Source organism: Dipteris shenzhenensis, chromosome 17 (assembly GCF_047967505.1).
Source record: "Dipteris shenzhenensis isolate YYH24624 ecotype China chromosome 17, Dip_SZ_1.0, whole genome shotgun sequence".
Lineage (NCBI taxonomy): Eukaryota > Viridiplantae > Streptophyta > Polypodiopsida > Gleicheniales > Dipteridaceae > Dipteris > Dipteris shenzhenensis.
In genome coordinates this window covers 10546500-10649301 of record NC_141612.1, presented here as the reverse complement: position 1 = coordinate 10649301, position 102802 = coordinate 10546500, and the positions used below count along the sequence as shown (strand labels likewise).

General features: G+C 44.7%; 1 protein-coding gene across 1 annotated transcript; it reads left to right on the top strand.

Annotated features, from left to right (window-relative positions):
* The first annotated feature begins 12134 nt into the window (after window positions 1–12134).
* LOC147891672 (Radical SAM superfamily protein) lies at window positions 12135–98206 on the top strand. Its single transcript, XM_087388468.1, has 8 exons — window positions 12135–12412; window positions 35949–36111; window positions 60966–61076; window positions 63891–64025; window positions 64131–64235; window positions 66206–66375; window positions 87522–87621; window positions 97461–98206. The coding sequence occupies exons 1-8, from the start codon at window positions 12279–12281 to the stop codon at window positions 97719–97721; spliced, it is 1179 nt and encodes a 392-aa protein (XP_087244594.1). The 5' UTR covers window positions 12135–12278; the 3' UTR covers window positions 97722–98206.
* Window positions 98207–102802: the final 4596 nt, after the last annotated feature.

Here is a 102802-nt window from a genome sequence, read left to right as displayed (position 1 = left end):
AAGAATAGTTGTGAAGTTAATGCATTAAATATTCAAGCCTAAAGAAGAATTAATCAAGACCTAATGCACCGTACCAGAGACTTTGGCCTTACCCTCATTCCATAGACTTGCCAACGTAAGGCCAAAATTTTCATTCTTAAGAATATGTGGAAAGACCTTACATTTGGCCCACTTTTGGCGAAAAAATTTCATTCTAAAGAATAGGTGGAGTGAAATTGTGTTTGATAAATACAAATCAATGCTCAAGTTTGGACATAAATAAAGGTATCCTTTTGAAGATATTGGAACACATGAGAGAAATAATATTGAAGATACATGAATTTTTAGACATACTATTAAAGACAAATGAACATATAATGGATGAAATCCTATTGATGATACATGAATTTTCAATAGAACTATTATTCAAAAGATTTGATGGATTAAATGTAGCTTTACTACATTATCCCTTTTACAAGGGTGTTTGAGTTTGAGGCTTGAAACATAAGAATGAATTTGTGTTGAAGCCTAGTGGTTTGTTAAGGATATGTGAAACTTAAAGTAAAAGTACTTACAATGGAAGGGATTATATCAAGATCCTATTAAGGACATGTGAACATATAGTAGAATAATTCTACATAAAATTAGTGGATCAAACTTAATGGCTCAAAGGCAAAAAAGGATTATGGTGCAACCTAGGGGCTACTCTATGGCACTATGGCAGCAATCTTTGTAGTTACTATCAAAGGTAGTGTAACTTTTTTGTCAAGGAAAGAGACGCGAACCACTCCACATGACCTAGATCTATATGACCTAGGTTGCACCGACTTGTTTCTTTCATGGATAAAAAGTGACCCTTAGGTGATGCTATAGCACTCCCTTTTTTGGTCCATTATTATAGCACAATTGGGGCCTTTTGACCTAATAGTAGCTACCCATCAAATATTTGTTGTAGATGTTAGGGGTAATTACCAAACTACTAGTGGTAGTTTTATCACCACCATTAGTAATTTTATTTTAGTGTTCCTTAATGGTAGTTCTCCTACTACTACATACAATATTACCAATAGTAGTCCTAATCCCAATGATAGTACACATAATATTATTACGACCGTCCAACTTTAATCATCATTATATCTATGAATACATATATATAGGTCTATCTATATCTATACCTATTTATTCCTCATCCAATATGTTTGCATTTATTTTTGGTGCTTTGCTTACTTTGAAACTAAAGATAATGTGATTTCATTATTGTTAGCATTCGTGTCAAAAATGAGGAGCTAGAATGCATAAGAGTTGGGAGGCACATTATAATTTTTGTGCAGATTTGAGCCATTGAATAGCCTATTGATTCTGATTGTTTTCTTTCTTATTAAATCCTTAATTTGGTTATTTCACACCGAACATCACCATATCAATTCATATTTTTTTTGTTCTAGTAATGTCCTATCGCAGCATAGTCTAGGGTTGATCAAACAAGATAAATGGGTGCTCACATTTAATATATTTTTGAGAGTCAAAGGATAGTGGCTGTAGACTACAAAATCATCACTTTGATAAAATTTGGCAAGATTCTTCTGATAGAAGGAATAATTTCTATTGCACTAACGATGAAAGAAAATTATCAAAAGGCTAATACAAGGCTCAAAATCACACTGGTGCTACTAGGCTTAATAGTCGTAGGCTAGTAGTAGTACTAGTGTATTTACTAAGTAGTGTGCATGCCTCTCCTCATTAAAATTCATAGTCTTCAAAAATATATAATACATAAGTCAAAATATTCTAATTAGTTTTATCATCCTAATGTTGAAACTGACTTAAATTCATAGTCTTCAAAAAGGTATAATACATAAGTCAAAATATTCCAATTAGTTTTATTGTCCTCATGTTGAAACTGACTTTCTCTTCCTTCGTCTCCTATGAGCTTCAAACCTTTAATCCATTAATCTCTCAAATAGTAAGAATGGTCTTGTATTAAGAGGCGATGATATCTAAAGTGATCTACAAATACTAAGAATGGTCTTATATTAAGAGGTGATGATATCTCAAGTGTTATACAAATCGTAAGAATGGTTTTGTATTAAAAGGTGATGATATCTCAAGTGTTCTACAAATAGTAAGAATGGTTCAAGTGTTCTACAAAAGTATAAGGTACCTCTTAGTGGCTGAAGGGAAGGAGTGATGATATCTCAAGTGTTTTACAAATAGTAAGAATGGTCTTGTATTAAGAGGTGATGATATCTCAAGTGTTCTACAAATAGTAATAATGGTTTTGTATTAGGAGGTGATGATATCTCAAGTGTTCTATAAAACTATTAGATACCTCTTAGTGGTTGAAGGGAAGGGGTTGGAAGTATGGGCAAAATCTCTAGGAACTACAAGATAGTTGCAAGAACAATTTTGAATGTCATAAATGACACGGGTTTTTCAACATACGGGTGAACTATTTTTAAACATTTTCTTTCATGATGATAACACTTTTAATAAGAAGAACCATTTTGAATGTCATAAGTGCTGATGCAATCCCATGCTATGAAGTCTATAGACAGTTTTTTTTCCCCGCATATGGGTGAAGTGATGTTCACGTTACTAAGTTCAACATATCAAGCAACACATTTGTTTTGATAATTGAAGGACTTTGATAATAAGACCCATTTCAAATGCAAAAGAATTGTTGTATCAGTAATGGAATCCGCTTTGGAGTGGAAATTCGGTTTCTTTCAAACCCACATACTATTGTTGCATAATGTGAGTATGGCTCCAATTGGAAGTTAAGGTAGACTATAATTTGCAATATTGGTATAGTTACACATAGTAACATACGTTTTATTTTCAAGAATCTTCCCAAATAGTGGTTTCCACAAAGCTATGTTGAGTACCTCAATAAGGAAATTGTGGAAAAGCTCGCTTGCTTTTTTGGGCCCGCTCGCTTTTCCTCGCTCGCTCTATCGACTGCCTCCATTTTCGTGGGGTCAGCTAGGCGGATGTTAAATGTGGCCTTCTGCATTGGAGGTAGGCCCCATTCTTCATACAGCTCTCTTGCTAGAATGTTTACTCTAGCTCCGTCGTCCACTATTGCTGGGTATTGACCAAAGGCTTTATGCTCCAGCGGGATGGTTACATTTTGTATGTCATCCCGAGCACCGAATTTTACTGAAATTACCTTTTCCTCTTCTTCAAGTGGGGGGAAGTATTGTGAAGATTTGATCCATCCCTTGAAACTTTCCCACATTGTAGGGCAAATTCTTAGTAAGTTCCCAATTGGCATTGTGACTGGGTAGCTTATCAAGCTTGCTAGTGTGGTGCCATCCAATTGGGGATGTTTTGCATGTTGCTCTATTACCTATTGGAAGTTGTTGGGATCAATCACCATGTCAATGCTGGGTGCTTATGGTGCTCTGACCTCTGCTGCTGCCATCTTGTTTGCCTCAAATTTTTCTTGTTCTCGTTGAACCCATTGCTTCAAGGCTTGGTAATGCATCTTTTCAGTTTCAGCATTGGGGTATGCTTCCTTGGTGGCTCCTTGGGTAGCACTTTCCATGGACGTGCTAGGCATGGTCCCACTGTGTTATGGGATTGGCATGGCTTGTTTTACCATAGGTCTGCTTTTGAGCAGAAAGGAGTTTTTGTCGTGCCACTTCTTTCAGTTGTCTTGTTATGATCAAGACTGGCTGTGATGCCACAATTCGTGTTGCCACATTGTGATTTTCCACACTTGTCATCCCCAGGGGTACTTCAGGTTTTACTTACGTGGTTGGCTGAGGCTTTTTTCTTAGTGGGATTCTATGCAAGCATGCCCAACTCTGCATTCCTTGCACACAGGTTGGAATGAAATGGGGTTACCCTTGTGTGGGCAATCGGTTAGGGCCATCGAGAACCAAGCGGCTTTGGTTTCATTTTGCTGGCCTCCTCCAACACAACATGCTGCATCGAAGAGTTGAAGGAACCTGGCAGGGTCCTCCCGTCCATTGTACTTTGGCATTTCCAATTTACCAAAGTGTCATCTACCATTGTTGTTGTTGTTGCGGTTGCATTATTCTTTAAGACGTTCTAAAGGACTTTGATTGTTGCTACTTATTGCTTCTTCAATTGTGATTTCCTCCATGCTGCTTGTCAATGGTGAAAGGCTGAATTCTTGAAGAGCATTGAGGGCCGAAGAAATCTCACGAAAGTATGCAGGGGCTAAGATCTGAGGTGCATAAACAAGTCTTATTTGTGACTTTCAGGTGGGTGCATATGACTACGAAGTCCGATTATGATTTTGACCTTCGTGGACCCAAAAATGGTCAAAAATAAGTAAGTGGTGGGTCAAAATCAGTGCCTATGTGAGGCGACTACCGGAGCCCAAAATTGATGGTTAAACACTTCAAAAAATTCATTTATAATAGATCTTTACATGCGTGAAATCTGGGTTCAATCTGGGTGCAATTTGGTCTTTAAACGGCTGTGATACGAGCTCCCAAAAAAGGAGTTAAAATTCACATCCCAAGCACTGTACCAGACCTCAGGTGCATGCGTTGATCACCCTAGCAAGTTGAAAGTTTGGCATGAAAGCATCATATTGCTACGTTAGCCTTAAAGTAATGACTTGGAAGTCATTGCGTCAGTCTCAATTGTGATGCATTGCATTATAAAGCAGTGGAACCCTTAAAGCAGCAACTCAATAAAGTAGCACATGACACTTAAAGTAGAAACTCGATAAAGTAGCAACTTGGATATAGTAGCAACTTGCAGTGAGTGACTATTAATGCTACGAGACAGTTATAACAGCATGTCATGAAATGCAGTGGGTTAAATATAGTTGTGATGTGATTAATGCAATGGGTTTGGAGTTGCTGCATTAGCCCTAATGCTGTGAATTGACTTTTGATCTGACAACTATCACTTCATTTAATGACACGGGGTGGGCGATAGGTGAATTACCAATGGTAGGTGGTGAATTTAATGCAACGGGTCAGTGTGTTATTAATGCAACGACTCAGGATCTCGCTATGTTAGGAATATGTTCATCGAGCTACAGGCTGAGAATTTCCAACTCCAAAAAACTATCATGCAACTCCAAAAAAGAGTGGATGCCTTAGAGAACACAGTGGATTATGGATGCCAACAGATGCAAAAGTTTATGCAAGCCAAGCCTGTGGAAAGGGATGCAAAGAATGTACAAGAAGTGAAGAAATGGACTGAAATAGTGTCTAAGAAAGATGCCAGTGTAGCACATGTTGAAGAACCATCAAAACCAGCTCAAACACCGTCACGTCCATCAACCACAAACCAAGAAGATGCCCATGAATAGAGAGAAAGAGATAAGAGATCTCAAAACATTGTTATCCGTGGTCTACCAGAGATGGATAAGGGAAACCCTCTGGCTCTAGCCAAGGAGGTGACTGAATTTTTTTCAGAACACTTTGCGATGCCTGAAGTGACTGTATATGCAGCCCATCATGTAGGGAAAGCACAAGAGGACAAATCCAATAAAAGGGCTATTGTGTGCATTGTAGCAGATCCACAGAAAAGGGAGATTATCTTGGATAGTAGTAAAGTGTATCTTAAAGGCACACCTTTCTATGTCAGTGAAGACTGCACCCCAAAATAGCAAGGAGTGCAAAGAAAGCAATACATGGAAAGACTAATGAGACAAGGAAAGCTGCCCCAAACACAAGATGGGGATCAAAATGTGAAATAGGGGCTCACAACCCATGGGACACACAAATGCTTACAAGTCACGTTTTGGAATTGTAGGGGCTTCCCTTGGCATAAAGGGATAAGCATAAATGCCTTCATTCACGATGCAGACATCATCCTTTTAGGAGAAACCTGGGAAAGTGAAACATGCAAGATCCCAGAGATACCGAGATATGTGGTGTAGTCAATATACCAACGGCAAGTGGGGAAAAGAGGGCAAGGAGGTGTTGCATGCATGATATAGGAACACATGGTAGAAAAAGTCAGCCTTCATAAAGTGGACAAATACAAAAGATACATGTGGTTGAAAAAAGAACTTGGCAAATGCCCTGTCTTTCTTGCAGGTTGCTACATACCTCACCATGAGTCACCCTTTTACAGTAGACACGGAGTGGACCCTAGTGCTGCGTTTGAAGCACTATGTCTTGAAGTGGCTGATGAACTCAGAGAAAAGGACCAAGTCATAGTGATGGGAGACATCAACGCAAGATTTGGTCAACTACAGTTTCAGCCCATTACACATGATGAAATGGATAAAGAAGCAGTCACAGAAGCGGACATCATGTGGTAGAGAGGACCCGAGGACGACACCATCAACACACAAGGCAGAGCACTCTGATGCATGATTAACGGGCTGCACATGCTAGTCTTGAATGGAATGCAACTATTCCCTAACACCCACAAGATGACGTGTCTCTCAGCCAGTGGAGGACTGAGTGTGCTAGATTATGCCTTGGTACATGTGGATACTATACCCATTATCAAAAGCTTCAACATAGGGATGAAATATCCGAAATCGGACCATCTCCCAATATGGATGGATCTTGACATACACCTTGAACATAGGGAGCATAAATTTTCAGCACATGCAGGAGGTTTCAAAGTAGACCCAGACAAACACCAAGTTTATGCAAACACTTTGGATGCAAAGCTGAGAGCAATAACGAACCCCACATGGACAGCCTTGCAGGAAGCAATACTTGCCTCAGCCATGCAAACATTTGGAGTAGCAACTACAAGAAAAAAGAAATAGGTCAAAGGCCTACCACACAAGAATTTGTATGACGAGGAATGCAAACAACTAAACAACTGGAGAAGACATACAATGCCCTCACAAGGAAAAAGAAAAGAAAATATATTTTGGAAAGAGAGAAATCTGATTTGGTCACTTTCATAAAAAATCTAAGAAAGGGCTGGAAACAAGTGAAAGGCAGACGGAAACACGTCATAGGGCATATATCAGATGCAACCATGCTTAATTATGTGACCAAGTTGTACAATCATGCACTTGTTACTGAAATGGGGAAGGAGGATCTATCCGTCACATGCACTAGTCCTTTCACCTTCGAAGACATTGAAGTTGGACTAAAGAAGATGGCTAATGGCAAAGCATCAGATCACACGAAGATATAGGCGGAATTTGTGAAATGGACAGGAGACAGAGCAAGAACATGGCTCTCACACATCCTAACACATGCTCTACACCATGGTTTCCCTCAGGAATGGCAAGAAAATTGGGTCCAGCCTTTACACAAAGGTGGAGACCAAAATTCAGTCACAAATTATAGAACTATAATGGTCAGCTCTACATTGGCCAAGCTCTTCAGTACATTGCTTGAAATGAAAATCAGCTCATGGGCAGAAGAGGCACAGAATAGAGCCACCGGACAGGTAGGCTTTCGCAAGGAGCACAGGACAGCTGACCACCTTATTACCTTAAGGGTCCTCATGGATGAATGCAGACTGAGAGGACGCATTCTATTTTGTTGTTTTGTGGATTTCAAGAAAGCATTTGACACAGTTCCAAGAGGAGGATTATGGAAGAGAATGCAAGAAATAGGAGTCCCTTTGGCCTTAAGGGTAGGCATCTCTTGCATCTATGAAAAGGTATTATGCCGACTCAAACAAACACAAGGTATGTCTGATGTATTTGAGAGCAATATGGGAGTGAAGCAAGGCTGCCCTCTATCGCCTACCTTATTCGGAATATGCATTGACCAACTGGAGGAACTCATCAATGAATTTGCAGTAGAGAAAGGATTGCAAGGACCGCAATTGGGGCTTTGGACAGTGCTATTGTTGTTAACAAAGATGATGGCAGTCTGTACCAATCAGCCAAAACATCCCCCTGAGATCAGCTTTGATGGACAAATCATTATGTCAGCACCTTCAAATACTTAGGGGTTGATATCCTGGCAGATCACAGATGGTGGCAATGTATACATAGAAGGATGGACACTAGTTGGGGAAGTACTACCAGCTTGAGAATGATTGCAGGCACACCGACACTAGGAACTAGAAAATTTGAAATATATTGTTTGATGCATATGTAGTGCAGATAGTATTATATGGAGTGGAAGTATGGGGAGGCAGCATTTCAGCCTCTACATGGAATGATATTGAGAAAATGCAAAAAGCTTTCCTAAGGAGACACCTTGGTGTCAAACCCACTACTCCATACTCAATACTTCTATTGGAAACGGGAAGGAGACCAATTGAATTTCATGCATTGATCAAAGTTATGCAATACCTAATAGAGGTGCATCAAATGCAACCTGATAGGCTGCCTCATAAAGCATGGAATGCTAGCACAAAGCTTCAAAAGAACTACAAAAGTAAGGTCATCTGCACAGGATGGACAACTGACATAAGAAAATGGTTCAGCAGATGGAAAGTGGAAGCATATTTGATCATGCCGCTTGAAAAGGTCAACAGGTAAGAGTTTCAACTATCTTTACTGAGCACTTTGCGGAATCACTGGTTAACAAGTGAAAAGAGGGTAAAGCTGGAATATTACCAAGACAACATAAATCCCACATGTTGGTCTACATACATGTCCATAGAGACTCATGCTCAGTCTTATATTAGCACACCTATCCCCCTTCTATATCGCAGAAACATCACCAAGTTCCATACCAGATCTGATACATTTGCCATTGAGCAGGGAGCTTGGATACACCAGCCTAGATATGCTAGAGTGTGTACCCTTTGTGACATGCAGACAGTTGAGACGGAGGCACATGTAGCTCTACAGTGCCCCCGATATGCACATATCAGGGAGGACTACCAGCAGATACTGGGGGACTCCGCTCAGTTGACATCAGTTTTCTCTACTGCCTCTCCGGTAGCATTGGGATCTTTTGTCACTCATCTTTTTACCTGTCGTCAGGAACTCATAGACTCCTGACCCCTCTCCTTGAGGAGACTCTTTTTACATTGTATCGAGACAGGTCCCATGGGTCATTTTTGGCCCCCCGAGGACGCTAATAAATTCTACTACTTCTCTCTCTCTCTCTCTCTCTCTCTCTCTCTCTCTCTCTCTCTCTCTCTCTCTCTCTCTCTCTCCCCCCCCTCTCCCTCCCTCCCTCTCTCTCTCTCTCTCTCTCTCTCTCTCTCTCTCTCTCTCTCTCTCTCTCTCTCTCTCTCCTCTCTCTCTCTCTCTCTCTCTCTCTCTCTCTCTCTCTCTCTCTCTCTCTCTCTCTCCCCCCCCCCTCCCTCTCTGCTGCCCACATGGTAGCCCATGTGTAGTCCCGTGTCGCATCTTATCAATCCTTATCAGTCTATGGTCCACTCCCCGGATGCACTCCTCATATGGGGGGCTCACAATTGAGGAGGTGACCAACCCTATTCCAACACCCCCTCTCACCGACCCACATTGGCTTGATCCAAATACATCGATGAAGATGCTTCAGTAGCTCCCATGTCATGGCCCTCTAAAACACTTTGGCATTATCATAGTCTTTTCCTGGCTTTTCAACTAGTGGCTCTTGCTCCGCCAAGTTTGGTTCCACTTTCACACACCAATCTGGTACACATGTCCATCCAAGGTAACACCTAATCGCACCACCACCTTCAGTCACCAACCCGCATTCAAACTCAATCACTCCAGGTAACAACATCTTCCAACTGTCCCCTTCACGATGGGTGAACAATTTGAAGTCCTCTAGGCACCAATCTCTCAGAATGTTTCAACCCATCCTTCGTCTGGCTAGGTCTACAACCCAACAACATACCCCATGCATAAATCCAGATTACATGGACCACGAAGCTCCAACTATGGTTTTGTGTTTCCCCCCTCTAAGTCACGCATCCGTCTGGGACCCTAAGTCCTTAGGTCATGTTGAAGAATCCTTATCTGCTTCAACAACACTAGCCAACAAGCACCTGGATGACTCTAGGCATTATCATTGTCCATCACCTTCACAAAGTTCTCTGACTGCTCTCCTAACCAATCCTTAATGTTGGACATCCTCACAATAACACTGGGCTCCATCTACCTAATCTTAGTAGCACTCAGAGTTGCCACCAAGAAAATTTCCTATCTGACCACCAAATGAGCTGACTCCTCTTACTGTGAGTTGGTTCCTTTGACTCTGAGCTGGCACCCTTCTTCTTTTGATCAACCTTCTTCTTTTTGTAATCCTTTACAAAATGACTTGGCTCATCACAATAGACACACTTGTTCTCTTCTTTCTCTTGTTCTTGTTGTTTTCATTTGAAGAGTCCACTCCTTCGTTAAATTTGGGCTTGCCTTTGCTAAGCTTACCCTTGACCTTTCCTTTGCTCCTGTCTTGAGCTACTAGGGCCTTGTCATCCTTATCCATACCATCGTACTTCTTTTCCCGCGCTTCTTGTTGCAGCAGTAATGGAACAAACTCCTAGAAAGTCGCTAGCATGCCCTTTGCCCTGCAATCATGCTAGTCACAAAACTACAATAGCTCTAAGGGAGGATTCCCAGCAACAACCTTGCCATCCTCATCAAGCTCGTCCTTTAACCAATGATCGCCAACTAATCCCGCACCACCTTCATCTTGATGATGTGTTCTTGTACCAATCCCCCTTCATCCATCCTCATGCCATATAGCTCCGTCTTGAGGTACAAGATTCTTGCCTTGTTGTTGAGCTCGTACATATCCCTCAATCTTGTCCAAGCCTCGAAAGAAGAGTTTGACATCTATATGCAAGAGAGCACCATATCTGCCATTGTACCCACAATGATAGCCAAGGCTTCCGCATGCCGGATCTGCTATGACCTCACTAAAAGAGGGTATGTTAGTGTCGGCCTTGCTAGTGTCGTCGATGTGGTTGGGGTGGTCATGGTGGCTTGAGGTGATAGCTCTTTCCCCATCGCAACCCCCCATGACTCCCTCAGCACTAAGTGGCTTCGAACCTTCATTTTCCACAATAGGTAATTGGTCCCGTTGAGCTTGCCTGTCTCACCAAAATTTGGGATTTGATATCTATTGGCCATGATAATGAGTTGAAAGAGGTAAAGAATTTAGAGTGTCGTACACCTTCCTCCCACCTAGGTACAATCCTTCAAATGCCTACCTAAACTTGAGCCTCCCACCTCGGTACAATACTTTAGACATCAAAGCTAATTCCTCTAAGCAATGAATCAAGGTCGTCCTTTAGCAAGACCCTTGCATTCAAGCTCCACTTCCTGAGAGCTTTTGCTAGGGCTCTAATACCATGAAATCCCACCATAGGGTATCTCGTAGAGCAGAAGAAAGAGAGATGAACCCATGAATTACACGTGGAAGTGTTTCACTATCAAACTTCATAAACATGTATGTCCTTCACAACCATTGATGTGTGTGTGCAAGCCAGAATAGACATCACACCTCCTGGATAAGGCCCAAGGATGCCCTAATTGCTACTCTTATTTGTAGTTTGAGGGTGATGAAGGGGTGATGACAAAGGAGGCCCCCTTTATAGGGGGAAACCCCCTTCTCCAAACTGGCCAAATTTTGTTGCCCTACCAGCTCACTTAGCTCCTGCCTACAATCGATTGGAGGGTGAGGGCTATAAATGGCCCTATAGTGCTCTTCTTGTCATGTGGCAGCCAACCACTGGGCTAGGCAGTTCAAGCCCTGTTTCTTTGCCCCAAGTCTGTCCATAGACCTTCCAAAACAAACTGAACCTGTGCGCCTTTTTCCTGCCTCTGTTCTGCATCATTCCAACCTCCATAATTGTTCTAAGAACACCCGTATGGTTTGCTGTACTGTTCGGAACCTTTGCTGATGTCAACGCCCTGTCCATGCAGTCCTTGCTTGCTGGAAACCTTGCCTAGATCTGCCCTTTCCATCTGTGGGCACCTCTACTAGATCTTCCCTCCATGGTGGCTCTCCTCTGCCTGGGATCTCCTCTCTCTCTCTGCCCACATGTCAGCAACCCCATGTCCCATCCTATCAATCTATGGTCCACTCCATATGGGGGCTCACATGTGGGGGGGTGACCAACCGTATTCCAACACATTATTGGTTGAACCTGATATTGGTTGTGGAGCTCTTAGGCTTGAGATGAGTACACGGGGGAATGGACTAAGCAAGCATCGCAGGTCGAAGTGTCCCTGGAGTTATACTTTTGGATAGAATCAGGTTGGGCGGTGGAAATCAATGAGAGATTGGTTGCCGAGGCACAAAATGATTCGACCATACGTGTCCGGTGCATGTTTGGAACCCCCCCTCGCCCATGCACCGGTCAAGAATCTGCGTGGATTATGACCCACGTGGATTAACTCTTCCTGCAATATATGATGATAGATTATCGAATGAATGTTGAAATTGTAAGCTACTAACGCTCGTGCCCTTACGCTTAGTGTATAGAGGATGGAGGTGGAGGAGCAAGCTGCCTCGCCATCGCCCCCCTCTCAGCGCTGGTATTCCGTCTTCGACGAGCACATTCTTCGTGCAGAGCTCGACGCCTTGCATGCCAACGCCCTTCATGTCGAATCCACGTGGAGGTGAGCTTCCAGCTTCCATCCCTCAGTTCTGCTTGCACAGGTCAAGCTCCACGACATACTAGCGCGTGGGACGAGAGGTTAAATTTTGAATTTTCGATCGCAATGGAGAAGGAGCGCGATTAGTACGCGCGATTTATGCTGACATTTCCTCTCATGGTTATAAGTTTGGGAAAGTCGATGGTAGCTTTGTTTCTCATGTCGTTAATATTTAATCTAGCAGTGTGAACCAGTGTAACGTCACGTCTGGCTATATCACGAATAAATTGCATCCCAAACATGGACTATTTAGAATATCATATTACGTTATAAAGGACAGAGTTGCAAGATCACAACAAATTGGCAGCATATTATTGAAGGAGGACAGTACTATGGATCTTGGCCTCAGAATATATCTGGAGAGGAGCGAATTTACTTCCATCTTTCACATCATGCTAACATTAAACGGCTGGGTCTTGAGTATGTTCAGAGTAACTTTGGTTTTTCGAGCGTTATCATTATGAACTGTCCTGTCAGAAATGACAAAGATACAAGAGGTAGCCTATGCTGACTAGCTCCTAGCCTGCCCTTAGCTAGGCGTCAAGACCGCCTCCAAAAATGGCCTTGATATGGGCTTGCCAGATACATGTGGGTGGCCATGAATGGCACTCACAGATCTGCCCAAAAATGTGACCTAGTGGCAGGGTCCAGGGTCGGGATCAGTGGAGTCAAAAGCCTTACATATCCTGCCCCATTGCCTATCTATATCTATATATATTTATGTACATGTATATGTATATATCACACCTAAAGTGTACATACATACATACATACTTAAATATCTATCTATCTATCTGTATATACATACATGTATATTTGTAGATATAAATATATGCTTATTTATGAAATATATATATCTATAGATAGATACACATACATGTATATATGTACAGTTTAGGTGTGTGGCTGTGTTTGGTGTGCATCTACATGCATGCATGTGTACGTGCATGTATGTATGTATTATGTAGATGTATATTATATATATATGTACGTGTTACAATCAACTATAATATCATAGACTTGCATGCACACACACTCACAAGTATGTATGTCGGTGTGTATATACGTATCTTATGTATAGCCCTCTCTCTCTCTATCTGTGTGTGTGTGTGTGTGTTATGTATAGCTGAGATCGAAGGTGTTCATGCCACCATCAGCATTGCAAGAACCTCGCCGTTCTTATTTTCTTTGGTCTAAAGGAATTTCCATTGTCAATGATGTGATTGATGCTATTGGTATGGTAATCTCTTTTCCAGTAGTGGTTAGACAATATGCTTTGGGACAGCACTATCGACCCTTATGGCATTTAGTATCACAGATGCTCCATGACTTTCAGCCAGTCCCTTGTCTTGAGCTTGTTGACCGTCACTGGGTTCTGCAATCAGATGACCATGCTTGTCATCCGCTAAAGCTAGCTGACATTACGGTTGCATCTTTATATAAAGTCTTGCTTTTTCTTCTCCTTGGGTTTCTCTTCATGCCAATCGTGTCTGGTCTATAACATGCACCTTTCGGTGGTGGCGGAAAAGATTGTAGCATATTTGGGCTTCAAAACTCCGTCTATGGCAAAAGTTCTGATGGTGAGTTTTGGTTGGGCTTCCTTTTGGACAGATTTTGGCTCATCATCATGTTGCTCCTGCCACTTGTAGACAATGTCTGTCCTTGCTGGAATCTGTGCCCCATCACTATGGACCTTAAGGAAGGACTGCAACCATAGGGTCTTTGGTGATCCTGCTGCTAAATATCACTTCTTCTACGAAAGTCTACAGGCCTGGGAGCTAGATTATTTTGCCTTCTTGTCATATAATATGATATTTTCTGAGCCTTGTAACTGGCTGTCCCACTCTCAGGGACTGTTCTCTTTCAATATAGTGACAAATGGATTTCACCCAAAAAAAAGTGTGTCTTATGTATAACTATCTCTCTCTCACTGTCGCTCATATGGGCTACGTACCCAACCCATGGACACGTTGTCATGCTCTTCACTGTGTGTGTGTGTACCTCGTGAACATGCCTTACCATTCCTTTCAGGCTAGAAGGGTCGGAAGAGTCACTGCCCTACATGTGAGCATCCAAAAGAGAACGACTTGGGGGCAGGACACCCGCAACAGGTTAGGGCGTAAGAGGCTGCCATGTGAGCACAACACATAGGTACCACATGGCCGAGATAAGAGGAGTAAACGTAAGATCTAGTAGCTGCGTGGACTGCCATGTGGGCAGCATGATAGGCAGCACCTCTGGCTGCCATGTGGCCAGGAAATGGGCGGCCTAACCTTGAGACTTAAGCGAGCCCAGCAGAGGGGCTAGGTGGGCTATTTTTAGGCCAGATGTAGGTTGTCCAGGCTGAAATGGTAATCTGTGAGCCCTATGTTGGGTTGGCCTAGGGGGCTGGTCGACAATGTACAGGTCGGCCTGTTCTAGGATTGGTTGGCCAGCTTTGGGTGGGAGCCCTTCTCTATAGGCCCTATTCTCCTCAACCAGTGAAGTCACTGAAGCTCCTTAGAGCGCTGGGCAGCAGGAGGAGAGACAAATTATAGGAGCAGTATACATGGCCTATTTTGATACCAGACTGAGCAGCGGAGGGCTGCTGGTGCTAGGTACACAGGAGGGTGCATCTTGGGCTCAGACTTGTCTTTTGGAGCATTATTTATACATGGTATTATGGTGTCTACATTGCTGTTCATACTCTTCCAGATTTGTGTTTTTCTTTGGAGTACACTTGTGTGCATACGTTGTCTACAAACGACCCTAATTGTTGGTGAATCTTCCCAAGTTATTCTAATGTGGGGGTTTAGGCTGTTAGAACCTAGCCTTAATTATTGTTGCATGTATGAAAGCTTTGTCTGGTGGATGCTTAGATACTCTAACATGGTAACGAAGCCAGGAAGTAAGATAAAGGGAGATCAGAGACTAGAAGACTAGCAGGAAGTAAGACTAGAAGACTAGCATCAGAGATCTATATTGTCGATTGAGAGAAGCGAGGGGCTTCTTATGAGTTAGATTTGCCATCAATTGCGATTCGTGCAATGTGCTTTGTAGTTTGGAATCTTTTTTAGGTAATCTACGTATTGTGACACGGTGTACTACATGTCATGGAATGTTGGATTGGACAACTATCTGATTGTAAGATTGGATACATCCTAGTCTTATGGAGGGATATATATACACACACGCGCGCATGCACGCACGGACCCATGCGCGTGCACATGGGTAAAATTAATGAGCAAGAGAATATGGGTATATTTTGTCATAGTTACCAGGGAACACCATTCCTCCTTCTGGAATGTCTGGACCGACGTCCCTAGGATTGAAGGTAACTCGGAATGCTCGGAAGGTTTACTAGGTCCAGAATTCTAGAGAACGTCGGGAGGACGTTTCTGGATCGCGTTCCATTATCTTGGTCTGGTGCCGTTGTGGGATGGGGGTAAAAAATGGGCATTGTTTGTTGTCGCTCCAACTGCTTGGGCCTCTCTCTCTCTGTCTCTCTCTGTCTCTCTCTGTCTCTGTCTCTCTCTCTCTCTTTCTACACACACACACACATTTTTTTGGGTGAGAACTATATTGCCTTATATTACAAAAATCAGTACCAAAAATGGGACTTTGAGTTAAAACATATCAAAAGATCTTTAAGACAAGAAAGCAGGATAATCAATATCCCGAGTCTACAGACAATCAAAGGCCAACTGTCGTAAGGAAGCCCGAAAAAAGGAGCACTTGGCAAGAGACGGGTCACCAAAGATCCTATGGTTACGATCCTGCCATAGAGTCCATAGTGCCCAATAATGAACCCAAGAGAAGAAAAGAGAATGTTGGATGGGACCAACTATTAGATTGTAAGATTGGATATATTCTAGTCTTATGGAGGAATGCACAGGCACACGAACGTATGCACACGCACACACACATAAAATCAATGAGCAAGAGAATATAGGCATGTTTGTCATAGTTACCAAGGAATGCCATTGCTCCTTCTGGAACGTCTGGACCACTGTCCTTGGGATTGAAGGTAACTCGGAATGTTCACTAGGTCTAGAACTCTAGAGAACATCAAGAGGGATGTTTCTGGATCGCGTTCTAGTATCTGGGTCTGGTGCCGCTGTGAATGGGGGTGAAAAATGGGCATTGTTTGTTGTCGCTCCAACCGCTTGGACCGTTCTCATGAGGTCAACTAGGTGGATCTTCTACGGCTACACACATTCTGAACTTGGTTGGAACCAAGTGAGGTCCCACCTTCTATAGAGATCATCACCTACATATCTCAGATGAGAGATTTATTGACCCACCGGGATATACGTAGATTCATTTACCCTTTTCACTGAGGATCTCTTTTGGGTAGTTTCGAGTCTCGTCACATAGACTCCGTATTGAGAGTGGCCGAGCTGAGGGTTTACACAGGGAAAGATGTATATTGACATTATGTGGTCTATAGGAGTTGAGTCCGAGGAGCATTTCATTTTCAGATGCCTAGTGTACTATGAGATCCGGGGGCGCTTCTATTGTCTATTTAGAGATAGCTTTGGACTGTTATCCCAGTCCTCTCCTTCCCACATTAGAGATGCTTGGCCACGTTTATTCATGAGGCAGTCAGACACCGTGAGTGCCTACTTCAATCACAAAGACATGAGGAGCATATCCTAGTAGAGTCTTCTCAGAGCATGATCACGGAGTTCTTCCAGGTGTACCATATAGGCTCCCACTCTACAGTCTGTAGACGCGATCGGGATCCAGAACTAGTGACACGAGAGCTCAGGCAGAGAGTTGACGCATAGATTCTACTTGGTGTCCCTTTTAGAGTGGGAGCACGACTGACAGGGGTCACGGTTGCCCTTGTTAGACGTAGAGCTGTGACCAAGAGATAGTGCGGGACCATACCCACAGGCAGCTTTAGCATTCTATCTCTGGTTTTATGATCTCGCTTCCCCATCCTTGATGAAGGGAGATAGAGTGGATCACAGTTGTGACTGTTGTGACATTAGAGCATATTTCTTCATGTGACGGTTTATCTGATGATGATCATGATGATAGTGATGACGGAGATGACTATTACCCTGATGTAACTATGTAGCATGTATTTTTTGTTTAGATGCTCGATTGTAGCTCCACCCTTTCAGCTTGCTTGTATCAGGTTTTCTCACAGTGTTAGACCCCCATCAGTCTTTTGAAGACTTTAATAAACTTTCTTTCTTTCTCTCTCTCTCTCTCTTCCCCCCCCCCCCCCCCCACACACACACACACACACTTTTTTTTTGGGGTGAGAACTACATTGCCTTAAACCAAAATCAGTCCCAAAAAATGGAACTTTGAGTTACAACATACTAGAAGATCTCAACATAAGGCAAGTAAGCGAGATAATCAATATCCCGAGCTTGCAAACAATCAAAGACCGACTGCCATAACAAGCCTGAAAAAAGGAGTACTTGGCAAGGGATGGGTTACCAAAGACCCTATGTTTACGATCCTTACATAGAGTCCAAATGCCCAATAACGAACCCAAGGGAAGAAGAGAGAAGCACTTGCCAAAGCAAGCAGTAGAAAAGCGTGCTTGTAGACGTTGTTACGGAAATGAAAAAAGTCACGAGATTCTGGGCAATGCCAAAAGAGATGAGGCATAGTCTCCTCTGGGGATAGGCATCGTCGACAAAGAGCAGGCGCAATGACGACATGCTAAGATCTTTCCAAAAGGGGAGAACCCCATTAGAACTCGCCATAGGAAAACTTGTTGCCGAAGAGGAAGTTTGCAAGCCCAAATGTAGACCTTTTCCTCCCTGATCTTTAACAACGAGTCAAAGACGAGATACAATTTGCATGAGCCGAAACCCAAGGAGGAGGGAGAAAAACTTTATGCAAGCTTGCAACCATAACATCAACCAACAACAACGAACGATAGGTAGGATCATCGGAAATAAGGGCCTGATCTTTGAGGCGCTCCATGTTCTCAAGACGAGGCACTGGGTGAAAATCATGTATGAGCTGTGACAGTGAGTACCAAAGGGATCTATAATGCTGTCCCAAGCCAAATCTTCAGATTGCTTCAAGAAAAGATTAACATCATGCCCGAATCATCTAGCTCATCACCCACAAGGGTTTCCTTGTAAAGCAGCTCTACCTTTCCATTTAAGATGGGAAAGTATATGTTTCCACTCAAAAAGCATGCGAGTAACAAAAGGGCAACCCTTAACCTGGGTTGCCAATGACCAAAGCATCTGTAGATAAATGTGAAATCAAGTCATGTGTCATGAACACCCGTGGCTGATCATCTTGCATGAATTGAATCACCATTTTCCTCTTATGTGCTAGTGTATGCATTTGAAATTCAAAATATTCAATGCCCCTGGCATTTTCGACAAGCACTGACGACTATTGAAAGTAATTTGAGAGCTGATGAGATTGGCAAAAAAGCTCCATAACAGTGGACATGAAAGAATTGGTATCTACCTTAGTGAACATTATCAAAGGCAAATAAAACTGCACATAGGCAACTAGATTGATTGCACGATGCGAAAACGGACATGTAAAAGCCAAGTAGCTAGCTTCTAGTATTCCATTTAGACTTCACAAGCAGTTGTAGCTTGAATGAAGAGATTTTGGTCTACTTTTTGATTAGCCTTCTCCTTTAGTGCTAGCCTTCGTCATGGCTGAGTTTGCCCTTCACCTCTAGAGTGCCGACAAAAACGCAGTACAAAGACTTTGTATAAAAGGATGATCAAGCATGTGTGGGTGTGTGGATTTATATGTGTGAGAGCATATTTTTATACTATGGTCTACACCCACTGTTGGGTGTTGATGCCGTTAGTGGGGAATAGGGTGTAAGCCCTGATGCAAAAAGCCTTTGATACAACTCACAATCATTTTGGCAAGCAACTTGTAAATGATAGGCATAAGTGTAACGAGTACTGAACCCGTGCTTTGCACGGGCAAAGATGCATGACCATCCTCAACCACTCCCCATCTGAAGGTGGATCTTTGATTCTTAAATTGCTAATCAATTCACCTTGCATACTTCGATTGGATTTTGAAATTTTGGCTAAGTCTTAACCCATGGCTCTGAGACCTTCCATCTCCTTTTTTCATTCCATTAACCTTCCATCTCCTCCTTCCTCCCGAAGGTGACCTTCCATCTCCTCCTTCTTTCCGAAGGTGACCTTCCATCTCTTCCATTCCATTGACCTTCTATCTCCTCCTTGCCTCTAAAGCTACCTCTTGTCTTTCCACCTCCTCCCCCCTCCAAGCCTCCATCCAAGAGCTCCTTCTTTGTGACACGTGGCAGGCTCTTCTCCTCCAAGCTGCCACGTGTCCTCTTTTTTTTTTTTTTTTGGGTGTTCGTGGTCAATAGGTTAAAGATGGGCCTCCAATCTGCTAAGGATTCACAAAGATGCTTCTTAGGAAATAATCTGATCAATCCTTTTTTCCAAGAAGCTGGCATATGTCCTGATGCTCAAGCATGATTGATCATATAATAGTGTAGGTGAAATGGCATCCCAATATTGCAAGAAGACTCCACTGTAAGACCATTCCATCCCGGAGATTTCCATTTGTCACAAGAGTTGATTGCCTCCTTCAATTCTTTTTCCTCAAAAGGGACCTCAATTTTCATGGCTTGATGAGGAGTTAGGATAGGGCTGACATGTTGAACTATCACAGCTTGTGAAGGGGAAAGGACAATCCCAAACTGCTGAGCAAAGTGTATAACCCCAGCTTGAGTAGTTGAGCACGTGAAGAAGTCCAGCTACCATAGACAAGGTTCAATCAGCACATGTTATCGCTTTACTTGTTGTAATGCACCCCCTAAAAAAGGCCTTTGAGGGGCAGCCCTTATCACTAGAACCCCTCTGTCTGGCCCTAGTTTCCCAATTCTCCAGCTTTCTATGGTCATTGCACTGCAAGAAAAATCTAGCTCGATATAAGCAATCAGCCCTAGGGGTATGTATATTGCCATAGTCACGTATGACATGCTGCATTATGCATACGAGCAACAAAAGTAGACCATGCATAGTCAACATAGATGCGACAAAGTGCCCAAAGAAGAGCAATGGCATCATGCACCGTGCTTTTAAAAGACTCATGCTGCAAATAACTATGGTTTATGATAAGAAGCCTTTTGTTGGGAAGGCTGTCATTTTGCATTTCATAGAAAGAGGGTTTCAACCAGAGAGCAGCACGATCCGAATGCGGGAAAGCATCACACACACACACACACACACACACACACACACACACACTCTCAGCCCCCCCCCTCCCCCCCAAACCACCACCTTGGACTCCTCTCAGCCCCCTATTGTTCTCAGTGCCCTTTCCCTCCTCTTTTCAGCTCCCTTTCCCTCATCGCAGCCTGCTCCTCTTCTTAGTGACATTTCCCTGCTCTCAAGTCCCTCCTCTTCTCAGCCCCCTTTCCCTGCTCTCAGCCACATCCTCTTCTCAGTGCCCTTTCCCTCCTCTCAGCCCCTACACTCTGTGAAAAACCAGACTTTTTGAGAATGCAAATGTATGCAATGCATGCAGAATTTGAATGCCAATTGGCCCTCCAATGGAGAAGAGCGCCCTTGTGAGAGTACTTGTTTCTATTTCGACCTACATGCAAGGTGGGAGAGAGATGGTAGATGAATGCAGGTAGAGAGAATGCTACGTGAGATTCACAATGAAAGGGTGATACCCTTTCATTAATGTCCCTTGAGATCACTCAAGTTCCATCTTCCCATTTACACCTACCCTTATCCTATGACCATGCACCTACCATTCAATGCACTCTAATGCACCCTTTCCCTTTCCTATTGCCCCTAGGACCTAGACATGTGTGTGCACAACTTTATTACTAATCATTGGCCAATGTTACATAGTTTTGGCGGTACTATTTACACCGCTTGATCGATTATAAATACAAACATATAACCGCACCATCAAATTGGCGCCTAACAATAATAAGGTTCTAATGAATATTAATTAACTAAATAATCATTTCTCTTGTCATGACACTCCCTCCTGCTTGGATGAGCAGAAGTCCTCTTCTGGATTATTTCTTGTCTCTTCCTCTTACCTACACTTTCTCTTGTTACTTCTGCAATCGCATCGCCTCTTTATAATCTGCGAGTATCTGTGGAAAATCTGTAAAGAACTCTTCTTCCATCCATTGTGCATCACTAGCTGGCTGGTTTTTAAACTTCAGTAAATACATATATCTCTTCTTTCCATGAGTACTCCTCTCTTTATGGTACACGATCTGTTCCGGAGTAAAGAACTTCAGTCCCATCTTCAAGTTCAGGTTCTTCTTGATGCTGAGTATTCAAAAACGCAGAAGTATCGCCATGGTATCTCTTTAAATTGCTCACATGAAAGATATTCTTCATATGCCAGTGGGCTGGTAATTTCAGCTCATACGCTCTGGATCCTTCTTTTGGATATAAAGCTGCTGAAATCTGAAATGGACCATAAAACTTCGGTGCTAACTTGACATGTTTTGTACTTCCTCTCACTGACTTGATTCTTCTTTTATCAATCTTCAATAAAACCCAATCATCCTCCTTGTAATAAACCTCTTTTCTTTTTTTATTGGCTGCCTTGGATTGTTGAACCTGGGCCTTCTTAATATGTTCTTTTACCTACTCAATAACCTGTGACATATCCTTAGCAAACTGGTCAGCAGCGAAAATTCGCTCCCCCAAGTGTGTTATTGGAGTGGGTAAAAATTGCCCATAGATGATTTCAAATGGGGCTTTCTTGGTGGAAGTATGTACAATGTTATTATAAGCAAACTCTAACATGGGTAAGAACTCTGGCCACGCTCTAGGTTGGTCATGGACATAAGATCGAAGTAAAGTAATTATGGTTTGATCGGCATTCTCACTCTGTCCATCTCCTTGAGGATGGAAGGCTGTAGTAAATTTCAGTTTGGTTTCGAGATTCTCTAATAGGACTGTCCAAAAGTTGCTAATGACATGGCCATCATCATCGGATACAATAGATTTTGGTAACCCATGTAACCTAAAGATTTCCCTAATGAATAACCTTGTTGTTTCAGGAGCAGACAACTCCTTTTTACAGGGAATAAAATGAGCCTATTTACTTAGCCTATCTATAACAATGAAAATCTGCTCAAACTGACCAACCTTGGGGAAACGTGACACAAAATTCATTGTAATGTGTTCCCACCTTTTAGAGGGAATAGGCAAAGGATGCAAAAGACCAGCAGTCTTACTTGTGTCAGATTTAATGCGCTGACATACGTCACATTGTTGAACAAAGGTCGAAACTTCTTTGCGAAGTTTAGGCCAATGGAAGTACCTCTCAATATTGTCAATGGTCCCTCTAATGCCTCTATGTCCAGAATATGGACTCGCATGTAACTCACTCATGACTAGATATTGAAATGTTTTGGGTACACATATGGCACGTCCCAAAAATAAGTATCCATCCACGATGGAATAAGCCTCTAAACCCTCGACCTCATTACGCTGAATCTTCCCACAAATGTCAGCGAAGTTCTCATCTAAAGGATAAGCTTCAACCATTCCTCCTAATGATTTCTCCTTAATCACAGAAATGTGATTAACTTGGGGCCATCTACTCAAAGCATCAGCTACTAAATTCTCCTTTCCTGGCTGATATTCAATATTTGATTGCCCAAAGAATTGAATATATTCAGTCCATTTGATTTGCCTTGAAGAAACAATGGGTTGAGAAAACAAATGCTTGATACTTTGATGGTCAGTCTTGATCTTGAAAGTAGAACCATATAAATAATGCTTCCATAACTTTAAAGCATGAATGACTACGAGTAACTCCTTCTCATACGTGATATATTACAATTCATCCCCTTGGAGTTTTCTACTCTCATAAGCAATGGGATGCCCTCCTTGCATCAACATTGTCCCAATCGAGGTACCACTCGCATCTGTACATACAACAAAGAACTCTTTGTCCATGTCCGGAAGTGTTAACAGTGGTGCAGTGACCAATGTTCTCTTAAGCTCCTCAAAAGCTACTTGGTGAACCTCTCCCCACTCATATAAGGAATGCTTCGTCAACAAATCTGTTAGTGGAGAAGCAAGACGTGCAAAATTCTTAATGAATCTGTGATAATAACTACACATCCTTAGGAAGGATCTCAGCTCATGTATATTTTTGGATATTGGCCATTCAATTATGGCCTTGACCTTTTTAGGGTCAACCCGAACTTCCTCAGTAGACACAATGTGTCCCAAATACTCTATTTCTGTCTTGAAGAACTCACTCTTCTTGGTATTTAGGAACAATCAATCCTTCCTTAGGAGCTCCATCACCTTAGCAAGGTGATCCTTATGCTCTTTCTCATTTTGGCTGAAAACTAAAATGTCGTCAAAGAAGACTATGACAAATTTTCCCAAGTAGGGTCGCAAAACCCTTCTCATCAGCCTACTAAAAGTGGCTGGAGCATTAGTTAGGCCAAAAGGCATGACCAAAAACTCATAATGTCCAGTGAGAGTGCGAAAAGCAGTCGTATGTTCATTCCTAGCTTTCATCCGGAGTTGATGATAACCAGATTTCAAATCCAATTTGCTAAAAACTTTAGCACCTTTAAGCATATTCAATAAATCATCCACTCTTGGAATCGGATATCGGTTCTTAATCGTAAGTTTATTCAAAGCACCGTAATCTATACACATACGATATGATCCATCCTTCTTCTTGACCGATAATACAGGTGCTCCAAATGGAGAAGTGCTTGGTTAAATCAGGCCTTTTTGCAATAGATCTTTAATTTGTTTTTCTACCTCCTCCATTTCTATCCTGTTCATCCTTTATGGGGCTCTACATGGAGGAGAAGCTCCTGGTTCTAAGTCTATGGCATGATCATCTTCTCTCTCCATAGGCAATTCGAATGAGTCATCTCTTGAAAATCGATCCTCATAAGCTCTAAGGAAGTCATTTCTCTTCCGATCTTCTTTTGAGATATGAAGATCTCGTGAATCCCGTATATACACAAGATTACAATCTACCCCTCTTTTTACCAATCTTTTCGCTTGGGTAGGAGTAATCAATGGAATTGTATACACGTCTCGATCCCCTACGATCCTTATGTACAAAGCAACAATGATGAGTATGAGGATGAATAGCAGGGTTAAAATCATACCGCCATGGTTTACCTAGAATCATGTCGATGTCTTGTAAAGGAGCTACTAGAAAATCCCTTCGATCTCTATATTTTTGTATACGAAAAGGAATATTCCGTACTATCGATGTGTTTTCTTCATTGTGTCCCCTAAAAGCTCCTGAGAGCGACATGTTTTTTATAGGTTCTAGTTTAAGATGGAGTAATTTTACCAATCTATCACTCACCAAGTCATAATTACATCCATTATCTAGGAGAACTACTATTCTCTATCCATTCACGAATCCATACACCTTAAAAAGATCATGAGGCTCAAAGGTAGGCTGAATGGACAACATTCACTATTGGCTCAATAGTCACAGTAGATTTCGAGGGTGACAAGGTAGAAGCCTCACCCTCCTGCTTGGATGCCTTGGCTTTCTCTTTTACTAAATTTGTCTTGGCAATCTTAGCCAAGAGAACGGGACACTTATGCCATACGTGCCTTGGCTTATGTTTCTTACACCTGAAACATTTTCCTTCCTTAATCAACTTCCTCTTCTCTTCGTCCGTCATAGAAGGAAATGGCACCCATCCAGGACGTGATTGGCTGTTTACATTCTTTACAAGAGCTTTACACTTCCTTTTATTATTCTTAAACCAGTTTGGTTTCCTAAAAGTGGGTATATTGTTGGTCTTAGATGATGATCCACCCTCCTTATTGAAGGGTTTACAAGGATTCGATTTCCTCTCGGTTATTTCAGCCAGCTTAGTGAGGTCCTTAAGCGTAGTCGGGTTAAACATTTCAACCTCGTACCTTACTTTTGGGCTTAAGGCTACTAAATCACTCTCATTATCGAACTGCCTAAACCTCTCCCAACGAAAGGTTAGGTTCTCTTCATGCCTCGGTGGCATGAAAGTGGCTTTCAGTTGCTCCACGAACTTAGCCCATTCATGAATAGGCTCTTTTCCTATTTGTGACAAAGACCACCACATTAGAGCATCCTTCTGGAGATGCAATGTGGCAAGAGCAAGCTTCTCTTGCTCGGTCTTGTCTTGATGGGCAAAGTATAGCTCAAAATGGCGAATCCAATTGAGGATTTTGTCAGCCTCCCTTGCCCCATCATATTTGGGAAACTCAATTCTCTCTCGCGGTTGGAATTTGGACCTCTTAGAAGGGGTACTCAACTCTTCATCCCCAAAGTTTAAAGTCCTCTTAGTCCCTAATTTTGTCATAATGGACTACTCAATCATATTGCTAAACTGGAAAATCAGCTTATCAACATGAGTCTCCTCTCTTCCTCTTGCACTTGGATTATAATCCATGTGTGCTGGGTTTTGAGTTGAAGGTGTAAACTCATCACCTTGTTCTTGGTTGGTCTCATTTCTTCTTTCATTACGAAAGGAGAACTCCCTATCAAGAGGTTCTTGAAGGAGAGACTGCTGTAAATCTATTTGTGGGTTATCATACTCAAGATGTGTGTAACTCTCACCTAATCCATCCTCTTCAGGAGGGGGTGAAGGTGTGCTTTCTCTCTCTCCTTGGGGTAATGGAGGAAAAGGAATAAGTTCATTGTTATATCTCCATTCCCGTTCCATTCTTTCCTTTTAGTAATACAAGAGAGAAAATGACTTGTTGTAATTTCAAAAAAGGGGTTTATTTTACAGCAAAAGTCAAGTGTTGTAGAGTTGGTGGTACTTATCTGACTCCCGCTTCGTTTGTGTTGAGAAGACACTTAAAATGACCTCCTCTTCCTTCTTTTTTAAGCTTTTCTTCTTGTATTTCTGCTGTAAACTGGTACGCTCCGTTTGAGCTACTTATTTTGAGCAGATTGGAGCTCTAGATACCGGTATAGGGGGTACTTGATGGGTGGATCACCCCCTTAAAATCTTGTTCCGATCCGACTTTCCGTTGGGGAGAACAGGGGGGTCCCTTTTCCTCACGGTTTAAAGATTTTAAGGGTACATTCGCACCGGGGTGGGGGGCACCCCATTCACCGTTCAAGACTAGAAATTTTCAGAAAAATCCCTTCTTTCAGAACCTCAACAATTCAAGGTTGGTTGGGAAGGAGATGTTTACAACCCGGAAAATGTGGATGCGTGTCGTCGAGATTCTGTCATCAAATTTGGTTATCCCACGTTCCCTTGCCGTGCCTTCTTCAGCGACTTTCGTACGTCTTTCCGTTGTCCTTCGCTTCCGTCGTCCACGGTTGTCATCCTGCTTCAACATGTATCCACTTGCTTGGTACTGTTTCTTTTTGTTTTTCAATAGTATGCTTATTAAGAAATGAAATGTTTTCCTACTGTTCAGTTACGGACAATGGGGACTAGGTCTAGCATTTGAGGGTGGACCCCCTTGCTTGGGGTTATGGGCATTAGTGACCCACAAGAGTGATGGCCTCTCTTTGAGAGGGACAGCTAGAAACCACACCCCACCTGAGTACCCAAACATGGGACCAATCAAATGCACAGATTGCATACCGACCTAGGAACAATTCAAGAGAATGTTCCGTGAGCTTTAGGTGTGGGCCTGGCAGCATGCCAAGAGTAATGGAGATACAAGATAAGACGACAAACAAATGAGCTCAGTATGGCTCAATTATGACCTTAGAGTACGTCAATAGATAGTCTAAGCTGTTAGGAACCCGTGGGTGCAATCAGAATTAAATTCTGACAACTTTGAAATTTTAGGGTTTTTGGGAGTGACGTGGCAGCTGACACGTGGCAGACTGCCACATGGAATCTGAGCTGGCAGGTCAGTCCACCTATCCCACACATGTGGCAGCATGCATGGCAAATGGCAAGGCATGCAGGCCAAGTGTTTGGCCCCAAATCTGGTAGATTTGGGGTAGGTTGTGGGCTGTCCTCTTTGGGACTGCAGCCCACCAAAAATCTGGGACAAGTGTCCACCTTCCACTCTAGGCCTAGGGGGGGGGGCTGAGCCTATAAAAGAAGGCCTCTCCCCTTCATTCCACACATGAAAATTTCGTCACTTTTCTTCTCCCTCCTTTTGGATGATGCAGCAGAACCTCTCCAGCTCCTTGGGTGCAGCCAGCTTCTCCCCAAGCCATTCTCTCACCTCAGCAGCACTTTCTCTCTCTACAACAGCACATTCTCTCTCTACTGTTCCAGCCCCTTTTCTCCAGAAATCTGCCCCCTCTCAGCTCTTTTGGAACAGCAGCAGCATCCTCTCTCATTCACCTAGCCTGGAGCAGCCACAGCCCCTTTCTCTCTCCTGCTGCAGTCTTTCTCTCTACTGCAGAATTTCTCTCTCTACTGTTCCAGCCCATTTCCCTTGCAGAAATCTGCCTTTCTGTGCACCTTTGGAACAGCAGCAGCTCCTCTCTTACATCTCCTCCCTTGGGATCAGCATTGGCACTCTCTCTCTACAGCTATCACTCCATAAAAGCTTTCTCTCTCTAGCCTATAGGCTGTTTTTCTAAGCTGTTCTCATTCTAGCCCCATTTCCACACTCTCCTCACCCAAGGTAGCTTCAGAGGCATCAAGGACTTCATCTACAAAAGGGTCAAGTCACGAAGGGAGCCTGTATTGTCAAGTTTATCTCATTTACAGCACTATTTCATGTTGTTTCTACTATCTTTCTAGAAACTAGTGCTTGTCTCTAATGTTGGATGTAAGTGGTGATTGTTGCAGGCTTCTTCCTTGTGGATTGGGCAAGCCAAGAGTTGAAACCTGAGCTTGGAGTCCTCCTTTTTGTTGTCTACCTTGTACATATGCTCTTGAGTCTTGTATCTAGGTCCTAGGTTTTCACTGAGTTCATCAATTTGGAAGGTGCATTGCACCTTGGTCTTGTGTCTCCATTTTCAAGAATAAAGTGAGCCTGGATAAGGGGGGGGGGCCGTCTTGGCCCCTCAATCATATTGCATTTTCCAATGATGTCACTTTGTGTTTAAGCTGTATAAGTCTTAATTCCAGCTTAATTGCAAACTCTTAAGTTCAAGTATATGTGTTTGGCAACTCGCAATCATCTCATTCAAATGCCTCTGTAAAATCTGTTGTCTGAATTGATAGAAAGCACCGAGTACTTTACAACGGCTATCACGGCCTGTGCCTTTTCGCCACGGTTCTGCACGTTGCTCGAAAAATCCCTTCTTTTAGAACCTCAACAATTCAAGGTTGGTCGGGAAGGAGATGTTTGCAACCTGGAAAGTGTGGATGCATGTTGTCGAGATTCCGTCATCAGATTTCGTTATCTCGCGTTCCCTTGCCATGCCTTCTTCAGCGACTTCCGTACCTCTTTCTGTTGTCCTTCGCTTCCGTTGCCCGCGGCTGTCACGGCTCGTGTCTTTTCGCCACGGCTCTGTACATTGCTCCTCACCCTCTTCTCGTCCCGCTCATGGACCGTTGTTGCTCTGATACCAAATGCGAAAAACCAGACTTTTTGAGAATGCAAATGTATGCAATGCATGCAGAATTTGAATGCCCATTGGCCCTCCAATGGGAAAGGGCGCCCTCGTGAGAGTACTTGTTTGTATTTTGACCTACATGTAAGGTGGGAGAGAGATGGTTGATGAATGCAATGTGGTAGAGAGAATGCTACGTGAGATGCACAATGAAAGGGTGATACCCTTTCATTAATGTCCCTTGAAATCACTCAAGTTCCATGTTCCCATTTACACCTACCCTTATCCTATGACCCATGCACCTACCATTCAATGCACTCTAATGCACCCTTTCCCTTTCCTATTGCCCCTAGGACCTAGACACGTGTGTGCACATCTTTATTACTAATCATTGGCCAATGTTACATAGTTTTGGCGGTACTATTTACACCGCTTGATCGATCATAAATACAAACATATAACCGCACCATCAAATTGGCGCCTAACAATAATAAGGTTCTAATGACTAGTAATTAACAAAATAATCATTTCTCTTGTCATGACACACTCAGCCCCAGCCCCCTTCTCTTCTAAGCAGCGCCCCCCCCCCCCCTTTTCTCTTCCCTTTTCTTTTGCCACATTTTTTGCAGCTCCCTACCCATCTTCCTCCCTAGTTTGTATTGAGGGATTAAGGCCTGAAGCTGTAAGCATGGCTCCTTTTCTTGTATTTTGGATATTTATATGCTCTTTTGATCTATAGCTACTATGATGTATAATCCATGATTTCATCCTCGGTGCCTCTATGGTGCATATGTGTTTTAAAAAGATTAAAGCTGTAAAAAGTGATTTTGTTTATATATTTTGGTGTATTTCCATGTGATTTGATGATGTGTCATATGCTGTGGTGTTTGTATTCTAGGTCTATGTTCCCCTAACCCAAAATGTTCTCGTTCTAGCTGCCAGCATTAGATGTTCTTAGAACGTTATTGCTTGTTGGTAACTATGATATTTGCGTCTGGTCTGACAATAAAAAACATGGTCCGCTCTTTGCGGACAACGTTGTACTACATGCTAAAACCTTGGGGGATTACAAAAGGCCCTAGATAGAATCTACTATGCATGGGTCCAAAAGTGAGAAATGACATTCGGAATTTCGAAATCTATAATGTAAGGTTTGTGTACTTTGGGGATCTTGATGAACCCATGACCCTTAGTTTATGTTGGGCAAGAAGAAGGTGAGGTGGACTCCCCATGGACTTTTAAGCCTCTATTGGGGACGAACACGCTGTAGAGTCTTGGCCTCTCAACACATGCTTTGGACTAGAGTTGCTGTGTTGAAATTTTTAATTTACCAAGCCATCATCTATCTATTGAAATCATGGGAGCCCATAGCCAGGCGGAACTAAACAAGCTCGAGCAATTGGTGGTGCTAGGATATGTGGTGGATAGTAGGCAAAGGATCCAAGTCCACAACAGTCGCCGTGGCAACGTTGCATTGGAAATTGTCTATCCCGCCTGTCCCCATTTATTGTGGGAGGCAACATTCCAGTGCATTTGAGAAATTTAGAGGATTGCAAACTTGGATGGCCGACTTGGTGAATCAATTGACTCCCTATAAAGCTTAGGGGTGTTCTCATAGAACAACCCTTTGGATTTGTAAGTTGGGATGTTTGCTTTGCAGCATGGGATAAGTGGGATGTTCAGCATGGGTGTGTGGCTTTGAGTACCTTCACTTCCCTTACATCTGTCGCACAAATCTCTATTCTAGATAAGGACCAACTCCAAGTGGCTACTTCTTTTGGCCGAAGTGGAAGGTCTCACCTTGAGGAAAATGGCATGCAACACGCTTGCATGAATTGATCCAAAATGCATGGCGTGCCCACTCCGCGAGGATATTGAATAGGAGGATTCAATACACACATATTGAACCCTATGGGAGTAGCGCAATGGGACCAATGCCCCCCTTATCTGGATGTTTAAAGCACAAACATTTAGTTCAGAGAATAGCTTCCCCCTCCTTGGTGGGGAGGTTGGTGCGGTGGGTATTGGGTGAGCACTTGTCTACAAAAGAGGGGCTTAGCACATGGATTCGTTTTTGTTGTGACGTTCCTCGATGGTGTTGCTCCTAAGTACCTATGCTACTTAGGGTTCATTACTATGAAGAGCTTCATTTATGAGTCATGTGCCTCCTAGGCCTTGTTGCAATGACACTCCATGGACACCGCCTTAGAGCCAATGGCAAAGAGTGGTAGGGTAGTCTTGAAGAAGAAATCTGCTGGTAGAAGTTTTAGCGAGTGACGGTGATTCCAACTCTAGCACTACTTAGGGTTGTCACGGTCCTAGGTGTCTACCCCCCTCCCTTGTCCCAGATGAGTTGCCAAGGCTTGCCCTAAGGCTTAGCTAAAGCGTAAGGCTGGGGTAAGGTTTTTTTTAGAACCTTTAGGTTCACCTCTAGAGTTGGATTATGGCTCCATTGAGATGGAAGAGCTCCAAAAGGTAGCTGCGTGATTCACACATTATAATTAAAAAGATGGTGGAGCTTTAGAAAGAGATGATTCTCTCCTTGCGAAACAGTTTGAAAAAAAGGGGCGCATTTGGTCCAACAATACTAGGAGAAGTATAGTTGGTTGGAAGATGAGAACATGGATTATGACTCCTCACCTTTGGTCCAACAATACCAGAAGAAGTATGGTTGGTTGGAGGATGACAACATAGACTACGACTTCGATGGGTGATGAATAGCTGAAATCTTTTTATGGTAAAGATACTTTGCTATGAAAAGTGTTTTGAACCCACAAAGCACCAAATCCCAAGATTGGGTTACTGGTCAAAGCCTAGAAAGACTTTGAGCCTTGGCTCTGATACCAATGCAAAACGTCGATGATGTGCTTTTCTTCCCTCTGTGGAAATCTTCTGCAAAACACTCTCTCTAGTTTCAAGTTCTCTCCTTATATTAGCACACCTATGCCCCTTCAATATCGCAGAAACATAGCCAGGTTTCGTACCAGATCTCATACATTTGCAATTGAGAAGGGAGCTTGGATGCATCAGCCCAGACATGCTAGAGTCTGTACCCTTTGTGACATGCAGACAGTAGACGGAGGCACATGTGGCTCTACAGTGCCCGTGATATGCACATATCAAGGAGGACTACCACCAGATACTGGAGGACTCGGCTCAGCTGACATCAGTTCTCTCTACTGCCTCTCCAGCAGCATTGGGATCTTTTGTCTCTCGTCTTTTTACCTGGCGTCAAGAACTCATAGACTCCTGACCCCTCTCCTTGAGGAGACTCTATTTTACATTGTATTGAGACGGGTCCCATGGGTCATTTTTGGCCCCCCAAGGACGTTAATAGACTCTACTTCTACTTCTACTTCCTCTCTCTCTCTCTCTCTCTCTCTCTCTCTCTCAATTAGATATATCATCATATAAACTTGCAAGTTGCAAGCCATGCCGCATGCTAGCAGCTAGTATTTAAATTGTCAATCTTGAATCTAGAATCTAGATTCTGAAATCATCTCAAGGCTCACCTATTGTGGACCGATGGCTTGCATATTTTGTCCAAGTACTGGGTCCATCCGCTCACAAGCACGTGATCATTCCATTTAGCAGGCTCCTTTCACAAGGGATGGAGCATATGTGCGACAGTGTGGATTGGCCTATGAAACCAATCCCATCTCTTTCTCCAAATCGCTAATATATCATCTTTTCTGAAAAATTGGTGTTTACCAAAATAAATCAAGTTAGAACTTAGAGCTAGGAGATTAAAGGAATCATGAGTCATGACTTAGAAGTTAAATTAAGGGCAAGTTACAAGAGTTGTATTTTTAGTATTTACCTCATTTACTCGAGGATAGGGCAATCCTCCGTGGCTTTTCGGAGCTTCAACATGAACTCATAAAGCAGGTGCAAGTATAACCCTCATGGTTGAATAGTCGAAGCACAAAGTACAAGGACTCTATGGACATCTGAATGGAAAGGGCTTCCTGCCAAAACTGATTGTCGAAGACAATCCCCTTTACATTCTGTCCAGCAGGCAATCTCGAATCATTCTAGTCCAACCAATTTGAATTGGTCATCATTTGACAAAGGCTCTCTTTGGTCTTAACCAGCCTATGAAAATAAATCCCTTTGTGAGCCCTTGGTGGAGAAGAAATTTCAAGAGAGAATTACAAACAGATTTAAGAGCAGAGTGCCAGTAAAGAATTTTCAAGATAGAATTATATACCTGCTAAGCACCAGGAAAATATAGCCAAAGCGTGTCTTGGAGGGTCTCACAAGCTCCCACTTGCACTCCCTTCTAAATAGGGCCAGTGCATGTGGCTTACGAGTGATGTAAGTCACTAACTGCATCACTTTTTCGACCACAACAGACACCCAAGGCAGCTTTCCAATATCCTCCATCATCAAGTCAAGGGAGTGTGAAGCACAAGGAGTCCATACAATCTTGAGATACTTCTTCTCAAGGAGACTTCCCATTCTCCTGCAATTGGAGCCATTGTCGGTGATGACTTGTACCACATTGTCTTCACCAACCTCCTTGATGGCTGCCTCAATGTGACCCCATATCCACTCGCCAGTGATGTGTAGGCTAGCATGTGAAGCATCAACCAAAAATGCTACCCACACAACAAGTGACCAAAATATTAATCATGTGTCTCCTCTTTGTGTCACTCCATCTGTCGGAGACAATGATGCATCCATACCGACTGCAGGCTTCCTTGAGTCCTTCCATGTCAATCTGAATTAATCCCACCTGCTTCTTCAAACGTGTGGTGCGAAGAGTCTCAGAACCAGTAGGTATAAGGATGATGCTCATTGCTCCTGCTCTACCAGTGGCTACAAGCGCATGGTAAAACTTCTTGTAGGCAGGAGTCCTTGCAACATGGAAGGGAATATTGCAATTATAGAAGAACTGCTCCTTTGCAATTTCGGCCTCTTGCTTCAGGCGTGGTGCCCAAGCAGCCTGTATAGGAGTAATTCTCGGAGTGGCAGCTGTTGGATCACGTGTCGTCTTTGCAGGAGGCCGTGGAGGTGCTGATGGCATAGTGGACAGCCCAATGGACACGGATGTTGATGGAGTGATGCCATGTAGAGGCTCAGTAGAGACACTCCCATGCGCCTGTAATGTCAGTGTAGATGGGCCTCTCTCTGAACCCTCCACATCCCTGGCATCTGACGGAGATGATGTGGCGGTTGCCTCAAGGCCCAAGTTTTGCTGCTCAATCGACACCTTTGCTTGAAGAATCTGATCTGTGACCATAGGATGGAGGAGGTGTTGAATCTCAGCAAATTTGGTAGAGGTAATTCCATATGCCAAGAAGATGCCCTTTGGAATGGCATGGCACGAACCTTTACCCTGGCCTCCCTCCCATAAGAAATGCGCTCGAACTCGAGGGGCAAATCTTGTCAATGTGTCACCACAAAACTTGTGCTAGATGTGCCTTATCTCTTAATAAAAATGGTATTTTGCCACACATCATGCCTTGTGCTTGCAGCGGCACGTTTAGAGGCCATGGGATAGAGAGGAGAGACTCGAGACTCGAGAGTCGAGAGGTTGGAACTTGGAGAGGATAGAGCTAAGAGGATAGAGGAGAGCTTTGAGAGGAGAGAGGTTGGAGAGGCAAGTAGAGGTTGGAGAGGATAGAGGAGAGGCTAGGTTAGCAAGGGGCTTAGCAAGCGAGAGGTATAGTGTAGAGAGGAGAGAGGTATATACTGTGGAGAGAAGAGAGGGTAGAGAGGATAGAGGATAGAGGATAGAGGATAGAGGAGAGGCTAGGATAGAGGAGTTGGAGAGGTATAGTTTGGAAGTAGATGTATAGGCTAGGATAGCAAGGGGCTTAGCAAGGGAGGGTAGAGTAGGGAGCTAGGAGGCAAGCGTGGAGCAGCAGCAGCAAAACCCGAGACGATTCGGTGCAAAAACCCGTGAGAAATGTCCCGTCGCATCGTTTTATGTGCCAGACACTTCGCCCTAACATGCCGCGTTTCGCACATTTCGCAGAAACGTTTCTGCTAGGAACATTTTGATGCGTTTCGGTGCCCCAAAACACGTTCTCCTGATGGGCGTTGCTGCTGCCCAAGAGATGGCACCATAGACCCACGATATGCTGATCATACAAGGTGCCCAGATTCGTGAGATGCTGCTGCTGGCTGACACCCTTTTCCATGCCATGTGTGTGCTGAGTACATCCCCCCCCCCCCCTTGAGGGGCTCACAGCTGGGGACAATGATTTCTAACATAATCTTCTCAAAGACACAAGAACAAATACGTTTACTAGAGTGCACAAGAACTTCCACAAAAGCTGAGCAAAACTCAGTGGTAGTCTGTCAAAGCTGGGCAGCAAATTTCAAGTATGAAAAAAGGAGAAGGGCTGCTCCTACAGTGTGCTTTCCATAGGATTGCTGGACTAATCGGGGATATGCTCCATCATGTAGCCCCAAGGGCTGCTTGTCTGCAGCCCATGGCTGCACCTAGGCTGATCAGAAGGTGGCCTCTTGTAATCAGAGCATGGATTAGACATATCCCACCTTGGGCTGACCTTGAATGACCAGCATTGGCCCAAAAACCTGCATTCGGCCTTATTATGCTTGGGCCTTTGAATGGCATCAATGGCCCTCAAATTGTGCTTCCATCCTTAGCAAAATAATATCCTGGTTCTACTCATATTGGAGCCTTATGGTTGGCATACAAGATGGATCTAAAGATACATTGGTAAACCATTGATTTCTAACATGTGTCTGGGTTGGACAAGGACATGAAGCGTTAAATACATTATATGCATTTTCTCCATTTGTTTTTAATGTGGCTTGCTCAAGTATTTGCCTTAATGCTTTTGTATTCTTTGAGAACACTCCAGGCATTTTCTTCCCCCCCAACTCGAATTATTGAGGGTTTATCAAAATTTTCAGAGATCATCTTTACAAGCATTTGGCTTTATAATCCTATTTTTAGTGTTTTCTTTTTCATTGGTTTTGTTCTATACATATGATTTTTGTTTTTAGTTTAAACTTTACATGATAAAAAAGCTTCAAGAGCTCGTTGATCTTGTGCAGGGAATAGTTGTTGACATTTGGTGTATTTGCTACTTTGTAGGTACATTTTGGCAAATAAAGGTGCTGAAGCGTATGATGTGCCTGGTATTCCTTTGAGGGTTCGTGATCTCTTACGATCAAAGTTCAAGAATTTGACATCACAAATTCAAGCACGGTATGATTCTGCTGATGGTCGAACCACAAAGTTACTAATTTTACTTCAGGTTGGTCAATTGTTCTTGCCCTTCATAATTTACCATTTGACCTTTTGGATAGAAGAGATCTTTCCAAGTTCTTTATCTTTTAAAGTGTAGGGGTGTCCAACAATCTAGTGCTAGAAAAGATGAATGCCATGTTGGGTGTAGGAAGCAATGGAAGCAAGAAGGAGAAAAACGAGATGCTGTAATGGATTGCTGCAAAACTGAAGTGTGGAGGCTCAAGGGAGAGCCAACATAACAAAACCCTAGGCCTAACTGCCCTAACTGGACTAAGTGTCCTAACTGACCTAGATGGTACATAAACTCACTGTACCAATAGTCCTAATTGACTATAACTAGGCCTACAAGGCACATACCAAGGTATAAGTGGCATCTAAGGATAGCCCCATGAGATGGCCTACAAACCCCCCTCCATGGTATGGGCTGATGTATCCTGGACATGGCTCAGGATACCTTTAGGCCATCTTCTCCCTATTCTAGTGATGCCCTATGGGCCCTGGCATGTGCCTTGTAAGCATAGTTATAGGCACTTAGTGTATTTTGTGCCTTTTATGCCACATAGGACACTTAGTCCTATGTGACACCTAGGACACTTAGTCCTAGGGTCTACCTACAAGTACTATGTACTTTTCTTTTCATTTTAGTCTAGTTGATGTGACGGCTGATAACTATCGACTCTTGTACCTTGTACTTGCTCTCTCGTTTATCGATCCTACAGTGGTATCAGAGGCAGCCTTACACTTGTCTTCCAGCTCTCCTCAGCCCCTTGAGTACTCCATTGCTCATTGGGAGTCTGATCCTCTGCTGGCGTCACTGTTCCAGCCTGTTCGAGGCTCTTAAGCTGCTGCCCAAGGCTCCCAGAGTCTTTTCATCGCCAAAAATTGCCTTATTGCTGCTTCCAGCAGGTGCGACTGCTTCTAGGCCTCTGCTGCAGCACTTTCGAGGTCTTCTACAGCACCCGTGGCCATCTGTCGCCACTTTTGTACTGCAGATCCAGGCGCCCAGCTCCTGTGACCTCAACTAGACTCAGATCGAGGTGCCCAGCTCCCGTGACCTCGCCAGAGTCATCTGCAGGAGGCGTCCTGCTATCGCGACCTGTTCAGAGACCCCCATAGGAAACACCTGCAGCCACGCACTTATTTCGAGGTGCCTGAGGGCTGTTCCAGCTTCGCTCCAGCCACCTTTTGCAGTTCAATCTGCTGCGGCAGCTCCGTGGTCTGTCATACTCTACCTATAGAGGTCTTTTGGGTCTCAGCCTTAAGTTCAAGGGACCAGAAGCTGATTCACACGCAACATTTGCAGTCTTTTACTGTTTTTTTGACAGTTTTTACTGTCAAACCCTAATTTTCAACAGAAAAATTTAGGGCTTTTGACATGTGGACCTTCAACCTGTTAATACAACACTTTGGACAAGGTTGACAACTGAAATCCTTCCAAAAATTGAAGTTTTCAGTCAATTTCAGGTTCAGGACTGTCACATTGTGCCACGTTATCACTCAGGTCAACAAAATTTGGGGCTTTTGTGTTGGGAGAGTTTCAGCTGGTAACCCTGTTTCTATACCTTGCTGCACATATTTTCAGTCTATTTGCTCTCTCTATTTCATCATCTAAGCAAGAAAAGGGACCGTGTTGCCTTGAGGTCCAGTTCAGCCTCCTAGAAATATCTATCGTTAGCTCACAGGTGTTTGGGACAGTAAATCATATTTTTTGCAGTTTAAAGCCTTGGGCTATACTTTGGTCACTTTGTCAGTGCATTTCTATTTGTACTATTTACAATGGCTGGGAACAATCACGACTTATATGGCATTCTTCGTGAAGATGATAAGTTGGATGGGACCAACTATCCGATGTGGTCCTATCTAATGAAACATATTCTTGTTGCAAGGCACTTTGTTTTTGGGGTTGATCTAAGGCCAGCCAATGCTACAGTGGTTGCCTCTACTATTGGTCCCTCTGCAGAGGGTACTACTCTTGATGCCTTATCCTCTAGCACCCCTGCTGTTGCTCCCCCAACTCAGGAACAATCAAGATGGGATGCCAGAGATGCAAATGCACATTCTTGTATTGCTTTATCATGCAAGAGAATCATTATTCCACACATCTGATCTTGTAGGACAGCAAAAGGATGCTTGGGACAAATTGGCTTGTCTTTATCAGATTCGCAATGAGGCACGTGTTGCATATTTAAGAAGGCAATTGCAGGAAGTCAGCATGAATGAAGGTGACTCTATGGATGCATACCTGACAAAGGTCAATGACCTCATGGAACAATTTGCCAATATTGATGAGGTGGTGCCAAATTCTCAGCTTGTCAGTACCACATTGAATGGACTGCCAGATACATATCAAGGGTTTGCTACAACCCTTCGATTAGTGGCCATGGGTAATCCAAACCACTACTCTTTTGATCAGCTTGTCACATTGCTTTTGCAGGAAGAGCAAAGTCGAGCTAATAGACAAGCTATTATTCCTGATCATGCATTTGCTTCATAGCAGACAGGAAGAGGCAAGGCTTCCAAGCCTATGGGCAAGCCTAAATTTGCACCTAACAGTGGCAATTCGTCCAATGCATCTAAAAATACAGCAGATAAGTCAAAGAAGAAAAGATGCAACTATTGTTGCAAGCCTGGACATGACATTTCAGAATGTAGGAAGCGCATTGCTTCGGAGAAAAAGAAAGCAGGATTGACAGTTAATGCCTCACATGCAATTGAATCCCACGAGCTAGTAGATGCATTGTTCATTTGATCCCTCCCAAGTTGATGCACTTTTTAATGCTAATGATGCTCAGTCTTGGTATTTTGATAGTGGTGCTTCCAAGCAATTCACCTTTTGCAGACAGTTGTTTCATTCCTTAGCTAATGCACCTCGAGGAGGGACTGTCACATGTGCTAATAATGCTTCCTATAGTGTCAAAGGAATTGGAGTTGTGCAGCTCACATCCATTTCAAGCCATCCTGTCACTTTGACAAATGTTCTTTTTGTGCCTGGAATCAAAGTCAACTTGATTTTAATCTCAGCAATTGCCACTTCAGGTTTTAGAGTGGTTTTTGATGGATACAGATGCTTAGTATATGATCTTCGTGATGACAATGCCATAGTTCTCATTGGCACTTTGAAAAAGGGCCTTTATCACCTTGATGATCACTCAGCTACACTCTCTATTGAAGCATTTGCTATTTCAGATTCACAGCTTGCTAAAACTCATCTTTAGCATGAGAGAATGGGTCATCTCAATTATAGAGCTCTTGCCAAGTTACATTCACAGGACATGGCAAATGATGTACCTCAAACTCACACAGTTTCCAAACATGTGTGTGAGGGTTGTCTTTTGGGTAAGATGCATCGGTTTCCTTTCCAAAAGAATTGTCCAAAACTCTCACAAAGGAAATTGCAGCTAGTGCACAGTGATGTCTGTGGCCCAATGAGGACAAATGCCATTGGGGGTACAAATATTTCATGACTCTCATTGATGACTTCACAAGATATTGCTGGGTATATGCTTAAGTGTTCTCATGCTTTCAAAGGTGGCTGAATATTTTTTCCGGAAAAACAGTGCTAATTGTATTACTTCGAGAACAAAATACAAGAGGTCAGCTTATAGCTGACGGGCTGCGTTCACAAACCGGACGCAGCCCTAAAAGGTAGCATAATAAATCATACTCTCACGGAGGGATATGCTGAGTGTGAATGAACAGCCATCGGGGTGGTGAGTAGTGCCACCGAAGGCCCTGCGTAGTCTGCTCGAAGAAGAGGCTCTGTGTGTCCCAAGCCTGGAGGAAGCGTCTCCGCTTCTCCTGACCAGCCCGGGAGTCTCCCTGAATCTGGTCCCACTGGCCTCTGAGGGTATGAATAATCTCACTCCAAATCTCCGCCATGATCTGGGCAGTCGATAAGGAAGTGCCACCGAGGATCTGCGCGCAGCGCGAGGTCCAGATGTGCCATCCTGTAATGTTGCTGATAATCTCCCAGACTGGCTGCCTCTCCCGAACTCCTGTATCAGCCTCTGCTAGGTGCTGTGGGATACCCTCGAGCGGCCCCCACGTCCCCTGTGTGATAAGGAAGGTGGGGTCCTGCTGGCATGCCTCGAACAAATGATGAAGACCAGGTGCGGTGCTGCACCAACAGAACGCGCCCCAAGTGATCACTCCTAGCTCTGGTGCTGCGCGGGTAAGAAGCCCGAAGGTCCACCTCCACACTTCCTGGGCGCGCGTACAGCTCCACAGGCAGTGTTTTGGTGACTCCTCGTCCGCATGGCAAATCTGACAGCAACCGTCCTGGCCTATCTGCCTCAACCAGCTCCCCACTGGAAGACCTTTGTGGGCAAGAAGCCACAGGAAGTATGAGATCTTCCGCGGCCGCCAGCTCTCCCACAAGGCCTTCCAGAATGCCTGCAAAAAGAACCTGGAAATACCCTGTGCGTACCAGCTAGGTCGCTGGGTGGGGGGGCGGCTCTGCATCCTCCCGAGAACTCGCCTGCCCAGAGTCGTGCTGTAAGCGAAGAAGGAAGTCGGCCCCTGTCCTGTCACAATCTCTGGCCACCACCACTCTCCTGGGTCCCACTCAAGCTCTGACAAGGCCCGTCCCTCCCATAGCCAAAGACGCCAAAGCTGCAACTGGTCCTGCTCGATACTAGGGTCGGTACGCTAGACCTTCCCCAGAAGGCCTACGACCCTAACCCTCTGCCACGGGAGTAGGGGGTCGATGAGCGCATCCTCTCTCCTGAGTCGTCCATCCCCTGAAACCGCGAAGAAGGCGATAGAGGAGTCATCCAAACGTCCTGCGACCACCAATGGGATGCCACGGGGGGTGAACTGTCCCAGCCAACGGGTGTCTCCAGGCATGAGGACCTGAGGCTCAGGTGGAGCCAACCAAGCGGCTGGGATCGCTCCGTCAATCTCCGTGCGTCTCGCCTGGACTCCACGTGCACCTCCAGCTGCGACTGCAAGATCGGTCATCTCCAGATGTCTGTACGTATCCCTCCAAACTCGAAGGGACCGGGCTGGCCCCCTCATCCAGCCGTCCCACCTGATATGTGATCTCTCCCCCAACTGAAGGCCCTCGGCGTCTCTGACCTGCCCATTCCAGACGAGCGGCTGGCGATCGATCTCCTCCTGACAGCTGGGCTGGGACTGTATGAGACTGAGACAAAGCCGTCTCCAAACCATGAGGAGGCTACGAACGAGTGGAGAACGGGGCTGAGTGAGCGGGGCAGAAGTGAAGATCCACCTGAGGGACGGTGGCCACTCTCCACCTCGGCGCGGGACACAAGAGCCTATTCCCTGCTGAAGTAACATCTTCCACGTCTGCCCCCCCGGGGTCAAACCGCGGATGACAAGCTTGCCTAACAAGGCCTGACTCTGAAGCTCTGGATCGATAACCCCCAGGCCACCCTCAGCCTGCGGAAGAATGACTGTCTGCCAAGCAACCCTGGCTCTGGTATCTCTAAGACCATCCTCCCCAGACCAAAGGAAGTTCCGAACCAACCTCCTGAGCTGTGCCACGCTGGATCTCGAGAAGCACCAGCATGAAGCCACATACCAAGCCGTGGCTAGAAGGACCTGGTTAACTACCAGGGCACGACCTGCAAGAGACAGCTTAGCAGTACTCCAGAAAGCCAGCTTCCGTCGGATGGAGTCTAGCACCGGGAGAAACTGCTGAGCTGGCGTGATGTCTAGGCCACCCTGGAAGCCAAGGTATCTAGCTGTCTGTCCTCGTGGAATCCATCTGAAACCCAGAAATCGCCCCCACTGAGAACACGCCCCAGGGTCTGTGAGAAAACCAACTGACTTGTTCCAGTTGATTTTCGCACCAGCGGCCGAGCAGAAGACCTCCAAGGCCATCCGCACCCTCTCTAGCATCCTCTCATCATCCTGGACATAAAGGGCTGTATCATCTGCGTACTCCGAGTCCAGAAGCTCCGTGTCCTCCCGAAGTGGAAGGCGAACCCCTTGGATCCCGGTAGGCCTCGCCCGAAGGTAGTAAGTCATGGCCTCGGCGAAGAAAAGAAACAGGTAAGGAGCAAGGGGGCAACCCTGACGCACTGATCTCTCCAGGCTAAAGCGCTCACCCATCCTGCCTCCAATGATGACCCTGCTAGACGCTGTCCTGTACAAAGCTGAGATACCCTGAATCCATCCTGCGGGGAAACCTAGCCGCTCCAGAGTCCCCTCCAAAAAGGCCCAGTCCACGCGATCGTAGGCCTTCTCAAAGTCGAGAAGTAGAATGGCAAGGTGTGATCCACTGTGCTGAGCCCACTCCGCCGCCTCTGAAAAGGTGAAGACATTATCCAAGATACTGCGATCCTGGACAAAGCCTGTCTGAGTGTCATGAATGAGGTCTGGGAGTAGAGGCCGAACTCTGGCACTGATCATCTTAGCGAGGATTTTGTAGGCGGTAGTAAGGAGAGTGATCGGACGCCACTGGCGGATCTCCTGTCTATCTCCTCCCTTTGGGATGAGGCAAATCAGTCCCGAAGAGAGGCTCTCTGGCATCAAACCGCTGCTGAAAATCCCCTGCAGAGCTGCAAGGAGGGGCTGATGGATCTGGTCCCAGAAGGAAATGAAGAAAGCTCGGGGAAGCCCATCCTCTCCTGGGCATTTCTGTCCGTCGATAGCCATCAAGGCCTCCAGCATCTCATCCGAGGTAAACGGCGCCAACAACATCGCCTGCATGCTAGGCTGGACCAGGGATGGAATGTGCCTCCACACCTCCTCACGGGCACGACTAGCACGAGGGGCAAGCGGCTCCTGCTGGAAGAGGGTCCTGTAGAAGTTAGTGGCCAACCCCAGGACCTCCCCCGAATCCGTAACGATGTGACCATCCGCTGTCCTGAGACTCCGAAGCTGATCACCTGCAGCTCTCTGGCCATGCGTCCTGAAGAACTCTCTGCACATCCGATCACCCTTCCGGGCCCAGAAGGAGAGAGAGGCGTGATAGGAAAACTCTGAGCGGCGCTGGAGTGTCTCCTCCAGGAGGGCTCTGGCTCGAAGGGCCTGGATCCGAAGCTCCTCCGAGCCCGGGGAAGCCTGCTGGAGTCGCTGAATGGATGCGAGGTCCCTCCGAAGAGCTCTCTCTCTACTCCACCACTCCTGACGAACCTGTAGGGCTGCTAGTTGGCAGATCTGGTTGGACTCCTGCAGAGCCTGCGCAACTGAGTCCACCAAATCCGTGCACTCCCCCCAATCTCTGTCCCAAAGACTGCAAATACTGCTACGCACGTCCTCCCTCGAGAAAATAGAATCGGGAATCCTGCATGACCGGGGGGGGAGGGTCTGGGCTGCCGAATCTAATGAGAGGAGTACCGGCGCATGGTCGGAAAGTGTCGTCCCTGGAACTATACCCGCCTGACCGCCTCTACTGATGGCCCAATCACTGACATAGAATCTATCAAGCCTCTCCAGGAGTCTGCCTCCTTCCCTGCGGAAGCCCCAAGAGAAGTCCAGGCTCCCGTGCCAACGCCGGAAGGACGGGTCTCTCCAGCTGTCCCTACCTCCTGTCGCGAAGATGAAGGAGTCCCAAGCTGACTGCTCTGCCTGAGCCATCCCTGTAAACTCCGGAGCTCTGCCCTGCTGGTCCTCCAATGACTCCAGATTGTTGAAGTCACCTCCAACAATCCAGGAATCCATGACTGGTAGAATCCCTGTAAGTGTCCTCCAGAAAGTGGCTCTGCATCGGAGGTCTGTAGGAGCGTAGATGTTGAGTATTCCAATTTTGGATCCCTCCAAATCCAGGCCTACCCAAAGGGCTCGGCCTGGGATCAACGTGCCATGACCGAAAACTCCCTGGGCTAACTGCTCGCACACTGAGGTACAGACACCCCCACTCCTCCCCTGTGCGCCGATCGAGGGCTCCCAGTAAGTGTAGGAACGTCCAGGGAGAACCTTCCTGCAGCTACGGGAATGAACCGCAGAGAGCTTGTGCTCTTGGAGCAGAAGTACATCCAAACGACCAATCACTGCAGGTTGAAGTTCCTGCCGCAAAATGAGCTTCCTGGGACCACGGGTGCCAGAAGAGTGAAACCCGTTCACATTCCAGGATACGAGGTGTAGGCTCATGGCGAGGGATGGGGGGCTGCGAACAACTGTCTGCTCGCGGTCGAAGTCGATGAAGAATCAGGCATGTCGGAATGGAGGCGCTGCCGCTTATGAGAAGGTTTGGAGGGGGAGACGGGATCGTCCTGCCCGTCCTTCAACACCTTCAACAAAGGCGAGAGGCCTTTGGTGCCATGAACAAATGCTTTCTCGAGCCAGCTCGAGATCTCTGAAGTGGTCATCCCATAGAAGGTGCGGAGTTTCTGATGGGACCAAGCTCTGACATCCTGGGGGAGAGGCCATGACGGGGTAGGTCTGAGGATCACAATCAGTCGGAAGCGTTTGGCGGCGCAGCGCCACCGTAAGCGCACATCACCCTCGGACCACTGAGTCTCGAGAAGCTGCCCACCGGACGGGCCTATCCAGGAACAGACCTGGGCGTGTGTCTGCTCTCTGAGCGCCTCCCAAACCGAGTCGTCTGTCCAGGTCTCGGTGCCATCGCTGAGGAACGTGAAGGCGAAGCTAGGGCCATCCCTAGGGGCCAAGGCGACAATCTTCCCATCCGCCCCTTTGCGGAGCAAGAAGATGCTGATGTCGAGATAAGCCGGGAAGGTCCCAAGGTCGGCCACGTCCAAGTAGTCCCAGGGGCCTGATCTGTAAAAGTCTCGAGGAAGCGCTCTCTCCTGAAGCTGAGACCCATCAGAGTCTGCCACTGAGGGGCTAGCGGCCATGGAAGCCTGCTCCGGTGGTGGTGTAGACTCCGGGTGTCCTGCCAGCGGGGGGGGAGGGGGAGGAGGCTGAGGGGCAGGCGACTCGAGCTCCACGGAGGCGACTGGCGGAGCAGGTGGAGGAGGCGGAGCGGGGGCTGCCCTCGACTGGGAAGCCGAGGGTGCCGCTAACACTGTAGAGGAGTCGAGGGGAGCGGAGGGAGGGGGGGGATGGGGACTCCTCTGGAGCTGGGGCTGAGAGGGAGGAGAAGGAGACTGAGGAGGAAGAGACGGAGGCTGAGGCTGCGGGCCGGGCGAAGGGAGGGGAAACTGGGGAGGGGACTTGGACTGAGTGGAAAGGGGCGGGGGAGCGGGAGAGGGGGGGATCTGAGGCTGTGAAGGGCGGCCTGCCGTCGACGAAGAAGCTCTCCCAGGTCCCTGGGGCGGCTGCCTGTCAGGTCTCTGGGGTGCTGCTGCCGGAAGGGTAACCTCTGCCTCCTTGCCTTTATCCGAGATCTTCTTGTTCCTTCCTCTTTTCCTTCTAACCTCGGTCCAGCCACCCACTAACTCTGGACCGGGCTCCGCCTGCCTCGGCTCCTCCTGACGTGACTGTCCGGGGGGGGGCGGGGGCGGGGGGGGTCGAGATGAACTGGCGAAGCGTGGGCACGCAGCCGCCAAGTGCCCAAAGCCATGGCACCTCAGGCACTGACCTGGCTGTCCGGTGACTATCATGCTCTGGGTGATGCTGCCGGCATCTGTCACAATCTCGATCACTGCAGGGAGGGTCGCAGGGTCTGCCACAGCCACTCGGACACGGGGGGCTCCTGCCGTGGTCACCGCATCGGCGAAGGTGTCGTGCATAACCCATCCAAAATGGGAGCCCAAGTCCCTGACAATCGGCCGCAGCTCAGCAGCAAGCCCTGGAAAAACTAGTGTCACTGGGTGGCGAGGTATACGGAACCGAACATCAAAATCTGCTGCGCTGAATCCACGGTACCACGGGACTATCATGATAATCTTTCCATCCACCGATGTGGGGGAACCGGCAATCAGGTTGCTCGCAGCTTTCTCATTGGAGAGTTTGAGCCAGAAGATGCCCCTTCCCATAAGGGCCACCTCCTCAATATGGCCATCCTCTAGCAGGAGAGTGGACTGGAGCCAGTCCCTGATGGCTGCTCTGGAGGGAGAGTGTCCAATGACTCTACCGTAAACAGAGGTACGGGCAAAGTCAGTGGCAACCTCCTGCACACGGGATGATTGTTGCTCTGTCAGGATAACGCGGTAGGCATCTGGAGAGGGAGGGTCCGACTGGGCCTCCAGATCCGGGCAGGGGGCCGCCATACCGCCAAGACTAACTGCAAGCTTCCGATGAAGAACAGGCTGCCACCCCAAAAGGGGAGACGAAGCGGGAGGATGGCGCCTGGGTATGGAAGGGATGGTGGCGGAGGCGGAGGGTGGAGGCGGGGTGGGGAAGTGAAGCAGAGGGGCGGGCGAAGCGAGGTGGGTGAACGGGGGGGGTCGGGCGAGGCGGGGTGAAGGGTACGGGGCAGGCGGGTGGCGCGGGAGGGCGGGGGTGATGTGGCGGGGGCGGAGGGGTGAATCGGAGGGCGGGGGAGCGGAGTGGAGGCGGAAAAAAAAAAAAAAAAAAGCGGGGGGAGCGGAAGGAAGCGGGGAGAGCGGAAGGAAGCGGGGGGAGCGGAATGGAGGCGAGGGGGGGTGGAAGGCGGAGTGGCGGAGAGGCGGGTGAGGGCGCGGGGGTCGGGGGGGAGCGGGATGGAGGCGGGGAGCGAGGGGGTCGGGTGGAGTGAGCGAGGCGGGTGAGCGAGGGGCGGGTCGGGTGAGCGAGGGGGGCGGGTGAGCGAGGGCGGGCGGGGGGGCGAGGGCGGAGAGGCAGGGGGCGGGGGATGGGAGGCGGCGAGCGAGGCGGAGGGATGGGTGGCGGGTGAGCGAGGCGGCGGGTGAGGGGGATGGCGAGCGGAAGGCGAGGGTGGAGAGACAGGGGGCGGGGGGTGGTCGCGGCGGGGGGGGGGGGGGGGGGCTAGGGAGTGGAGGTAGCTAGCGATGGGGAGAGGGAAGCTCGCAGGAGCGACTTGACTGCACATGGAAATGCTTGAAAGCAGGTGGCTGAATATGGTTGACAATGAATCAGGATGCAAGCTTGTCACCCTCAACACAGATAGGGGGGGAGAGTATATGTCAAAGGAGTTTGATGCATTTTTGTCTTCACGGGGCATTGTACACTCATGCACTACTCCTTACATCCCTCAGCATAATCCTGCTCCTGAAAGGAAGAATAGGTCCAAGACTGTTACACCTTATGAAGCATGGAAAGGCATGAAGCCTTCACTTTCACACATGAGAGTTTTTGGGTCTCTTGTATATGTTTATGTACCATCTCAGCTGAGACATAAGCTTGATGACAAGGCAATCAAATGCATATTTATTGGTTACAGCCAGGAGAGCAGAGGGTATAGGTTATACCAACCAAATACTGGGAAGATTATTGTTAGTAGAGATGTAATCTTTGCTGAACATTCGGCTTCTCCTCTTGTGGACTGCAAAGCTGAGCCAAAAGTTGACATGTTTGATGCCTTGGACTCTTGGTTACCTCTGCCTTCCTCAGAAGGGGACTTTGACCAGCAACATGAGCCTCCTGCAGGCCCTCCAACAAGCAACGATCAGCCAGTACCCCATGCTGATTTGCAGGTTTCTCTTCCAGCACAAAATGATCCCACTATTCATGATGCAGTGATTGAAGAAAGAGCTGTCAATAGACAGCAAAGGCAAGTTCCCAGATGGCTTCTTGATACATTGAGGGACAGCAAACAAGATCAGCCTTTTGCTGCCCGGACAAGATCAGGGAATAGACAGATGCATAGTCACTTTCTTGAGTTTGCACTCCTTGCTACAGCTTGCAATGAAGAGCCTTTGTGTCATAAAGATGCTTTTGACAACAAAGAGTGGATGGATGCAATGAAAGCTGAGTTACAATCCATTGCCAAAAATGACACATGGGAATTAGTAGATCTCCCTCCTGGCAAGCATGCCATTGGTACCCGGTGGGTCTACAAATTAAAAAGGAAATCTTATTGCAGTATAGATCGACACAAAGTCCGCCTTGTTGCAAAAGGGTATGCCCAACAACAAGGCATTGACTTGGAAGAGACATTTGCTCCCACATCCAAGATTACTACCATTAGATGTGTCACTGCCATTGCAGCCCATCATCATTGGCAAGTGCACCAGCTTGACATCAAAACTGCTTTTCTTCATTGGGATTTGCAGGAAGAAGTTTATGTGACACAACCTCTTGGCTTTGAGGTTGTTAATTCTGAAAACAAGGTATGCAGGCTTAGAAAAGCCCTTTATGGTTTGAAGTAGGCACCCAGGGCATGGTATGCCAAAATTCATGCACACTTACTATCCCTTGGTTTTCAGAATAGCCCCATAGAACCCACTCTTTATGTCTGTGGGAGTGGATCTGATTTTTTAGCACTGATTTCATATGTGGATGATATGCTCATCACGGGCCTAGATACTCAGCATATTGCAGCTTTCAAGGTTGATTTGCAGCAGGTTTTTGAAATGTCAGACATGGGACAGCTCCACTATTATTTGGGCATTCAGTTTGCTCATGTTGAGGGGAGTATCATGATGTCACAGTCCAAGTATATTGGACAGCTCCTTGCTCGTTTTCAGTTCGAGGATTGCAAGCCAATCTCTACTCCAGTGGACCCTGACTTCAAATTTTTAGCTCATGATGGGAGCCCACCATGTGATATCACTCTTTACCAGAAGGCTGTTGGATGTCTCATTTACTTATGGCACACCAGACCTGACTTACAGTATGCAGTATCTCAGCTCAGCAGATTCATGCACATGCCCAGTTTACAGCATTGGCAGGCAGTGAAGAGAGTTTTCAGATATCTCACATGTATCTCTTGGCTTAGCAAGAAGCAACCAACAGTTGCCACATCTAGCTGTGAGGCTGAGTACAAGGCAGCCTTCACCGCTATAGTAGAGTGTGTCTGGCTTCGACAGTTACCTACAGATCTTGGTATTCGCCAGACATCCTCCACTATGGTCTACACTGACAGCCAGAGTGCTTTGGCCATTGCGCGTAACCCAATGTTTCATGCGCGTACCAAGCACATTGAAGTTCACTATCATTATGTTCGAGAGCGGTTGTTAGCAGGAGACATAGAGTTGTCCTATCTTCCCACAGAGGACAACATAGCAGATATGTTTACAAAGGCACTTTCTCGTCCCAAGTTTGAAGTCTTCCGACAGGCTTTACACTTGGTTCCCTTTGTTACATGATCTGACATACCTTGTACATTCATAGGTGGCTATATTCTTTTGGATGAACATGTGCCTTCATGACCAGAAAATACCAGGTATTCTGAGATGTTTCCAGAATACTTCAGCCCATATCATGGAGGGGGGTTTGTAGGCCATCTTCTCCTTGTTCTAGTGATGCCCTATGGGCCTTGGTATGTGCCTTGTAGGCATAGTTATAGGCACTTAGTGTATTTTGTGCCTTTTATGCCACATAGGACACTTAGTCCTATGTGACACCTAGGACACTTAGTCCTAGGGTCTACCTACAAGTACTATGTACTTTTCTTTTCATTTTAGTCTAGTTGACGTGACGGCTGATAACTATTGACTCTTGTACCTTGTACTTGCTCTCTCGTTTATCGATCCTACAACACCTAAATATCTAGTGTCATGGTTGCACATGTTCGTCCTGTAGAGATATAAGTCTTTTTCAGATTCGCAATGATGCCTAGGTTGCCTATTTACGCAGGCAATTGGATACTGTTACGAAGGGGACAGCATGGATGCCTATCTCACCAACATTAAGGATTTTACAGAGCAGCTCATAAATGTTGATGAGAATATGCCAAATCCACAGGTAGTGTCTATGACACTTGATGGGCTTCTTGACTCATACGAGGGATTCACTACGACATTGAGGCTAGTGGCCATGGGTAACCCTAACCACTATAGCTTCAATTTGCTTGTTTCCCTTCTTCTGTAAGAGGAGCAGTTCAACTTCTGCCTTGTCAGATGGGAAGAGAAAAAACAGCAAGCGCTGTAATTATTGCAAGAAGCCGGGTTATGACATCTCTGAATGTCGCAATCACATAGCTTCAGGGTAGCAAACAGGTCTTGCTGTGACAAATACCTCTGCTGCCCCTGAACATGCTTATGAGGCAGCAAACATTGCTAGTCAGATTGGTACTTTGAGAGTGGTGCTTCTAAGCACATTACTACCTACATATTTCTCTTTGAGTCTTTGGAGGCTACTCCACATGGTGGTAGAGTGACATGTGTTAACAATTCATCTTATCTCGTGATGAAAGGGATGGCCAGGTTGAGGTCACGTCGGTATCAAGGGATGCAGTTACACTTTTGGAGCTGTTATATGTGCCAAGTAAAAAAAAGAACCTCATTTCTATCTCAACCATTTCCTTGAATGGCTATCGAGTTCTTTTTGATGGTTATCTTGTGTTGTGTATGACAACCGGTACGATGACTGTATTGTACCTACTAGGTCACTTTCTAGTGGCTGTACCACCTTGACGTTTATGAAAAAGAGCCATCTATTTAGGAAAACTTGGTGTGAGAATCTGTAATTTCAGATTCTCACTTGTGGCACGAGAGATTGGGGCACCTCAGTTACAAGAATTTGGTGAAAATGCACTCAAAGGATATGGTGGTTGCACTCCCACCCATGCATGCACATGCTAAACATGTTTGTGAGGGCTGCTTATTGGGCAAACTGCACAGGTTCGTATTTCCAAAGGATGGGGCTGTTGGTGCATCCTTATAGTTGCATCTTGTACATAGTGATGTACGTGGGCCGATGCGGACAGCATCACTTGGAGGCTACATACTTTTCCACATTCTTGGATGACTTCACCAGGTTCATGTGGATTTATGGCATGCAAGCCAAGTCGGTCTTCTCATGTTTTAGACATTTTCTTGCCATGGCTGAAAATGAAAGCGGGAATAAAGTCTTGACTCTCAGCTGTGACAGGATGGGTGAGTACATGTCCCGTGAGTTTTTTGAATTTTTAGCAGCCCGAGGTATCATACATCTGTGCACAGTGCAATATACTCTGCAGCAGAATGGGCTTCAGAGAGGAAAACTCATACAGAGATGGAGATGAGCAGATGTATGCTGAAGGAAGTCCTTGCCAAACAAATCCTGGTTGGATGCCATCATGTGTTCCAGCTATGTACTTAATAGAGTACCCATTCGGGCATTGAAGATTATCTTGCACACTGAGGCATGGACTGGCCGGAAGCCTGTTATTTCACATATGCGGGTGTTTGGGTCATTGGCATATGCACATGTTCCGTCTCAGCTGAGGCATAAGCTTGAGGACAAGGCCATCAAATGCATATTTATTGGCTACAGCTCAGAAAGCAAGGCGGTTGTATCAGCCTAGCACAGGCAAGGTTATCATCAGCAGGGGTGTTGTTTTTTTTTCTGAGAATGTGCCTTTACCTTGGCTGGATTGCCAAAAACAGCCATCCATTGAGGCCTCAGATGTCTTTGATTCTTTGCTGCCCCTCTTCCAATCACCTACACATTCAGAATAGCCAGTGCAGAGTATAATGTCACATGCTTCTTGCAGCTCACATCCTCCTCCTGTTGCTCCTGCTCTGCTTGATATGCCTCCAGTTGATCACCATGCTATTAAGCAGGCAGTTGAAGAGGATTAGACAGCAAAAATCAGTCCCTTGTTGGCTTTTGGACATCCTCAGGGACAGCAAGCAGACTGAGCCTTTACGTGCCCGCACTAGACATGCGAACAAACAAGTGTAGGGTAATGTCTTGGCTGTAGTTTTGATTGCCACTACTTGTAATGAAGAGCCTCTATGTCACAAGGATGCTTTTGACATCAAAGAAGGATGGATGCCATGAGAGCTGAACTTGAGTCCATTCATGCAAATGGCACTTAGGAATTGTGTGACTTGCCTGCAGGCAAGCGTGCTATAGGCACAGAATGGGTTCAACGGAAAGCTGATGGCAGCATTGACCGTTTCAAAGCCTGCCTGGTTGCAAAGAGATATGCACAGCAACATGGCATTGACTTTGAGGAGGCCTTTGCTTTCCACCTCACGCATTATGACCATACGGTGCGTCATTGCTCTTGCATCCCACATACATTGGGAGGTTCATTAGTTGGACATTAAGACCGCCTTTCTTCATGGTGATTTACAGGAAGAGGTTTATGTCACTTAGAGCCACTTGGCTTTGAGCAAAAAGGTTCTGAAAACCCATTTTGCTGGCTGGAAAGCGCTTTATGGATTGAAGCAGGCACCCGGGCATCAAGATACATGCATATTTGACAGCTTGTGGCTGTCAAAACAGCCTATAGAGGCCCCTCTTTATGTCGGAAAGAGTGCTGCAGAATTTTTGATTCTCATTCTTTATGTGGATGACATGCTTGTCACTATGCCAGATATGGGAAAATTTGCAGATTTCAACGCTGATTTGCAGAAATCATTTGCAATGATAGACATGGGTTTATTACACTATTCAATGACGTTGTTTGCCTTGGCTTCCCCCGCACCTGGACACTGAACACCATCACCCCCATCCACAAGGCAGGGGATCCCATGGACCCGAGTAACTACAGGAGTATCATGATTGGACATGTGATGTCCAAGATCTATGCAGCTGTATTGGATACGTCGGTCAGCCTGTTCGCAAAGATGAGAGGGCTCAAAGCAGAGGGTCAGGCCGGTTTCAAGCGAGACCATGGGACTATGGATCACATACTCACACTTAGGAGTGTCATTGAGGAGGCCAGATCACGGAAGGAGAGGGTATATTGCTGCTTTGTGGATTTCTGCAAAGCCTTTGACATAGTACCTCGAGCTCGTCTCATCACATGCCTATAGACACTGGGATTTGATTAGGAGATCATCTGGTCAGTCATGGCACTATATGAGGGTCTCAGGCCGAGTTTGGACAGGCGCAGGTTGGACAGATGAGATCTCGAGTACCATAGGAGTCAAACAGGGTTGTCCCTTATCACTGACCCTGTTTGACCTCTACATCGATGAGCTTGAGACTTTCATGGGGGCGTTCGGAGGGACCGGTTGCTCACTTGCCGAGTTCATCATCATGATTCTTCTTTATGCAGATGACGTGGCACTCTTGTCGTCCACACCCGAGGGGCTCCAGCGACACCTAGATGCACTCACCTGGATGCACTGCAGGCTTTTTGTCTATCCCATGATTTGGAGGTCAACCTTGGCAAGACCAAGGTCATGATCTTTAACACCTTTTGAGCAAACATGCAGTTTACTTTTACTTTCGGTGGGTCACCATTTGAGATCGTATCCTCATACACTACTTGGGGGTCATCTTCTCCGGCCCGATCTTCACGATGAGACTAGCGATGCAGGCCAGACTAAGCAGGGGATACGCCTCACTAGCTCGGCTAGAGAGACAATGCTTCCACTCCCACTTCCAGGATCCTCGGACCAAGGCTCTTCTCTTTGACTCCTTGGTCCAACCAGCCGGTATGTATGGCAGCCCTTGTTGGGGGCCTGACATGTCAGAGATAGAGTGGACACGGGTGGAGCGCCTGCAGATCCTCATGCTCTCACGGATGATCTGGGGAAAACCGTTTGTACCGCATCACATCATTCAGGCCGAGTTTGGTGCTTCTCCACTCCAGCTAGATGTAGCCTCTCAGACCATTATATATCTACACCGGGTTAGATCATATGGGGATTGCACATCAGGAAGACAGAGGTTGCCATGGTTGGCTCTCGATTCCTCCATGAGGTTGGCAGCAGAGGGAGACGAGCGATGCTGGTATGCACGGACTCACAGATGGTTTGTGAGACTAGGGTTCCACATCGATAGGATACATCCTTTTCAGTACAGTTTAAATACCCCTCTGGTACTCCCACCCACCATCCTGATCGGGCCACACACCAACCAGGTCATTCGTGAGGATCTCCTGCAGCTACACACCTTTAGGACCTGGTTGGAGCTGAGGGAGCTTCCAGTGAAGCTAAGTTTCTACAGAGATTACTGTCTTCGTATTTCGGAGGAGGGATTCATCACATCACCGGGGTACACTGAGCTTCATATGCCTCGGTATCATCACACCGCCTCCGCATAGAGAGCGGTAGAGCAGAGGGGATTCCTATGGAGCATCGCTTATGCATATTGTGCGACTGTCGAGAGGTCGAGTTGGAGGAGCATTTCATTTTCAGGTGCCCAGTGTACTACGAGATCCGAGGTTGCTACCACTGCCTCTTCAGAGACAACTCCGGGCTTCTTTCCAGATTCCTCGCCTACCCAGATCAGAGATGCCTCGCGGCCTTCATTTACGAGGGGGCGCGACACAGAGAGTACTTACTCAGGCGACAGGGCTTGGCCACATCATCAGATACCTCTCAGAGCAGGATCACAGAGTTCTTCCCATCGAGTGACATTGATCGTCCAGTCTCTAGCCGCAGACGTGACAGAGGCTTCGACCTGACGACCGCAACACGACACATGAGACATCGAGGGGACACACAGACCACTCTGGGGGACCTCCCGTCATTGTTTAGGCCCAGGATACGTCCCACGGGAGTCACGGTGGCTCTGGTCTTGCATCGAGCCTCGTGCAGGAGACCGAGACGTACAGCACCCCTTGACGGGCACCAGCGTCCCATCACCGGCTATGCACCAGCTAGGGTGACATGACATACGGAGGATTCCACTCCGCTCCAGTCCTTTTCTTTTCATTGTTACATCGAGATGTATTTGATTTGATTATGTATGATCAGACTTAGGATTCAGCATGGGTGATGATGCTCGTTTCAGTAGCTTCATCCTTACTGTGATTTGTATCAGGTTTTCTTTCAGTCTCATAGACCCATCGGTCTTGCGAAGACTCTAATAAAATTTCTTTCTTTCTTTCTTTGTATTACCTGGGCATGCAGTTTGCATATGTTGAGGGGGTAATAATGATGAGTCATTCCAAGTACATTGGACAGCTCTTAGACCACTTCTAGTTTGAGGATGGTAAGCTAGTTTCTATACCATTGGAGCTTGGCTTCCGTTTCTCCTCTGAAGATGGGAGTGCCCCATTTGATGCCGCACTTTATTAGTAGGTTGTGGGCTGCCTCATTTATTTATGTCATACTCGGCCCGATCTTCAGTATGCCATCTCCTAGTTGAGCAGATACATGCACAAGCCCAACACATAGCATTGGCAAGCAGTGAAGTGGGCTGCCTCATTTATTTGTCATACTCGGCCTGATCTTTAGTATGCCATCTCCTAGTTGAGCAGATACATGCACAAGTCCAACACATAGCATTGGCAGGCAGTGAAGCGGGTCTTCCGTTACTTGAAGGCCACACAAAATTTGGGAATGCTCTATGGTGAGAGTCTCCACTGGTCTTGCATGCTTTCATGGAAAGTGATTGGGTAGGTTGTTATGACACTAGAGTGTCCCAACTGTTTTCATGCTTGGATCTTCATGCATCTCATGGTTTAGCAAGAAGCACTTCCAGTTGTGAAGCTGAGTATAGGGCAGCTTTCACAGATACAACAGAGTGTGTCTAGTTCCGCAAGTTGCTAGCAGATCTTGACATCAGCCAGCCAGCTTCTACTACCATCTACACTGATAGCCATAGTGCTTTGGTAGTTGCTTGCAACCCAGTGTTTCATGCCCGTTCGAAGCACATCGAGGTTCATTATCATTATGTTCGAGAGTGGTTGCCAGCTAGAGACATACGGTTGTCCTATGTTCCCACTGAGGACAACTTAGTAGACCTTTTCACGAAGGCTCTACTACGACCCAAGTTTGAGGCTTTTCGGTTTGCCTTACACTTGGCTCCATTTATACGTGATGATGATCTCCCTGTACTATCATAGGTTGCTATATGCATCTTCGATGAACACGTGCAACCATGATATAGATTCTAGGTATTCTTCATACTTTTGAAGGAGACTTCAGCCATACCATGGAGGGGGGTTTGTTAGCATTAGCCCTAGTGTGTGCCTTGTAGGTCAGGTCAACTTCTAGAGTTGACTTCATTAGTCAACCATATGGTTGACTTGGGGGCCATATAGGCCATCCCTTTGTACTTTCTCATTATCCATTTTCAAGTACTCTCTTTTTCCTTTAGCTGCTGTTTGCTCCCTTTCATTCTACTCCATTTCTGTCAAGTGCATGGTGTACCTTAGGGTTGGATGGCAGGTGAACGTGGGTTGTGGGATAGCAAAGGGCTGGATAGCTATTTTTTAGCCAAGATTTTTAGCCAAGTTGCGGCCTACTGGTATTGCGATAATTCTTTCTATCTTAAATGGTGCGTTGCCCTATCAGCTAGATTTAGATTTAGATACTCGTTTGGGAGAGACTAAAATGAAATCATTTAGACTTCACAAGCAGTTGTAGCTTGAATGAAGAGATTTTGATTAGCCTTCTCCTTCAGTGCTAGCCTTCGTCATGGCTGAGTTTGCCCTTCACCTCCGGAGTGCCGACAGAAACTCAATACGAAGACTTTGTATAAATGGATGCTCAAGTATGTGTGGGTGTGTGGATTTGTATGTGTGAGAGCATACTTTTATACTATGGTCTACACCCACTGTTGGGCGCTGATGACGTCACTAGGAATGTCATAGTAGCTAGTCCCTGCTATGCATGATGGAGTTTATGGTTTTCAATCTTATGAGTGACTCTCGTGAGATTGAAACTGCACTATGTTGTGTTTTTAGAGGATGAGTTTGGGAATGTTCCTGGATTCATCTAGGTATTTGCTTCTACCGTATTAGCGGACATGTAAATTTCACCTTGTGAAGTTTTCGTCCAAGTTGCGGCCTGCTGGTATTGTGATAATTCTTTCTATCTTAAATGGTGCGTTGCCCTATCATCTAGATTTAGATTTAGATGCTCGTTTGGGAGAGACTAAAATGAAATCGTTTAGACTTCACAAGCAGTTGTAGCTTGAATGAAGAGATTTGGACTCTTTTTGATTAGCCTTCTCCTTTGGTGCTAGCCTTCGTCATGGCTGAGTTTGCCCTTCACCTCCGGAGTGCCGACAGAAACTCAGTACGAAGACTTTGTATAAATGGATGCTTAAGTATGTGTGGGTGTGTGGATTTGTATGTGTGAGAGCATACTTTTATACTATGGTCTACACCCACTGTTGGGCGCTGATGATGTCAGTGGGGATGTCATAGTAGCTAGTCCCTGCGATGCATGATGGAGTTTATGGTTTTCAATCTTATGAGTGATTCTCGTGAGATTGAAACTGCACTATGTTGTGTTTTTAGAGGATGAGTTTGGAAATGTTCCTGGATTCATCTAGGTATAAGATTGTTATGTATAGAGATTGCTTCATATGTAGTGCTCGCTTTATATGGAGGGAGCTATTCATAGCGTCATGCTATCTATAGTGGGTCTCCTTCTATATAGAGGGAGGGCGAGTGCTATTGTGGCACAATTCAGTTGAGCGGGCTTTGGACCCTGGTCAGGAGTTTGGCCATCCACATGCAGATCATAGGTGGCGTATCGAAGGTCCTTTGAATGGGCGCAAGTGGTATGGGACGCCTGGGATAGATACGAGTCTATGGATGAGTTGAGTTGTAGCCCACATGTTTGGGGGTGGGTGGGAGTATTGAGGCACGTGAGCAATGATTCCGGTTGAGTTTCGAGGTCCGTGATAGGGTTAGATCTTGTGGGGTCGTGTCATTTTGTATCAGAGCCATTCTAACACGATTGAATTCAATGCAAGGTATGTAGAAAGGATGTCTTCCAAGTACGCTCCTTGAGATTGCCCCTACAATTCTGAATTTTTGCTCATGTATGGGTTGAATTGTTGGCTGATGATGCACACTCGTGTTTGGGAGAGTTATGGAAGAAATAGATGACCAAGGGTTGTGTGCTTTCTCTCGGTTGCTATGTGCTAGAATTTGGAAATCTAGATTCCCTGAGAAGGGTAGGTGATGAGAAGACTTGACGATATGAGCAAGAGATGTGGGGATGGTTCGTTTCTGCCCTAGAATTTCGCATGCTAGACTGTTGATGGGATCGACTATGTGGGGAAGAGTGAGACTTGGCTGCAGCTTCTTTTCTTCTAGTATGGGGATTACCCTTCCGGATGTAGTAGGCTGTCATGGTTGGCATTGGCTTCCTCTATGAAACTCTCAACAAGAGGTAACCAGAGATGTTGGTATGCATGCACAGAGAGATGGTTTGAGGGGCTGGGACTCCCATGGACAGACTCCCTCCCTTCCAGTACAGTTTGGATGCTCTTTTCTCCCCCCTCATGTCACACGATGTCAACTAGGTGATCTGCGAGGATCTGTTACAGCCACACACATTCCGGACCTGGTTGGCACCGAGTGAACTCCCAGTGAAGCTTAGCTTCTATAGAGATCACTGCTTACATATCATAGATGAGGGTTTCATTGATCGACCAGGGTACACGCGGATCCACTTACCCCACTCATTGAGGATCTCTATTGGGCAGTTTCTGGTCTCTTCACATAGACTTCGTATAGAGAGCGGTAGGGCAGAGCGTCTACCTAGGGAGAGGCGCTTATGCACATTATGCGATTTGCTGGAGGTTGAGACAAAGGAGCACTTCATCTTCAGGTGTCCCATCTATTATGAGATCCGCGGGTGTTTCTGCTGCCTCTTCAGAGATAATTATGGGGCCCTGTCTCGATTCCCTTGCTATCCAGATCATAGATGCTTGGCAGGCTTCATTCATGAGGTAACAACATCAAAGTAACTAGACACATTCGCTTGATTACTGATTTATCGAGATGGAGGACAACTCTACTTCTAGGATCATTCCTCGTAGACCTCATGACCTGCTTCGAGAGATGGATTCCTTGATGGATGAACTCTGGGCAGCTCTTCACTATTACAAAAACCCTTACTACCAGCAATATATTCTCATGTTGTTCTAAATGTAGATAGCATGTTTTAGATTCTCTGTATCGCTTCCGAGTTATTGAGAAGCGATGAAGAGTCTGAGATCCTTAGTTTTGGCGACAACCACTTATTTTTTGACTCGACTGGATCCTTGAACCACTTTTGGTTCGGAAGTTCCCTAATTTTGTTTGAATTGTCTTGTTATTAAATTGACTAGATTTTGGTTGGTTTGGTTTTTGAAGTTTTAGATATATGGTACATTAATGATGCGTGAGTATTTGTTACGTATGAAACCGGAATTAACCAAGTCAATTGGATATCCCTTTCTAGAATCCTGCTGAATAGATTCCTATTTGGTTTCTATTTGGAATTTGATTTCAATGTGATCGTAAATTATTCTTCGAGTTGCCCTTTGGATATATGAAGGTTTTTTGTGATTAGACTAGCATGAATCTTGTTTGTGTCCAACAGGGAGATCATTCCTATTCTCACTCTGTTAGTCCGAGGTCATGGATAGACAGGATTCAATAGTCGTTATAGATAGCCCCTACTTGTTTTTCACGGACCTATTGATTTGGATATTGTGACACAAGGAGGTGATATAATCAAGGATCGAGAATAGATTTGCCACCCTGACTCAATCTAATATTGTTTGAGTTGAAGAGGGATTGGCTACCCTAATTCACTCAAATTGTCCATCGAGAATTTATTTGCAGTAGACCTTGGTGGTATGGGACACTAAGGTATGTTACATCTAAGATTCTTTGATGTTGTGGTATAATCCAACGTGAAGCAATACCAAGGGCCACTAGGGTGAAGTACAAGTAGGATGAACTAAATTGAGGGCAAGTTGGCTAGACACCTTACAAGGACTGACTAAGATTCTTTACCCTAAGAGAAGCCATGTATCTTTGGGTTAAACCTTGGAGCTCCATAGTCTCGACTCAATCTCAGGGAGGGTTACCACATCTCTTATGATGATGGTTTGTCAGTGTTGTGTTTGGAACAACACGTTCCAAGATGATAGATCCTAAGTACCGACTGATCCTGTGATAGGAGCGGCTTATTGTGGACAAGTTTTCTACAGGATATCCAATCGTGGATCTTGACATGAGAGTTCTCGGATTGCATATTTCCATCATCTTTGGATCACATAGGCTGTTATTTTTATGATAGTTGACTATATGCATGTCTAGAACGGTACCCCACTGACTAGATATAGCCAACTGAATTTTTACTGATTATCCTCATGTAGGGGCATTCCGAGGATGGATCAGGGGACCATATCTTTGGTCAAGATTTTGCCCATTGATAGTTACATGAAGATTCTCCTTTTCATGTCTACATGTTGCAATTACGAAGCATTTGTGCATTTTTTTGCCTTTTCATGGTACCAAAGTGATGTTGGCATGGGACATAGTTCTACTTAGAGGAGGATGTGTATTGTTTATCTTGGAAGAGCATATTGGCCAAGCTTGTGTGAGGGCATGAATCTAGGGCCTCAAATTTTGAATCAGCTTCCTGTTCTTGGCATTAGTAATCCATGTACATGAAATTTTGAAACAATCATCTAGAATATCAAGTAGTCCTGACGCTTCGACTGGATTTCAAGCACGCAGTCGTATTTTATTTCTTTGAAAAGAAACGGCTTCCACAGTTTTGTGAAATACAATGTAGATGAAGATTCAACTGATTTCAGACCCTGTTTAAACAAGTAACCCAGCAGACCCTGTTTAAACATGGAACCCAGCTGATGAAATTGTCTAGGACTCTCTGTCATGACATGGTAGCTGCAAGTTGCACGATCTTTTGGAAGTCTGAATTGCTTATCAATTGGGGAGAACCTATCTACTTGCTAAGTTAAAGGTGTCTTGGAGCAACAATTCTCTTTATAGGATAACAACTTTAAGCTGTGCAGATTAAGCTTTTTCTTTGGACTTGGAGCATTGAGCATAAAAATTATGTTTGCATTGTGAGATAGCATTGTTTTTTCTGTTGGCTTCATCATAGAAATTGGGATCTTCATGGTGGTGACTTATTGGATACATGATTTTGTCTCGATGATGTTTGATGATTAAATCCATAGATGGGCAATTTATGCTGCAAATTTTGGCCCAAATCACTGACTTCTTGCACGAAGATTTTGTTGTGGAAGATTTTCTAATTATATTGTTGATAAATGGGGTGGTGATATTTGTAGAATGGATTGTCCTCAGAGGCTGTCATCATCAGACATGATGCATCTGCAGGAAAAAATGCTGGAGGTCATCGCTCTGGAGCTTTAAGGGCAACCCTCTGTGTCTCTTCACAGGTTTGACATCTAATGCTCAGCGCTTTAGTTAGTTCTTTGCATCTGATTTAAATCCAAATTTGAATGAGAACATAACAAGTTGAGAAAAATGAATATAGCACAACCTTTTCTGTGAATCCGTGGCAGACTGAAATTTCTCAATCTGAGTACCAACCCAAAACAACTATATGATGTAGGGGTGATTAATTGTTTCTTGTCATGGTCATTGTTTCTTTATTGTACCACAGACGCTCCTCTACCATCAGCCTTATATTTTTATTCATGCTTTGATTGACAAACGCCTCTTTGAATGCGTTTTTTGCAGTTCATGCTGACTTTTTAATAAATTCCACCTCTTTTATTTTACTGTTTGGGTGATTGTTCTGCACAAATCTTCTTAGCGTACCTCTGTCACTCTGCTTAAACTTTTCTTAGTGTCTAGTATTTTTGGTTTATTTGATGTTTCACATGTCTATAACCCCATCCATATGTTTCCTAGTGTGGACTAGTGCATTTATATGCTCGAGGAAATATTGCATGTGACGATCTTATTAGACACAGGGTTGAAGATATTGGGCATGTCTCTTCTATTTCTCGCTATCCTTGAGTCTTGGACGGATGGACTTCATAGACCCTCAGCTCCCCCGTGTTAATATGGACAGTTCTCGAGGACAGGGGTGTCCCTGAGGATCTAGTATCTACACCGAGCCCCTGGATCTTTCCGATCTAGGTATTATAGAGTGGGGCCAGGGGGGATTCTCCAGCCATTGTGCGATGGGGACCGAGAGATGGATGGGACCCTAGACTTGCTTGAGTGGTAGAGCGTCAGAGCAGTGGGTCGCTTGACCTAGCCCCAGGCACTCCGAAGCATGATGGACATGGCGGCACCTCTTGCGCTGTCCCCTATGTGAGGTACAGTGGGATTTGTGCGAGTGGTTTTGGCCATCCCTAGTAGGGCACTCGGAGAGATGTATGGAGGTGCCTTTTTTTCTTGTACGCGACACGCATAGGTCATCGCCTTCAACTGGAGGTTGGGTCCTTTTGAGAGAGTGACATTGGCTTGAGCAGCAGGTGTCCCAGGAGGTCATGTTCATATATTGGTCGTGCTTGTGGGCTAGCCGCCGGCCGCGGAAGATGCTTCTTTTGGCTGGTTGCCCATGGGGGTCTAGTTATCGGCCCCTGGCTAGAGCAGATGCGCGTTGATGGGAGGTGCCGAGGGTTTTCTGTGTTGAGGAACAGGATGCGACTCTCCTTGCTCCGCAGCATGTTGTTGCGGACAAAAACAAGCCTCTCCCTCTGTACAAGCCTCAATCGGCTCTTTTTCTTTGTGTGTATGAGGGAGAATGTGGAGCAGTGGTTTTACATGGAGAGGCACTTGTACCTTGTGTAAGCAAGGGAATGGTGAATCTCTGTAGGTTTGGGGTGCTAGCTGCAAAAGGCTGCCACCACTTGCACTCCTGCTACACAACTGTCTTGTCCCTTATGGCATACATACAAGAGAATGATCCCTTGCCATCATGAAAGGTATTGAGCTGGTCTATGAATTTTGCCTGAAATACCCAATAAAAATCACTAAACTCATAATGCTATAATTGCAAGACTGTAGACCAAGTGGTTGGAAAAGACGAGCAAAGACTAATGGACCTAGAACTCATATACCGCTCAATGGTTGTGATCAAACCACTCTGCAGCTTGTAGTCAGTTTTTTGACACTTGCCTCTTCAAATGGGATGAAGGACAAATCGAATAGTGTGCAGAGGAGAGTGCATCATATTCCACCTAAATTATGATGTGCAAAGTTAAAACCACAATTAAAATTGGGAACCTTGCAAGTTTACATTATTAATAGAGTCATGGACCATGGCTCATAGAAAAACAAGAACAGTATGGAGAATGGAAGAGAAACCATTCAAAGTTAACTCACAGAAATGATAAAATCTCACCTTGCCACACACGTTATGTACTTTTTGCATTCTGTCTGCCGGAAGATCCTTCATATGATTCAATGGCTCCACCATCTTCTTCATGAGCTCACACGCAAGCCCCATGGTTGCGTCTTGTCTATTGGCAAGATGTAGAAGCTTCAAAATTGTCTTTATGATAAGACATTGGTCCCAAATTGTATTGCCAAGAACATGAGGCTCCATGAGTTTTCACTTTTTTCTGTTTTCTAGCTCCGCCACTTTGTCCATTCGTCACTTACAACCATCCTTCCTTCTGCTCGCTTGACATCCAGCAAACTACCTGAAACATATGTTTCTAAACCTCATCTTAGAAGGCTTTAAGAGGTGATGATCACTCAATGTGCGGAATAAATGGAGTGCTCACTGCTTCCTTGTTATGCAAGTCACAATTCTCCTGGCTATGTCAAGCACGTGCTTCACTGAATCTAGCTGGCCAGTGTCCACAAATAGCAGGCCATTGTGCAAGGAGCGAAAGTTATGTTTCCTCAAGCATGCCACTAGCTAGAATACGATTAGAGACATTGTCCATCACAACCTGGATCACAGTTTTTGATCCCACCTCCTCTGTTACTTTCTTGACATTGTTATAGATGTACATGCCCATCTTTGTGTGACCACAAGTGTCTGTTACTTTACTACAATGTTTTTGTTTTTACGGAGTTCCTGGTTTTATCTGTACATCAGGACGTTTAATGTGTGTCACATTGTATGATTTAAAGTTGCTACCTGAAACATGCTATAGCAAGAAATACAATTTTTAGTTCCCCATCTAATTGACAGGAACAAAGGTTTTTTGCAGTAAACACTTTGTTTCTTGAATATTCTGAAACATTGATGTGACGCTCTTGTTTTGGGTTATTGTTGGTCTCAGGTTGGCTGCAAAATGGGTTGCACATTCTGTGCAACAGGTGCTATGGGTTTTAAGGGCAACCTCTCTACAGGAGAAATAGTAGAGCAGCTAGTTCATGCCTCCCAAGTCACACAAATCAGAAATGTTGTCTTTATGGTTGGTAGTTAGTATGTATATAGATTTTTTAAAATTTTGTGTGTATTATCAGGAGGAGAATGAACCATAAGAATGGAAATTTATTACTGGAATGTTGTGTTTCAGGGAATGGGTGAGCCTATGAACAATTATGCAGCAGTTATACAAGCTGTTCGCATCATGACTGGACAATGCTTTCGTCTTTCACCGAAACACATTACTATATCAACAGTATGTTTCAACCCTCTATGGCATACATACAGAACCTGAGTGTAGAGCAAAAAACTTATGCTACATTGAACAAGATAGCTGGCAGTGTTGTGGGTTGCTCAGTAAGTATTATCTGTAGGGATACTCCATGAATCTGACAGGATCTTTGATGAGATTAATGCCTGACATGGTGAGATAACGTTGAGACACCATATGGAACGGATGCGTATTGTTGTTGGTCAATAATTCAAAGATCTGCATTATATAATAGGATAATGTGTGACACCATCAGAGAAAGTGAGGCACCATACATAATCCATTTGTATTGATGTCAGCCACGAATGTCGAGTTATGAACTGGATAATAAAGATTAGTATTAGTTTTTTGTGTGAACTAAATAGGCAACCAGCTTTATGACATGTATGTGCATTGGTGGAAGGCTTATGAAAACATAAAGAAGTGAGTTTAGTAATTAGTATAGTAAATAGGAGATGCAGTTATGTTAGGAAGTGAAGATGCATGATTACAACTATCAAATGTCGGAAACCCGTTAGTGTAGTTTATCCTTTAACTGCCCATTTTGGACGTCAGATAGGAAATGCTTGACCAGTGCATCTCGATAATCAACGACTCTCCCCATTTCTGTGTATTCATGTGTGAAGAAATAGTGGGTGAATACACAGTGATATCTCCCTCGGATCTCGTAGTACCTAGGGCAATGCATCAACACATGCTCCACCTCCTGTGTGTCGCAAAGCAAGTCTCAGATCGTGTGGCTGCAATTTCACGTCCTGCCTCAATCTGGAATCAATTGAGATGAAATCTTGAGCTGGTTCATGGTGGTCCGTACTACATGAGAAAGTTGAAACTGTAGGTACCCTGCTGCCTGGATGAAACTGTCCTTGCTTAAGTGGAGGAAATGCTCTCTGTAAGATGCGTTGTTTCTCGTATGTGGCTTCCAAGGGCACACCCTTGTGTCCTATGGATGTATATCTGCCATAGATCGTCCCCAATGATCTAATGAATCGCCTGCTGTGTCAAGCATAAGAAGGGGGCATCTAGTGAGTACTGATATGGCGATAAATAATGAATAGTTTTGTCTCTTCCCCATTTCAGCATCTCTGCTATTAGGCCTTGTGAGTCCGGAGCCTTCCCATTGGTAATTTTTCGATGCTCCCTCTCTATGCATTTTTTTGTGATAATATCATCTGTGGCCTTTATCAAGAAATGGTGGCTGGTCTTTTCTCCCCTCTCTCTCATGAGTTCCTTGACAAAGTCAATTATGCCTTCTTGTGTCACGTTCTCAATCTGTGGTTTGTTTCCATGTAGCTGTTACAAGAACTTTTCTTTTTGAACGAACTCTCAGGGACTCTCTTCTTCTTTCTTACTAGCTGCTTGTATGCTCTTTCCCTTGTTCTTTACTTGCCGTGTTTGGTGTTTTCCATGTAGGTGTCATCGCGCACATGCACAAATGTGTGCGCTTGCGTAAGTGCATGTTTGTATTGTGTGTATACGTACATATGTGTTTTGCATGTGCATGCACGCGTGTATGCGTATGCATATGCATGTGCATTGTGTATAGGTACATACATGTGTGTGTGCGCGTGCACATGCATATATGTATGTGTAAATACATAATAATGTGTGGACATGCACCTCCCAAAACATGTACGTACGTGTGTATATGTAATTGTATTAACGAGTGGGGGTGTGCATGCGCACACATGCTCATGCACACATACATAGAGATGCGCATTCATGTCTGCAATTTTTCTTTGTTTTTCTATATCTCATTGGTTAGGGTGAGACTGATCAGTGTTATAAATGGTTAATGTATCACATCATGCTAGGGTTTACATATACTTTAGCCCTATTGTAACCTCGGGGAAGTAATGGTGCCTTCAATTTGGCTTGGCAAAGATGGATGTATAAAGCCTTACTGTGATGTGATAAGAAGAATGCTAACTTTGTCTTGTTGGATATTGCAACAGGTGGGCATCATCCCCAAAATATTGTCTCTAAAAAGTGACCTTCCAGATGTGAATCTCGCTGTGTCATTGCATGCACCTACACAAGAGCTTCGGTGCCAGATTGTGCCTGCTGCTCGAGCTTTCCCTTTATCAAAGCTGATTGCAGCCTTGGATTCCTACTTGAAAGAAAGGTTTTATCATCATTCTCTATTATTTGAAATGTTCGGTGACATGATTTGTCTGTACATAGGGTGTAGAGTTCAATAGCTGCTTGAATCATGGAATGAGGTTTCTCAAGTCTGATCCAGGGTTTTAGAGCTATATGCTCGATGTGAATGAGGTTTCAAGGAGCTGTCATGTGAGGTAAAGTCAATGATTTGGAGAAAGAGTCCTGTCAATACAGAAGCATAGGCAACTAGGATGCAATGCTGCATTGTGCATGCACGCACCAAGTACTTCAGGAGGCATATCCATGTGTATTTTAATATGAACAAGAGTTAACCCTTGGAATAGTTGTAAACATTAGTCCCTTGGTGTAGCCATAAAGACTCTTGGTGGTGAGCAGAGGGGGAATGGTATGCTAAATAGGCAGCTTGTTGGATGCTTTGTCTACCTTACCACCATCTCTCACGACATTCCCTATCAATGGGATGTGTGAGTCAGCATATGAGCAGTGCATTGGCACATTGGAAGGTGGCAAAAGGAATTCTCAGACTGCTGTTTTAAAAAAAAAATGGGTATCATATTTGTGGATTAGGAAGCAATTACAAATTTGGATGGGGCTTGAAACATAGATGGAATTCATTATTGGGATCCCTTTCTTTCTTGGTGGCTTTCTTAGTTCTTAGAGAAACCAACAGCAAACACCAGTTGCATTCATGTTCGATTCGAGAGCATTGGAGAATCTACCACGCACACGTAATTCAGCAAGATCAACTGTCATATTTAACAATGAACATTAAGAACTATCCCATGCTCAGCTTTGAAATAGGTTAAAATCTCAATGTTCAAGTCGAGAGCATTGAAGAATCTACCATGCATTATAATTCAGCAAGGGCAACTGTCGTATTTAACAATTAAGAGCTTCTTGTCATCTTGTCATTAAAAGCTGTCTATCTTGGTGAATTAGCTGACATCTGCATACAAGAGAGTGTGAAAGATTCAACGGTTACACATGAATATCACAAACAATGATCCTCATACCACTGAGGCTATCCTAAAAAGCCTCGCTACATTACACACCTTTCTCCATCGGCTGCAGATACACATCCCTTGCCATTTGCTGCTACACACAACTTTCTACCCTTGTCCTCGCCATCCGCTGCTATACATATCTCGCTTGCCTAATTCATCACTCTCTTGACCTCACCACCCCTCCCCTTCACCATTCGTCAATGTCTACACCCTATCCTCGCCATCAGCTACTGTTTTTATCAGTCTCCTCTCCTTCTCCTCCCCTTCTCTTTGACTCTCTGGCTCGACCAGCGGGCATGTATGGCAGCCCTTGTTGGGGGCAAAACCTATTAGAGACAGAGTGGGCTCGAGTTGAGAGGCTTCAGGTTCTCTTGCTTTTAACGGATGGTCTGCATTAAACCCCTAGTCCCACACTAGATAGTCTTGGCTGAGTTCGGAGCATCCCCACTACAGCTTGATGTGGCGTTTCAGGTTACCACGTATCTCTACCGCATTAGATAGTATGGCTCTTGCATCATAGGGCGATGTAGGCTTCCTTGGCTGGCCTTGCCCTCGTCCATGGCACCGGTGGTAAAGTGCGACCAAAGGTGTTGATATGCACACACTTGCAGATTGTTTGAGAGCCTAGGCTACACATAGATAGTTTACCTCCCTTCCAGTACAACATCGAGGCCCCTCCATCTTGCTTACACATCACGATGTGAACCAAGTCATTAGAGATCTCTTACATCTACACACATTTAGGACTTGGTTAGCACCCCGGGAGCTCCTCATCAAGATCAGCTTCTATAGAGACCACTACCTGCGGATTACAGACAAGGGCTTCATCGATCCACCAAAATACACACGGATTTATCTCCCCCACTCCTCGAGGATATTGATTGGATTTCATCACCACCTCCGCATTGAGAGTGGTTGGGCAGAGGACATACCCAGAGAGGGCGGCATTTGCAATTTATTGCGATCACTGGGAGATCTAGTCAGGGGAGCACTTTGCTTTCAGATGCCCTCGTCTACTATGAGATCAGAGGTCGCTATCACTACCTCTTCACAAACGGTTTGGGACCCCTATGCAGCCTCTTCTCCTACCCAAATCAGAGATGCTTGGCAACCTTCATTCATGAGGTTTTTCAACACAATGAGTCATTGCTCCGGACACGAATGGGAGATGAGGATACTCAGCTAGGCTCCTCCTAGAGCATGATCACTAAGTTTTTCCAGCTAGATATCATCGACTTGCAAGTGCTTACAGAGACGGTAGATCTGAGGATTGGAGATAGAGATACGATAGACATGCCAGTGGATTGAGACACATATCATATTAGGAGACCTTTCCTTCATGCTCAATAGACCGGAGACACGACCCACAGGGGTGACAGTGCTGTAGGGACATTGCCAAGAGACCACAATGGGCCACGCATGCCCACAGCTGCCAATGTCCCATCACATGTTTTCTGCTACCACAACGGCCTCACATGGCAGCTCCCCTTCTTAGGATTGATGCCTCGCCTCGGAGTTTATTTTTGTTGGGATAAGTATGGTCAAGGGCTTGCTCTGTGGTGCATGTGTGCATCTAGGGGAGTCACATGTTTGTGTGTGTGTTGTAGAGGCACATCTAGTGCTATGATGTGTCTAGTGTGTGACCTAAGTGATGATGTAAGCCAAAGGCCCCCACATGGGAGGTTCTTTTGATTTAGGCCAGTCCCACTGATGTAGGGGCTGATTGCCACTGATTTAGGGGAGGTGTCTACACCATCCTCTCTTTATATAAAATGGAGGTCATTCCTTCATTCTAGTATATGGATTTTGCCTCACTTGTGCTCTCACTCTTTGTGCCATGATGCATCTCTTCTACCCCACGCTCCTCTACATTTGGTATCAGAGCTGGTAGGCTTTGTAGAACTCATTTTGGTAGTGTCACCTCATCATCTTCTCCAACACCTCTTTTTGAGCTTTCTTCCTCCTCCTTTCTCAGAAATTGCTTACCTCTGTTCTCTCCATTCCTTGCGACTTTTGCCAAGCCCTTCTAGCTGGAGTTTCTACACTATGGGATGCTCCTCTGGCCCAGAGCATTTTCCTAGATTTGGAGTATTCCACCCGCGCTGATTTAAGCAAGCTGAGATGAAAAAATGCGCAATTCTGCTCTTCTACTCAACCATTGTCTAAGCCCTCCGAGCACAAGTTGGTCCATGCCTAGAGCTTGTTGTGCTGATGAATTTTGAAGGCCAATGCTTATTGGAGCAAGGAGAAATCAAAGAAAAGACAATCAAAGAAGGCGCAACTCTTCCAAACAAAAAGGCGCACTATTTCAGCAATGCTCTGTGGTAAACTTACTTGGGTATTCAAGCTTTAGTTTTGCACATAAAGCCCTCTCAAACTCTTCTTTAGTTGTGTGAATTGTGCCCTCTAAGTTGAGCTAGTCTACTGCAATGCATTTTTGACAGTTTTGGACATTTGATGCTAGAGTAAATGCTAGAGTGATGCTTGATGATTAAAGTAATGCTAAAGTCCAGATCAGAGAATGCATTTTTAGTTTGAAATTCAGTTGGGACTGATCTTTTTTAAAATGCCAAGCTCTGAAGGTTCTTCTAATGCTAATCACTTGAAGAAGACTATAAGAAGGACAAAATTCAAAGTGAAGAAGACCCAACCAAGAAACTTTGGGAGAAGCCAACAGGGTATGAATATGCTAAACAATTAGGATTCTCTGAATTAATCTCTAGCAATCTACATTTGTATGGTGAGGGAGATTTCTTTGTTCCACAAGATTAGTCATTTTGTAAGAGAGTAGACACTGCATGACAAAGGTAAGACCCTCTCATGGCTACTTATAAAATTGACAAGTTCAATGGCCAAGGATTCCATACTTGGCAGATGAAGATAAAGTTTATGCTTATGAAGGGAAATCTATGGGACTTGGTCAAGGAAGGAACTCAAACCTCTCAGGAAGGTGAATCAACTACAACAAAAGGTAAAGGAAAAGCCACTGACTCTACTTCTACACTTGCAAATGCAAAGGGAATTGAGAAAGTCTATGCCATCATTGCATTAGGTTTGGGTGATGACTATGTACACCACATTTCAGATTTGGAATCCCCTTTTTGCATGGCACAAGTTAGACATACTGTTTGGTGCTAGCTCTCATACTTCAAATTAAATATGAAAATTAAGTTCTTTGAACTTAAAATGGAGGCAGATAATGTTGCTGCCCATGTCAACACTATGAGAAGTATTATGACACAACTAGCTTCAATTAATTCCCCTGTCACTGAGGATGATGCTATGGCAGTACTTTAAAAGAGCATGCCTCCGGATTTTGACAATGTGGTTACTACTTTGAAGAATCTTCGTCAACCCTCATTAGAAGGCATCATTAGTGCCTTACAAGAAGAGAAAAGAAAGAACACTCCAAGAACGGGCAAAATGCATACAGAGGCACTTGCAGTGAAGTTTTCAAAGAGCAAGTATAAGACTTGTAAACACTGGGGAAAAAACAATCACCTTGAGAAGGATTGTTATAGAATCAATCCTTGCTCATATTGTCAAAAGAATAATCACTTTGAAAATTTTTGCAATGAGAAGAAGAGGACTATGACAAATCTGGTTAAAGAGAGAACTCCATCAGCAAATGCAGCATCCAGCTTTGTGGTAGAAGACAAGGACTTTGCCTTTTGAGCAACTTGTCTTTGAATTTTTGTTTATCATCACTTGGTCAAATTTTGAGGTTCTCTGTCTGAAGTAGTACTTCAAAATGAATGCTATGTGTTTTGTCTTTTGTAAATCACCTCTGGTCACCATATGATGTAGGCCATGTGATATGTGTGTTTTGGTCTATCCCATTTTTGTGAACCTTGCCCTTGGGCACCTTTGCTAGCATGAGATCCTAAGACAGAGATTTATCCTTGACCACCATGAGATGGCCAAGTGTGACCACCGTGAGATGGCATGTTAAGCTATGAATCTAGATGTATCCTTGACATTGCAAGAGGCAAACCCTTGAGGGGAGGTATGTTGGGATAAGTATGGTCAAGGGCTTGCTCTATGATGCATGTGTGCATCTAGGGGAGTCACATGTTTATGTGTGTGTGTTGTAGAGGTACATCTAGTGCTATGATGTGTCTAGTGTGTGACCTAAGTGATGATGTAAGCCAAAGGCCCCTACATGGGAGGTTCCTTTGATTTAGGCCAATCCCACTGATGTAGGGGCTGATTGCCACTGATTTAGGAGAGGTGCCTACACCATCCTCTCTTCCTATAAAATGGAGGTCATTCCTTCATTCTAATACATCGATTTTGCAGCACTCAGGCAGCGTGTTACACTATGGGACCACCCTACTATCTTCATGGATGAGGATCTCACATCTATGCAGGTGGAAGAGCGGTGCACCCTGCTTCAGCAGCGAGATGTAGCCCGTTAGGAGGGGAAGTGGGCTGTCGTCCGAGATGGCCGCCTATTAGTTGGCCCCCACCGCCGAGCCCCGCCAGGTACTCCAGACATGGTAGCAGACTCCCCTCCCAAATAGGTAGACATGGTCTATGAGATTCAAACTCAGCACACAGTACCCTTGGCATGCACCATATGGAACTGTAATGGTACCCTATGGTTTGACCCTGGGAACTTCTCAGAGTCATACACTGGACGCGACATCGTTTTCTATACAGAGACACATGAGAGCCCCGAGCACCCTCTCCCCTCGGTCAGTGGCTATACTTGGGAGTCAGTATTTCGTGAGGAGACTAGATATATTGGGGGGGTCCGAGGGTCAGGTGGAGTTGCAGTACTCCTTCGTTCAGCGCTCGCGAGCTTGACATCCGTGGTTAGATGGGATGTCCATGCCCGTTACCTATGGCTCCGATTCCGATGCCCCTCCACACGCGACCTCTTTATTGCAGTCTGCCACTTTCCTTCTGAGACTTCACATTTCGCACGGATGCTTCGTGAGGATACGGGGGTATCCCCCTATCTAGATCTCTACTCAGACATTGTGGAGTTCTCCAGACGCGGAAAGGTCCTCCTAGTTGGGGATTTCAACGCAAGGATAGGTGCACATCAGACATCACTCCTGGACTTCCACTCAGATCCGGTCCTATTACCTGAGATGGACACAGAGGACTCGGGCTTCCCCCGCTCCTCGGCTGACAATCGCGCTCCCGTTACTGGGTATGGGCAGGCTCTTTTGGACCTTGGACGTATACATGATCTGGTCTTCTACAATGGACTAGACCGGTGGCCTGCCTCCTGTGGTTTCACATGTTTCCCACATGGCGGAGGAGCCAGTGTCGTCGACTACATTCTGGGATCTCCTGCTTTAGCCCCACAGATCACTGACTTCCGCACTGCACCCTTACCCCCAGGAGCCGATCACACTTATCTGTTCTTTCATATCCTTGCGCCCCGAGCCCCTCCCAGCCACACCCCGCACTACACTACCTATCATGATATACACTTCGATCATAACCTCTCACCTGATTACTCAGCCCACCTAGCCTCCCTCGTCAGACACATAGACACCATACCCTCTCTAGATCACCGAGCCACCCTTATCACCCACTCCCTTCACAATGCAGCGTGCCACATCTTTCCTTTCACTACTCGGTCCACTTGCCCTCCACCCGCTGGCTCCACCCCTTGCAACAGCTGGTATGATGACGAGTGCAAAGCATTACGCCGCACACTCCGACTCACGACCCAGCGAAACGCTAGGGCCAACCCACGTCTCACCAGGGATTATCGTCAACTAGTCTGTCGCAAGAAGCTAGCCTTCTTGCGTCAGAATGAGGATACGCTACTGAACATTCTGTTTAGTAGCAACTCCAAGGATTTCTGGAGGAAATTTCTAGAACGCCGACCCCCCTCCCCCCTCACAGACACTTCCCTCTGGCACACCTACGCAGGCACACTCTATGATATCCCTGATCAGCCTCCTCCCGACCTCTCAGCCACCCCGTGCCCCACTTCTTGTATCCTCTTCACAACCCAGGGAGTCACCCATGCAGCGCATAAGCTTCATAACGGTCGAGCTAAGGATCATGAGGGCCTATGCACAGAGTTTGTTGCCTATGGCATCAAAACTCTAGCCCCCATCCTGGCAACGCTGTTCAATGAAGCTGTCTGCCGCGGGTCCCCAGAGCCTGGACCCTGAACACTATCACACCCATCCACAAAGCAGGAGATCCCATGGATCCAGGGAATTATAGGACCATCATGGTTTGACATGTTATGTCCAAGATCTATGCATCAGTGTTAGATGGCAAGGTCAGTGCTCACGCAGAGGTACAGGGGCTCAGGGCATCTGGACAGGCCGGCTTCAGCGCGGATCACTCGACTTACGATCACATTTTTACACTTAGAGGGATCATTGAGGAGGCCAGACACAGGAGACAGAGAGTATATTGTTACTTTGTGGATTTCCACAAGGCATTCGACACCGTTCCTCGCGCCCGACTTATCAGACGTCTGCAGGAGTTAGGCTACGACTCGGTGATTATCTGGGCAGTAGTGTTGTCTTCTCAGGCCCAATCTTCACGATGCGCCCGGCCATGCAGGCCAGGATCAGCCGGGGATACGCCGCTCTTGCCAGGCTAGAGCGACAGTGCTACCACTCCCACTTCCAAGATCCGCGGACCAAGTCTCTCCTTTTTTATTCTTTGGTCCGTCCAACAGGCATGTACGGTAGCCCTTGGTGGGGAGTCGACCTTTCAGACACAGAGTGGGCTCGAGTCGAGCGCCTACAGATACTGATGTTTGCTCGGATGATCCGCAGCAAACCCTCGGTACCACACCAGATCATTCTAGCAGAGTTCGGCGCCTCACCCCTACAACTTGATGCAGCTTTTCAGGCTATCACCTATCTCCACAGAGTCAGGGATTTCAGCTCCTCCGTCGACGATCGCCTCCGCCTACCTTGGCTAGCCCTATCCTCCTCTATGGCCTTATCCGTTGATGGGGACCAGCGATGCTAGTATAGTCGTCTTTCCAGTTGGTTCACCCGACTGGGCCTCGACTTAGACCGGTTGCCTCCTTTTCAGTACAGCCTCGACGCTCCACCATCTCCCCTCTCCCCCACTGACCAGGAGGTCAACTGGCTCATTCGAGCGGATCTGCTCCAGCTCCACACTTGGCGGACATGGTTTCTTCACTCGGAGCTTCCTGTGAAGCTCGACTTTTATCGCCGACACTGCCTCGAGATCTCACAGGAGGGCTTCATCACACCTCCGGGTTACACACAGCTTCATCTACCACATGTGCTCCGGATCTCCCTCGGTCAGTTTAGGGTCTCATCACACCGATTACGGATCGAGAGCGGACGCGCAGAGGGTATCCCACGAGAGGACCGCCTTTGCCCACTTTGCGACTTGCAGGAGATTAAGTCGGAGGAGCACTTTGCTTTTAGATGTCCTATCTATTATGCCATTCGAGGCCGGTACCACTGCCTCTTCTGCGACGGATTCAGCTCCCTCCCACACATGCTGTAGTTCCCGGATCAGCGATGCCTAGCCGCTTTCCTACATGAGATGACTCGCCACCGAGATACCTCTCTTCGAGCACGGCGACACGAGCAGCGCACACAGCACGAGGACACCCAGCGGCCTATCACTGACTTCTTCTAGTCACAGGATACCTCTTCTCAGTCTAGCCGACGACGCGGACGTGAGCGAGAGCCAGAGCCACGACAACTGCGCCAGCGGACAGACTCACACATCCAGGTCCATGACATCTCGTCTCTGCTCTCTGCCCGCCCCACCGGGGTTACCGTTGCTCTCATCCACAGGGCCACCAGCCGCCCCCGACGACCGAGCTCGACTAGGCCGCGTGACGTTAGAGGCCAATCATCTATCGCAAGGTTTTTTCTGACCTCCCATTTGATGGCCCCTCTATGATTGGTCTCTGACGATCACCACCTGCACATGTTATACTGTATCTCCCCCATCTGTCCCATTTTTGGTGCCCCTCCCTTCTTTTTTGTATCATCTGGAGGTAGACACATATTTTTTGTATCAGGACTAGACACACAGTCCTTCATAACCTCTTTTTTGTTGAAACGGTTGGCTGGCCCGTTTTGAGACCGCCACCGTTATGCTCATTGTATCAGTTATCTTTAGTCTCATAGACCTTCACGGTCTCCCGAAGACTTTAATAAACTTTCTTTCTTTCTTTCTTTCTCACTCTTTGTGCCATGATGCATCTCTTCTACCCCACACTCCTTTACAATTTTTGTACTCATCATGGGTGTTGATGCCTGGTTGGTGGCTCCACCCCTCAGAACTTTGTATCATGTTTCTTTTAGTCTCACAAGCCCTTTGGTTTCCGATTCCTTTGAATAAACTCTCTCTCTCTCTCTCTCTCTCTCTCTCCTGCTTCATCAGCCTCTTTCAAATCAGCCCCTTATCTGCCTGTTTCATTAGCCTCCAACAGCTGCCTCTCCTCTTTTCTCCACCTCTTTCTTTCTATTTCGTCAGCCTCCAACACCCCCCTCTACCTCTTATTTTTGCCATCAGCTTCACCTCTCTTTTTCTTGCTCGTCAGGCCTCAATCAGCCCCTTATCCTTTTCCTCGCCAGCCCTTTTGGTTGCACAATCAGCCCTTCTTCTCAGCCCAACCGTTTGTATGTGAATTTGGCCACATCCCATTGATCAACTAGCGATGATATGAGTTGGTCCTAGAGGAAAGCATGGTTCTTTGACTACTCAAGCATCATCTACTTCCATACTTTCTTGGATAAACATATGGATTAAGAAGTGTAAAAATACTCAGCTCAGACTTTTTGGCTCAGGCATTTTAGCTCGGTAGATTTTAATCCCCAGATAGGGGGTAGAGGCAGAGAGATCAATACTTGTATAATTCGCGTCTCACCTCCAATTTGAAAAACTGGTGCACACAATAACACAGTCACACACTCTATTACTCTTTAAGACCTTACCAGTCTTAAGGGGGAGTGTAGAATTCAAGACCTAATTAAGATCTTGCATTAAGCCTTAATGTAAACGGTGATCCTAGAGGACACACCTCTTGGTAACTGTCACCACAAGCTCTATGTAACACGTTTTTCATCAATCAATAGCACAATTGATTCATAGCAATGCGCCTCTATACGTATCTATACCACGTGGAAGGATTCTCCTAGAAAATAATCTTCGACTACATTTATGAATCCGGCTTCGTCTCAAACGTCAGCCTTGTGCATCATGCGTTTTTCTTTTTTCAATTCGGATTCATGTAACAAGCCATGTGGAATAGCCCTCTCCTTCTTCTTGACTCATCAGGCATTTTCCTCTTTTCCTTTTTGTGCATCTTTGTGTGTGAGGAATATAAGCACTAGGAGCCCTTGAAGCCATCAAGCTTGGACTCTTGTGTGCCTGGGGTTTAGACTACTGCAAAGAGCCAGCCAGCCTCGAAGTCTAGACATGTGCCCCATACCACATGCCTTTCCTCTAGCTGCTACTCCCAGGCTAGTAGGTCAACATCTAGAGGAACCCACTCCTTGGGCCCCTGGTAATAAGCCCCAGGCCTATACTTTATAGCAGAGGTTGTGAGTCTATACTTTACCATGCAAGATACTACAAGGTATCAAGCATCTGAAGTTCTCAATCGGAACTTCATTAGCTCTTAGCAAAGTGCTCGGCTTTGCCAAGGCTAAACATTTGAACCTTAAACCAATTATTAATGTTAAGGGGCCCATTGGTAATGGTTCTGAATTCCTTGACACATAGGAATTCTGATGCAACCCCAAGAGTATCTATAGTGTCCCATGCCACTATAGAAGTGCCCCTCAAGATGACCTATCTGGATCATGAAGTGCAGATCTTTGTTGGATCCATGTTCTCCTCAAGATTTATTTTAATTTTCAGATTTTCTCCTCCCCCCCTTAAAAATAAAATAAGGGATCCTAGACCTATTGGGCAGAACCTCAGCGAAGCACGCAACTTGACTTCGGCTGTCTTACAGACATGAGTAGCTTCATCCATACGATCGCCTCTTACGAGAGTTACCTCTAAGTTACTAGGAGGAATCCTCTTCTTTTCTTGCTTCACCAACAGGAGAGTAAATCCAAGACGTCCCACCAGAGAGGGTTGCTTGATCTCAAGTGTAGCAAGAATTCCAAGTATTCCTCCTGCTAAATCCAAGCAGAGGATACATGAATTGGTTCATTTTCGATTCATTTGTTATCCGAGCAAGATCGCACTCAAAGATAGCGTAACTATTGAAAAGCTCACCTAAACGGCATGGCCATGTTAACAAGTGAAGGTTAAGTCTCTAATTACACAACTTAAAATTATATCACATGGAGTTTTAGAACACTGGGTTAGCCAACCATGATCAAGTTACGATGCCTAGAGAGATGTGAGGTTGCCATTTTCATGGTGGCCGATTAGTCAGATCATGACTAATTAATCAAAATCTTGGCCTCAATTCCCGTGTCCCATACCATGGGAATCCACCTAGAAGGTGATTGTCCAAAAAGTGATTTTACCATGGGATAATGAAAAGTTGAACAATAATTCTTGACCAAGCAAAATACAAAAGATCAACTTTTCAATACCTCTGAAATTCAGTTTGGAACACAAGATATCTTCAAACTTTTAAACGTTTTAAAGACTTAAATTTTCTTAGAAGGGAAATCATGTATTGAACAAGAATTCAAAATAAAATATTATGAGGTGGCAACGATTAATGGAATCATTCAGGTGGCAAGATTTGATAACTACATATATACTACTTCACCCCAAAGATAAAAATGGTGGACTATTACAATGAGACCTCAACAATTCTTCAGGTTTAGGTTTGGATATAATTGTGGGTGCTAGCAGAGCAATACATTCAAGCAATTCTCCAAACTGATCTCTGTCTGGATTGCCACCTTCAGGGTGCTGCGCACAGCTCCAGATGTTAAAAGGGGCAACTATGCTGTTTGTTTGCACTACAAGTATGCTCAGGCTTTACAGCTTTGCAGCTGTCCAATCATTCCTGAGCTTGTAGCAGACTGCACATACAGTTGTTTAGTGGAGTTTGCCCTGTCATTGTATGATGACAACTCAGGGTCAAAAGACAACAACAGAAACTGAACTGGATCAAAGTGATTCGACATACTGTTTGCTCTGTTCAAGGCGAGTGATCAGCAGTTTAAACAGTGAACAAGTTAGACAGCAGCTGACGAGCCACTAGGCAGAGTTCTCCACAGAGATGGCAGGAGGAAAACTGGTCGACTTCCTAAAAGAGAGCTGTTGATGCTTGTGATTGGTAGGCCTGTAGTAAAGTAGAGCAGCAATAGAACTGCTAGGATAAGCAGCATAGAGGATATGGCGAGGAGCGCTTCGGATCGTGGCGAGGCTTCAGGGCACGCAAAGGGACCTCACGTGGGGCATGGCTGCTTGATTGTCAGAGGGTGGCCATGCCTTTCCCATTGACGTGGTCTCTCTCGCATACAAGATTCAGGGCCTGTGCATCCACAGCATTGAGTTTCATGAGGCGACCCCTCCCACTAGTCATCGACCTCTTCCTTCGGCGGAGGACAACGTGTGGGAGACAGTAGCCAACATCACGGCATGAAACATTTGGGTTGCTCGCTGCAGCTGGGTTATGGGCCAGCACCATGTTCCACCGTCGGCCACGTTGGTAGCCATCTGGCAGGACATCATCTTCACGCTTCGCGCCATTTGGGAGCGAGGCTCTCTAGGTTCTCGAGCTACCGTCGCATGGCGGGAATGTTTCTGCAAGGCTTGGCCTGCAGGTGTTTTCTACGACCTCACCCTAAGAGGGATCAGATGGTTGTATAGTCTGCCACCTTATTTGCCAACTTGTATGGTCGTCGTTTTTTTACAAGCATTAATAGAAGTTCTTTTCTCTGGAAAAAAAAAGAACTGCTAGGATAAGAGAGGGCAGAGAGAAACCTCCCTAAGTAAATCAAGCAATTGAATACAACATGGGCGTGAGTGCAGCATAGTTACCAGGGAACGGTGTTACCAACTTCTGGCGGCTGGAACGCCATTCTGTGAAGTTAGGGGGAACTGGAAAGCCAATTTTATTTTATTTATTATTTCATTTTTTTGTGAGGCTTAGCCCATATGGGCATATTGGAAAATTTTCTTCTCATATATAAGGGAAGCATCTAGTTATCCACATATGGGAAGCATAGATTATGAAATGTCCCACATGTGTGTTTTTCAAAGTTCTAGAGCTGAAATGGAAAGTTCAAAGTTGTAAAGAGTTAGTTTCTTTCATATTCTAGTATAGTTTTATGTCATATAATGACATGTCATATGATGTGGCATTCCGTTCCCCCATTCCCCCTTCCCGAAATGTTCCTGTTTGGACATCCGACGTCCTCCGGAGTGGTAGCATGAAGGAGGAAGTTGGCACACGTAGGCGAACAAAAGGACACAGGGGAGGCAAGTAAGGAGAAGAGAAAGGGGAAGACAAGTGGGAACATAACCATGAAAGGGGGTGAATGTTGGCAAAAGCGATGACCTATGGGCTTAGCTCACTAAATTACTTTGGAGTAATTTTGGGTAAGAATTAATAAAAGGTAAAAAAGAGTGGTAGGTAGACCTTAGGTCATAGGGTAGGACATTAATGACGTTATGTGGTTAGAAGTTTTGAAGAGGCCACACGATGTGGCAAGCCCCCACATACATCCACGATGGACAGGGGATGGTTGCCACATCATGGCACTATTCTGTTGGTCTATCTCTTGTGGCTGTGCCGTGTCACATAGACATTCACTCACCATGTCACTTACTTCAAGGCAGCCAGTTTTGCATCTAGTGCATGTGTTTGGTGCATTTTTATTGAGTACACTGTGTGAGAGGCCACAGCTCACCTCCTCACCTTCATACTCCTTAGTTGGTTTGCTGTATTTGTTAGAATTATTATTATAATTCAGCAGTGACCAATGTAATGTAATAAGTAGGTTAGGGGCACTTTTCCCTCATTTAGAGGTTTTTTCCCCTAACCACAGTTAGTCCACTAACTACGGTTAGTGAAGGATAAGGTTTTGTCACTTAGACAAAACCCATCTTACTCCTTGTATTAGTCACTTCTTCTATTGCAAGCACTACGTTCAGCTTCCTTGCTTCCTGCTCTCTCACTATCTCTCGTTTCTAACATTTGGTATTAGAGTAGCAAGACCCTGCTCCTAGCTTCCTTGCCCGCAAGCTTCTTGCCCAGCTACCCTGCCCCCTACTCTTCCTGCTCGTCATCCGTACAGTCCATATGTACAATATGTACGGACTGATTCCGTACAGCCCGTACACTCTGCCGTACAACCTGCGCTCCTCTACTGTACAGTCTTTTGCTACATCACGTCACATCGTCCGTACTGTGCCAGTCCGTACCTACTTCCGTACAACAGATCTGCGCCTGGTCGTGCGCATAGCCTGCTGGCTGCTATGTAGTACACAGCTTCAAAGCGATTCGACGTACTACCTTCCGTACGTGCCCGTACTACGCAAGAAGCTTGAGCCGTACATCCGTACAGCAGCAGTCCATACAAATAGCTGTCGTTCAATCCGTACTGTCGCTACAAATCCGTACAGTTGGGCATCAGTCGTCCGTACAGTTGGGCCCTTGTACCTTTCGTTGGCGTTGTACTTTGTGCAGGATTTTCTTGCAGGATTACTTTGCAGGTTTTTGCTTCACAGGTTCTTTTCTTTGCAGGAAATTTGGAGCATTTTGTATTCGTGGGCAGACATTTGCAATTGGTTGTTTGGCAGACATTTTTGTGCATTAGAGCCATTGTTTGGCTTGCATTTTGGGAGCATATTTGGGGCTTTTGCATTTGTTGCAAAGAATTGCAGAAATTTGGGGCTTTTAGTTCATTTGCGCCTTTCAAGTGCAATTTCTTGCAGAAATTTGGGGCTTTTGCAGGTAGAGTGCAATTTGTGCAACATTTGGGGCTTTCAGACCATTTGCCCTCTTTTGTATGCAATTTCCCACAAGAAATTGGGGCTTTTGCATTTGGGTTGCAATTTTGCAGGTAAAAGGGCAGTTTGGAAGTTTGCAGACAGTTTTGGACTCAGTACGAGTCAAATTGCAGACTTTTGTCACCTTTTGCAGATTCTATTTGCAGATTTTTGGGCATTGAGCAGAGCATTGTGGTGCATTTTGAGCCTTTGACAGGCTGTGACAGTATTTGTCACTGTGGGCATATTTTTCTTTGTAGATTTTACTTGTGCATCTTACATCCCAGGAAGGGATTTTACTTGTTCAGTTTGCTGTATTTCTGAGTTTATCTGGCAAAAATGGCACATAACAACTCAAATGAGGTGTTCGAGGTTCTTACACAGGAGGATAAGTTGGATGGTACCAACTACTCCTTGTGGAGTTTCATGGTTTGAAATATCTTAGTTGGCAGAAATCTTTGGGATTATGTCAATGGAGATGAAGAAAGACCAGATACAACGCCTATACCTGTCACTCCTACAGCTGGAGGCAGGGGTAGAGGTACAAATACAGCACAGGTAATTGGAGCAGCCGCTCCAGGAGCTCCCACAGCAGAGCATAAAAGATGGGACTCCAGAGATGCACAATCTCTTTCAGTAATTTCTCTTTCTGTCAAGAGGTTCATTATACCTCGTATTCGGTCATGCAAGACATCTATGGCAGCTTGGGTAATACTGGACAGTATGTTTGCAGTAAGAAACGATGCCAGAGTTTCCTTTCTGAAGTGAGAACTTTCCCATACACATATGGAGGAGGGAGATTCCATGAATTCTTACCTCACGAAGCTTCAGGATCTCAGGGAACAATTGCTGAACATTGATGAATTCATTCCGGATTCACAGATGATCTCCACCACCCTGAACTCTCTTCCTGAGTCCTATCTTGGTTTCCACACCTTGCTGAATTTGTCATTGAGGGGGGGCAGCAATCCTCTCTCCTTTCACGAGTTGGTAGGACTTCTGTTGCAAGAGGAACAAACATGCACGAATATGGCAACCCAGGCTGGCGAGCATGCTATGCTCTCTAAGTTCAAGCCCAAGGGTAAAGGGCAGCATAAGCCACATGCCCATCAGCCCACACATCAGCATAAAGCTGGACAGCCTTCTTATAAGGCAGGGGGTCATACAAACAAGCAGAAAAAGAAGGGCATCTGTCATTACTGCAAAAAGCCAGGTCATTATATTGGAGAGTGCAAGAAGCGCATAGCCAAAGAAAAGAAAAGGGATTCTGAATTGGCTGTATCAGATGCATCAGGTCCACATTGCCATGATGGAGAAGATGTTGCAGCCAACTTGGTTGAAGAGCACTATGCCTTTTTGACTTGCACTTCAGATTTTTTAGTGGGTAGTTCAGATACTACAGCCACTAATGATGATGACTCATATGCTTTTTTGACTTGCAGTTACGATCTTTCTCTTTCAGTGTTGATGAGACACTACATACTTGGTATTTTGATAGTGGTGCTTCAAAGCACATCACTTCCAAGAAAAATCTGTTTGTAACTTTGCATTCTTCACCCACCAAGAAGAAGGTAACTTGTGCAAATAATTCTTCTCATTCAGTGTGTGGAGTGGGAGACATTATTCTCACATCCATTGATGGCACATATTTCAGAATATCAGATGTACTGTATGTGCCAGGTATAAAGAAGAATTTGCTTTCAGTGTCCTCACTCAATAGAGGAGGATTTTAGGTTGTTTTTGATGATGACAAGTGTGCAGTCAGAGACAAAGAAAATGAATATGCTTTGAGATTGTCTGGCACTTTGTATCGGGGTCTTTTTCAGCTTGATTTATATGAAAAAAGATCCCATCTTGCATTATTAGTTAGCACTCCCACTGCTGCAATGCACAATGCGGAGTTGTGGCATGCCAGGTATGGGCACATGAGCTATGGTAGCTTAATGACACTTCAGAGGCATGATATGGTTGATGCATTACCTCCTTTGGAGTCGCCTCCTCCTCATGCATGTGAAGGTTGCATTCTTGGCAAAATGCATAGGCTTCCCTTCAAGAAGGATGGTGGAGTGAAAGCTACAAGAAAATTGCAGCTTATTCACAGTGATGTCTGCGGTCCCATGAGGACACCTGCTTTTGGGGGTTATCTCTATTTTGTTACATTCATAGATGACTTTACCAACTATACTTGGGTTTATGGTCTCAAGGAAAAATCGAAAGTGTTTATGCATTTCAAACACTTTGTGGCTATGGTTGAAAATGAGACAGGACTCAAGGTGCAGACACTTCGCACAGATCGAGGGGGGGAGTACATGTCTCATGAATTTGAGACGTTTCCGAAACAAAAAGGCATTATGCATCAGCTTACAGTGAGGCTTACACCTCAACAGAATGGCAAAGCTGAGCGGAAGAATCGTACCACCATGGAAATGGATAGATGCATGCTCACAAGTAAGAAGTTGCCTCACAGGTTTTGGCTGGAAGGCCTCATGTGTGCAAACTATATTTTAAATAAAACTCCTACAAAGGCTTTGAAGACAATCACTACCTATGAGGCATGGCATGGGAGAAAGCCTTCAGTGGACCACTTCAGAGTTTTTGGTTGTGTTGCATATGCCCACGTGCTTGTGGAGTTCAGACATGAGTTGTCAGATAAGGCACTAAAATGCATTTTTGTGGGATATAGTTCACAAAGCAAAGGCTATTGTCTCTACAATCCTGCTACACGCAAGATTTTTGTCAGTAGAAATTCTGCACATACAAATGCTGAATTTCAGATTCGGGCCTCTTTAGATGATGTGTTTGAGGGGATGCTTCCTATAGCATTTGGTTCCCCCGCTGAAAATCAGAATTTACAGCAACCTCTGCCAGCTCCACAAGTACGGATTCAGCCCCCAGCTGAATTGGTACAACCTTAGGGTGTGGATGAAGTTGTTAGGCAAGAAATTCAAGAGATACACGCAGCCAAAACAGTCCTGCATTGGTTGCTTCAGACTCTCAGGGAGAGTAGGCTTGAAGCTCCATTGCCTGGCAGAACTGGTAGTGCAGTAAGGCACATGGAGGGAGCTCATTCAGTTGAATCAGCTTATGCAGGTACTCTTCTTGAGAGGAGGAGCGTGAGACATTTGAAGAAGCAAAAGATAATGTGCATTGGATGAATGCCATGCACTATGAGTTGCAGTCCATTCATAAAAATCAGACTTGGGATGTTGTGGATTTGCCACCAGATAAGAATGCCATAGGTACACGGTGGGTTTTCAAAGTTAAAAGAAAACCAGATGGGTCCATTGATCGGTACAAGGCAAGGCTAGTTGCAAAAGGATATGCTCAGAAAAAGGGCATAGATTATGAGGAGACTTTTGCTCCTACATCTAGGATGACAACCATCAGGTCAGTTATAGCCATGGCTGCAAATTTTGAATGGAATGTTCATCAGTTAGACATTAAAACAGGTTTCCTTAATGGAGACTTGTTGGAAGAGGTTTATGTCAAACAACCTCCGGGCTCTCAAATTTCAGAAAATCTACTTCAGGTATGCAAGCTGAATAAAGCTTTGTATGGCTGAAACAATCCCCACGTGCATGGTAGGAGGATATTCTGGTCATCATTCTTTATGTAGATGACATGTTGCTCATTGGATCAAATGAGGAAGTAATTGCAGATTTCAAGGCCCAATTGAAAGCTACATTTGATATGTCAGACTTGGGCTTGTTACATTTCTTTTTGGGGATCCAGTTTATTCAAAAGAAACGTGGCATTGTTATGTCTCAGTCCAAGTATGTTCAAAAGCTCTTGGATAGATTCAACATGCATGATTGCAAGCCTATGTCCACTCCCATGGAGCCGGGGCTGAAGCTTACAATGCATGATGCGGGTGAATCAATTGATGTCACACTCTATAGTCAGGCTGTTGGATGCCTCATTTATCTATGAAATACACGACCTGATATTCAATTCTCAGGTGAGCAGGTATATACACAGCCCAAAGATTATGCATTGGCAGGCTGTAAAACGCATCTTCCGTTACTTGCAAGGTACAAAGTCTTTTGGCTTGATGTTTCCCAGGGGGGGTGACTTGCAGATGCATGCTTACAGTGACTTAGATTGGGCTGGAGACTATGATACTAGGCAGTCCACTAGTGGGAATTGTTTCTTTCTAGGACATGCTTGCATTTCTTGGTTGAGCAAGAAACAGTCTACAGTGGGTACCTCCTCATGTGAAGCTAAGTACAGGGCAGCTTTCACAGCGACAGTTGAATGTTTTTGGCTGCGTCGTTTATTTGCTGATCTTCATTTTCATTGGAGGGTCCTCTGATTCTCACTGATAGTCAGAGTGCTATAGCAGTGGCAAAGAATCCTGTGTTTCATGCTTGCACGAAGCACATTGAGGTTCACTATCATTATGTCAGAGAGAAGTTGCATGCAGGAGAGATCAGTATGATCTATGTGTCAACATGTGACAATGTTGCAGACATCTTCACCAAAGCACTTCCACGTGAAAAGTTTGAGGCATTTCGCAGTGCCCTAAACTTATTTCCTTTGGGTGATTGATCATTTCCTTGTACATGACATTGGCACTGCAGGGGGGTGTTAGAATTATTATTATAATTCAGCAGTGACCAATGTAATGTAATAAGTAGGTTAGGGGCACTTTCCCTCATTTAGAGGTTTTTCCCCCTTACCACAGTTAACTACGGTTAGTGAAGGATAAGGTTTTGTCACTTAGACAAAACCCATCCCACTCCTTGTATTAGTCACTTCTTCTATTGCAAGCACTACGTTCAGCTTTCTTGCTTCGTGCTCTCTCACTCTCTCTCGTTTCTAATGTTAGAATTATTATTATAATTCAACAGTGACCAATGTAATGTAATAAGTAGGTTAGGGGCACTTTTTCCTCATTTAGAGGTTTTCCCCCCTAACCACCGTTAGTCCACTAACTACGGTTAGTGAAGGATAAGGTTTTGTCACTTAGACAAACCCATCCCACTCCTTGTATTAGTCACTTCTTCTATTGCAAGCACTACGTTCAGCTTTCTTGCTTCCTACTCTCTCACTATCTCTCGTTTCTAACAGTATTTTGGGTTCATAGTGTGTTTGCAGTTTAGTTGCTGCATTTTCCATTGCACACTTTCATTCTAGCCAGTTTTGGCATTTCAGCTTGCAGCAATTCACATGCGTGCATCTATTCCTCCCGTTTACTGTTTTCTTTCAGTGGATGCAGGTGGTGGGAGTAGGCAGGGAGGTAGAGAACAACACAAACAAGAGAAGAGGAAAACCCGGGAGGGGGAGGGGGTAAAAGAAAAGTAGTGTCGAGAGGGATAAGGGTGAGGAGGGGAGGCATAACAACGTTGAAGTGAGGAGGAAAGGGGGGGGTGTGCAGCTGCAGCATAAGGGGGGTGTCACTCCTTTATAGTGAGAAAATACGGGAAGTGTCGTGGAGGAGAAAGAGGGAATGAGGAAACAATGGAGCAATATGAAGTATAAGGGGAAGAGAGCTGCGTCTGACAGGTAATAGAAAGGAGCAGTGATGAGAGAACACGAGAGAGGAAGAAGCAGACGACGGGGAGAGGGGGAGAGGAGGAGAAAGACACACCTGGAAGCTGCAGTGGATTATGGGAGGGAGAAGGGGGGGAGAGAGCAAGGAGGGGGCAATGTATAGACTACTAAAGGGTAAGTGATAGGAATGGTTTGAAAGTGCTGTGGCAGCGGATTGCAGAGCCTTGGATTCTAATAGTCATTTGTATAAATCATGTGGCAGCTAGTAAACTTCATGATGCAAAAAATATGAATAAGTAGAGGATCATATCAACAGAATGTTGGTGATAAAGAGCTTGCTGGAAAAGTTTGTCATATATTTGTGATTACACTATCACTGGAGAGCAACATTGTGTTGAATTATGGGCATGGCAAGCTTTCTTCAAAATGCATTCGTTTCTTCAACAGCGTCAAAGTTTTGTCTCAAGCCCCTAGCAAATGGTGGGTAAGCAGTGCTTCTAGCTCTTAGTACTGGGTGAAGTGATCTTGAACTGCAAAGGCTGTACACTTTGGAGCCTTTGTCTTTGCTTTTCACGTTTTTCATCTATTTTATGGTGGGTGCATCTATTATAGTTGAGGAAGGAGTTCTGTAGCATTTATCAAAGATTCCTCGTCATAGTTTTTGGATCAAAGCAATGTTCGTGTATGATTGTGGGCTGAGCATTTCATGTTTGAACAATGATCTCTTTAAGGATTTTCTCTATTGGTGCAGGAATTGTAAAGTGTTTATTGAATATGTAATGCTTGCTGGTATAAATGATGGAGAAATTCAAGCGCACCAAATGGGAGAGCTGCTTCACGGGCGGAATGTGGTGAGAGCCCAGGAACCCCCCTACCTCTTTCTCCTTTTCACACACCCACCATTACCAAATGGGCTTCCTTCCACACACACACACACACTTTTTTTTTGTGAAACCAGTAGCTATAAAATTAACATGAAATCAATGTACATGACATTAGACTCCAAAAGAGAGCCTAATGAAAGAACTCAAAAACATTGAGAAAACACTTCAAGGCTAGTAGCATCCAAGTCCCTCGCAGCATAACTATCATATAAGGATTGCTTGAGGGACATTCTGAAGAAACCATATGCCTGAGGAAACTGTTGTCCCATCCTAAAATGCAATCTCTGTGTCCAGATGGTCCATAGTACCCAAAAACGAGCCCAGTGAAAGAAAAGGAGGAATGGAGACATCTGAGATGAGAAGCATCCAAACATCCAGAAGAGTTTCCCAAATCTGATAGAGGGAAACCGATGTCGCAGCAAATGAGAGACATGAGTGATCAGTATCCGAGAGTGCGGGCAAGACCATAACAAATGGGGAACTGTCTCGCTGTGATGAGAGCAACAAAGGCAGGAAGAGGAAGCAATACAACGTGCTTTCAATTTCACCCCAATGGAAAAAGCTCCCACTATACATCTCCAAAAGAAAAGCCTCTGTTTCAATGGCATTTTTGCTTTCCAAATGTTCCTGAGTTTTGATTGCCACCAAGATAAAGGCCTATGCAAATTCCAAAGAGTGTTGGCATGCTTATCAATCCATGGTGTGGAAGAAGAAATCTGTAGACCATCGAGGATGTCAAATTATGCATTGAAAGTGAAGAGGTAGCAGGAGACAAGGAAGTCTGATTCCAGTCCAGTAATCTGTCCTGTACAAACAGCGGGGGGACAGGAACAAATGGCTGCAACATAGTTGAGAGTATTCTCCAAATGGGCCTATGATGCAGACCCAAGGGGAATGTCCTGCAAGCTTGTGGAAATGAAAGCACATAACCATGTGGATCCACCACATCTCCGACCAATCTTATGCCCAATTTCATAAGATTATGTGCTTTAATAGGTGCCTGTAAAGCAAGAGGCGATTCAAACACCTTGCTCCAATGGATGCTTTCCAAACGGAGAGAATTACCAGGATGAGAGGAAGCACTTGACCATTTAGCATAAGAGAGAATTCTCTTCCAATCATGAATAAAAGCAGTAGAAACAGGACAGCCTGGAATTTTCCCTTGAAATGTGCTGCTCCGAGTGATCTGTAATCCAATGCCCATATGCATGGGACTGCATGTTTCCACACATAGCTGCTAACATAATAGCCCATGGCTGTTTTTGCTGAAAAAAATCAGCAATCATAGTGCTCTTTCTTGCCAACATATGAAACTGAAGATTGAGAATATTCAGTCCCCCATGAGCCTTAGGAGAACAAACAGACTGCATGGGAAGTAATCGCAAAGCCTTTTTGTGAGGTTTGCTTTTCAAAAATATCTCCATAGCCTGGGACATATAGGAAGCCAAATGCTTACAGGACCAGGGAAGAAGAGGCAAATAAAATTGCACATATGCCATAATGATAGACTGTACTATCCGAAGTCGAACATGTAGAGGCCAAGTCGACAAGTGCCAGCATTCCAGCTTCTTGTTAATCTTTTGAAGTACCCATTTAAGCTGTTGTTGAGGGGTAACATTCCACCCAATGGGATACCCTAAATGCCTCACAATGGTATGGGAAGAAATAATGTGGCCTGGCCAGAGAAGTGCATGCCAATCAGCTTCTTTCAATGCTAGAAGATTCAATTTCTGAAAGTTGATATGCAGTCCAGCAGCTAGGCCAAAGTCATTCAAAGTATGCATAAAATGAGAGAGGTCACTTTGAGAATTCCTGGGCATGAAATATGAATCATCAGCATATGCCTGTGCAAGGAATGGCTGTGCCCCTGGAATTTGCAAGCCATGAAGCTGCCCTGTATCTGCAAGATGATCCATATGCAACAATAACGGATGAGTAGCAATGGCATACAGTAGCGAACTAAGAGGGCATCCCTGTCTCACTGAACGGGTCATAGTCCATGTCCTTGACAACACACTACCAAGCAGACACTGTGCAGTGGCATGAGAATACAACCAGTAAATAACATGGACCAGTCGAGGGCCAAATCCCAATTTATGCGTAGTCTGAGAAATAAAATCGCAATGGACAGTATCAAATGCTTTCGCAATGTCCACTCGCAGAATGAGAACATCTTGTTTAGAATATTTGGCATACTCAATTGCAAGCAGAGCATTGGAGATATTGTCAGTAATCTGCCTTCTGGGAACAAACCCATACTGCGTCCTGCTTGCAAGATGAATCGAATCCTAAGGACAATCATCTTGGCAATGAGTTTGTAAATGACTGGCATAAGAGATATGGGCCGCCAATCAGCCATTGTCTCACACAAGCTTTTTTTGGGGATCAATTTGACAAGGCCATGTTTCCAAGAAGGAGGAAGAGATTGTTTTGCCCAAGCATGATTGATCATGAGAAGAATAGTGTTCTTGAGATCATCCCAAAATGCACGGAAAAATTCAACAGTCAATCCATCCCAACCAGGAGAGCTGCCTTTACGTAAATGACTCAAAGCATCATCCAGTTCATTAAGCATAAATGGCTGCTCCAATGCATGAGCCTGTTCGCGAGGCAATATAGGCTGAACATGCATAAGAAATTGAGACCTAGCTGCATTCACTTGCATCGAATTATCAAACTGAGAAGAAAAGAGATGCTGAAAATGACTAGAGCATTGCGATTCCAATTCTGATTTGGAGGTGGTCCAGGTGCCATCATCTTGCTTGATCCTGCAAATATCCTCCTTTCGCCTATCCACATGCAGGCTTTTAAAGAAAGCCTTGGTGGAGCAACCCTTATCCAAAAGGGGTTTCATGTGAGCTTGGATTTTCCACTTCTTTAATTTGCGAAGATCATTTTGATGGATGATATGAACCGCATAAGTGCAAGAATCCTGTTCAGAGGAGGTGAGCTGCCTGTAAGAGCTCATTACATCCATTTGTTGCTTGTGAGATTGAGCCCATTTCAGCTTAAGCCTGAGGTTTTCCATGTGACTCCGTCCATAATCTTGAATAACAGCCTGCAAGCGATGGGTGAGACTGATCCATGCAAAATCCATGTCCTCCTGAGCATGTAAGAGGAGGGGGCGGACAGCCACTCTCACCATGTTCTGAAATTGTTGATGAAGCAAATAAGCACTGTTAACATGGAGTAGACGACGACGGAAAAAAGGCATATCCTCTGTCAAACGTGCTATAGATAATGTCAAGCATACTGGAAAGTGATCAGACAGCAAGAGGGAATGATCGACCCATAATGCACATGTGAAACTAGTATACTGCTGAGCATGCAACAAATACCGTTTGTCAAGTCGAGCCCAGTAATGAGTAAAAGCATTGTGACGGTATGTATAACCCATATCTCTATCCCTTGTTGAGAGCCATAAATCTTCTGCATGCAAGATAGAAAGCATATCCTCCCAGTGTCGAAGCTCAGTGGGGATCATGTGAGATCAATGAGTGGTGTTGTCTTGCATGACAGGTGAGTTATTAAAGTCTCCACACAAAAAAGCATTGGGCAGCCATGGGTATTGCTTGATGGAGGCCCACATTTGAGCTCTCGTCGCAGAAGTTTGAGAGGCATAAACCGATGCTATTTCATAAAGATCAGCATGACAGATGCATCTGATTACCATCCATCGACCCTGAGGGTCATTGTAAGTAACCGTGGGCTGCATATCATGTTTCACCAGCATGCATACCCCCGAAAAGTGCATAGTACTAGCATAAAATATGTCATAACCAGCAAAGTGGCCTTGCTGGCCAGCCAAGAAGTGTTGATTGCGTTCCTGTAAGGAAATTACATCAGGGTGCATTTTATGTACATAGTGCCAGAAAAGTCTCCACTTATTGACATTGCAAAGACCTTGGACATTGTATGTAATGCAAGTAATTGAAGCAGACATAGAAGATATGTACAGTCAAACCGAGAAACATAGTAAAGGTGTGAGATGTCAGGCCTCACCATGACATCGACGTCCACCTGGCCTCTTGGATCAATAGCTCTATCGTCCTCATCATTGCCACATACGGGAATGCCCTTCTTGAGCACGTCAACCCACAGTCGAGAAGTCAGGCTGTCAGCAGGAGTAGAGGCCTGACCAGGGGAGGAAGTAGAGGCATCCCAATGCCGAGATTGTAACGGTCGTGGCTTAAGCACAAATGCCTTTTTGGGTTGCTGCCAGGCACCCTAGGGAGAGGCATTAGATTCTGAAATTTTGCCCTTTCCCTTATCCTTTTGCTTGGCTGAAACCTGGACCACACTTTCTTTGGGAAGAACAGATTTAGATGTCACATCACCCAACAGATTTAGATGTCACATCACCCAATTTGCTAGGCATAGCCTTAGGCCCCGGACCATGAGTCAGAGGGGTAGTATTTTCTGGAGCAATAGCTGTAGGTGGGAGCTGATGCAGGACTGCAGGACACTGTGAAGCTAGATGGCCAAACTTATGACAAGTAAAGCAAGCACCTGCAAATACTCCCCATTTCAAATCAATATATTTTTCACCCAAGGGAACATCCTCCACCTCTACCGCAATGGAAGGAGGGGTTGGGTGATCTGTATCCCAAAGAACACAAAACCGATTTTGATTACCCGAAGGACGGGGTGGGCATACAACTTGCCCCAAAGTAGCTGCCAGACTTGGTAACTCAGTCCTCATATAATCCGGAAAATCCACTACCTCAACCCCTACAGGGCAGTGATGTCGAATAAGACCATGATAATCCTTACTACTTATGGCTCTGGTGGAATTCATCCTTGAGCATGTCGAAAACATAGTGAGCATCTTCAGAGGCTGCAGTAGACAATTTGACTTGCTGTCTTTTGGGGTCCTGGGACAAGTCCTTCCGGGAGTAACTTTTAATATGATCCTCCATGGAGGTAGGCAGGGCAGAATTGATGAAACGAGCAGACAGCCGGGGATAAAGAAGGGCAGCGGGGGTTATGCACAGATGTGGAAAGGGCGATACACAGCAATGAGGAGGAAAGCAGACGGCAAGAAGGGGCAGACGGTAGTGGCTAAAGCGGGCGAGCAGAAATGGGGCGATGTGACTGAGGGAAACTTCTGAAGGGCGCAGAGGAGAGTGGGCGGGTTTGATAGGAGCAGGCAGATGCACAGAGGTGCACGCGGGCAGATGCGCACAGGAAGGCAGCAGGCAGACACGCGTTCAGCAGCGGGAGCTTCTTGCAGCAGGCAGACACGCGTTCAGCAGCGGGAGCTTCTTCTTCTCCGCGGGCAGCAGCAGCAGCTCTGTCGACCGTCGCACGTTCCTTACGTGCACAGGGCAATTGCGCGCAGGGCAGCAGCAGCAGCTCCGTCAACCTCACCACACACACAAACCCCACACACACACACACACACACACACACACACACACAATTTCCTTCATTGGGCCCTGCTCTCTTTGTGTGTGCATGCCTATGAAATTGTATGAACATACTTGCACGTAGAGGCATGTGTGTATATGCATCACGTGTGTTGCATGTGTATGCTTACATGCGTGAGTTGGTCTTTCATTTAGTGATCTGAGCAATTGTACATTCTTTTAGATCGTCTTTTTTATGTATTGTAAGATTGTGTATTGTTCCTAAGTGATTTCTTAGTAGACGATGGATGAACTGTAGACTTTAGAACTACTTTATGCACCACTGTGTGGCCTGTTGTGAGAGTCCTCTCTCATTTACCTCCAATATGTTTTTCCCTTCTCTTATGATTATAATGGTTAATGGTAGATGGAGTCTCTACTGCTTCACAGCTCTTAGAATATTCTACGCCTATGAGAACTAAGAAGAGTTCAAAATATTACCCTTTAGAAAAGCATGAAAACGAAACCAACTTGGTTAGAATTCAAAGAATCAAACGGCGGGCTAATGTTCACCTTAGTTTTGGTGAACCACTTAACACCATTTGCCTTGTGTGGATTTATAATTGGTTGAAGGTGATTGTAATCTATTGGAAGAGCCTTCGCATAAGCTTGGTTGATTTGATAATGCTACGAGTGTAAACTAATAGGTAGTCGACATGAAGCTTGGCATGAGAGGGTTTTATTCCAAACAGTGTGGCTTGGTATGTCTTGGTGGAACCTTAATAGTGCAAGACCCCATTTGTGAGGTTAGGTGAGGTGGTGAGCACTGGAATTTTGCCAGCATTATAATGTGTATACATTACTGTGTCATGTGACTTGGTGAACTAGCAAATGCATGTAAGTATTGTTCGTATCATGATGCATTGTATCATATCTAGGTGCCTCTTACAACTAAAGGGTGTAGCGTTAGCATTGTCCATTAATAGCTCCTTGTGCCAAAAGATGGCAAGTGGTATCAAGAGTGTTATTCATACATACAATGAGACACACCTGCAGCCATTATGGATTTTGAAACGTGTTGTCTTAGGTAAATATCTTCGCAAGAGCATGCAATGCTCCGTCTTGTGAGTAGGGCAATAGAATGAGCTATGCCTTGTATGGCTAGCTTGTGGTTGCAAGGGCATACATGCTGTTCAACATGATCAAGCGATTTGTAGTTGTCTTTAAGCCAGACTAGAGACTAAGTCTTTCATATGAAGCCTTCATGTAGACAAGTCTATTGACTTCTATTTTTTACCCAGAGAAAAGAACTTTCTGTTAATAAGTTATGCCTTGTATGGCTAGCTTGTGGTTGCAAGGGCATACATGCTGTTCAACATGATCAAGCGATTTGTAGTTGTCTTGAAGCCAGACTAAAGACTGTCTTTCATATGAAGCCTTCATATAGACAAGTCTATTGACTTCTATTTTTTCCCCAGAGAAAAGAACTTTCTGTTAATGCTTGAAGAAAAACCAACCATACAAATCAGTGACCCATGAGGTGCTGATCTTGGCAAAATACACTGCTTGTCAACCAGTCTGTTTTGAGAGAACCCAGCTCACTGCCTAGGGGATCTCTGAAATAGGGTGGAAGACTTTATGTACAGTGAATGCCATGCTTTGTGAATACATAGAAGACATTTGCAGGCCGAAATGTGCCTGCCTCTCAATGCTTGAGATTCTGATGTCTCATGCTCCCAAATTGCGTGCGAACTGTAGATCATGTCTTGGCCAATGGTAACTAGGGTGGCTGCTGGGGGGACCTGGGTGGCCTCCCATGACAAAACTGCAGTGAGAAACACAGATGTTCCAAGCAGTGATGCTGGATACTGTCTCCCATAAGCTGTGCTCTGGCAATGGCACAGGGCATTGTTAGGAGGGAGGCATCATGTCCTGTGCTTCTAGCTGGAAGATCCGTCGACCATGGATCTTGTAAGCTCGAGAGGCTGGATCGATGGAGACGTTGTGACATCCCTCCGTCAGCCGCGCAACAGTCCCTCAAGTGAAGTCCCGTTGCATCCTCTTTGTCCTGATGACAATCCGGAGGGCCTTTATCATGGGAACCTGGGAAACGGAGCTGCTATAGCCTTCCTAAATCATGCTGCTCAAACATCTTGGATTTCTTCTTAACCTTCAATGTATTCCGCTGTGTGCTGCTCGTAGTTTGCTTGTATATGTTATACTTGGGCTCGAGCCTCGAATACCTCCGCTGCTGCGAGCTTGCCCACATCTGAGGCGAGGCAGGGATGCAAGTCCTGAATAAAACACAACTTTCCCCTTTCAGATATGTCATGCACAAATACAAAGAGAGAAAGGCTTCAAAATCGTTACAAATACTCCTAAACGCCAGTTTGTGATAATGCATAAAAATCTGCTAAATACTACTCCAGTACTACAGGGATGCAAATGTGTTGATCATCAGCCCCTTAAACTGTGCCCATGTGGTTGGTCTTTGTGTAGTGTCTCTCATGTATCGCCACCATGTGTGAGCATAATCCTAGAAATATATTCCTGCAAAAATGATGCACTCCTCAATCTATTTGGGGTAGAACTGGGAGTAATCTCCCAGCTTTGTGAGCCATTCCTCTAGCTCATTGGGGGTGCATGTGTCACCTTAAATTATGCAGCATGAGCTTATCATTGACATCTTTCAGAGTATAGGTGCTATTTTGGCCACCCTCTGCTGTGTGGGCATCATCTCGCTTCAGGTTCACATAAAGATGGAATAACACCTCATCACGAATGTCCAGAGGTAAGACACGGTATGAGCACAAAGCCTCGGACAGCATGCCATCAATGGCAGGTTGCTGTCCATAGCCAACACATTGCTGAAATGTTGAGCCTCCCGTCTGATGCACGGGCTGTGTATGGCTATATGTGCTCACCGACGGCGAAATGGGGGTTTGAACCCCTGGCTGTGCAGTCCTGCCAAATGCATATCGAAGCGGAGGTTGCATACCAAAAGACTAGAGAGGAGGATTTCTCTCTGTCCCAATGCTGTAAATTGCTATGCAAACTCTAAGCTGGTGTGGTAAAAGAACCAACACCCATGGGTTGGCCCAGAATAGATGGCTTCATCTGCAAGGGTGTAAAGATCTGTAAACTGGATGGTGACCTGTGCATATGCAACCATTTGATTCTCTACGTTACATTATTGGAGATAGTTGGAGAGTGTGCAGTGGTCACCTCAGGGTCATGTTCCTCTTATCTCGACTGCCATCAGTTTGTCTTTGCTGCTTGTTAAGAGGGGCTGGAAGGCCCTTGAAAGTAGTGCACGGTAGGCTAGTGCTCCAAGAGTTCCACAATAGCCTTGATGGTAACCATTGAGTCCTTATGGATGAAAAAAGGCTATCTTTGTCAACCGCGGTCAGCAAACTTATTCTACGAGACAGCATAGATATGTTCCGCCACTCGGATGGGTAGCTGATCGGATGGACGTTGGCCAGGGACATCCTCTCTTCGACCTTTGCATTTGGGTATTCTCTTGCAGGACAACGTGGTGTATTTGTTTCTTTGTCTCAGAAACCAGCCTTGGCCCTTGGGTGTGGGTGCCCGTTTTAATCTCTCTCTTTCTCAACTGTCACATGTATCTTACAGCCTACATCTAGCCATCTTTCCTTCATTTGATGATCATGTATACCAATCCTATTAGGATAGGGCTTTATTGCTTTTAGCACTCTAATGTACATTCTGCAAAAACAGACAATGATGTTGAGATTGTCATCTCCAAGAACACACACTACTAGCAATGACCAGTAGGGTTGCTCTGAGTACACTCTACACATTACATTTTGCTACCTTTGTTATCCTGTTTTTTAGTCTAATAGGCCACATTGGGTCTCTAAGCGAGGCCACCACTTTAATCATCACCTTTTTTATGAAACTGAGATCTCTAATGGGGCAATCTTTCATTTCTAGGATCTCGCAAGACACTCCCCCTTCCCATCTTGTGATACTGTTGATCACTTCAGCTTGGCTGAGATGTCACAGTTATTGCAGATACATCGTGCTTCAAATGGGTAGCATTGGCGACTTTTTGCTCTAGATGGGAAAGACAGGATATGCTGTGTCCTCTGTCCCATAAGTACTGTTGACCCTCCAATGAACATTCATTTCATACCCCCTGCTCTCTCTCTCTCTCTCTCTCACACACACACACACACACACACACACCTCCCCCCCCCCCCCCCCCCCAAAAACCGCACCCCACACACATACCCCCACCCCCCCCACACTCACCAATAACTGCAATGGCATGAATGCACATATTTACCATGTTGGAAATGTAACATGCAAGGCCCTCAAATAGCATTGAAATGTGGAAGTTTGTACCTTTTTTGTCTTGCCCAAGCAGACCTTTGTGTAGCAGCTTCTTTAATGGGATCTACTGCGGACTGATTGTTCTTACCCATGGAACAGGTGGTGAACTTGATACCTTACAATCCAACAACTGTGCCAGTGCATTTGGAAGCCAGTAAACAAATGGTAGTTCTGCGTTTCCAGAAAATCCTTAAGGAAGGGTATCAGCTACGTACAATCGTGCGGCAAGAAATGGGTCAAGATATTGCTGGTGCATGTGGCCAGCTCTCACTAATTCACCCACAAGAACAATTGCTGCAACCTCTATGCGAAAGGTCCACTATCCTGGACATTGAAGATATTGTTAGTTTGGAAAAATAATTCAGTGTACATTTTCAGCCATACTTGTATAAATAGTTCAGCTGCACCAAATGTGGTTCGTTCAGGTAAATACATCTGTAAGAAGAGCGGATCTGAATTTGCAGCTTTACGACTGGACTTACAGGTGAGGAATATGTTTCAAGAAAGGTCAAGCGTTACAAGAAACTGCGCCCACACTTGGAAAGTGTTTAGTTGTAATCACTCTACGATTTTCACCACAACATTTAGTAGTGCTGCAAGTGGTGATTTTAAACAGCTCCATATTATGGAAAAGGAGTGAAATAAGAACAGAAAAATAGCAGGCCTTGTTTTCAAGACAGACAGTTCACCTTTTCAAAACAGGTGATGTCTGATCATGGTTTCTGTGATTTCCATTTGGATCATTATGAATCATTTTGGACAAATATTCTTTTCTTATAGGCATTGTGAGCAGATACATGTGCAGGTGCTGTCATTGCTATGGATACCATTTATCTTAAAGGCTATGCAATGCCTGGATGACCTCACTTTCACATTGAAGCATTTTTCACGGATAAAAACAAAGGAATCCGGGCAAGATCCAAGTCATTGTTGTACCTCTTCAATTCGTTTGTCTGATGGTTGCTGTCTATTAGACAGTACGGTAGATCTTAACTCTATGGGGAGACATGCAAGCTCTCATAGATATTAAAGAATCTTCATCTGAAGACAATGTACAACAACAATTAAGTGAGCAACCAAAGACCTCAACTTGTCAATCTATAAGGGCATCAAGAGATGGAAAAATCTAACTTTAGGTGACCATGAATACTTGAGGGTGGCTTGATTCTCCATCTTTAATGGTTTTTTAACAACTGCTACACAAACTAGCAGATAAGCCTGATTTCAATAGTAAATTGCAAGTATAGGTCCGAATGCAATATAGAAACATAGTGTAATCTTATAGTTTTTATTACTATGCCTTAACATATCTTTGCATAGCTCTCGAGTAGTTTTCCTTTATTGCCCATAAAGGTCAAAGATGGAAACTCCTAGCAATTGTACTTGCTTGTCATCTTCTAATTACTGCTACATAAAAACAACAAATGATTGACATCTCAACTAGCATCACAAACTCACAAGTTTGCTACTTCTTTTACATGTTTGTTGATCTTATATCTCCATACTTCCAATCCTAAGCCCCTTTTGGTAACTTGTCTTCCTTTTTACAGAGTAAAGTTATCTTTGTTTTTCATGCACTAGTGTTTTCTAAATATCCTTCCTCCTTCTAGCCTACCACACTTGATGCTTCGTCTTGTATTTTTACTCCTTAGTTTATATCGTGCTAGATTGTTTATTGCTTTATCTTCTTTGGGAATTCTATCCAATTCTTGTGACGATGTGAGCATCCTCTTTCTCTATGGACTTAAAGCCTTTTTGTGAAAGCTTACATGAAATTATATTTTCTAGTTGATATTGAAGGAATTAACAAATCATGCCACCCCCTAAAGAAAAATTACAACCAGCAAGCAGAGGAACTTCTTCAATGATATAGAGTTGTTGGAGGGGTGTGCAATGTTGGTAAGTTTTGAGTAGCCTTGGTAGCACGTGGGTGGACATGGCTTAGAGTCTACATGTACTCTTTGGATGGCTCAACCATATGTGCACATGACGATAATTTTTCATGATTAATATGCTAACCCTAGTGCCTACACTTACCTGCCATAAGAGGTATTTGGTTACACAAAAGTGACAAAACATGAGTTTTTATCATTACAAAAAAATTGGACTAAAAAAGGACCTTGTAATGAAGCCCTTGGGATGGTGACATGGAAGAATAAGGTGAATAAAACTCAATATAATATTGGTTGGTGGAGGACAATGGAATATTGGAAGTGGCTCGACTTCTCTATTTCTTTATTTAATGGTCCAAACAATGATGTGTATCCACTTATTGCCTCAACTCTTCCATCATATTTTTTAGTTGTAATCAAATTGAGAAACCTAGTTTCTTAACCAAACTTGTACCATTTGACCTGAGACCAAATCCTTCCATTCAACTAGCTTACTCCTTTAATTTTCTCTCGTTCCTCTTTCTTCCCCTCATTTTTGAGCACCATTTTGAATTTATCTTTATTCTATCTCTCTTTTCAAATTTCTTGCTTGCATCTGAGCAGAAAGCTTCTTTCTCTAATAAATGTTGTGAGTGAACCATGAATGATGCAGGTTGTTTGGAGCTTAGGAGGAGCTACTGGATGAGATTCTTTGAGAAAGGATAAAATAAGATTGACTTTCAGGCATTGTAGTTGTTGATGCATGAAAATCAATCGTTCTTTTGTCCATCTCTCAATATCGATCACTTTTTTTACTGCAATCTCTTAGGGTGCATGATTTTGAACCACTTGTGAAGGTTTGGGGTCTATCCAAACAGCTTCTATGGAGGTTTAGGTGAGACAATCTTTGGAACAATGCAACACAGTGATATGACAAGATTTGTTTGTTAATGATGCAACTTTGAAAAAACAGTTGTTTTATTACATGGTTTGAAACATTGAAAGATTAGTTTGTTTTGTAAGAAATTTCATGAGAAATGAGTCTTTCCACTCTTACTAGCAATGGTTTTATATAGAATATTGCTTAAAATAGATTTAGCATATAATTGTTTTGTACATAATATTGCTTAAAATAGATTTAGAGATGTTTGTGATCACATTTTTCTTTCAAAGAGCCTTGCTCCAAGAATCATGTATTGTTCATTCGTGTAGTTTAACAATATTTTTAGTTTTCAACACAAATCAGGGTCTATCAGAGCAACTTACATGGAGATTGAGGTGAGAAAACCTTTAGAACAATATACAACAATGAAAATAATGAGATTTTATGATGCAACTTTGAAGAAACAATTAGTTTGTAGTTCGTTTTTGTAATTGTGTTGTTTTCTTTTAATACATGGTTTGAAGAGGAAGAAAGATTTGTTTGTTTTAAAAGATGCACTCTTACTATGGAGGGTTTTTACAAAAGATGGTTTGAAATAGATTTTGAGTTGTTTGGAAGCATATAATTAGTTTTGGAGCAAAATCCATTAACTTCAGCATCTTGGATTACAAGAACAGTGTTTGATGATAAGTAAATGTTCTTTTGAATTTATAGATTGCAATCATTAGATTTTGTATCCAATTTGCTTGGTTTCATACTATTTTAAAACATGTCATGTTTGTATATTGTCTGCTGTGATGTCAATGTTATAGTATATTAGATGGAAAGTGTATGAAATTATGCAGGTCTTTATGAATTTAAAAAAGGTCGATATCAATTTTTAAATTGATGCAGAGAATGCACAATTTCTAAAGAGCAATGAATCCTCTTTAGCAACAACAAGTGAAAGTGATTTAGTAGCTCTTCGAAATCAAAGAAAAACAAATATGGATTTGTGTTTAGACGGAAAGATATATCCAGTAGATCCACAAACTTGTTAGACTTCTCAATTCCATAGATTGATCAGCTTAATAAAGTTTCTGTGTAAGGGTGAGAATGGTTTGTTAGGATATTGTTGAAGGTTGATTGCTCATGGAGCAAGTAGCCTTTACAGTCAATATCAATCTTTGCTTAATGAAAGAGACAAAAGGATTGCAATGTTGGAGGCTTAGAATCAATATTTGATATCATCTATGCAAGCTACAAGTGTTCAAATGTTTGCATATGATGGCATAGAGAAGGGAAAAAAAAAATACAAGTAAAGGTTTAAACATTAGATGCTCAGTTGGAAGAGACTACTATAAACACAATTCATTACAAATGCAAACACAGTTCTAAAGGATGAGATAACAAAGTTAGCAAAATATTATCATTCATGGAGGATACTTCAATGGGTCCAAGACTACGTAAGAGGAAATTATGTCCAATGGATGAAATATCAAAGAAAATTAGTCACTGGAAGCGCTAATTGAGAGCTTGTAGGAGTGTTTGAGAACTCCTGTTTATTATCATATAGATATATTAGTTGCTTATAGATACCAAGGGTCACACCTCGGGGGGTGGAATATTGGAGTTTGCTATACAACATCCAAAATTCTAAATTATAAATCTGAGATGACATTTGAGTCAATGAACAAAGTTGTGGAGCATTTCAATGCAACTAGTGCACAGGGAGTTTGTGATACTCCAAAGATAAGTACAAGGGCATATCGGGTCATATTTAAGATCTTAAAAAAAGCATGGCTTTCTATGGGAACAAAAGTTAAATCCACGCTTCTTAAACCAATTGATGTCGACAAGGCTATGCATGTACTCAATATGGATGTACTTGATTTAGTCGGTGAGCCCCAGTTTGTATGTAGTACACTAACTTTAAAAGGGAAGGCCGGAGAGTCTAAAGAATTAGAATTGACAGTCAACAACAACTTTGTGATAGATGTTCGAAGAGTTCTACAAGCCATGGTGAAGTTTTATGATATGCCTATGGAGGAATGTAATGGCCAACTGAAGATCATAACTATCGATGAAAGTGAGGTGGTCAAAGGTCAAAAATTAGAAAAAGTTAGTTTGACAATGATGAATAGAATACTAGACCTTCAAGTTAAGCTTGATGATGCAAGACACTTCAGTGTGCAATCAAAACATGAGATTTGGTGGTTGGCAGCATTTGAGTATGATAGAAATTTGATTTTCAATGTAGTAATGTAAAAAGGCCTAGAATATCTTGAAATAGGATGTGAGCTATTTTTGTAGGTGCCAAAAGAGTCACATTCAATTTTGAAGTGGTTTTATGACCAAATCGATATCCCAAGTGTGATCAAAGGTCATAACAATGGTGAGCTGCTTGAAGTTGAGGACTATGGATCCTATCATGTAGAATGGCATCTAGCTGTGCTGCTAATCTCAAGACTATTAAATGTATGATTGATGTGGCACATGGAGCGAATACAAGTCATCCTTGGTTGTTGTGCATGCAAACGAGAGTACCTAAAAAGGTGGTAAAAAGATTCAAAAGCAATGGGCTTCTGAATTTGCAAGATCGATCAAACTAAGGCACCGAATAGGGATGTTCCAAGAAAAGATCCGTCATGGAGCCCAATTCTTGAAATTTCTCTTGAGAGAGTGTACATTTGTGCGCTTCATGCTAT

What these genes read in the sequence shown, in the direction of transcription:
- LOC147891672 (XM_087388468.1), top strand. Translation starts at nt 12,279, where the DNA reads ATGGAGGTGGAGGAGCAAGCTGCCTCGCCATCGCCCCCCTCTCAGCGC. An exon ending in AGTTACTAATTTTACTTCAG is followed by an intron (nt 36,112 to 60,965) that starts GTTGGTCAATTG and finishes TGATATTTGTAG; the next exon opens with AATGGATTGTCCTCAGAGGC. An exon ending in CCCTCTGTGTCTCTTCACAG is followed by an intron (nt 61,077 to 63,890) that starts GTTTGACATCTA and finishes TGTTGGTCTCAG; the next exon opens with GTTGGCTGCAAAATGGGTTG.